Source organism: Lampetra planeri, chromosome 17 (genome assembly GCF_965212315.1).
Source record: "Lampetra planeri chromosome 17, kcLamPlan1.2.h2, whole genome shotgun sequence".
Classification (NCBI taxonomy): Eukaryota; Metazoa; Chordata; class Hyperoartia; order Petromyzontiformes; family Petromyzontidae; genus Lampetra; species Lampetra planeri.
This window is the reverse complement of record NC_136123.1, coordinates 7,911,990-8,056,168: the sequence shown is the minus strand read 5'-3', so window position 1 is coordinate 8,056,168 and position 144,179 is coordinate 7,911,990. Positions and strand designations below refer to the sequence as shown.

Below are 144,179 nucleotides of genomic sequence, written 5' to 3'. Positions count from 1 at the left end.
CTGAGTTCGATTCTGGCAACGGCCAACATTAGTGGAAAATTAATTCGTAACCAGCCCCGGGCCACTACCGTCATAAAGCCACGGACGATCCAGTGTGGTGAATTGTCAAATCGCCTCCATGACCGATATGACATGGGAAAGCCTTCATCCAGGAGTGGATTGTTAAAGGGTGTAAATTAATTTAAATAAGCCACAGTACGCGAGACTGATTACATACAGTTATAAGGAAGATGCTTTAAAATGAATGCTGATCTCACATTACATGATGCCAGGAGTGTCTCTTAAAGATAAATTGTGTTTTTGGGGGGAAATGCTCAACGTACTAAAATAAAAAAAAAATAGCGACACTTTGATCGGAATAAGTCGAGTTAAGTATATTAATGATAACAGTGATCGATAGCTAGCCACCAACAGCCTGCTTGCTATACTGCCTCATACAGACACCTCCTCCAGCAGGATGACATCTCGCAATGCTGAGTAGACATCCTTGCTGAGCACATTATTCTGCAACATACCCTGCCATTTCAGAGGGTGGGACCCATTCCATCTGCTTTTTGACAGATTGTGATTACTGACCCACGGCAATGCCATGAGCAAGCTCAAATTGTTCATTATGCCATGAAAAGCGTGATTAGGGTTGCCAACTGAGATCTAAAAAACGGGACATCATGGCAAGAGGGGAGAGCTACGTGTACGTGCGTAGACTTGAGTGGTGTATTGACAATAACTGGGACTTTTAATCCTAGTTAGAGGCACAGATTCCCCAGGACATCCACCTCAAAAGAAGACAATGCTGGCATTTAGGACAGTTTGGCAATCATGTGTGATATGACTGCCATCTCTACACAGTACAATATGTCCATGCCCTATTCTATTACTCACCCAAAATTACTATAAAATTATATTTCAAAAAAATAAGCATTTACGAGGAAAGGCCGACTGAGCTATATTTAGCTCTTTTTCAGAAGCGACCTGGCCACAAATGAGAACTCAACCAAATGGCTTATCACGTGAAAATATATAGCAGCCAAACACTCTAAACGCATGTTTAGAAATGTGGAGGGAAAAACCAGAGAACCCAGAAAAAAATACACGCAACCACGGGGAGAACATGTAAACTTCACAATATACAGACGTCAATGTTCACAGTCGAACCCACGACCTCCTCCATACCGGGCGAGGGATGTAAACCCTGGTTTCAGGCCATGAATGCAGTGAACCCTGGGTCCAATTGAGCAAAGAGTAGCATGACAATAAGTAAGAGCAGTATGATATTGGACACGAGTGAATGGCTAAAAATATACCATAGTTCAGGCTTAAGGCCCTGTTTGCCCTTTACTCGCTTCTGGCTATAAGTGGCCAGACACTCAAGACTCAGCAGAGTGAAAATGTGAAAACGTGGAGACTAGGATGCCAGGGACTTTTTATCGTGCTGAATTTACAATTGTAGGTCTCACAGGGACAATGTCCAGTGTTCCGTATCAATAATTCAGTGGCATGCCCAGGGATGGGGCAGCAGTAGAAGCTATCAGGAAGAGAAGAGTGTTTTTCCCTGAAACAGTTATCATTGAACTTACAATCTCCACAGTCTCACACGTGAAGACAGCCACAGGGGCAATGCATCCCTCTGCAGGAGGACAAAAACAACCTCAAAGGACTTATCAATATTACTGCCCTTCATGCAATATCAAAAATATTTAATAGGCGACATTTAAGGCAATGAACCTTACTCAGAGCATATCAGGGCTAATGCCCAAAACGTCGCCTATTATGTCTTCTTCCCAAGCAATAGCTCGTCTTATTCTTTATACCTCTGCTATAAAGAAGTAACTATTGCCAGAAACGCCACCGATTATATAGTTTTTATATTCATGGCAGCTTTATTGACGAATAAGTTGAGCTTTTTCTTATTTGTGCTTGTGCACTACTGCCGAAGCAGTCTAACGCAAAAACACTATGTGCAGGAAGGGTCAGTTACCTCTATCTGTACATGCTCCTGCAACCAATAACACATGTCCTCCCGGAATGCCTGGCATCTAAATTACAGGCATTTTCCGTGCACTTTGAAAATAGATCATGGATGATGAGGATTATATTTTTTATTGGATAATGTTAAAAAGCTGGCCTCAAGTCTCTTATTTCTGAACCTTTCCCATATGTTCTGTACGCATCCGAAGATTCTGCAATCGCAGTGAATGAGGGCGTTGTAGGTCATCGAGTGTGGTGGGTGTGAGGATAACTCTGCAGCACTGTAGAGTATATCAATGTGCTAATAGTGCTATATTTTTAAACGAAAATGGAACATCTAACTGTTGGACATGATAATTGTCCTGTGGGCCCACCATCCGCAGGACGAAGGGTGAGGGGCGGGTGCGATGCTAGTATGGCAGGGAGAGGGATGGTCTCAGACGGACTGGACCTTGCCAATGGCCACGAGCTATTGGGACGTGGAATGTCACGTCACTGCGGGGGGGGGGGGGGAGCCAGAGCTGGTAGAAGAGGTGGAAAGGCACCGACGAGATATAGTCAGCCTCACTTCCACACACAAGCATTGGCACTGGAACTAGACGTCTCGATTGGGGGGGGGGGGGGGGGTCTCTCTCCTATTCCGGAGTAACACCTGGTGAGAGGCCCCAAGCGGGTGTGGAGATACTCACAAGCCCCCGGCTGGGTGCTGTTCAGCTGGAGTTTGTCCCAGTAGATGAGAGGGTCGTCTCAATGAGGCTTCGGGTCTCATAAAGGAAAATTCTGACTGTTGTCTGTGCTTATGCACCAAACAGCAGTTTAGAGTATTCGGCCTTCTTGGAGACGGTGGGTGCAGTGCTTAATAGACTAGCACCTACCGGCTCCATAGTCTTACTGGACAACTTCAATGCTCACGTGGGAAATTATGGAAATACCTGGAGAGGCGTGATTGGGAGGAATGCCACCCCTGATGTGAACCCAAACGGTGAGATGTAATTGGAATTCTACGCTCGCCACGGAATGTCAACAACAAACACCATGTTCGAACACAAGGATGGTCATAAGTGTACTTGGTACCAGAGCACCTTAGGCTGAAGGTCAATTATTCACTTTATAGTTGCATCATCAGACCTAAGGCCATATGTTCTGGACACTCGGGTGAAGAAAGGGGCAGAGCTGTCAACTGATCACCACCTGGTGGTAAGTTGGATCCAACGCTTGGGGCACTGACTAGATAGACGTGCAAGGCCGAAACAAATAGTGCGGGTTTTCTGGGAACGTCTGGCCGAAGACCCAGTGCAGAAATATTTCAGCTTCCTCCTCCGGGAAAACTTCTCCTGCACTCCAGGGGAGGTCGTGGACATCGAGTTTGAGTGGACGATGTTCAGGACCTCAATTGTAGATGCAGCTGTGAAAAGTTGTGACCTGAAGGCAGTTGGTGCATGTCATGGTGGCAACCCTAGCACTCGCTGTGGACATCAGTGGTGAGGGAAGCTGTCAAGTTGAAGAAGGAGGCTTTCCGAGCTATACTCAGAAAAAGGTTTCCTGACTCGATTGAGAGGTACTGGCTTGTCAATAGGGCGGCAGCTGTAGCAGGCACTGCAGCAAAAACCCGGGCATGGGAGGAGTTTGGCGAGGCCATAGAGAGGCACTACCGGGCAGCCTCAAAATTGTTCTGACAAACTATCCGACGCCTTAGGAGGGGTCGATGGGACGTGGCCCAGGCTGTTTTCAGTAAGGGTGGCGTAACATTGACCTCAACTAGGGAGATAGTCGAGGAGTGGAAGGAACACTTTGAGGAGTTCCTCAACCCGGTGGACATGCCCTCCTTTCAGGAGGAAACCCTGGAAACAGCTGGGGGGGTCGGATCCATAACGGTTGCTGAAGTCGCTGCGGTGGTCGAAGGCCTTTGTAGAGGCAACGCTGCTGGGGTGCACGAGATTCGCCCCGAGTTGTTGAAAGTGCTGGACAGTGTAAGAGTGTCGTGGTTAACACGCCTCTTCAAAGTTGCATGTAAGGCAGGTACAATACATCTGGACTGGAAAACTCAGATTGTGGTTCCCATTTTTATAAAAGAGGACCAGAGGGTGTGCTTTAACTACAGAGGAATCACACTCCTCAGCGTCCCAGGTAAAGCCTACGCCAGAGTGTTGGAGAGGGGGCTCCGCCTGGTGGTCGGGCCTCATATTCAGGAGGAACAATGTGGATTCCGTCATGGTCCTGGAACAATGGACCAGCTCTTTTCGCTCTCACAGATATTTGAAGGGTCAAGGGAGTACGCTTTTCCAGTGCACCTCTGCGTTGTAGACTTGGAGAAAGAATATGACCATGTTCCCCACCATGTCTTGTGGGAGGTGCTGTGGGAGTATGATGTACCAGTGCCACTTTTGTGTGCGATTCAGTCTCTCTATTCCCAGAGTGAGAGCTGTGTCCAAATTTTTGGCATTAAATCAAAGTCGTTTACTGTGGGTGTTGGACAAAAGTGCGTCTTGTCTCCACTCCTGTTTGTGATTTTCATGGACAGGGTATCAAGGCGCAGCTGAGGTATGGAGAGTATCCAATATGGGGGCATGGAGGTGGCGTCGCTGCCTTTTCAGATGACGTTGTCCTCTTTGCCTCGTCAGTCTGTGATCTCCAGCGTGCACTTGAGCAGTTTGATGCCGAGTGTGAAGAGGCTGGGATGAGGATCAGCACCTCCAAATCTGAGGTCATGGTTCACTCACGGGAGACGGTGGATTTTGCTCTACAGGTGAGGGGGTAACAGCTGCCCTAAGTGGAGGAGTTTAAGTACCTCGGGGTCTCTTTCGCGAGTGATGGCAAGTGGGAGCGGGAGGTCGGTCGACGGATTGGTGCGGCGTTCACAGTGTTGCGGGCTCTGTATTGTCCTGTAATAGTGAAGCGGGAGCTGAGTTCTCAAACAAATCTCTCGGTTTACAGGTCGATCTTAATTCCCACCCTCACCTATGTGTAATGACCAAAAGGATGAGATCGCGGGTACAAGGGGCCGAAATGAGGTTTCTCCGCAGGGTTGCCGGCTCACTCTCCGTGATCGGGTGAGGAGCTCGGTAATCTGGGAAAGCCTCAGAGTTGAGCCGCTGCTCCTCCGGACCGAGAGGAGCCAGTTGAGGTGGTTCGGGCACCTTGTAAGGATGCCCCCCGATAGACTCCCCCTTGAACTCTACCAGGCAGCACGTCCTACTGGGCAAAGACTCCGGGGCCTGCCCAGGACACGCTGGCGGGACTATGTCGCTCAGTTGGCCTGGGAACGCTTGCGAATTCTCCAAGAAGAGCTGGAGTTTGTCGCCAGGGAAAGAGAGGCCTGGACCGCCATACTGAACATGCTGTCGCCGTGACCTTCACCAGGACAAGCAGATTTAGAAACGAACAAACAAAGTTTAGTGGCTATGTTCCAGCTGGTGGAACTTGCAGAGCTGTGTTGATTGCAGGCCTGGAATCCCCTGTTGATTGCAGGCCTGGAAATACAACCGAAAATGGACCTGTTTCGATCAAGATGTAGCCATTATGCTCTCTGTATATTTTAACCTCTGGTCAATTGTCAAAAGGATAGTGTGTGCCATGCATGTGCATACTTGCATGTACTTACAGGAAAAAAAACAAAGATCCCCCAATCCATTCATACAGACGAGTGAGCACCTATTAAGTCCAGCAACGCACACGAGGAGGTGTTTGCAGCCAGTACCACGCACATTGGCCTTTGTCTGGCCAGTGCAGACTGATGATGATGTTTTTTACACGTGGCTCCCAGGCATTCATGCAAGGTGGAGTGAGCCGAACTAATGTTAAGCCTGGCGGGGAATCAAACCCAGTTGATAGCACAGCTCAATATCCGATACATAATCACTTTATAAACAAAGACAAAGATCCCGGGTATGGATTTTAATGGACTGTTGGGGCAAATACTGATAGCGAGTGTCAATGAAGGCCGGCAATGCCTTTGTGTCTCCACTGAGTCGACCTAGGGGAGGCCCAAGACCGGTTCAAATATTCATCACAGTTATTGGTCATGAGGGATTAGAGCTCGGGTCGTAGCGCAGCAACACTATATGCAGCGCCACGACTCCCACAAGTGCATTCATATTAAGACAAATATCCCCCCTATAGCCTTAACAGACTGTTGGGGAAAGTACTTATAAGCGAGCACCTATGAAGGCTGGTACGGCACACGAGGGTGTGGGTGGCCAGAACCACGCCTGACCGCCTTTTTAACCCCAGAGACGATGTTTTTACACACCTCACCGGATACTCAATTGAGGCTGAATCGTCGTAGGGGAGGCCCAGGACCGGTTCACATATTCGTCATTGGTGTTGGCCGTGAGCAGGAATCGAACTCGAGTCGCCGAGTTCGTAGCACAGTGCGCTCACCGCTGCACTACCGCTCCCCCACGTACATTAAAGGCATACACGCACTCACACACACATCGCACAGAAAACAATTCACTGCCCAAGACAGTATAGCCCTACGGACACGAGGAGGAGCAAGTGCTATTTGAAACACATTACAAAGGCTGGCACAGCACACTAGGGTGTGGTAGCGCCACACTTTTCCACCTTTTTCTCCGTAGTGCTGTTGGCTGCATGGCATACCAGGTGCTCAGGTATACCCAGAATCAGAATCATTATTTCTCCCTTGGATGAATCTGATGAGTTATGAAGCTCTTTTTCACAGACGTCCAGTAGGGACGAGGTCGAAAAGTTACAACAACAATACATAATAATTAAAAGATACAAGAGTTAAGATAGAGTCAGTAATAAATAAAGCATGGCAGTACACATTTCAGCCAATTCATGTGCTCCAGATGAATTTCCTATCGGGAGTCTTTACCCGTGTGTGTTTTCTTTTGGGTATAAAAGTTGGACGAAACTCGCCCCCGCCCCCCACCCGAACAGAACTGCACTCGCTGGAGGGTAAACATTGGAGAGGTAACAACATTATCTAATGGCATGTCCCATGGATCTGTGCCTTTTGACAACATTTCAAAATTCCTTTACCACAGTTATTATTTTTCAATCAAAATTCATCAAGAGTTTGATTTGTTTCATTTGTGCAACGCAGTGTAAACAGCGACAATGAATAATTGCAAACGGAATACCAGGTGATGGTGATTCATCTTATTTAAATCAACTATTAAGCAAAGTCTTCGAACGTGTCCAGTTTCCCAACACTTGTTTGGCACGGGTAAGGCAGCACAGCAATGCGTTTGAATGCTGCATCTGTTCATGGTTTGACATTTGCAGTTGGCAAACCACAAAGTAAACAGATTCAAAATAAAGCAAAGAGACACGGACCGATGCTGTCTTACGAAAGTAATTAATTTCGAGTAACGTCAAACATACAAACAACCTAATTGAAAAGGGCACACGTTAGCACTGTGGTCTGTTAACTCTCACAGCATGGCGTGCGATGTCGAGATTCTATCGTGGGTGTTGTTGGCAGTGGGAGAAGGGCAGCACCCATTGCTGTGCCTTGTGTATGTACGTAACTGTGAATAACCCAACCAATGATAATAGTCATAGATATATATTGTAATTTAGATGAATACATTCATCTCCCCCCCCCCCCTGTTCTTTGCACCATGATGGGGTCACAAGGGACAACATCGCAGTCATCCCTCTATTTAAGACCGAAACAGGAGGAGGATGTATTTACAACACTGGACTCTGGCTGTCACCTGATGAGGCTGGTTGGAATTACCGGCGGAACGTCGTACTCGAATTGTAAATGTTGTGGGATTACTCTCCAACACACCAGTGTCCTGAACTAGTGACAAACCTTTACTAATTGGCTGTATCGGGTGGTGTCGGATTTCATGACACATTTATATTTACGCAATATAACAAACAAAACATGATTATGGTATGTACGTATGTGAAACTTATTTCGCACCGTATATAGCCAACCTTGCTAATCGGAGGTGCGATTAAGGCCATTCCTTCTTTCCAATGCACCATCTCTGCTGGCTCCTTTCGAGCGAGTTGTTGAAATGGAAGTATTTTTTTTCTAAACAAATGAGAGATGAGATGGTGTCAGGAAGAGTGTGTTCTACTTTCAGACCATGTCACCCTTTATGCAAAATGTGTACCTGGTGCGGTGTGTAAATATAGCCAGCGAGGAGACAAAGGCGGTCGAGCGTGGTGCTGGCCACCAACCCCCTCTTGTTCTATGCCGGCCTTCATAGGTGCTCGCAAACAGCCCTTTCTCCAACAGTCTGTTAAGACTGTCTTTATATATATGTGTAATGACAATAGAACCTGCATGCAATGTGGGGGGACTAGTGGCCACGGGAGGTAATGACAGGGGTATCAGTTGTGAGTGTGAACGGACTGGTGGTCAGGTGACGGAAGAGGACGGTGGAGTCTGCCGGTGGAGCGAGCGTCCAGAGTCGGTGAGAATGATCGAGAAGGGGGGGCGTGGCCTCGTGTTGGTATATAAAAGGGAGATGCCCGGGAGACTCGGAGCTGTTGCAGTGGGATCTCCGCCTGATGTCAAGTGAATGTGTCTTCCATAAAATGCCATCTCAGGAGAAGTGTGTCAAGTCGTCATTACATATATATGTCTTTGTCTTCATATATATGTAATCTATTTGCTTTGTGCAGTTGTGTTTATATATAAGATCATATGGCCTAGATCGCTATCAAGATATTCTGAACAAAGCCAATCTAATATCCACAATTTCTTAAAACTGATCAGAATCGGTCAGTAGATTCGATCTGACATGGTTAGGATTTATTTCTTACATTATGTATTGGGTCGATTCATTGACGTAAAACAAATATTTTGGATTGTGTATGCATTGAATTTATCGTATGAGAACCAATGACAGCATATATGATCTTGGCAAAATTACGTGTAAAATGTTACATGTAAGATTACATTCTGGCACATCCCCCGAAGCGCCATGTGGGGTGGCTGAAGGACAGTGCAAACATGAGTCTCATGAAAATCATCCTCGCAGAGGTTTTTGGATAGCCATCGAACAAAGACAGCCACTGCATCGCGATACATTCTGCGGCCGTCTGGAATGCTCTTCCTTGCGATATTAGGAAGCCACTGGAGCTATGCACGTTTGAATCTAGGTTGAAAACTAATTTATTTAGTACTGCTTTTTGTGCTCAGTTTGTTGTCCTTACCCCACACTTCCGATTAGCACAGTTGGTTATGTATGGTGCAAAAGATGTTCAACATACATATGTAGTGCCTGAAAGTACGCGCCACACGCGAGATTGGGTATACGCGCGCGTGGAGTACAGTGGGAGCAAACGAGGTCGAGGGGTTGTTGTTGCTAGGTGTAGGGAGGTCAGAGACGAGTAGGGGGCAACTAAGGACACAGGGCGCTGATTGGCTGGGAGTTGTTGTCCAAAGGAGATGACGCGCTGTCTGAGGACGGTATCAGGTGGTAAGGGGAAATTAAGGACGCAGGGCGCTGATTGGCCGAGGAGTTGTTGTTGTCGCTAAGTGGCGCCGCATTGTCTGGGAAAACATGCCAGGTGCCAGCGGGGGCTGGGGGCGAGTGGCGTCGCGGGGGATGCCTCAGATTAATTGAAGATTAATTGGTTGGGGGATAAAGAGAGGGGGTTTTGGAGCAGACGGGAGTTCGCGCCTGGGAGGAGACAGAGGATGTTGAAGTCGAAGCAGCGGAGCTAATAGCAGTGAAGAAGAGTAGGGTAGCAGTGGAGATGCCAGCAGAAGCAGCTGGAGTGAGACGACGAAGCCAGTAGAAAGCGGCTGGAGTGTGAGAAGAGAAGCTGATAGAGATACGGCTGAGTGTGACGGCGGAGCCAATAAAGAGCGGCTGAACTGTGACAGGGAGAGTGGAGAGGAGAGTCGACGGAGAGACGCGGAGAGAGTGAGGCCGGCTGAACGCAGCGAGCGAGCAGAGAGCGCGGAGGAGAAATGTTGATTGGTGTTAGCTGGAGGAATGTTGATCGGTGTTAGCTGGAGGAATGTTGATCGGTATACGCGAAATAAAAGGAGAGAAAAAAGCAAGAAGCTGTTGTGCCAAGTCGAGCACTACACATATATGATATTTGCAAATTATGGGTAAATGTTACATGAAATATTACATTATGCCACATCCCCCGAAGCACCATATGGGATGAAGGACCACGTAACCATTAAGTCTCATGAATAGCACTCAAAAAGGAGACCAAACAAATGCAACCGTAAAAACTGGACGACAATATTACATTTCTGGAATGATGTGTGATCCTGAATCACGAGAGATCGTGGAGGTGAAAGCAAGGTGCATTTTTGCATGCTTGCAGTGGGCTTTGTATTGTTTACTATTCTATATTGACTTGTGCTATTTAATGTGTTTTTTTGTTACAAATTTAGTGTAAAATTATTCGGTGTAGTGTAAATATTTAGACGTGTGTTTTAAATGTTTGTGGGGATTTAAACATAATGTCACGTGTGACTAACAGCTGCTGAATGTGCCCTATGGGGTTTTAACTATTTCCCTGCCTGTACTATCTACCGTTGATGCAAACAAATAAATCAAACATCAAACATAATCGGATGCGTCGATTTAGTTTTCGTCCGCGTTTCATTCCAATTAATTATGAGATTCATGTTCTCCCCGTGGTCTCGTGGATTTGCATCCGAGTCTTCTGCTTTTTCTCTTCACCTTTAGAAAAATGCGTTTAGAGTATTTGGCTGCTATAACTTTCTATGTAATAAGCCACTTCGTTCAGATATCAATTGTGACCAGGTGCTTCTGAAAAATAGTTATATAGCTCATTGGACCTTACCTGATAAAACATAATAATTATTGAATAGTTTATAGTTTCATTGTTTAAAAAGGTCATCCCCCGAAACTGCAGATGGCACGGTGCGATTTCTGGCGATGACTCGATCTGATGGTACACTTCTCCTGTAATATAATCACAGTGCGATTCTAATCTCGCACCTTCGATTATATTTAGCGCGGTTGGCTACGTACAATGCGAAAGACGTATATCTCATCATCATGATCATCAAACAACCATGATCAATCCACTGCTGGTTAAATGCCTCCCAACATCTCCATTCCTCAGTATCGTGATGCCATTATCAGTCACTTCTGCACATTAGCTGATCTCCGTACTCCATCTCCGTGGTGGTGGTCTCTCGTCATGCATGGTTCCTTTTTGGCTGCCATTATGTAAACAGTCCTGTTCATCAGCAATCGTGTTTCTTGTTTTCCTGTGAAGCCATTTTGTCAGTGTTAATGTTGCCAAACCATATGTCATAGCAGGTAATCTAGCAGGATAAGGAGAGACATGAAAAATAAAGGAAATGTCAAGCACTCTATAGAATATAAACAAGTGTATAAAACCATTAGAAATAAAATGATAAATTACTTAGCAAAACAACAAAAAAATACTTAATATATCATGACAGCATAAAGTAGCACACAAGAGATGAATTGTAATTTACAAATAATTCCCCTTACATAAGGGGATAAGTTCCAGATATCGCACTCAATGAAGTTGCTAAAAAGCCAAAAGCTCCCAGAACAGATGGGATAACTACAGCCATCATCAAAGAAGTGGGACCAGCTGCTGAATGACTATTTGCAGATTAATTTACTGAATCTTTACACAGACATGAAATAAATACATTTAGAATGATGATGAAATGTAAAAATTCCGATCTGAATAATAAGAGACCCATTGCTCCATTATTACATGTGTAATAAAAGACTTGACCACGATCTCTGGCTCAGTGTCCTTTATTTGGTCCGTACTGTATTACCCACACGGCTGTCTCCTCTTTGCTCAGTCCCCACAGTACTGACTCCGATGTCTCTCTCTTCTCCACCAGCAGCCCCTCTGTTGGCCTCTGTCGCTCCTGTAGCCCCCACAGCAGCTCCGCTGCTGTTACTCACTCTCAGCCCCCCTGGCTGTAATCGCTGCTGCTCTTCTCCCTCTTGCTTACTCCGCAGCGCTGACAGCCTCGTGCTGTCTCTCTCCCTCTTGCTTACTCCGCAGCGCTGACAGCCTCGTGCTGTCTCTCTCTCTCTCTTCGTCGCTCCTGCGACTCTCTGCAGCCACACCGCTGCCTCTAACACACAGCCTTCCTGGCTGTACTCTCCGCAGCTTCTCACCACCCTTTAGCTCCCTGCTATTCTCCGGGGTTGGCTCCCGCTGGCCAACGGTGCCCCCTCCTCACGTTCGCCCGCGCGGCCCCACTCTTTTCCATTCACACCCCGACTGACTTCTCTTTCCGGTTTACCCACTTAAGGACCCCAACCTTTCACCCACGTCACCTGGCTCCGCCTCCCCGTGACGTCACATCCGGAAGGTCGCTCACGCCCGCATTACACCACCCTCCCCCGTAGAAAAAACCCAGCCGACCTCGGCTGAACAATACCAAAGCGTAATGCGGTGAACCGACCTTCCGCGCTAAAGGACACCAAGCATGCAATATAACAACAGAACAATAACAACAAGAAACATCACGGACGTACAGAAAGCATGCAATAAATACAAGGGTAAGAACAAGAACAACAACACAACATACAATCAACGAAACGTAAGTGATTTAGAGCGTGTGCGGGTCGCCGGCCCGTCCCGGACGGTCGGCGGCCCGCTCGCAGAACGGGAACGCGATGGAACTCGATGAATGACAGGGGGTAATTCTCCTGTTGCGGTTGGAAGTCCACCAACGTCCCGTGTTCCCGAAGAATCAGTCTTGGCCGTGTCCTCTGAATGTGCCTGCGGCGGGGTCGGAAGGGCTGCAGGGCTCGAAGGTCTCGCAGACCTGGCAGGCGCCCTCCGAGCAGGGCCCCTCGTCCCCCTCGGTGTCACAGCCGACCTGTCTGGAACAGGTACGACAGGCGCTCGAGCAAGATCAGTGGACGCAGGCAGGGGAGAGTCGGCAGCAACAGACCCCGGCAAGGCAACATTGGGAGATGACGCATCACGTAGGGGAGCAACATATGGTTTCAACCGCGACGTATGAACAAACCAACGGCGAGAACCAATCTGAACGCGCGCCGACTGTGGATTGGGAACCTCAATGAGGCGCACAGGACCATGCCAAGGTTTGTGCAATTTAGGAGAGGTCCCCGGCCGCACCTGCGGGCAATGGAGCCAGGCCAGGTCACCAACCTTCCAGGGGCACTCCCCCTCGGACCGCCGAGCATACCGCTCGTTCCGGGCCTGGGCTTTGGCCGTAGCCACGCGGGCATTTTCCCGCGCCTCCGTGACCCGGCGAACCGTGTCCTGATGGTATTCAGGGAGTGGTTTACGAGGTCCCTTCACCCCAGTACCCAATTGCACATCCACCGGAGGCACGTTTTCCCGACCATACATAAGGTAAAACGGCGAATACCCTGTAGCCGCATGAGGCGTCATCTTGTATGCCGAAAGCACTCCGGGGATGTGCAGATCCCAATCTGATTGCTGTTCACTCACAGTATGGCAAAGCATGGCAGACAATGTCCTGTTCAGCCGCTCAACCATACCATCCGTCTGCGGATGGTATGGGGATGTCCGTATTTTCTTAGTCCCAAGGCCCGCGCACACTTCCGCCAATAATTTAGAAGATAAATTTCGGCCTTGGTCCGTGAGGAGTCTCTCAGGCGCCCCCTTGTCCATAATATACCCAAACAAAAAGGCGTCGGTGATGGCTGCGGCCGACTGATCGGGCAACGGCCAGGCCATCGGCCAACGGGAGAGATACTCAACCCCTACCAGCAAATATTTATTTCCCCTCGCCGATGGTGGGAAGGGTCCTAATATGTCCAGTGCCACCAATTCATTGACTCGAGACACCTGAATCGACTGGAGAGGCGGCACGTAAGGATGTTTAGGCGGCTTACGTCGGGCGCACTCAGGGCACGCGCGCACGTGCCCTACGACATCTGTCGCCATGCCGTGCCAAAAATAATGACGTTGCAACGTCAACAAAGTCTTCTGCACCCCTAAATGTAAGAGTGTCTCACAATGGAGAGTCCTAATCAACTCGAATCGCAAGGACGTCGGTACCACCACACGCCAGCTTTCCTGGACCCCTTCTCGCCACATAAGCAGACCATCTCGGAGAGCGGTTCGCGGCCCCACAGCCGAACTCGGACTCCCATTGTCCCTCGTAGACCGCTTCCGCATGGACAACAACGACTCATCCATCATCTGTTCCCGAATCCAGACAGACCGCGGCAGATTCAAAACCCCGTCAGTCGGTCCCGGTTCCATCGGAGTATCCGACTTCTCGACGGCCAACGTAAGCGGCTGAGGGGGGTTCAGAATCGGCGAACACCTATGCGTCCCCGACTCACATTTGCAAGGGGCTCGCCGCGGTAATCTGGAAAGTGCGTCAGCGTTCGCATGGCGCACCCCCTTCCGATGTTGAATTTGGAAGGAAAATTCCTGTAGCGTGTCCAACCAACGTGCCCACTGTCCGGATGGCTGGTCCATTTTAAGTGCATATTGCAAGGCCGCATGATCCGTTCGCACAACAAAGGAACGACTGTAAAGGTACGGTCGAAATTGCCGTAGGAAAAAAACAACCGCCAAAAGTTCTCTACGAGTGACACAGTAGCGAGTTTCCGCAGGAGACAAGACTCGGCTACCATACGCCACGACGCGCTCTACACCCCCTTTAGACTGTGATAACACCGCCCCAATACCTGTGTCACTCGCGTCCGTATCAAGAATGAATGGGCGATCAAAATCGGGATAATCCAATGTTGGGGCCGTTGCCAATAGATCACGCAGACTCCGAAAGGCCGCCTCTTCCGGCTGTCCCCAAACAAACTTCCGTCCTTTACCCGTAAGGAGATGCAAGGGCCTCGCAATCGTCGCAAACCCCGGCACAAATCTTCGGTAATACGAGGCAAATCCCAAAAACCGCCGAACATCCCCCACGGTGGCCGGAGTCGGCCAATCCCGGACGCACGCCGTCTTTTCCGGATCCGTGGACACCCCCTCAGCACTCACAATGTGCCCCAGATAACGGACGGACCGTTGCAGTAGGTGGCATTTCTTTGGTTTAAATTTTAAATTCGCAGAGCGCATCCTCGTGAACACTGTCTCCAGCCGTGTTAAATGTTCCTCAAATGTGCGGCTGAAGACAATGATATCGTCCAAATATATAAGACACGTCTCCCACTGCAACCCCGTCAAAACGAGCTCCATCAATCTTTGAAATGTGGCAGGGGCCGCATTCAATCCCATCGGGAGGCAGTTAAATTGAAATAACCCCTGCGGCGTACGGAAAGCGGTTTTCTCCCGTGAGGACTCGTCAAGGGGGAGCTGCCAAAATCCCGAAGAGAGGTCCAGTGTGGAAAAGAACTTAGCCCCCGACAATGCGTCAAGGGAGTCGTCCATACGCGGCAGGGGGTACGCATCTGCCACCGATATCTTATTCAATTTCCGGAAATCAACACAAAATCGCAAGTTGCCATCTTTTTTCTTAACCAAGACCACAGGAGCGCCCCATGGGCTGTTAGATGGCGATATGATGTCCGCAGCCAACATGCCTTCTACTGCCCCCCGAATGTGTTCTCGCTCCGCAGGACTCATCCGATGCGAATTTAATCGAATAGGGGCAGCGTCGCCCGTCTCAATGTGATGGGAAAGCAACGATGTGCGGCCCAGATCCAAATCATCGGAGCTGAACACATCCGAATACGTCAACAACAATTTACGCAGCGCATCACGTTGCTCCACGGACAGGGAAGAATTTTCGTCACATAAGTTAGCAATCCAACGATTATCCGAACCCCTCGGCTCGGAAACACCAGCGACCACTCCCCGGCTATGCGGACAATTGTGCATCGCAAACGCCGTAGTGGCATGTGCCACAACCGTACCGGCCGGAACACGGATGTTTTCCACCCCCGCGTTAAGCACCTGTAAAAACGGTAATTGATCCGGCCGGACAATGGTCTGTGCCCCAACTAACGCCAATCCTGTTGTTATCGTGGCGGATGGCGACAACAAGACCCCTACTGCTCCCAGACGATTAGGCAGGGGCTTCCGATACCGCAAGGGTATAAGCATCTGTGAACCAGGTGGGATGTCCACAGATGCGACGGACAGCGCCTGCACCTGTACGGCCGAAGCAGGTCGCCCCCAGGGCGACGGCAGAAACGATATTTGACGGCCACCCGGCAATTCAATACAATTCTCATTGATTTTGATCAAAATGGGCATTTTAGCCAAAAAATCGGTACCTAATAAGCAAGGAACCGCCAAAGATCTTGATATTAACACAACACCCGAAGCCGACACACCCCCAATAGAAATCTTAGCATCCACCTGGCCCACGATACCCATGCTACCCCCGTTCGCAGCGACGCACGACCCATAAACCGGGCGCACAGCCCCCGGCGGGATGCCCAACAGATGGAAAATGACAGCCGATATAATAGTCGCAGACGCTCCGGAGTCGACCAAAATGCGCACGTCCACCCCTTGTATAGACCCCGGTACAGTGGACGAACCCGTAGCGGCCGCGACAACTCTCCGTGCCAATTTGCGCCACTGCGTCACCGAGCGACAAGGCCCCGTCGATGGCCTATCATGAATAACAACAATAGGGTCGCGCAACGAAGGTGATGGGTGAGGTGCAAAGCCTTGCCGGGTGTCTGGTGTGTGCCGACATGCCTGTTTCGGAGGGTCTTTGGGCGGCTTGTCCGGTACTGAAACCTCCCGCTGCGGCGGACCCGGGAAGCGGACCCAGCAATCCTTGGCGTAATGGCCCCTACGGCCGCAGCGGAAGCAATCGGCATCGTTGCGCCGAAGCGCAGGCCTTGCATCCCGACGGCCCCGTTCCGATGGCGTAGCGCGCGGCCCCGGGCCTCCGCGTCCCGACCATGGAGAGGAGGCGGCCGTCAGCTCCCGAGGACCCCGCTCATCCGGCACATAGACCGCCTTTGTGGGGTCCCACCCCATCGCGCCTCCTTCCTTGACGGGCCCACCCGTCCATGCCGCCACTTGCTTCCAGCGACGGAGATTAAACTGCGCATCCAGACACTTTGCTGCCGCCCGAGAAGTGAGCTTCTCATGCCCACACACAGGCATGGGGATCCCCAGATCCCGAGACAGCTCCAGCATTTTGCCTAATATGAGAGGCTCGAGCAGGTCCTGTGGCGTCTCCGGATAAGCTGCCATGGCCAGCTCCAGCACCGCACCTCTGAACGCCACGGGCGATTCCTCGGGTGCTCGTTGTCGTTGAGCGAATCGCCGATGCGCATCGTCAGGTGGCTCATAAGCGTCGGCCATTTCTTCAAAAACTCCGCATAAAGTCTTCTTCTTATCGGCCGTTATGGAACGGAAAAATCGAACCGATTCGTCGTCCAGTAGAGTCGGCAACACTTCCAAGGCCTCAGCATCGGTCCATCTTGCTGAACGTACCGCCGCCAAGAATCGGCAGGCGAAAGCGCTCCAATCGCCCCCGATGGAGAATTTCTTAACTGTGGTGAGGTGGCGACTCCGACTCCTCTTCACGTTCTCTTCAATTGTTGGTTGTTCTGGAGGCAAATTCAAAAAGGCGTCGGCCCGCGGCGTGTCCAAGATGGCGGTTTGGCGCCGCGGGACGCGCAAGATGGCGGCTTCTTGCCGCGTGGCTAATGGCGGCGGCAGGGCAGGCAACGTGGCGGCCCGTGGAGCACCTTCAGCTTCCTCCGTCGTCCTCGGCGTGACGAGTTGACATAGCTGCGCCAGGACGTCCTTGAGTGCCTCCAGTTGCACCGCCATCTGTTGCCATCTCTGATCAGCGTCCGATGATGTTGACGGCCCCGCCATCGCGCCGACATCTTCCACACCCGTCCCCATGCTCGCTTCAGCAGAGCTCTCCTCCACCACCCCAGCAGGATCCATGGTTGGAGGGAATTCGTCGTCGTCGGACGATAAAGCTGATGCTGGCGACGGAGTAATCTTCTTCCTCACTTGCTTCGACATGCCGTTTCACTTCTGGCACCAGTGTAATAAAAGACTTGACCACGATCTCTGGCTCAGTGTCCTTTATTTGGTCCGTACTGTATTACCCACACGGCTGTCTCCTCTTTGCTCAGTCCCCACAGTACTGACTCCGATGTCTCTCTCTTCTCCACCAGCAGCCCCTCTGTTGGCCTCTGTCGCTCCTGTAGCCCCCACAGCAGCTCCGCTGCTGTTACTCACTCTCAGCCCCCCTGGCTGTAATCGCTGCTGCTCTTCTCCCTCTTGCTTACTCCGCAGCGCTGACAGCCTCGTGCTGTCTCTCTCCCTCTTGCTTACTCCGCAGCGCTGACAGCCTCGTGCTGTCTCTCTCTCTCTCTCTTCGTCGCTCCTGCGACTCTCTGCAGCCACACCGCTGCCTCTAACACACAGCCTTCCTGGCTGTACTCTCCGCAGCTTCTCACCACCCTTTAGCTCCCTGCTATTCTCCGGGGTTGGCTCCCGCTGGCCAACGGTGCCCCCTCCTCACGTTCGCCCGCGCGGCCCCACTCTTTTCCATTCACACCCCGACTGACTTCTCTTTCCGGTTTACCCACTTAAGGACCCCAACCTTTCACCCACGTCACCTGGCTCCGCCTCCCCGTGACGTCACATCCGGAAGGTCGCTCACGCCCGCATTACACATGTGTAGTGAGATTGAATAAGTCATTGTAGCGCGTGGCGCTGGGAGATTGGTAGACAATGGAATTCGGGGTAGCAGCGCGCTCTACCAGTTGGACCTGTGGGCCAAGCCGGAGCCTTCTGGGGGTTCCAGAAGGGGGCGTGGCCGAGGGTGGAGCCTGGCCACCCTAGGGAGAATAAAAGGCGAGCTCCGACTCACAGTCGGGGCTGCCGTTGGGAATGGAACTCGTCATGCTGCTGTCGTCGTGGTCTTCGCATCTTAAAGCTGTGGGTCTGGAAGCATGTTGGCTGTCCTGACCTGGTATGGAGTTATCTCCTATGGCTATGAGAGCCGGAATAAACAAGAGGGATAACGCCTCTTACTAGTGTCTCTGAATTAGTACACTACACATGTATACAATTGATTCACAGAGATCATAGACAAATTAATAACGGACACTGTAAAGGCGAACCAACAGTGTGAGTAAGCTGTACCTCACGGGAGGCACGGTATTAATAATTAATCTTGATGATGATTGGTGATTGGTTAAAGAATATTTACTGTCAATCAGATTGTAGAAAAGCCAAATAACTATCCAATACAATTGATTATACCTGGCTGTTGTAGACAATGAAAAGGAGTTTGATTATGTGAAAACATATGCAGTCATCCAGGCTCACACAAACCAAGGCCTCGATATAAAAAAATACATTCTGTCATCCATTTATAATGATGGAACATCTACACTGAAATTGTCTGCACAAAGTCACAAAGTTCCCATCGGAAGAGTAATCTAGCAAAAAGATATGCCCTCACCAAGGCGGTTTACAGCCACATAAAAAAACATATTTTCAGAACATTGGATTTGGTTTTATTAAATATCCTTCAGCATAATGAGGCGGTTAATTTAATATTTATTACTATACATTTATATACCAGCAAATGCAGGCTAAGTTCATGTATCGTATTTTCTAGCTTACAAGATTCTTCGGTATCAATACGATATTTATTTTTTATCTGGTCTCATGCACCTAAACACACCCCTAAATAATTAAATGACACACGCCCAACCTTTGCTTTTCGAATCATGTGCATCATGTTATTCGTCTATAATTTTAAATTATATTTGAAGCAGCTGAATCTGATTATTATAATCTGCACCGCGAGCCTTTTTTCAGTAGTTCAGAGAAGGATGAATGCATATCGTGATAAAGCCAAAATAAATTGAAGAAAACATTTTCAATCAGAAACGGCTTCCTTAGGTGCTCGTAATTTAAATTGAATGGAGTTTATGAGCTTGTGCAAACAATACGGTGTGTGTGTGTGTGAATAAGCATTGTTATACGGTGTGTAAACCGTCAATGTGGAATTGTGGCATGGTAGTTTGTGCTGTGCTTATGAACCCAGCCATCTAAGTTCTATTCCCAGCCATGGCAAGCCATCAGTGGCAGGCAATACTGTCGTTTCTTCATTTAAAATATAAACATTTGTTCCCTGTATTTCAAAGCAACGGTTTGGGGGATTTGTCATTTAATCCAGTAGGGGGTGTGTAAGACAATATTTGTGAAATAACATTTGCCAACAGGTACAAGTTTGTGGTGCGTCTTAATTTATAATAATACAATTCTGAGGCGCGGAGGCGAGCTCGGTGTCAGATCGCGTCACGCGGTTCCGGTGAGACTCGGTGGTCAAATGTCAAGCTGAAGAGATGAGCCTTCAGATGGTTTTTGAACGAAGAAAATAATCGATCGTTACGGATATGAAAAGGGGGATGGCGTTCCATTGCTTCTCGTCGGAGAAACGACGAGAAGGCTCTGCGTCGCACTGCAAGGGTTTCTACGATTAATTGAAGTATAAGGCGTCAGCAGAGCACTTAGGCACCGGATTTGAGTGGGAGTCTTGCACAGTATTCCCTCTTTATTCACGGACTTGCTAGCTGCGAGTTTGGCTATCCGCGAATCGCATCTGGAACTCTTCACGACTGCATCGAGAGAGCTAGAGAACGAAAGTAATGGCATAAAGTGATGAAAGAGAACGCGATGCGGGAAAGTGATGAGATGAAGTGATGAGAGATAACATTATGAGATAAAGAGATGTGCTATTATGATGATTGCCATGTATTTAACAGCTTATGTATGTTTTTATTTAAGGTATTTAATTCAAGAGATAGGTTTTCATCGGCCAATGTCATTATCCGTGAAATGTACTATTCATGAGCATCGAGGAAAATCTGTAATCGAGATAATTTGATAAATGACCTTGTCCTGCACCCTCCCATCCCACAGCCCATGTCACCACCTTCACCAACCCACCTTGACAAGCATGCTGAAATATGGTCAAACAACCCCCATTACTGACAGCATGAGAGGACCCTCGTTCAGCAGGGCCGTAAATGATTGTTTTCACGGTTAAGCTCTAAAGCATTGACCATCAAACATGGTCAATATTACAGTTGTCATCTTTCGTTACTATTCATTGGAACAATAAACTTCAAGGTATGGTTTTTGTTTCTTTATTAAATCCCTCAGAGCAGTTGTGATGAATAGTGGTAATCGAACTTTGACATCTCACAGTGTTTTTTGTACAACTCCATTGATCATGACTGGCAATAGACATTTTTATTAAGAACAACGTTGTAGATCATTCTGCCACCTCTCAATTGAGCCCAGAGCCCGGGAAAGGTTGCTGGTGGCCATATGTGGCACCGTAATTGAAGAGCCGGGTGCAAGGCAGTAAATTTCGAATGACTTTATTGGCACCGCTTGGCATTGGAAGTTTTTTCAGATCTCTCAACATGCTCCTCGTGTACATTTTCAAAAATGTGTACAAAATGTACGCAGACTCTTTGGCACAATGCAAAAACCATCAGCGGTTCATGACTAGCTGCACTGTGGTCATCTTGCCATAGGTCACCATCAATGTAAATTTTGAGCAAATGATTGAGAACAGCGGTGAGACAGCGACAACTGTGGACTGTTATCATCCATATTCGGACTCATCAGTATAGTGTGTTCAGTGCTGGAAGCAAGATATATGGAGTCCTCACATCCACACTATTGGGGTCCATTAGCTTGGCTAATGCCAACAGTTATCACATTCGTAAATGATGAGATAAAAATTTGCTATTGATGAGAAAGAAAAAGTTTTGAAACTTCTGGGTTTCTGGCCTCCTTTTTTCTGTTGTGATGGGAAAGTTTCTCATCATTTACAGATGTGATTAATGCACTCAATTTGTCTGCAGCTTCGTGATGGCCCCAAGATGTGAAATGTCTCTGCCTGTCTTTTCTAGTGCCTTGAATGTGCGAGGCCAGCAAGAGTTCATTGCTGCTATTTGTGGTGCACCTTGGCAAGCAGCAATATCACACATTCATCACACAGCAGTGCTGGTCAGAGAAGCTTAGACATTTTTTCGGAGGGCTTTTAGATTTCGAAAAATAGGAGTTGCACATTTGTGCAAGGGTAACTTTCCAAGATCCCATTACATTGTATGAATATATGTTTAACTTTTTTGGCACCGTGAATAGCTAACCATGCTCATCGGAGGTGTGAGGGAAGGACAACAAACTAAACACAAAAAGCAGTTTTAAAGAAATGTGTTTTCAATCTCGTTTATTTAAAAGTGCATAGCTCCATTTGCTTCCTAATATCGAAAGGAAGAGCATTCCAGACGACCACAAAAGCGCATTTGAAAGTGCACGATGTGCCCTTATATATGTTCGTAATTGCATATGTATGTCGAATTTCTTTCCCACCGTACGTAGATAATTGCATACTCGTGTAGTGATGTTAAATGGATCACTACGGCGCATAGCACCAAGTGCCGTTGAAACAGGCACGGAGGCTAACACACCGTGCAGGACCATACCGTGGGTCACTCGGGGCATGGTACTGGGTGCTAGCAGAAGGAAGTCTGATGAGTCCTACCGACAGAGTAGGAGATTGCAGCCTTCACCAGCGCCGCAGGGAATCACCACAGAGGGGGCCACTGGAAGAGTGTGGTGGGGGGCGGCTGGTGGTAGGGGCCATATGAGGACGAGTCACCCCGGCACCGGGTTAAGCACGCGATGGGCCAGGGTGAGTAATGTGGGCCAAAGGTGAATGAGGGGGCACGGGGGAGTAGCTGAGAACGTCCAGAGAGTTCCCGAAGGGGGCGTGGTTAAGGGCGGAGCCAGAGAGGGAAGAGGTGCGGTGTAGCCTGGAACCGTCGGGAATATTCTGGACGTAGGGCGCGGCCGAGGGTGGAGCCAGGCCTCGCCGAGAGAGATAAAAGGGAAGCCCTGATCACAGATCCGGGCTGTCTGCAGGTGAAGTGGAACCCAAGTGCAATGTCTACGTCTTCGTCTTTGACATCGTGGGTCAGGCAGCACTTTGGCTGCTCTGACCCGATTATAGTTATCCCGTATGTAAGAGAAATAGGTATTTTGTGGTCCTATGCGTAACAAGAGTGAGAATATGTGTATTTAGTCCCGTGTGTAACGGTGTTGCATGAAGTGTAGAATGAACGTTGTTGCCTCTGAATGACTCACTACTCCCGTTTAAGCAGAATAGAGCGGTAGGAGCAAATGTCATAAGTGTGTACATCTTGACTTAAAGCTTTCGTGACTGCAATAATTCATATTCTTTGGTTCTGTCGGTAAAGTCACGCAGATAGACCATTAGATCTGTTAACAGACTCCGAGACAGGAAGGCTCATCTGATCGAGTCTCTCACTTCTCTGAAGAGATACCGCGACACCGAGGTAATACCGATCGCCTTATTTTTGTTTGCATTCTGACCACAACTATTGTGGTTAATACAGACATAATTAACCGAGGTATTCCTAGCTTCTTGCATTTACTTACAAAATCCATCTCTGGCCCCGCCTACTCCAAGCATATATAACCTTTGGTTGCAATTGCTCTGCATTTGGCTCAGGCAGCTCGCTCGCTATATTTCTCTCAACGGTCCGCCAGCTGTATTTGTTCACCTGAGGACGATCGCTTGTGTTGCGATCGAAACGTCGTGTTTTTTTTTCCTTTTTATTATTTTCTATCTGCGTGACTTTACCGAAAGAACCAAATAATGTGTACATCTTGTCGTGTAATAATGCTGCATAAAAGTAAAGTGCTTCTTCACGCCACTGCTGGTAGAAGGGCCTCCACTATCGAGGGCTCTAAAGAGCCTCGAGAGAGAGAGAATGTTGGCCAACTCTTCCACGATGGCCAGACTTCTTGTAAGTGGTCGGAGTACCCACACTTGACCCCAGCTGCTCACAACCTGCTCTTGTACTGCAGCATTACCCAGTTACGCTGCTGAGACGGGCAAAAGTACGTATCAACTTTGTATTGCTGGGGTTTCAAGCCACAGGATCTTGGCTGTGTCAAAATATAATAATTTTAACGTGTTCCTGTCAGAACAGAATTGTTACAAATTACACGCGGTAATTAAAGTGTCTCTTGTTGCTGCTGCTGCTGCTGCTGCTACAATACAGGCGTTGCGGCACGTTCTGCTCCACTGTGATGGTGTCTTCTGCGATTGAGAGGTCGTGCTTTTGAATCCGCATGGTGCTCATCATAAACACACTTGCCAATGAGCATGCACCTGCGACAATTTGCTGCTCAATAAATGTCAATTGCACTAAAGTTGCGCAATTGTAGCTAGCATACATCAGGGAGTAAAACTATAATCAGTCAAAAAGGTGGGTGTTTAACATTTTGTCTACTATTATTAAGATGGTTTTGTCGTCTTTTAATACGTAAAACATGCACGTGTTTAATTCTTGATTGTTATGCTTTCTCCATTCTGTTAGGAAGATGATAATTTGTCTTTTTTTTTTAGATAACTGAACTTTGATGTCAATTGTACGATGATGAATTCTAATAATGGGCAATTTGTATGATATCATCAGCCATTGTCTAACCATTGCAGGATGAAGGCATATCCATACCGTCGTCCTCCCGCTCAGTACAGTACTGCTACGATCCCTTTAACTTCTGCACGTGCATTGATTTCATCGCTCTATCTCCACAGTTTTTGTCCTTTTGGATGCACGGTGGCAAGATGTTAACTACCTCGCCTGGTATACAGGAGGACGTGGGTTCGATCCCGACCCTGACACCGTTTGTATATTTGAAGCGTCCATGTTCTCCCTGTGGTCGCGTGGATTTTTCTCCAGGTCCTCCGGTTTTCCCCTCCACATTTAGAATCAACAACACGCGTTCAGAGTATTTGGCTGCTATAAATTTCCACATAAGCCACTTCGTTGAGCTATAATTTTTGGCCAATGTCACTTCTGAAAAATATCTATATAGCTCAGTAGGCCTTACCCGGTTAAATTAAAAGAGTTTTAGCTGTTTTCGTTTTTATTCTCTCCTTAGGCTCCCATTTTGTCACCAGTCGGGTCAATCGGCCATCATGTCATCCGTCATATAATAGAGTCAATGTCAACTGCAGGTGTAACTATCTACCCTCCTGGTGATTCGCTGTCGGTATTCTGCTCCAAGATTGAATGGAGCTTGGGGCGAATGTCGCTGTTATTTGCGACTGCAGATGTCGTGCGAAAACATTGCTTTTGCGTACGACTTCAACGAAACACAGCTTGTCGCAACTTGCAATCCGATACGCGTATCGTGAGTTAAACATTTTGTATGATTCAGATAATCATTAGACCTCCATTGTTATTGGTTAGCTCATGATGTAGGATATTTAAATAACGGTTTCTTGGACTAAATATAATTTTTCTGTGGACTGCCGAATTTCACTGGAACAAATTATTTTCACAGCACAGAAGATATTGCGCCCAAATTAAACTATCAAGCATGCATGGTTACTCTGGATAATTTGAGCAGCGTTCGCAATCCATGTGTCTCTCATGAATAGTGCACTGCATCCACAAATCCAGATGAGCAGTGTTTAATTCCAAATCTGGCCTCGCGATGCCTCGAGCAGCCTTTTTAAACCACCATCGATTTTGTTGCATACATTAGTGAAATGTGTCCACTGCTCCAGGTTTAATGGCAAGTAGGCTGTGGGGAGGTATTGTGGTGAGCACTCGATTTGTACGACACGAAACGCGTTGATGTTCGCAGTTTGTGTTGCTGTGTAGCTTAACACGTAGGCTTTCGCGACCAATATTATTCATACTCAACGTTTTTGGGTTTAGATCGCGTTATTTATAAATGTGTCGTAACCCTCCACCACCCGACACGGCCAATCAGTAAAAAAGTGTCACGTTGACAAAAGACAAATAGTTCACTGCTTTAGCCCACCGGTGTGTTGAAGCGTGAAACCACAACATTTACAATTTGAGTACGACGTTTCGCTGGTAATTGTCGCCAGAATTGCCCGATGATGCTGGATGCAATTACCAGCGAAACGTCGTACTCAAATTGTAAATGTTGTGGTTTCACGCTTCAACACACCAGTGGGCTAAAGCAGTGAACTATTTGTCTTTTGTCAACGTGACACTTTTTTACTGATTGGCCGTGTCGGGTGGTGGAGGGTTACGACACATTTATAAATAACGCGATCTAAACCCAAAAACGGTGATTATGCTGTGTAGCTCTCCGGTGGGGTTTTTGGGTTCGGCACGGTGTCTGACGTCTCGTACACAATTCCGTTGTCAACGAAGTTCGGTTACTGTGACAACAAAGCCGAACGATCGTGTTTTTAACCAAAGGTTAACTCGTTATAGTACGACGTCACAATTTTCAATCCGTAGTCAATCCACTTCTGGACTAAGGATTGCCCGTAGCGCGTCAGTCGTGTGGTTTGTTTGTCCATACCCGTGCTGGTCAGTGTTTGTACGGACTAAATTCAGTTCGCGAAGAAGCCCCCCCAGCACACAGGAGTGAAATCGTGCCGGACAACACGTGGTACAACCCGAAGACACGTCAGGAGGGCTAAACCCAAGCATTTTTCAAATAACCTCGCTGTCTGGCCAGTAGAGTTCCGGGGTGCTTTCACCTGCATTGACACAGCTGTACGTGCACGGGGCACATCTTTCCTCGACTAATATTTACTCTTGTGAAGCCGTAAAGGCCACATACGGTATATTATATTGAAAATCACCGTGGAACGCAGGCAGTGACGAGCGGAATGAAAACGAGCTCTGCATACGAGCTATACGACACCATGGAAATATATTGGAGGGCTTTACATCCCGTCCAGAGGCCGTGACATCAAGCAAGTATTTTCTACCATGGGGGCATAACTACTCAAGTAATAATTATCCCAATGTGCCAGGAGAGGTTAGTTTACTATCCCTATGCCATCTAAGCTGTCTATTAGCAGGAATCAAATCGGCGAAATACTTTACAGGCAGTTGAATGGGGTTAGCTGGCTAAATATTCTTAGGTTTTTTCGGTAAAGTCACGTAGGTAAAAAAATAAAATTAATAACGGTTCCACCTGAAGACGGAAGCTTGTGTTGCCTCCGAAACGTCGTGATTTTTTATTTTAATTTTACTTGAATTAATTTTAATTTTTTACCTACGTGACTTTACCGAAAAAACCTAATAATATGAATCCTTGCAGTCACGAAAGCTTCAAATCTAGAATAAGCTGGCTAAAGCCGGAGCTTGTCAAGACATTGAGCTGTGGAGAGATTGATCTGCTCAGGGGTTTCCCATCCCCGATCCCCACACTCCAACCCCCCCCTCCCACTCTAAAGTGTGACCAATAATGTCAATCTAAATACAAGACTTATATATTAGCTCTTTAATTGCCTTCATTTGCCACACCTGGCATAGGGAGTAGTTAAGTCCCAGGGCTGATCACAATTTTATTCTCACTCCCACCACCCCCCGTGCCACCACCCCCCGTGCCGCCACCCCCCCCCCCCATTTGCCCCCCCCCCAACGCACCCTCCCACCCATCATCTCGCGCATCATCGTGCAACACTCCTGGCCGATGAACGCACGTTGCCAATTGCGGCTCTACCTAACGGAACCGGATCTGACTGCCAAGGTTTATATTTATTTAATTATTTCAGGCGAAATTATACTTTTTTTATTTGGCTCCCCCTTTTTTTTGTTGTTGCACAGCTTGCAACGTTCCGGTCTCACGCGTGCGTTGGCAATTAGTTCACAGCGTTAAATCATCCGTGCGGTTATGCTATTGACAAATGATTTCGTGTACTAGCGCGGAAGGGGGAAGGTTTGTTGACAAACGGATGCTTATTGGGATAGTGTTATTGCTGGTCAAATGGAGAATGTTCTCTCGCATTTGTGTAGGGTAAGGCGCATTGATTGGACAGTGGAAAAGGTTTAAAATTGATGCAGCCCAGTGCTCTTCCAAATTTAGAGTTGAATCATCTACTGCGATGTCAAATGCTGAGAATCAAACCCAAAAACATCCATGTTGCTAACCATATCTGTAATTGTTTGTCAGTTCATCTCAAGATGCCTGTCGATTGAAGAGTAAATTTTGTCTAATTTTATTATCACAGTTCAAAAATGCTGCGCTCCAAATTGTGAACATTGGGTCAAATTTAATTAGTGTCCTGTGACTACAAAGCCCAATAACTGATATGAATGGTTGAATTTTTTTCAAATCATAGAAGGATTTTTCAGCATGTAGTCACTCCACTGCTGGATAAAGACTTATCCATGTCATGTTGGTAATGGGATTATTTGCCCATACTTCACCATGCTGGTAAGTGTGGTTGGTGAAGGGGAAGCCTGGGACTCGTTTAAATATCACGTTCTACTGATGTTAGCCATGCCACGTAATCGAGCTCAAGTCACTGGGTTCACAGCGCAGCGTGTTAACCACTGTGACACCATTCAATACCTCTTCATCGTCAACCTCACTGTTGTCAATGGTCTATTCACTGCTGAATGAAGGCCTCGCTGCCACATTCTCCAGCCCATGTGGTCCTGCAACTTGAGTTGACCTCAATAGTCCATCACCACGGTGGCCATCCTCTCGGCGTCACGTTCTCTCGTTTGGCTGCCATTCCATAACCAGTCTGGTCCGTCCACCATCATCCCTCCACATGTACCTTCTGCCCAGGCCTGCTTTTTCTTGAGAGACAATAAGATGCCTCGATTTGTATTCGTTACCTGATCCACGTGGCCCACTTTGCGTCATCCCAAGAGTGCCCCTCTCCATGCATCTTGCCTTGCTTTGTTCAGCTTTTGTATTGTGGAACCACACTATACAGCCATAGTGTCTTCACTCCATCCGGCAAGTGCATGTGGTTATATATATATATTTACTTGTGATGATCAATGGCATAGCCAGGTGCTCACATGTTCATTGCTCACTCTGCTCGTATGCTTTTGACAAATTCTCTCTTTTTCACCCACACAATCTGATTACAATGTTAGAATAGTTAATATGCCACTATTTGCGTACCTGTACACTCTGAAGTCAAGAACTTTTGCACCTGCTGGTGGGTTCTTTGCCACTCGGTTGCCCAATTATGGATACAGCTTAAACATGCATGCGTGCACGGCTACCTTTGGGGACAGAATTAAGATGAGCGCAGTGCCGTGCAGAACAGACAGATGGCAAAGTCCCATCCACTGATAGCCGACTGGCACATTTCCCTTTTTTTGAAGACACTGTCATATTTTTATGGCACATGCTTTTGCAAGCAGCCAGAATACACTCAATGGTAGGGGGGGGGGTAAGATGGTAATTTTGAAAGTATCAGGTTTTTAATGGCATGTTGTCTTCAATTGTGTCTTGCACGACAGCTGTACGAATGTTCAAACATTAACAGCGGTGAACGAATGTAAAATGTGGATTTTTGACAAAAAATATGTAACGAGGTTAAAGTATCAAATGGAAATGTTTCCGCGTACTTTTAAAATAGAATGAAGTGTGTCTTTAACAAAGTGCAGTTATAGATAGAAACGCCTACATCACAAGAAGAATTACAGCACTTTCACATTTTGGGCGTGTGTTTACCGTGTGTGTGTGTGAGCGCGTGCGGCAGTGTAGCGATTCGTGCACTGCGCTACGAACCCGGCAACCCGAGTTCGATTCCCACTCAATGCCAATACCAGGGACAATTATCTGAATCGAGCCTGGGCCTCCCCAAGGACGCTTATCTGAACCGGCCGCAAATTGGTACCCGGTGCAATGTGTAAAAACATCGCCACTAGGGAGACAAAGGCCGCCCGCCGTGGTGCTGGCCACCCACCCCCTCGTGTGCAGTTCCGGCCTTCATCGGTGCTTGCCCCCAATAGTCTGTTGAGGATTTTAGTTCGGGATCTTCGTCTTTGTTGTGAGCGTGTGTTTAATGTAAAACTACTAATTCCGGTGTTGTGTATGCAACAATAGCTGCGCATAATTGGAGTCGGGAGCGATGAAATGTACCCGTTTAAGTGATAATGACCGTTATATTTAGGGATTATTACAAGAAGATTTATTATTATACAAAAATCCATGTATCTGGCACACAACTACAGCAGATCTAACGTTGTTCAAATGAGATCATTCTGAAATGAGGGCAGGTGTTAGATTACGATGTTTTGTTTGTATTTATAACCGTTGATTCGTGCTATTACATTTAAAAGGTAAAGGTGCAGACCTGCTATTACTTGGGCACGCTACAACTGGCAGAAGAGCCTCCACCAATAGAGAGAGGGTACTTGGTCTACTCTTCCACACTGGACCGACGTCTCTTTACCCCACGACGTACAACCTGGGTGGACAGAAGCGGGGGGAGGGGGGGGCTTTAAAAAATTGCGCAATTTAGTTTGAGACTGGACCAGCAATGTCTGCATTACAAGTCCACGTGTGCTGACGATGACACCACGGCAGCACCGCTCCGAAATAAAATGAATGAAAGTGAATTATATGGGGCCATATTCACATTTTGATAACAAAAAGCAACCGACCAAGCCATGTGACCTTGACAATTTGCCTTGATGGCCGGTGAGGTGTAGAGGAGTGCGTGTCTTGCAATTCGAACGACGCGAGTTCAAAAGTTTGTCCCTTCCTGGTCAATGGGTCGACTGAACCCTTTGTCCCTCTTGGGTCGATAAAATGATTACCACTTTGTGGGTACGTCAACAGTGGGGCCAGTGGCTGGCCTATGGAAAACACCTTTCTCTGTTGCTAATGGTTTAACACGTGGTAGGCTTCCGCGACCAATAGCCATAATAGAGGTTTTTTGGGTTGGATCGCGAAAATATATAAAAGTGTCGTTAAATCCCGCCACCACCCGACACAGCCAACTAGTAAGGGTTGTCACGTAAACAGAACGTGCCAATTCGTCACTAGTACAGCACACCGGTGTGTTGGAGAGCCAAACCACAACATTTACAATCTGAGTACGACGTTTGGCCAGTAATTACAACTGGCTTCATCAGGCGACAGCCAGATTTGTGGAGAAGTCCACCTGTTTCGTTCCTTTAATAGAGGCGTAGATGTGGTGATCACGTGGGGTGGGGGGGATTAATGAGGCAACGTACATTATTCATGCGCATTATGCGAGCCCTTTTAACTTGTCCTTCCTGTCTATTGTGTGTATTAAAATAGCCCTACCAATGGTAATACTTATTGAAGTATGCTGCAATTTGTAGGCATGCATTTAAATAATGTATTATTTGATGATTCGCTTCCACGCAGCACTAAGGCGGTAGCGATCCGAACGGTTAAAGTTATTTTTTTTATTTCTTTCAATTAGGATAAATTATCTAATTAGTCCTGGCCAGTAGTATCTAATTTTGCACGTAACTTTTAAATTATCAAAATCAATTGAGTGTCCTTGTTGGCACGCGTGTTCTGCTACTGCTGACAGTTGCATTTAGGAGAATTTAATATAAAATCAGCACGAGACTAAAAGAACATCAGAGAAGTCAGTGGAAGCGAATCATCAAGTAATACATTATTCAAATGCATGCCTATAAAGGACAGCATACTTCAATAGGGATTACCGTTGGTACGGCTATTTTAATATACACAATAGACAGCAAGGACAAGTTCAAAGGGCTCGCATAATGCATAATGTACGTTGCCTCAGTAATCTCAAATGGTGTTCCCATTTGAGACTAGGTTCAAAAGAAAGCTGTCTCTGGTGTGGACCAATCAGTTTCAAAGACAATGCATATATTATCAGTGTTTTTTTGTTGTATTCTGACTACAAGTAGTGTGGTTAATGCAGACATGATTCCTTGTAAAAGGTTTCAGTTTGGTGTTTTACACATCTTAACACCTGTTTTGTTGTCAGATAAGAGGGGGAAACCTATTCTCATATTTTGGTACTGGCAAAGGAGGTCCAATGATGACACTTTTATATATTTACGCGATCTAACCCAAAAAAACTCTATTATGTTGCCAATGGATTTATTTGTACGCGCACTGTTGTGAGATGTTGCTGGTATTAATATCGCAAGATCGTGGGAGATGGTGGCCGAATGGGGGAGGATTTCATTTGGAAGGGGGTTGACCATGGGCAGCGGCCGGCAACCATAATAACAATAATGGAATTTTTTTGTTTGAAATTGGGTAAAAACTTTTTTTATTTTAAAGAGCCGCAATGCGTGTGATGAATAACGAGTCCGGTGGCTCTTAATAAATTACGTCACGAAGAAGTCCTTAAAGAGCCGCCCGCTGCTCTGGGGAGCCGTTGATTGCTGACCCCTGCCCGAAAGGCTGATGACGAAGATGAAATCCCTGCTCTCTCACGCGAAGGCGAGTATTAGTGGGTTCTCTTCGAGCACACGGAACTTCTCCCCGCATGGAAAAATGTCCGCCCCCGGTAATTACGTCAGCCAAACATAGCAAGCAAGATCGTCCTGTGAAAGGGAATCTTGAGACTCAGTTGATGTTTCGCCGGTGACATCGAAATCCGGGTAAAGACAATTGGCATACAGAAACGAAGCGTCTTTGCGTTTCAGATCTCATCATTTACAGCTCAAGAAAGTCCTACTTTAATGGCTTCGTTCAGGTTTGTATTCTATAGTAATAAGTAACTTAACAGCATGACCTGCAATGAAGTGGACTTTGGATGTCTTTGGTATTTATTATCGCGTAATAAAATATTACTCCTGTTATGTGCTTGTCTGTGTGATCTCAAAACATAGTGATTCAATGGTAATAATAATCTGAAATCAAATAAAATGTTTATGTCATGTGCTTGAAAAAACTGTGAACAATCCGTTGCAGGACAATTGAAAATCGGATTTTCTGGGCTAAGTTAGCACTTATGTAGTCACGTTTTAAAATACACGGCTATACCGTACACAGTTACATGTGTTAAAACACATTACCGAGTGTCGAAATAGACTGGTAATCCTGTAACTTGCAGTGAGTTTGGTTGTTTGCACAGATTAGGCAATGTTCATTTGACACCCTCCAGCAGTATAATAAGCTAACCTATGTCAGGCAGTACAGCAAGCAGGTTATCTACTTTTTTTTGCTTGGTTTCTTTTAAGAAAGCTCCTCATGTATGCTTGGGTCTTTTTACGCGGGCAGCCTGGTTATATTCGTCTGCACAGAGTCACAAATGTCCAAGGGATTTGTTAAACATCCAAATACAGCAGCGCCCTCGTGTAAAAAAGAGGATTAAGAGTCAGCGATGGCTTTTTTTTATAAAGATAGCATTATTGAAAATAACCAACTGTCATACATTATAAGTATGGAAACACAAGCAAAGGGCTCTATGTGCAGTGTACGCGTAGAGTCTTCCACTGGTGGATGGGATCCTCCCCACTCCGTTCGGGTCACGGGAGATATTGAACCAAACTTCACGTCGCTGGTCCATGCGTGTTGGTGGAGGCAGGGAGCCACAGACTGGGGACAATGGGTGTTGCTGGAGTCTGCCACATAGCCCCACGGCAGCCTATAACGACCTGCTATGCACTATTCGAGCACAAAGTCTGCTTAGCTTCTGAAATGTAACGGGACCAGGTGCGTTCCAAGTGATTTGGGCTTGGGCTCCATAGGCGGAAATGAATTCTATACTTGGGGAGGGGACATGTGTCCGCTTTGTTCCTCACATTAGGAATTGCGGGTGCACATAAGGGGCCGTCCATAAATGACGTCACGCACCTAGGGGGGTGGGTAAGACATTTGTGACGATGTGTGACGAGGGAGGGGGTTGAGAAATGTGACGTCACATCAAAATGCGCAAATTTAAATAAATATAGACAACACGTTCTACTTAATAAAATAGACTTTTTAATAAATGTTTTCTCCTACAACATCAGAGTGCAGCGCCGCATGAAATAAGCACTAAAAGACAATAGTTTAAAGCGATTTGGGGGGGGGGGGGCAGAGCTTTGTGACGTCATATTTGAGGGGGGGTCTGACTTTTTGTGACGCCGTGTGACGAGGGGGGGGGGGTCAAAAATCGTCCAAAATTGCGTGACGTCATTTATGGACGGCCCCTAATTAAAAAAAAAATATTAATTGCAAATTACTGACAGTAAATTAATACAGGTGTCCAGTTTGGGCGGTGTGTTGCCTCCCCGCAAACTCCCCCCCCTTCGGCACAGTAAACTTAAAAGACGACTTTCACCCTGCCTCTTCGCCGTGAGGATACGGCTTAACATTTATAATATCTGCGGATGCTGCGGTCTTCGAACAAACACGGGCCTCGGAAGCGCTGCGGCTGCTGCAGATATCGGAAGCAAGATCGTGAATATTAAAGCCAAAGTGCGCGTGCATTTGCTGGTGTGTTCCGTTTTCGTCGATAGAGGCAATGCAGGAACATCGATTGAAAGTGGGTTCGCCTTTAACCAACCTCTCCTGACAACGGAGAATAGCGGCAGGGTTAGGGGCAGCGATAGATTGCACATTTCCATGATCAGGAATGTGCCTGGGAAAATTGTTTATCGATTCACGACATTACGCAACGCCACAGTAATAATGGCCACAATGGGCAGAGGGGGGGGTGTTATGCGAGGATTGTGGCGGCGAATGCGTCCACTGGTGTTGGCCGTGAGCGGGAATCGAACTCGTGTCGCCAGGTTCATAGCGCAGCGCGCTAACCGCTACACTATCGCTCCCCACTATGCGCGCACACACAGAGAGACACACACCACAGTTGCAGCTGAGACGACGTTAACGATGCCCCCCACCCACCCCACCCTACTCAAGCAATGCCCCCTCCTGTCAAATGGGTCGTCATTTATGTCCGTTGCTTTGACAAGTGCCGCTCCTTTCATAGCGGCGTGGACCTTGGCTCCGCGTTGGGGTAAACAAACACCCCCCCCTCAACCCTGGAGGGCTTCATTCGATGCACTCACCCACCAGGTGGAGACGAGTAAACCCATACCAGTTGATACGATACATCGGAAACAAAAGAGACGTTTAATTTAGAGCAATTAAACGCAAGTGCCGGGGCCTGTAGCAATTGTTATGAAGGGGTCCTAAATAAAATAAAAACACGTAAATATTAAAACAGACAATTTTTAATTGCATAGTAAAGTTATTGTATTTTGTCACTTGCTATACAGCCAGATAATAGGACAAATCGCTAGCCTTAAACACCCAGTCGTTCATAAAAGTCGAAGGCAGTATAGTACTATAGTAATAGAGCAAGTGCAGAATCACTGAACCGGAATTGATAGCTTGAAAGCATTTAGCGCGGGGCCCTTGAAAGTGCGGGGCCGTAGCATTATGTAGCTACATTTGCTACTAGGATAATCAGGCACTGGTTAAACGTTGATTTGCGTTAATCTCCCCCCTCGCTTAATTGCCTGTAATTGACATGCATGTGGTTGTGAGCTCAAAACTAAACACTAAACTCTAAGCGATTTGCTACTCCAATGAGCATTGAGGTTTTGTGCTCATCTTGTTCACAGGCTTGAGCCAGCGGTGGGAATTCCACATTCTCATGCCAGGGCAGAGTCTGACCATGGGACAACCAATGTTAGCTTCCCAACGAAGCAAAGCTGGGCGCTAGCTCCAGTGAAGTTCCAGCTCAGATCCTCACACACCAGAAAGCCAACAACCAGGCTCGAAAGAAAGCTGTCTCTGGTGTGGACCAATCAGTTTCAAAGACAATGCATATATTATCAGTATGTTTGCATTTATTATCAGTGTTTTTTGTTGGCATTCTATCCACAAGTATTGTGGTTAATGCAGACATGATTCCTTATGAAAAGGTTTCAGTTTGGTGTTTCAACATCTTAACACCTGTTTTGTTGCCAGAAAAAAGGGGGAAACCTATACTAAATAATTTTATTTCAAATATTAATTCACTGGAATTCATTATCCATTATCATTTTAATTTAAAAAATTGTATTAAAAATTTAACTAAAATAGATCCTAATTTTATTTAACATAAGACATTTTCCAATTTCAACGTCTCACGTTATTTCATTTCCCCCTGCTAGTAGTTATTCATGGGTGATTGCAAGGTAAACACATTGTCCTGCGGAGGGAGCTGGTAGTAACGTTGGGTTGCTCGGTCAATGGCCAGGGTCAACGGCGGCATGGTGTATTCCGCAAATATGCCCGACTGTGATGGCGGGCACAAGCTGGCGTGAGTAGGTTAAACGTTCCTTCGGAGTGGGCAGGTAGGAACTTATATTCTTGGTTCTTTCGGTAAAGTCACGTAGAAGAGAAATAATAAAATAATATAAATATAAAATAATTAAAAGGTAGGAACTTGGTTTGACAGCGCGGCGTTCAGGGGGGGGGGGGGCAGTTGGATGAGTGGGCATGTTTACCCTTAGCCAATCGCGGCGTAGCTCGATGTTCGGTGGGGAGGTGCATGGGTGGGCGGAATTCCGGATATGCACGACGGACAGACAAATAATCCCTGGTGGGCAGTGTGGAACCTGTTGTTCCTACCTGTATAACACTCTAGGTAACTAAGACTCACACACACATACACTCACCCTCACACTCTCAGACTCACACACACACTCTCACTCTCAGACTCACACACACACACTCACTCTCACACTCTCAGATACACACACACTCACTCTCACACTCTCAGACTCACACACACACTCACACTCTCAGACACACACACACTCACACTCTCAGACTCACACACACACCCTCACACTCTCAGACTCACACACATACACTCACTCTCAGACTCACACACACACACTCTCAGACTCACACACACATACACTCACTTTCACACTCTCAGGCTCACACACACACTTACACTCTCAAATTCACACACACACTCAGCACGGCATTCAGGGGGGGGCAGTTGGACGAGTGGGCATGTTTACCCTTAGATTTGAAGCTTTCGTGACTGCAAGGATTCATACGCTTAGTTCTTTAGGTAAAGTCACGTAGGTAAAAAATGAAATTAAAATTAATAAAAGTAAAACAATAAAAATCACGACGTTTCGGAGGCAACACAAGCTTCCGTCTTCAGGTGAAACCGTCACAGCAAAATATCTGTACCTTATATAGTACTCAACTCAACCCAACTAGTCTCTTTGGTCAAGGGCATGGTACTATCTCCTGATGATATCCTCGTTAGTTTTGATGTAGTATCTCTGTTTACCAAAGTTCCAGTGCCTGATACCCTAACAATAATTGAGGACTTGGTCCAACATGGATTGAATTCAGATGTACCTGCGCTGGTTAGGCATTGCCTCACCAACACTTATTTTACCTGGAATGGCACCTTCTACAAACAGAATGAGGGTACCCCTATGGGCTCCCCCTTGTCACCAGTGATAGCCAACATGTTCATGGAAAAGTTTGAATCAGACGCCATCCAGACATCCACCCTGCGTCCTTCCCTGTGGAAGAGGTATGTGGATGACACTTTCGTCATTTGGCCACATGGCCTCCCAGCATTGAACCACTTCTTGGACCACATCAATTCCAGACATCCATCCATCAGATTCACCATGGAAGTGGAGAAAGATGGCAAACTACCATTCTTAGATATTCTGTTTGAGAGGAGACCTGACGGATCCTTGGGACATTCTGTTTACAGGAAAGCCACCCACACAGATTCCTACTTGAAACCGGATTCTCACCACCACACATCTCAAAAGAATTCTCTCATCAAAACGCTATACCACAGAGCTCATGGCATTTCTGACCAACACCACCTGGCCAGTGAATTGAAACATGTACATCGGGCCCTCAGGATGAACGGATACTCTGAACGCACCATCCGCCAAGCTGTTTCTCCCACCATACAGTAACAGCCACTTGAAACTCCGATCAAAGCTGTCACGTTACCATACATAGCAGGCGTGACCAAAAAGATCTCCAAAATTCTAAACAAACATAAGATCTGTGATCTAATTCCATCTGTGAAGGATTTCATCCCTGACTTGCAATACCCTGGAGTCTATAAACTGAGTTGCAGCTGTGGTGACTGTTACATTGGGGAAACGAAACGTCATGTCTCTGATCGTGTCCGCGAGCACAAGTCAGATTTGAAACACGGCAAAATTGAGTCGTCCGCCGTTGCCGATCATTGCTACAACTCGGTGGGCTCACATGAGATTGTTTTCTCCGAGACTAAGGTGCTCTGCAAGCCTTCTGGCTACCATCAAAGGTTTGTACACGAAGCCATTCAGATATACAAACACAGACATAATTTCAACCGTGATGATGGGTACAAACTTAGTAATCATTGGAAAGATGTTATCAACCATGCAAAAAATATTTAATTACACATTTTTGGACCATCTTATCTGACAGGCACTATTTACTTCACCGAGTGTTAACATCCCTAATGTTTAACAGTACTCTTTATTGTCAGCCAACACTGGTATAAACATGGGCATTTCTGCTCCTTTTCTATTATGTACATCCACAGTTACTTGTGCAACACGTCCCTGACCACGAGTCCATTCATCCCACAGTGACTTGCGCATAAACAGCATAACAAAGAGCGGCTTAATCGTATCTAACTAATTTACCCACCCAGCAGTATAACAAAAGCAGTAATTGACCACTTCACAACTCCTCCTCCCCCGCTGCCCTTCCTGGCTCCTCCCCCCTTAACCACTATATAAGGTACAGATATTTTGCTGTGACGGTTTCACCTGAAGACGGAAGCTTGTGTTGCCTCCGAAACGTCGTAATTTTTATTGTTTTTCTTTTATTAATTTTAATTTCATTTTTACCTACGTGACTTTACCGAAAGAACTAAGAGTATGTTTACCCTTCCCCCCCACCCTCCCCGACATCGTCAACCAATCGCGGCGTTGCTCGGTGTTCGGTGGAGAGGGGATTGCATGAGTGGGCGTGTTTACACCCCACCTCTACCAATGGCGGCCCCGCTCGGCATATGGGGGGGCGGGGAAGTTGGATGATTGGGCATGTTTACCTTCCCCCCCACCCGCCCTGCTCGGCGGTCGGTGGGGGGGCATGGGTGGGCTGCATTCCGATGCACGACAGACAAATAATCCCTGGTGGGCAGTGTGGAGCCTGTTGTTTCTACCTGTAAAATATTGAGTTTTATAAGGGCACCACGGGGTGACCAGCCCCTTCTCACCCAGCCCCATCCCTCCCACCCCTCATCCAGCCTCACCCTCCCCACCCAGCCTCTCCCCACCCTCCCCACCACTGGCCCCTCCCCACCCTCCCCTCCCAACCAAGCCCCTCCCTCCCCACCCTCCCCTCTCCACCCAGCCCCACCCACCCCTCCCATATTTTGAATTCACGACGGATAGAATAATCCCCCGTGGGCTGGTGTAACCAGGAGGTTACTACCAGTATAAATTACATTCATCGCTATCACCTACATTGTAAACTTGGCTGTTGTTGAAGCCGAACGCATTATCTATGGCCTCCAAAATGTTCAACACTGCATGTGGCTTCCGAAATATTCCTGCCCTATTAATCGCAGTTAATGGTTTCAAACCAACAGGTAGGTCAATGACTCCTCTCGTAAAAGCAGGCTCGTTTGATTTACCCACGTGAAAATATTCTCTACTCTCCTGGCTTTGTTTTAGGGGTTGTACCATAATTGCAGTGAAATAAACATGTTTTTACATATTTAGTTTCTATAGAAGGCAATATCTGTTTTTTTCTTCACAATTTGCTCTTACGAATACATGAAACGTGTTCTTTAATGTGGGCATATAACTGAGGACCAGTGTTCACAACGTAAAAAAACGTCATAATTGCTGCAAGGAATTTAGCAAACCACCCACCTTTTATACTTCAGTGGAATAAGGTATTTTGGATTACTTAATATATTGCAACGAATTCGTTGGTGTGTATGTGTGCATGTACGTGATTTGTGATAAAAGTGATCCTCAGTTTGACTGCATCTTGAAGTGTCTTCGTGTATTCGTACAGTTCCCATTATGAGTTCTGAGCATGCATCTCATCATCATTCAACAATTGTTCGACGTTATATCTATATCATCTTTTGTATTCATGACAACGGCAGTGTTGCCTTTATCCTCTTATAAGGTGGTAATGTATTGAGTGTTCTTCAATTTAGGATGTGCTGTACATTGTTCTTCAGACAAATTTGAAGCAGTTGGGCATTTGTTAATTCCATTTATTGTGTTTGTGTAAAGTAATTATTTGGCATGACCCTCTAATGCGGCAGTGGCTGTACGTACAACGGCTGCAATCTTGTCAACAGGAACCATCTCAGGCATTACATTAAACTTAACCCTTTTGACAGCGAATACATGTGGTCTTTGTTCAAGTTTTTCAAGTTTAAATCGGAACAATTCATCACCCACTTATCCAATGGTTGAATATTACCAATGCCAAGCTTTGCTAACTTTTCCTTACGTCTAGTTAGCACATTCTTGCGTTCCGGATCGTATGAGACGTGGTTGCGAATTTGCTTGTGAAATAAATAAAATTCAGGTTGGTTTAGCAAGTCAAGTTTGCATAGCATGTAATTCCCAAATTATTTTTTCCATTACAGCTTGGCATGGTGGGGGGGGGGGGGGATATTTGTATCTGTGGTTAAATCATGAGCCCGCGTGCTCAGTTTTCATAATTGCGTGAGTTATTTACTTGTTTTTAGCTCTGTGCAGTGCCTTGCGACCTCCGTGTTAAACGCGCTTTATAAATGTAAATTACTATTATTAATTGCTCTGAATTCTGCGTGGACGTACACATCAACGAAAATGAAAACACTTTGATTGTTTGCATGCTATATTAAATGCCAAAAGGCGTTCAGAATTATATTCATATATATTTTGCTTGATTGGAGCATGGGGCCTGCATCATAGCGCTCTTATAAATTATATTTTAAAAAGGCACTAGCATAAGTACCCGGCGTTGCCCGGGTGAAAAATATATTTCTAATAACCTTACATATATACACAGATGGGCTGCTACCCCTGCCCCCCCCCCCCCCAGCCACGATCTCCTCGGCCGCTGTGCAGTAATATGTACGGCCTATAGTGTGGTGGGGTGTCGAGGCCTAGTACCGTGCAGAACCTCCGGCCTCGCCTAAATTGCCCACCCGGCTGAGGCTGGGTACGGGTGCCATTCCCCCCCCCACCCGCGCTACAATAATACTGTCTAATCGCTATAATTTTATTATCTACCGACCCTATAATAGTAATTGCACACATTGGGGTGGGGGGGGGGGGGAGTGAAGAGGATGTGAAACTTTGATGAATTAACCTCAGAGTCGCGTGGTGGGTGTCGAGGCCTAGTACCGTGCAGAGCCTCCGGCCTCGCCTAAATTGCCCACTCGGCTGAGGCTGGGTACTGGGTCCGGTACACCCCCCCCCCCGCGCTACAATAATACTGTCTAATCGCTATAATTGTATTATCTACCGACCCTATAATAGTAATTGCACACATTGTGGTGGGGGGGGAGTGAAGAGGACGTGAAACTTTGATGAATTTACCTCAGAGTCGCGTGTTAATGCGTGCGCATATTTTTAACGGGAATTAAAAATGGCGTCCACCCCGCAGCGAATGCGTCGCTACCCGTTGCCAGGGGCAACCGCCGTCCAATGAAACTGCGTATGGTCCGGCGACACACAGACACACACACAGACAGACAAATTTGCGATTTTATATATATAGATAGACGGAGGTAAAGTCACGCGACCAGGTTGGCAGCGCACTTCACTGGCAACCACGATGACCTGAGTTCCAATCCCAGCCACGGCTTAACACCAGTGGCATTAACAGTATCTAAAACTGGTCATGATCCACCCACCACCCCTGACCACCCACTCGTCAATCCCTCCACCGCCCTTTACCGACACGCACTGACCAGCATGGTGAATCATGGTTAAAGTAGCTCGATGCCTCCTTAGAGGCCTTCATCCAGCAGTCAATAGGTTACTACTCATGATGATGATGATACATTTTTAGGCACAGTGGCCTTCAATCTTGAAAAAACCAAAACATATCTTCTGACTCATGTCTCAGTGTAATACAATTAAGCAATAGTTGCTGACTTTATTTTCCTTCCTTTTCATTATTAATTGATGAGACTTGAATAATAATTCCCTTAATCATTGGTTTGTCCTGCATGTTTTTCGGCAAAAAAACGTGTTCTTGAAGAAACACCCAGGACGTGGAGCAAAACGTCAGACATCGTGTCGAACAATTTACCGTGCAGTCTGAAAACACATCCGAGCACTTTATAGCACAATCACGAAACCCACACAGTCGTATCGAGCAGTTAACTAACCAGAAAGCAGACGAGCAAACAATGGGTGACAACTTAGCTCATAGATGCACTGGCACACTGAATTTCATACAGCCGAACACAACGGAAATCAACACACGTGAGTTTTAATTTTCTTCATTTCATGATTTTATTACATCAATTCAACTCCTGGCACTGGAGCAATGACACGTTGAACAGAAATCATGATATGTGGAGAACAGTATTCGCATAATATTGTAATGTGCATCACGGGAGGGCAAAACATCTCATGACGAGGAAAACTTACGATTCAGGCCTACGGAACGGGATAGCTCAGCATAACTTATTTAATAAGGTCACGTCAAAACAGGCTGCACACAGTTACAGATTTCCAGTATCAATGGCACAATCAGCATTAGCAGTGGCAGCGTGTGAGAAGTGAGGGGCTATTATGTCATGCATGTTATAATTTTCTAAATCCTACGGCTCCAATTGGTTTTTCTGGTTGCTTAGAAGGATATTTTGAGGGGCATTGTGGGTGACGGAGGGGCCATTAATTGGGTTTAGTTCCAGGCCCTGTTTTTTTTTTATCTCAGGCTCAGTTTTGACCACGACTTGGCAGCATGAAATTCGAGAGGAGTGAGTCGAGGGTTTGCTGAGATATCGGAATGATACATTTATGCGTGATATGATAGATCTCCAGTGAAGGTCGTATGGTCCATTTTTCAAAATATTGTTACAACCTGATTATGATTGCTCATAAAAATCATAAAAAACACGTTTCTTCAAGCAGTATAAAATAACCAAAACACACAAATTAAAGCTGTAAATAAATACCTTTTAACGTAGTGCCTGGACAAAGTTTTTAGAGTAATTCACAGCAAGGCAGTTTATATGATATCAGCATTTTCATCATCATTGTGTGACTGACAGCATTTACGTTATAAGCGTTATATATTGTAAAGTTGCAATTATTGTAAGAGTAATGGCAGGCTAACGTATAATAAGTAGTTGGAATATTCTTCTGAATACAACAAAGCAGGTAACAACGCAATCACAATGTGAATTAGAATTGTAATGTTTGAGAAACCGATATCGCTAAAATCATCATATCGTGAAATTTGATATTTTATCACATCGTGAAAAATGATTCCATTGCAACCCAATTCGCAAGTAAAACGGCAAGTGCGCAAGCTAAGTGTGCAATGTGCTTAACGTGAGCTGCTCATAACATTTACAGCTGAAAATATAGTACGCCACTGTGCGGAATAACATATAGCTAGTATATTTAAACGTTGCAAAAAGTTTGGCGGTTTTGCTCATTAATTTAAGAGCGCTTAATGCTCATGTTCTTTCTCCCCATAGAGTCTTAATTTTTAAACACATCTGACTCAAAGTGTGAACTCAACCTTGTAAAACGTAAATACTGCATTCGTGGCCTTTTTAAATGCCCCTTGTTCTCATCTCGAGATCAAACAGCAACATGCAAAAGCCTTTCTGCGTGTAAAAAACATAGATTCAAATGCACGGTGCATTTTACACCTGAGAAAAATAACGAGGTCATTCAAAATTCCGGTTGTACGCTTGCTTAAAAATTCTGTTTCAAAATCCAAAGTTACATTTGTTAGGGTATGTAATTAAAAGTTTTCTTATTTCATTATTATTATTATTGTATTTCTTCCCTTAAGGCAGCATGACAAAGCATGCGAATAACGTGGCCCTTCTTTAAAAAAAATGCAAATTTAGGCCAAACATGTCATTGCTATTATCACCATCAGTCATAATCCACGAATGGGTGACGGCTTCCCTATGCCATTCCTGCACATGCACTGATATCATGGCACCGCCTCCACAGTGGTCGTTCTCTTGTGCACATTCTATCCCTTGGAATACAAATCCATCGCAAGTCTTATCCATAGGCCGCTATCATCCCATCTCGTGAAATGTCCTGCCCAAGGACACCGTGCTTCACTTAACAGTCGCCATGTCATTGTTGCCTGATTCTTGTGTCCCTCTTTCCGCCTCTGTAATTCCCAGAATGCATTTCTCCATGCTTCTTTAAATATGTCAGTGACTTTAATCCACATGTGAAAACGTGAATATGCTTTGATTAAGTTATTTCTCAGTCAAAGAACACGTTTTCTGATATGTTTATTTAAATTATTTAAATGTAAATGTACGCAAGTGCATCACGTTAAACTTATTCACTTCAGTAATATCACACTTTGACATTTGCGAGAAGTCAAGGTGGAGATCTGAAAATACGATTAGCTTCCAATCAGAGATTTCAATCCCAGTCAATGGTCCCCTCAGCCTATTTGTTCCCCGTGGTGGATGAAATAAGTATAATTATTATAATAGTCAAATACATGTTAATAAGTATCATGCAGCGCCACGATGGCGAGATGTTAACGACCTCGCCTCGTGGGTTCGATGCCGACCCTGACTCCTCAATATTAGAAGTTTTCATGTTCTCCACGTGGTCGCGTGGATTTTTCCCCGGGACCTCTGGTTTTTCCCTCCACATTTAGAATCATGCGTTTAGAGTCTTTGGCTGCTGTACATTTCCACATGATTACCCACTTCATTGAGCAATAATTTGTGTCCAGGTTGCTTTGAAAAAGTGCTATATACTGGACGTCAGTGGGCCTTACGTGGTAAAATAAAAATAGTTTAGTTTGATTTTGAAGGAACTCATTTGTGGTTGTTCTTCTAAGTAGACTGGGCCACAGTCCCCACCTGTCAGATATAAATTTGAATTTCCACCATCGTCTTAGAATCAGCAGTGCGAATGAGTGCTGTACAAACAATGCTAATTTGGATATTATGATGCATTATACCAATGGGAATACTTGAGTATATTTGGTATTCACAACATTGTTAAAGTGCACTCAAGCAACATTTTTACAGACGAGCATAGTCTGCCAGTCGGGGAGGGGGTTGGCAGTGGTGCTCTGAGGTTTAAACATATCTGGTGTTTTGAGAATAAATTCTCCAGATTCGGCCTACTTTTTAAAGTAATGTAATGGGACCTTGAACGACCACCGTGAAGCAAAAACGAAGCACATTTTTCGCATATCTGTGGTCAATACACCCGCAGCATTAACCAGGGCGGACACTGGGCTTCGAACCGCAGACCTCTACAATGAGCGGCAGACACGCTAAACCGCTTGGCCACGTCGGGTCGTTGACGTGACTCTAACCGCACGCTAATAGCGGCAGCACCCGCCTGGCCCTCCACCTTAGGTGCAGACAGGTGAAGGCGCGGCGAGCCGTCGCTGCGGACCACGAAACTTGCACGCGTGCATCCGCGTGCCTCTTCGCTATCGCACATCGTCGACGCACGTGGCCGGCGCGACAGTTGGCGACACCTCGAGGAGGAGCTGCAGCCAGCAGGTGAGCGTGGGCAGGCACGGCACGCGCAGCTTGAAGTGCACGAAGGGCACGTAGAAGACAAATCCGGCGAGCACGAAGAGCAGCGCGAACAGGTACTCGTAGCGCGGAGACGACACGATGGGGGCGAGCACCAGGTACCCACACACGAGCACCACCACCACGGGTACAGGCCACAGCACCTGTGGGAAAGGAGGAGGGTGGATAAGAGGTGAATGAGAGCGGGTGGGTGGTGGTGGGGAGATGAGTGGTGAAATGGTTTTTCGTTTGCACCCAATGGTTTGTGTCACGTGGCTCGGATTCTTCTTGTGAAAACGAGCTGAGTGTAATAATTTGTGATACGTTGAATTGACATTTAATAATCAATTTACTCGGTTCAGGTTGGTGATTTTAACCAGCCTGCCCAGAGATAACGTATGCATATATTTGCTGTACTGCCTTCCTCCAGGCACTGGATGTTTGTTAAATACCACCTTATCTCTGCTGCAATTTGGAAAGGGGCCTCACTGAAGTTGGTGTGATTAAGCAAAAGCTCTTTTTTTTGTCTCAGTCCCTCTCTCTCTTTCTAACATTCAAACTCTCTGTTGAGTCGGGTAATCCATTCTTGATGTAGAGCGTTGTGTTATAGTGTTAGTACCTCCCGTGTAAGCGTAGAGGCCAGTTACGCATTGAACAGATTGCACTTCACAACGTTCACAATGGGTAGGGTTGACTCCTTCATGTTCCATTCGTGAAGGAAGTAGTCGCGCTTAGCTTACGTTGTCCACACGCGATTTGAGTGCAGCACGTTGCCTTCTATGCAGGCTGAAGCCAGTTGATAATTCGTGCATCGGATCCATTAAAATTGTTGCCAGAATAAGTGCGTCTATTGTGATGAAAGTATTGTAAAAAAAAACACTGCCCATCGCTGAGAGAAAATTAGAGGAATGTTGTCTTGTCAGACCAGCACGACATTATTCTCTGGGCTGATGGAAATAACCCCCTAGATTAAAAACATGGTATGTTGTCAATATAAATAGACAAAGAAGCTACATCTTCTTGGGTCTTTCGGTAAAGTCACGTAGAAGACAGCGTCTGAATGTCTCCCCGACAGACCTGGTCTTCACCTGAGGACGGCTGCTTGCGTTGTGGCCGAAACGTCGTGATAATTATTTTATTATGTTTTATTTTTATTATTTTATTATTTCCCTTCTACGTGACTTTACCGAAAGAACCAAGAAGATGAATCCCTGCAGTCACGAAAGCTTTAAATCGAAAAGAAGGTACATTTGAGGATTCTCAAGGTTTAATTTGATACTCAAATGCTGTGATTGCTTGCATTATCGGCCCAGAGGAAAGGGCGCCACTCAGAAATCGAAGACATGGAATGAAATTCCACGGGGGGTGGCAGCGAACAACCAAAGGGCTGCCATTCAAATCCCAGTCAGGCATCAACTCAGCCACTCATTAGCATTCTTTGGTTTTAAAAATAAATACCGATTTTCGGGGAAAGCGTGGTTGTGGTTGTGCTGTGAAGAGGCTGGCTGCCCCCATAAGAATGTGGAATTCTCATCACTGACTCATGCCCCCCCCCCCCCCCCCCCAAATAGGTGTGCCTCAATATGAATTCGAGTGTGGAGATACCGTGACATGACTGGACTGTTTAGCATACATTGTATAATAAATTATAATACAAATTTGGATACGCGAAGCATCTATCTGTGACCAAATTTCATCAAGACGCTGTACAAGCGTGGAGAACGTGCCAGGGAGGAAAGAGATTACACTTCAGGATGTTTTTCGTAGGTGGCAGGGGACTAACTAGACAGAGGCAAATCGTGAACACGCAGATGAATACAATTCATAAAGATAGCTCTTCTTTGGTAGTCGGAGAGAGGCAAAGATTTGAGCCTGGTTATGAACCGAGGTGTCTCAGAAATGTGGAATAGGAGGAGGTGTCTCCTGCCATCTGGTGCAGCAGAAGAAAATAAGCAACCTCCCATTGAGAGGAGGTTGACTCGAGGCAAAAACAGATGGGGACTGATTGATGTACAATTTTGGTGTGATGCTATTGTGGAATTCTAATAGTTAGCGCGCATTCTACAAAAAGCGATTCCGCCAGAATTAATTCGTATGTTTTTGGCTCCATTCTACAAAAAAAGCCTCGCTGCCAAATCAGTAGCCAGAGGAAGGCATAAAAGGAAATGGAGCAGGAGGTGCTGGTGTCAGCACGCTCGTCATTCCGATGGACAACAGTCGAGATCAGCGGTCAAAGTGTTTGCTGAGCACAGACTCAATGGCCCAAAATGCCAAGCAGTCAGCAAACAAACATCGCCGGAGGTGCGGGGTAGGACAGCAAAGTAAACACAAAAAGCAGACAATTAGTTTTCAATCGAGATTTAAAAGTGCATAGCTCCAGTGGCTTCCTCATATCAGAAAGAAGAGCGTTCCGGATTGCCGCATAAGCGCATCTGAAAGCGCGCGATGTGGTGACCCCCTTTGTTTGATGGCTGAGCCAAAAGCCGCTGCGAGGATGACCGGAGTTTGCGTGATGGTTTATGCTCCTTGACGAGATCATCACGGTTTTGTGTTGATTGAGTGCGACCTTATCATCTATTTCAGGGGTGGGGAACGTCCCGCCCGCGGGCCGTATAAGGCCCCCCGCAAAATCATTTGGTCTGGCCCTGCCAAGACATCCGCAGGCGGAACTCGAAATTCAATAAATCAAGGAGCAAACCTTGGAAAAGCAGTTGCGAGTAGCAACATCATCGACACCAGCTAACATCACACGCCTCACCAAAGAGAAGCAGTTCCAGCCATCACATTCGGGGTGAGTTAATGAAATGCTTGACCAAATATAACGGGCACATTTTTGAAGTTGATAATTTCGCATGGCCCACGAATGCTGTTACAAATATCTAAACGGCCCTTAGCAGAAGGAAGGTTCCCCGCCCCTGATCGATTTGTTCGGCAAACGGAAGCCAATGCGGCTCGGCGAGCACTGAACGGGCACGGGCGAATCTGGAACTCCTTCCGGCGCCGTCGCGATCGGAGGTGCCAGGGCATCATGACGGTGGCGCTCACCCTGTACGGCCTGCGGAGGTCGGGCTCGCGATAGCGCAGCACCAGCAGCCCCGCGCAGTTGAGCCCCACGAGCAGCCAGGTGACGAAGCCGAAGTAGTTGGTGAGCATGATGAGGTCGGTGGGCAGGACGAAGGCGACGGACAGCAGCGTGGAGAAGGCGACGGCCGGCGTGGGCGTTTGGTGGCGCACGCTCAGCATGGCGAGCAAGGGCAGCGAGTGACCCTCGCGCGCCGCCGCGTAGTTGAGGCGGCCCATGACGAAGGCGCTGCAGTTGAGCGAGCCGAACGTCGACACGGCCACCGAGAGTGGCACGATCCACGAGAAGGAGCCGAGCACGCGGTCGCCCCACGTCACCGCCACGGCGGCTGTAGGGGTGGGGGGGGGGTCGGCGAGGGATGCAGCAGAACAAGGCGAGGGATGCAGCAGGACCGTTGGAATCTCACACGCGTGCTGTTTAGCGATCCGATGTGATTTCGGATTGCACTGCACGTTGTTTGGAATAATGGAGGCCACCACAGTGGCGAGATGTTAACTCCCTCGCCTGGTATGCAGATAGTCGTGGGTTCGATCCCGACCCTGACACCTGTATATTTGGAGTTTGCATGTTTCTCTCCCCGTGCACGTGTCGATTTTTCTCTAGGTTCTTCAGTTTTTCTCTCCACATTTATGAACATGCAAATAGAGTATTTAGATGCAAAAAAATTTCCATATCATAAACCACTTCGTTGAGCTATAATTTGTGGCCAGGTCGCTTCTGAAAAAGAGTCATATAGCTGAGTGGGCCTTACCTGGTGAAATACAAAACATATTATTTTAATTTAGTCTGATATTTTGCTCCACGTCCTGAGAACTTCTTAATTATGAAACTTCAAATTTCTGCTGAACAATTCAGTGAATTAATCATCATCAATATCAGCCATCGTCAATCCACTACTGGATGAAGACCTCCCCAAGACACCGCCATCTTTCACGACTGCGATGCAGCAATCCACCTAAGCGCCTGCTAACAAGCCAATTTAATCGCTCCATCTCCCTCCTGTACGTTCCTCTCAGACGCATTCCACTACTCGGTTGCTTATCCTTTATTATTGTTGAGCATGATTAACTGAATTCAGTTCCTGAGGAAGCTGCTAGCGTGTGCGAAGAAGTGCCAGACTTTGTGCCGAATGATGCGCGGCACAACATGAAACACATCAGAGCACTCCGTCATACATCAGCTTAACTTAATTCCATTTCACAAATCGCATGCGATGTCATTACTCAGAGTCATTTTCACATTTTTCAAGGGAGATATTTGTTTACAGAAATGATGAGCTCCAAATCGTGAATGTTTGAGGCCGCCTTGAATACAGTCCCATGTGTACTGTGGCTACTGTTATACAGGCTTCTCTCGCTTTATGCCGTGAATGCGTTTCAAAGTGAAATCGCATAGCACGAACCCCACAGTCACCAAACCCACAATGCACCACACGAAACAACTGCCTGCCGAGTGGCCCATACAGTCCACACCAACAATGTTATCCCACATCCGACCGCATAGTCGCATATGAGCGAATTCAAACCGCATATAGCGAATTTTAGTAGAAATTTGTTGACCGCATGTATGGAAAAACGCATAAACCGAAACCACACGAAGCAATGTAAACCTGGATTGTCATAATCGTGACTGTAACACAGCTGTTTGACCTTGCAAGGCCCCTTGCTGACACTATGGGTAATTGTTCTTAGAGTTTTATAATCCATTGTGGGTATTATGTGATTTGACTGGTATACATTTTACCTGGGTAACAACAGTTGTGATTAATGTTGCCGGAATCTCTGAGAATTGGCCACAATTTAAAGTCGCTTGTCGCTCATGGAAAGTGTGAGAACAAGGAGTAATTGTAATTTTAAAGAAAAATACATTTATGTTTAAATAAAAAAATTCGGTGACGGGTAGTGGAGCATTAGCATTTCTCGTAAAAATCAAGTGAAAAAAGAAAATTTTAAATGAAAACAATTCTACAGAGATACAAACCTCATAACGCTAAAATATAGTAAACCTTTTAGCTTCGACCCGATTTTAGTTTCCTGCTGAGAGTTATTTTAAATGTGAAATGGTTTTAAAGCCACGTGGAACCATAGTAAATCATATATTATGCTATTTGCTAAATTGAAATGGAATGAATTCCATAAACAAAAAACCCAGCTCAAAGGCTTGCTAATTAAATCACCACGCTGATGTCCTCTTTGATGCGAGCATTGTGCATTTCTATGAATTTTTTTGAGCATGTAAATGATATATTCCTCCTTGCATCTTGGAACGTGAAAAAATAAATGCTTTTATTGCACCCCTTTGAAATGCAATAATTTATAAGGATCCCATGAGATGTTTAAACAACAGCAATTTCACAGGAATACTTTAGAATTAAAATATCCATTGTAATGAGAATTTGATGGTTTTAATGGTAATTTAAATGCACGGATGGGGAACTACCTTAATTCGTGTTATCACTACAAAGGGCTGTAAAGTTTCGCTCGTTAAAATTCGTGCTACAACAGATTTATTTTAGCCACATTTATCTTGGTTGCCACTGCAGTTGACGTTCAGAGACGATCCATGGAAATTATGAAACGTAGATGATTGATTTAACTATGTCTAAGCGCAACGGATAACTTGATTTGTATGTCAACTGAGCAAGAATCTTAGAAAATGTTTAAAACAAATGAACCATTAGATAATCAAACTCTGACACCCCCCCCCCCATCGTAGGGATGGGCTAACCGGCCAGGAAAAAATCCATGCTAACACATCTACCAATACAATATTATGAATTCACTAAAGTGGATGATAACGTTTGTACTCAACATTTTTAAAGAACTGCGATAGAAAAATAATGTTGACTTGGCCCATGAGACTAAGCAATGCCCCATTACACAGCATAGACTATGTTGCTTGATTGCTATTTACATACTCTGTACAGCTGCTAATATGGCGTCATTGCATATGGGAGGTGAGCACGAGTGTATCCATTCATAAGTTTATGGGAACCTTGTTAACATCTTCCATTCTGTGTGGCCCACTTAAGTCCAGCCATTAACATCAGCTAATTAACATAACACGTATATTATTGCAGTTCCAACAGTAATTATCACAGTAGCCTTGTTAATACAAGGAATTGGTATCTTGTGTGAAGGTAAGTAATGGCTTTCGGCTATCGTGAGTGCTGTATATTAACCGTTGTGTGGCCGCAAGGACGGGAGTTGGGTGCTAATGTGCTCTCCCACAATCCCTTGCTTTTGAACCACAATACATTGCTGATCTTGTCAAGGAGCATAAACCATCACGCAAACTCGTATAAAGAGAAAATAATACATTAAATACTAGCATGCGACGTTTCGATTGCAACACAAGCAATCATCATCAGGTATAAAATAGAAACACAAATCTAGTATACTGAGAAATGTAATGTAATACAACAGAGAGTCGGATAACATAGCAGTCAACACCCTACCTGGTTGATTACGTTCTTCCTGAGAATGCTAAATTTGATAGAGAGGAAGAACGTAATCAACCAGGTAGGGTGTTGACAGTTATGTTATCCGACTCTCTGTTATAATACATTACATTTCTAAGCAAACTAGATTTGTGTTTCTATTTTATACTTGATGATGATTGCTTGTGTTGCAATCGAAACGTCATAAGCTAATATTAAATTTATTATTTTCTCTTTATACGTGACTTTACCGAAAGAACCAAAGAGTAATTCCTGCAGTCACGAAAGCTCCAAATTAAGTACGCAAACGCGTGTTATCCTCACGGCGGCTTTTGGCTACCCACCGAATAAAGACGGTCACTGCAATGCACACTTTCAGGTCCTCTTCTGCGGCCGTCTGGAACGCTCTTCCTTCCGATATTAGGAAGCCACTGGAGCTATGCAGTTTTGAATCATCTAGATTGAAAACTGATTTATTAAAAACTGATTTTTGTGTTTAGTTTGTCGTCCTTCCCACACACTTCGGATTAGCATGGTTGGCTATGTACGGTACGAACAAAGTTCAACAAACCTACTTAGTATGATGTGCATGGCCATTAAGAAATAGCAATCAAACTGTGGAACTGCCAAGCACGGTGTATATGATCAATGTGCTACTGACGTGAAGATGTTTCTATTGTCACTCTGGCCATAACAAATATAATGTGATATCGAATTGCATCGGTATTTTTTTTCAAGATGGAAGCAGTAATCAAAAATGTTCCAACATGTATCGGTTTAGGACTCAAAATGAACAAAAGAAAATAGTTTGCATGTCCTTAAACTGCTTCTCAAACTGCACACCATGCTCAAACTGTTTTGTAAGTAAATGTTTTCGTTTAGCTTTTTAAAGTTTGGAATGCAATGTGCGTTTATGTTTGGCATGTGAGAGGTGTCCAATGAAACGATTATAATGGGAAATTGCTCCTTCAATCAAAATCCGTGTAAAACAATGATACCATTATAACTGGGTGCATTCTTAGGAGTCATTAAATAGTTTTGGCGATTAACCATAGAGACCCCAGATATTAAACCACTTCAGTGTCCTTCCTGCTCTTACATGTAGTTCATAAACATGCTCGTTAAGATTACACTGAAAATTCCCCAAATAAGCATGTGGAGACGTACGCTTGGAATTACGTTGAGAAAGAGAAACACATGGATTCGAGAATATACGCAGGCTAATGGCATAATTCAAATTGTTGAGGGAAGTAACCGGGCTTGGCCATGACACGTTGCTAGAAGGAATGATGACTCATGCTCAACAATAATAAAGGATAAGCAACCGAGCAGTCGAACGCGTCTGAGAGGTACGTCCAGGAGGATGATGGAGCGACGAAATTGGCTCGTTAGCAGGCACTTAGGTGGATTGCTGCATCGCAGAGTCGTGAAAGATGGCGGTGGCTTGGGGAGGTCTTCATCCAGTCGTGGATTGACGATGGCCGATATTGATGATGATTAATTCACTGAATTATGCAGCAAACATTTTATTAGGAAGCACAATATATATGTTTAAAGTATAAGCTAAGCTTGGTTAATTTGGAGACATAAGATTGCACGGAAAAAAATATTGAACAAAAATAGTTGCACAAAAAAAATAATTATTTTATGTTTAGCATCATATTACTTTAACCGAAATATCTGACAGTGAAACATTATCATAAATATAACATGTTCATGGGAATGTAATCGTAAGTAAATTGCTACAAAGACAATGTTCTTGCAATGACGACTGAGCTGCATAGCATCAGGTAATTGGGACATGTATAAAGTTTTATTAAGGGAGCAATATGCAGTGAAAATATTTAAATTAAAAAAACAAACTCGTTCTCTATATGCCTTCGGTGTTTTCTTGCTAATTTTAAAGAGGTTATGGGAACAAACTGATGTGACAGGGCAAGCTATGTCATCTATATAAGTGCAGAGCATCCTTAAATTATTGCTACTGAGTAAACCTACCACGTAATAATAATGCTGTCTAGACAGCATCGTAACACAACCCTTGAGCTGTCATGTGACGTCTTTGTGCAGTAATAAGCTTTCTTTTGAAAGTGTCCAATGAACAAAAAAGCCAATAACAATGCAGCAGAGACCTGTTTTTGCAGGATTTTTCTGCTGCGTGTAGTCACTTTACGATGTTTCTCGTTCATGTTTTTGTTTCGTTGCGGTTGCACCCGAGTCACGAGCCACATGGCTCACAGGGTTATACCTAATGAATGAAACTGAAAACCTCAAATGAAAAAACGAGCATAGCGCACGTCCATTGTTCTTCCTCGCGTGCGTCACTAACTACAATGGTGTCGCCGTGCTCACGTGACGTGGCGCGTCCCGAAAACACTGGCTTGAGTTTTGCAGACTGAAAAGCCCAGCAAGTCACGGTTGGCTACGTACGGTGCGAAAGACGTTCGATGAACATAACATAACAATCTGCCAACCGCTGCTAGTGACCCGTGGCAGCCTCGCGCCGGCGGCTGGCGAGCACATACGTGTGGGTAATAATTGGAAGGCAGTAAAGGCAGTCAAAACGCACGTTGCTCAATCTGTCTGGCTGTGTCGGTGGCCTTGAATGCTGCACCTGTTTGTACAGGTGTCTTAGGACTGAAGGACTGAAGGTCGTGTTCTTGACCTGGGTGGGAGACCTAATTCCCCGTGGGGCCTTATTCAGCTGTTTCTGTTCAACGTGAATTGCTACGCTCTGTTTATGATGGTCATCAGCAACCATACAATGACATGCTTTTCCGTTATTTAATTACAAAAAAAAATCACTACTCTATCGCCGTACACGTTATTATGCTTTTAGTTTTACAATTCAAGAACGTCTCAGATATACAAGTATAGCCTATTACCAAATCACCCAGAATATACCAGATCCCATCAGAGCTCAGAGGCTTAACAGGGGGTTGACGCTGGAGAGCGCGTGGAATGGGGGCCCGCATGCACCAACCCCACTGACCGGCGTGGTGAATTCTGATCAAATAACCCCCATGACCTGCTGGGCGTGGGGAGGCCCTCATGCAGCAGTGGATTGGCAAAAGGACTGCACATGCACACGTTAACTACACTCTCTCCGTGGAAGGTCACATTAACAATGTTCCAACGCGCTGTGCTGAAGGATCCTGTAAGGTTTTCAAATATCTGCGTATTCCATTAGGAAATTCCTCAACAAAAGTGGATATTTTGGAAGTGAATGTGAAATCAATATCCAGATTTTTTTAAAGTGCGTTTTACGTACAATAAGGTGCCTGTGCCCCATATACATTATTCTACCTTTGTGTTATTTGTAGGTGAGGAATACGAATGTCAATGAGCACGCCTGCACGGATGAGTGAATAAATAATAATAATTTACAGCCGTTTGTCAATCAAATGTTGCGCGATGGCCTCCCCACGCAAGGTCATTCGTGGTTGTTGTTGTTGTTGACCGTACACTGGTCAGCGTGGGATGGTGAAGATGGTTACCCGGAGTGGTTCAGATATCGCTTGACACTGACGATGTTGGCTTTGTCCACAAATCATACGCAGGTCCCCGGGTTCAAAGTGCAGTGCACTCAGCCCAAGTAAATAAACATGTAAGCAAGATCAAATATATATACTGCATTTAGAATCCACGGTGCTTACCTGGTCTAGAAATGTACAAATTTGTTTAACAATGCACTGGCCTCACAAAAACACACACACACACAACATGCTATAATCTGTACATTAATCAGAGGCGACGGTGAAGAAAATAACATAATGTGCTATAGGTGAGAGGAGTGTGGTGGTGCACGGCATGCTGCTGAAATTCTAATTCAACACAGGAAGCGGGGCTTGCACTCACCTGAAGATATGATCTCCCTCGGAGTCAAGACGGTCAGGTACGAGATGTTCACCAGCACGTAGAATGCAGTTACCAGGGGCACTGACACCAAGATGCAGCGTATGATGTTCTTGTGCACATCCTTGAGCTCCTCTGAAAATGTGACGTCACCGCTTATTAGGATAAGTTTTTATATTCTTGGTTCTTTCGGTAAAGTCACATGTGTGAAATCCAAACACCTGATGATGATTCTTGTGTTGCAGTCGAAACGTCGTGATAATTTTATTGTTACATATTTGTATTATTTTATTATTTCCCTTCTATGTGACTTTACCGAAAGAACCAAGAATGTGAATCCATGCAGTCACGAAAGCTTTAAATCAAAATTTAGGATGTGTTTTATTTACTTTCCTCCTCGTGCGTAACAAACGTTATAACAAAGTGCAAAATGTGTTGCTGCGTTTTTCCAAAAATATGATTCTGGAGATGCATTATATATATAAAGAGGGAAACTGCGTCTATTTTGCGTTGCAAGGTTTTTGCCCTCGTGCATTTTTACGCACGGACAGCTTCAGCGTAGCTCACGGGCCACAGGCACGTCCCCTGTCGACCTCAATCGCTTGTCACTTAAGGCCGAAGCGCCGAGCGAGCCGTGCGGAGGAGGGTAGCGTGCGGCCGCTTGCGCACACGCGAGTAATCATGGCAACAAGGGTCGAGATCAATGAAACAGCCTGTAATGGTAAACTCGTAATCGATTCCTTATGGGATGAGCTTGATTGCTCTGGAAGATCCGAGTTAAACAGAACTACGTACAAGTGATTGGCCACGCAGCCTCCTCCTATAGACTCCTGCGGTTTAATGTTCAACGGGAGTAAATTGTAGCTTAAACACAATCTACATGAATGGGTCATCGGGGGGGGGGGGGGGAGTGGGAGTTTGTCGATTAGCCACCTCGGTGGCAGATTGCAAGGTTTGGGGATGGTTCAGGCTCACATTTTGCCAGTAATGTCTTGGTACAACATTAGAGCAGCAGCAGGGTCTTCTCTTAATTCAATTTTCAAGATTTCTTGACATTCAACAAGGTCGGCGTGCGCCAGCAAAACGTCCCAAAACTTGACAATTTTTATTTTAAATTGCCCAAGATTACAAAATTACAAATAGGAGCACAACAATGAAAAATGTGAGTGTCCCGTCATTGTGCGCTTGCTTGTTGGGGAAGATGAGCACGCGTTTCTGAGCTCGGGGTGACACACGCTCGGGCTCATTCACCACGATAATTGGCGAGCAGATGATGGAACGATTTGATCTACCGTCCTCCATTCCCACCTGTCGAATTTTAAATAGGGAAGCCCGAAGCTTGCAGTGCTTCCAGTGGCCAAGGCCGACGAAAGGGCTTTCTTCGCTGTGTATCTCATGGCTTAGAAACACGTCGAGCAGTGACAAAATACGAGCTGCGAGATACTTCCGCCGTCACAAGCAGGTACACTTACACGCGCGAGGTGTCCAAAATGTCAAAAAATATATATATTTTTTTTTATCTCTAGCAGATAACCAATTGCTTTGCAATGGGAAATAAGAGACGGCTGTCAATCTCACACTCTTCTAACAATGCAGTACTCGTTCTACTAAGATAAATCAGCTTTTTTAAAGTAATAAAAAGGCAAGAAAATAGGTATTGTGAGTTTTTTTATATTCTCTAGGATTTAAAGAATATTCTGGCAAAAGAATGCCATGAATAGGAGCACAAATTGAAAAGTTAGAGCAATTTTAAATGAACCGGTTAGGTTTTTTGTATACGGTTCACCCATTTCTGTGATGTTTCTACCTATTATACGTCTTCAGAATTTATTCCGCCGTTGAAATTCAATTCAATGGTCATTTGTTACACGGGAACTCCAGTTTAGCCTCTTACCCAGCTAGTTTTGGTGGAAGTAGCCCGAAACCACTTACAACAACAGAGTTATTGTTGGGGTGGAGAGGCACCCAGCCAGTAGCCAGCCAAGAAACTCGAGGCAGAGATTATTGTAACAGCAGTATGATGTAGTTTTATTATACTAGTGCCAATTTTTCAAACCCTGCCATAATACATCTGTAATGAGCCACTTCTGCGACATGTCGTCTAGAGGGTACTTCTTCTTTTATTTTCTCACACTGAGCACAACAAAGGCCAACACTTATTCTTCCTCACACTGAGTACAACACGAGATATAAACGTCTCTACTGGCTACACACAGCCGATCACTCGGTGTGGTCCCATCGCCCTCACTCGGCTACGCCGCTGGCTGGCGCCATGACGATGGCGATGGAAACCAGGCAGGGGATCTTCCACGTGGCCGGATGACGGAAAGAGATGTCGGTGAACAGCGATGCAGCCAGGACCCAGGACCCCACACACGAGCCCCGCTCATCCTTATATCTCCCCAGGCGTGGCTAGGCCCCGCCTCCGGCCACGCCCTCTCGTGGAACCTTCTAGCAGGTGGCCGGAGTATCTCGGTTAGCCCCACCTGTTACCTTTGCCCCAGATACACCTCCCTCTATGATTAGTTGTTACTCTAACCATGCCCGTACCCGTGATTCCCCTTCCAGGCCAGCAGGTGTCCCCCTGTCATTACACATCCATCACAATGGACAAATACAGCTATTATATACAATACAAGGATATACTGTACAGATTATCTTGATTTGAAGTTTTCGTGACTGCAGGAATCCATACTCTTTGGTACTTTCGGCAAAGTCAAGTAGGTAGAAAAAATAATAGATCACAACGTTTCGATTGCAACAACAAGTACGTACAGAGAGTTGCGTGTGTGCGCTTATAATTATCATCACGATGATAAGCTTGTCACCACATATTTTTTGTAATATTTGCTAGTATGTGTAAGGGATTGATACAGAGGTGGTGACTCATTTTTCTTACAGGCACTGTGCTGTGTGTATATATGTGTGTGCTGCATGTAATCTGTAGTCTGTGTGCAGCTGGGCATAATAAGCGATATGTGTGGAGGCACATTGCCACAGCAATTAGTTCAACTAAGCCAGTAACCTGGCTTTGATTTTGAGCTTCGCTCACATCAGTGGGGAATAGTATCTGAACTTATCCTGAGTTTGTTATAGGCTAACTTAGTCTTAAATGAGTAACAGGTTTTCATAAAGAAATGGCACCGCTGGCCAAACCAGCCGTTTCTGAGTAATGCCGGCTTTAATAGATGCTCGCTAAAGTACTTGTCCTTGTTCCAAACGTTTAAAAGGATGCACAGCAGATATTTGTCCTTATCTCAGCATGTGGGTGTGTGTGTAGGAAAGGTGCACTTGAAACCGAGAACAAGTATTGTGGAGACGTGATCGCACGTGATGCTCATAACGGCCGTAATGCACTTTATTATTCGAGCAATCGTATTGGAGTTAGTGTATTGCTCTATAATACCAGTAACCCATTTTAAAGAGTTAGCCCTCTCATCTCTCTCCACCCGGCAGTATAATTCGGTACACCGCAGTCCATTGGCACGTTACATCTGGTGGTAGTTAAGTGTGAGTATGCCCACCTCTTGCAGCACGTATGGTCAGCAAGGATGAGTAGACCAATTATCCTCCAGAGATCCCTCTTGTGGAGGCCCCTCGACCAGGAGTGCCTTGAACAAGACATTGCAGGGCCACCCCACCTTCACGCTTTAACTGAGAAACCAAGAACGAATTTAGCACGTGATGACTTAGGCCTGCCACTGTTGCTTGTAGATAACTGCCACTGACCAATCAGCATCACACGCGCCGTGCCTGCGGTTCATATGTCCGCACGCACGTGCCAACCGGTGCATTCACTCCTGAAATTCCATTGGAATTGAATTCTGAAATCAATCACCGTTTTACCTCTAATTGTTTAACCACCATAATCATTACCTATAGTGTTTAAATGTGTGTTTTTTCACATCGACTGTGTCTTTACACCCGACCCCCTCCCCCCCATGAGTGTCTTCTGCCCCAAAACAATGTTGTCTGCGGACCTGTGACATAGTTGAGAGCGTTCCATCCGCCGTACGCCCACAGTCCCTGGTAAAAGGACTCTCCGATCTGCGCGGGGCTCGGTAGCGGGCCGTCGAACGAGCCCAGCGGGTTGTGCGTGTGCTCGCTAGCCAGCAGCACCAGGCCGCCCACGCTGACGATGGCCAGCGCCAGCATCTTGAGCAGCGTCAGCACGTCCAGGGCACGCATTGCCCACTTCACGCTACACAGGGGTGGGGAATGGGAGCGGGGAGGGGGCAAGCGTCGGCGGTCAAGAGTCGCGTCGACTGAGTGAGAATACACGTAGGCTTTCGCGACCAATATTATTCATAATAAAGGTTTTTGGGTTTGATTGCGTTTTTTTATAAATGTGTCGTAACCCTCCACCACCCGACACAGCCAAACAGTAAAAAATGTGTCACGTTGACAAAAGACAAATAGTTCACTACTTTAGCCCACCGGTGTGTTGAAGAGTGAATCAACATCATTTGCAATTTTTTTGAGTACGACGTTTCGCTAGTAATTGCATCCAGCACCATCGGGCAATTTGCCAGAATAGTGAAGCCCTCCACTTGCTCCCGGTCTTAAATAGAGCAGCAGGGTGACGTCATCAAATCACTGCACCAGATTGGGTGAAATGATGACGTCATCCTGCTGCTGCTCTATTTAAGACCGGGAGCAAGTGGAGGGCTTCACTATTCTGGAAAATTGCCCGATGGTGCTGGATGCAATTACTAGCGAAACGTCGTACTCAAAAATTGCAAATGATATTGATTCACTCTTCAACACACCGGTGGGCTAAAGTAGTGAACTATTTGTCTTTAGTAAACGTGATACTTTTTTACTGTTTGGCCGTGTCGGGTGGTGGAGGGTTACGACACATTTATAAATAACGCGATCTAACCCAACAACCTTTATTATGAGAGAGAATAGTTACCAACGCACGTTTAATTGGCATGTAACGACTGAAACGGATTACTAACACCCACCCGATACCCCCTGCTCCCCGCTTACTTCACACCAGTGATGAATTGGCATGATTTGAAATGTGATATAACTCCAGATCAGATTTTTTTTCTCATTGGTTTCTATGCCATCTCATACAGTTTTTTAATATGAAAAAAAAGTCAAGGTCTCACACAGTTTTGTTTGCTTCATTATATTCATTGTAACATTAGGAACTAATATGCATGAATAGTCAAGAATCGATTGTCAGATGCGTTATCCGACGCATGTATCTTGGCCATAAGAATCGATTTTTAATAAACGAAGAGATGTCATGTCAGTCGTTTTATTGCCACGATTCATGAACATGTAGAGCAGCATGCGAGCACAGTGAGAGTAAACATGTCAAATATGCGCGTCACCAATCCAGCTGGCTAATGTTTCCCAGTGTTAACGCTTTTTTTATTGCGCCAAATTATGAAAAATTTCAGTTAAACACAAATTGGATTAAATCGCACAAGGAAACGCAATTACAAGCGACGCGTTATTCATTAGATAAAAGGAAGTTGTGCGAGGACTTTTTTTCCCGCTGTAATTGCTTGATGTTTACGAGACATTCTTTGCGAGCATTGAATCGCATTGTCAAGTCCTTGAGCAGATTGGCAGGCACCTCGCAGGGTTTACGCGCGTCGTCGTGTGCTCGCGGTGAATGATGGGGTGTGGTGCGGTGGTCATGAGCAGAGCACCGCTTGGCATTTCCAGCAACCTCGAGCTTGACTTCTGACCGCATTCAACACTCGGGACGATTCAGTTTTCGAAATCTGGACTTTGTCGCCTTCCAAGTTGCAATGGGGGCGGGGTGGGGGGGGGTAATCGGCAAGCCTGATATTGAACTGGTCGTCTCAACCACCGTGTGTGAAAAAAATCTTTACAGCTCATCGGATTCCTCCGGTATGAATAAATATTCTGATGTAAGTAAATATTTGATGAAATTTACCTGTGCTCGCCCCATCAGTCGACAGGGCACATGGTAATGTCTGGGCACGGTGGTCCGCTCTACTGCACTCCAGACACGGTGACCGAAGCTGGAGAACCGCTCCACGGCCAGCATCGCCGACGAATACCTGAACCGGCCCTGAGACTCCTCTAAGTCGACTCGGACTAAAAATTAGTACCTAGTTGCAACGTGTAAACATCGGCAGAGGGGAGACAAAAACGGCTGGCAGGGGGTGTTGCTAGCAACACCCATCTCCTCTCGTGCGGTGAACAGGTGCTCGCTAACCGCACTTGGCCAAACAGTCTACACGGCTAACATGATGCTTTGTATAAAGGTGTCAGTTTTGTACCAGTTTAAAGGGTAAAACCCTACTGCTGTCGGGGAGTAGTTATCTTTGTGTGCGTGTGAACATACTGCACGCGACTCAGTGCCTTAATTTAGCATTCAAACATGTTGAGACACCCTTGGCATTAATGTCAACCAAGGGAATATTTGAGATTGCCTGGTCAATGTGCTCATGTATACACACGTGCCTCATCAGTAGAGCCAAGGCCGTCATTATAATATATATTGGGGGGACACACATCCCCCCCCAATATTCAAATATGCTACAAATGTCTCCCCCCCCCACAATACATTGCAATAAAATAGATTTCTGTTCATATGATGGTGGTTATGGTTGTACTTTATTAATTTAATCTCTGACATTGCATATAATGAAACAATAAAAGGTAAAAAATAAAAAAACAGAGCAATGTAATACAATACACTATTAGATATTATTGTTAAAAATAAATAAAAAGTCCATCCTATGTGTTAGTGAATATTTAAATATTTTAGGCAGGAAATTCGTTTTCAAATTTAGATTTTTTTTTCATAATAGGCGAGCTCACGGTCGTAATTTTGTATTCTATCACTCACTGCGGCATCAAGGACGCACAACTGAGAAACTAAACACGAGCAAAGGTTTAACATAGCAGAGACGACTGCACTAAATGTATAAAAAAATAACTAATGTTTCTGTCCATAACGGCCTGGCATGCCGACTTTGGGTGTAAGTGCTGCATGAATGGAACAGCTGGGGTATAAAATTAAATAAAATCACCACCTTTGTCGTTGTCACCGCCTTAGATAACAGAACACTTTTACAGGAGGGCAATGCTTTAGGCAATCGGCCCATGTTTAGAGCAGAGCGAAGGCAAAACAATTGAATGGATTAAAGTAAGAGATCGGTGACGAAATTGCAATGGGAAAGATGACGACAGTAGAGATATGAGCGGGTTTTGGACTTGCGGCACGGAATGGGAAGCAAGGCTGAGTGATGTTGACCGCATGACAGCCTTGACCCGTTCGGGATTAGGGTAGGATGGTGGTAGTAGGGGCTGATATTTCTAAACCCAAAGAGCCATTAGAATATTTATGTATTTATTTTGCCAGTGGGAAGATAATCCCCTGCTTTGCGTAATGCACCAGTTGGGCACGATGTATCGTCAAGTTGGAGCATTGCTCTCCCCTGCCCATCATCTGGATATAGGGCCATTCCCAAAATGCTACGTTCCCCTTTATCAGTTACCAGTGCTTCACTCCCATGGCTCCGTTGCAATTTAAATGCAATATTACATCGCAGAGTATCTATCCGAGGGGCACATCTGGCGCAGAAATGGAACGATGATATTGGTTTGTTTGCAGATGCTCGGTGGATCGTTACATTGCAGAACTGTACTCTGTGGTTCTTTAGGTAAAGTCACGTAGGAAAAAAATGAAATAAATTAAATCACGACGTTTCGGGCGCAACACAAGCGTCCGTCATCAGGTGGGACAACCGCAGCAAGAAACAATTGTTTCTTCTCCTTCAGGGTCTTCTAACAATTGTTTCTTGCTGTGGTTGTCCCACCTGATGATGGAAGCTTGTGTTGCGCCCGAAACGTCGTGATTTAATGTATTTTATTTTCTACCTACGTGACTTTACCGAAAGAACCAAAGAGTATGGATCCCTGCAGTCACGAAAACTTCAAATCTAGATTGCAGGACTGCTAGAGGTAGCAATGACTTGAGGAGGCCTTCATCCAGCAGTGGATTTATTGTGGCTGCTGCTGGTGATTGCATTGAACAACATGTTGCCTATATTTAAATGAATACACAATTTGCATTTGATAATGGGTGGATTTATACGCCGAGGAAATTATTATGCAAATGTATGATTAACAATGTGGCTTTGTGGTCAAGTCACTGCCCTATAAACCCCGTGACCTAAGTTTGATTCCCTGCCATGGCCAACATCAGCGGTGAGAAAACCAGTCCTGAATCCGGCTTCATCAATGTGCACTGACCAGAGTTATGAAGTATGGTCAAACAGCCTCCACAATGGAGATGGGGAGTGTGGTAATCTACATCCGGCGATGGATTTGCAGGGGCTAAATAAATATTATTATTACTACGTTAAGATAGCAATGTTACAATTACAGTACTTGAGCCTTGTACACACAATTAATTAAAATACAATTTTCTGTATAAGGGGACTTGAGCCTTTCATTAAATACATCAGGTTAGAGGATATCTTAAAGCAATACGATTTTGGCAGTCTTATTAAAGTATTTCTCTAGTTTGGAAAAATAAACATGAAATATTCATATCCGTGTTTACCCGTGCCTTAATTCCAATAACAGGAGAGCTTTGACTTGAGCTTTCGTGTATGCTCATGGGATCCATTTTATTATTCAACAGGTGCTTTGCAACGTGTCAATATCTCATTTACATTTGAATTGGCAATACCCGGTGAAAATGGAAAAGTGAAAATAAACGTGGAGACTCGTGACAACAGGGGGTTTGTGAAATGCCATACACTCCAAAGAAGACTTCAATTAAATGTTGATTGACAAGTATCTTGAAAACAAGGGCTGATCCATTAAAACAGCTCATGGGGTTTAAAAGTTTAAGTTGGCAATTCCAAGTAAGATTTTTGTTCATTTTGATTTAGGAGGAACAAGTGTTTATTGGCTTGTCGTGACGGTGGATTTTGGAACAATTTATGAGAAAAACAAGTAATGACATTGCGTCGGCCTTGATCCAGTTCGCTATACCTTGATGGATTTTTTTCTTAAATGTTTAATTTAACATCGTTTTTTGCTTGTTTATTACAGCATTCACAATCGCGTTGGTGGGTCATACGTTTAGTATTTGGAGACAAAGCATTTATTTAACCATTATTAATTTATCATAGTTTTTTTTCTCTCCCTATTTTCGAAAAGGCTGCCAATGTCACTAGCAAACCCAGCCGACCAGCGCGCGTGTGTGGATGCGCGCATGTGTATGTGTGTGTGCGTGTGGTTATGTGTGTGTGCGCGTGTGTGCGTGTGTGTGCGTGTGTGTATGTGTGTGCCTCTGAGCAATAGGCAGTGCTCTAATGCGTGCGGCGTTCCCAGCTGTGCACCATCGCAAACGCAATTGAGCAACATTTTTTGCACGTGGCGGACGGGTTTCCGCGTGTACGACAACCTCATTCAGGGCCTTCTAACAAACGCAGCCCCACCACGCTCTGCCTTGCCAACTTTTTCTTGCGAGCTTATTCATATTGACGATACAACGTGTAAAGAGACGGAGAAAAAAGTACCAATAACCTGGAGAAATACATTTCCAGTGGGCACTGGCTTAGATTTATCCTCGCAAAGGAGCGCTTCCCGATTCCGAAAGCGTCAAGGCGACACGCGCACAATCGCATAAATAAGATCTCTCTCTTGAAAAACTTCGTAAGCCAACCCGCCCCACCCACACACGTGGCATTCTGAAGCTGGGTTGAGAAGAACTTTTGATATCAATAAACAAAGACAGACAGAGAGAGATGTTCCTCCTGGAGGCAGTTATGGAACGCAGACACATTTGCGGCATCGCTTCTGTACCCACTTTGAACTTCTGTCGCACCTGCACGTAGCCAACCGTGCTCATCGGAGGTGAAACAATAACCGGTGGTCAAGCTGGTGCATTTAAATGTATTGCATGAATTACGGTGGCTGAGTCCAGGCCCAATGGACCGAAATGGCAAGCAGCCAGCAACAAACAGCACGATTAAGCGCGTGGTAGGTAAGGGTTAATGGGTTTATTGAATTAAACAAGGTTAGCAAATGAAAACGATTGGGGGGAATCCCAACGTCGAGCAATGCGAGGAAAGAAAGAGAATACGTGTTGTGACGTGCAGTGTGGTGAGTTGGTGGGTGGGTGAGTGGGTGAGTGAGTGAGTCGTGACCTGCAGTGTGGTGAGTGAGGGTGTTGTTGTTACGTGCAGTGTGGTGAGTTGGTGGGTGGGTGAGTGGGTGAGTGAGTTGTTGTGACCTGCAGTGTGGTTAGTGAGTGGGTGGGTGAGTGAGTTGTTGTGACCTGCAGTGTGGTGGCTGAACTCAGTATGGACGAGACAAAACGGTCAGTCTAGTAGATCAAGTCTTCAAATTGGGAGGAAGAATTAATGATTGAACGTCATGGTATCTGTGACCATGGTATTTGCGGTCGAAGAGTGATGAGGAGGCGACTGATTGGCAGTGAGTGATGCAAATAAACTGAGTGATTATATTATAGGACATTGGTTGATTGTGGTAATAATCATCTGTTGTGTGTGTGTGTGACACTGAACTTGCAGGGCAATGTGGTGGCCGGTAGAAGGCAGCCCAACACGTTGGGTTCCTTACCGTATCTGTGCAACATTTCTGAGCCCTTTGCTATCGCACGCGCGGGTTCTAACTACTCTGGTTGCCTCCGACAAACACAGAAAATATTGGGAAGGGATTTGGTGAGACAAACCAAGGGTAGGACCCACCTCCCACGAACGTGAGTCCTGAGAATCGTCGATGTCTTCCTGGGTTTAAGGGTAATTTAAATGCACGGATGGGGAGCAACTTTAATTCGTGTTATCACTGCAAAGGGCTATAAAGTTGCGTTCGTTAAAATTAGTGCTACTACAGATTTCGTTTAGCCACATTTATCTTGCCTGCCACTGCAGTTGACGTTCAGAGACGACCCATGCAAAATTATGGAAATTCGATTATTGATGAAACGCTGAATGCGTCGCATATCCGACCGGCACAGGGGCAACCGAGATAGAGGCAGATATCGGGAACGGTTTACAGCCGCGCGCAACTACCGCGCCGGTTGTTGTTGTTGCTGTTTACGAGCGGCCGACCTGACGCAGTTGAGGATGCCCACGACCAGCAGCGAAGCGATGGCCAGGCACTTGACGACGGCGGGCGGCGCGGGGCAGCCGTGGAAGAGCGGTCGCAGGGCGTACTCGGCGAACGTGAGCGCCACGGCCGAGTTCATGGCCGGCCGCAGCAGCACCACGGATGTCCACGCGAAGAGGAACGCGAGCGGAGCGCCGAACGCGCGCCGGACGTACGCGTACTCGCCACCCGCCGTAGGCACCGCGGCACCCAGCTCGGCGTAGCAGAGGGCACCCAGCAGGGAGAGCAGCCCGCAGCCGGCCCACACGAGGAGGGCCCAGCTGGGGTCACCGCCGACGAAACGGAGGACGCCGCCGGGCGACACGAAGATGCCCGAGCCCACCATGCTGCCCACCAGCACGTTGACGCCCGTCGCGAAGCCGATGGTGCGCGCGAGTCGGATGCCACCGCTGCTGCCATCGTGGCCATCATCATCGCCGCCGCCACCGCCTTTCTCCTTGGGGCTCGAGTCGGCCGACTTGGGCACCGTCGAGATATTCTTCCTCTTCATGTTCAACGCGGGGGGGGGGGGGGGGTTGGAGGGGAGTGGTGCAAGCGCTCACGATCTTCTTTCTTGTATGACGATTTGTCAAACTTTGTATTTTATTTTGTCTTCTATTTGTTTCGCTCGGTTTTTTTTACTCCCCCTATTTGTCGTCTCGTTTAATGTTTCCTGTTGTGCCAACAACATAAATTGAGCATGCTTTTGATATATATTTCTACATGTTCAATTATATGGATGTGAAATTTGCACCAAGGGCTCAGCACAGAGGAGCACGGCCGAAATCCTCACTTGGGCATGGAGGCTATTTCCCCCCGAAATGAACGCTTAATACATTCCCAACGAAAGGTGATGTTTTGGCCGAAAGGTGCCGGCCGCGGCAAACACTCGCATCTCTACTGTAACCAACAAACATTAAGCATAACGCTTGGCGCTTAAATAGCACTGTGGCATTGCGCCGCAGGGGCTGGCAACCTGCTTGTGCAATGAGCAACGTGGGTTAAACTATAAGCGTTTTGCAGGGGCAGTGCTGTTATCATGTTGTACTTCGTCCCATCCCCCTCCCCCCACGGCTGACAGGTAGAGACCGCCACTCCTCGGCCAGTGACCTCCTTCTTCTCCCTCCCCAATGCCGACACTGACCCGACAGCAAGCAGTGTCGATGCCGATTTTTATTAACTTATTTTTGCCATGGCCAGCCCTTTGCTAGCCAAGGCCCTGTTCGGCCTGTGTCGACCCACGCAAACTAAGATGATTCTTTAAGGGATGCCTGCAATAAATGCTCAGCAATTAAAGTGTGGCTGCTGCTACGGTGCACAGTGAACTTTCATTCCAATTAGCCAAATGAGGCACAGCAAATGTCTTTTTTACGCTCTGCCATTAACGAGTCTACTGAAATGCTGTGCTTACGAAGAGTACTGATAATTATTCGACCGTAGGAACCAAAGCCGCTCTTGGCAATTATTTGGAAAGATGAGGTTCCCTAATTTTTGTCAGCATTTAGCTTTGCACTTGCTCCTTACTATAGGGTTTTGCGTTCTCTCTCTACTGCATGACAACGCAATTGACATTACAGTCAATCCGACGTAAATTGTGACCAGCCATGTCGGAATCTCTTTAGCTATGCAGGGTTGAGCTTGTTTATCATTTGGATGAGAGACCATGGGCGATTTCTACGTGTTGTTTTCATCGGCATTAACAAAGTAGGCAAGGATATGGAAGTGCTAAGTGTCACCCCCCTCGTATGCCTGGGCTTTCTCTGGGCACTCTGGTTTCTTACCACATGCCAAACATTCATGGGTCAAATGGGCTAAGCATTCCCTGGCAGGATCCTGCTGAAAAAGTAATTTATGTAATTTTAACACGTAGGCTTTCGCGACCAATATCATCCATAATACAGGTTTTTTTGGGGTTAGATCCCGTAAATATATAAATGTGTCGTTAAGCCCGATACCACCCCACACAGGCAATTTAGTAAAGTTTGTCACGTAAGCAGAATATGCCAATTACTGGCGAAACGTCGTACTCAGATTGTAAATGTTTTAGCTTTATTTATGTGACAAACCTTACTAAATTGGCTGTGTTGGGTGGTGGCGGGTTTAACGACACATTTATATATTTACGGGATCTAACCCAAAAAACTTGTATTATAGAATCTATATGATTGTTATATAAGCCTTAGTCATATGGTGATATTACATTGGCAGTTGGTGTGCTAGCACAAATGACACAAACCCATTAGTCAATAACACTCCCTTAAAAATAAAAAGACGTATGTAATGTGTCGTTTTGGGCAGTGGCTCTTCTTTATAGCACACCAACATGCCTCAGACAGGCAGTGAGACTTTCCTGATTGTTTGCATTATAGAGACGAACAAATAATCCAGTGAATTAAGTAAAGCGCTCACACAACACATTTTATTAATATACTTTAATTACAATATGAACAAGCATTTTTTTTTCCAAAAACAAAATCTGTACTTTAGCTAATCAGACAATGTGGCTCCATTCCTCCTGTCGGATGACCCAGTGCAGGCTTTACAATGCAGCAGACGTGTTAATGATTTACGATCTAGCGAGGCAACCTCCCATCCTCCCGAGAATTCGTTGAATCATCGCAATTCGCGATCGCAATTATTCTCGAGAAATGTAATTTTAATTGTGGTGATATTCAGTGGCCCCGAGTGGACACAGAGGTCACTTGAACCCATTACATGCAATATATAAATTAATTAGAATATTTTTTTGCATGAGTCCTTTGTAATCCAATTGTGGATAAAGGCCTCCCCGTGCCTTGTCGTGGGCACTATTTGACCATACTTCACCATGTGGGTCGGTGAAGTGGGTTCAGGTATCTGTGGCCAGCAAATCAAATCGGGGTCTCTGGGTTCGCTGCACAAGCATGCTGAGCATACACATTTGATACACATTGCACGAGTCGATGTATGTATTGTGAGCGAAAAAAAAATGTTAATTAATTAATCGAAACAAGGGAATTTGGGTTGTTTTATCCAATTTCATTATCGTAATTGCACTCAGATGCCTCCCAATTGACTCTCACATTGTTGAGTGTGTTCTTAAAGTCTAAGTATGTACATAATCAGTCAGGATTAAGCCACATAACCTATTTCAGTGAGCGACAGCTCGGTTTGAAGGAATTGTATCTGCGTTCTATGTGCATACTGCATGTGTTCCCTTGAGTTGACTTCCGCATGTGACCTGCGATTGTGCCACACAATCCCATAAATGCTCGATAATCTGTTAATTTTCAAACCACTGCCAAAAAACTAAACACTTTTGAGTTTATATAAAGTAAACATAAAACAAATAATGGCGAGGTAAAGTACCGTGAATTGATTTTTCTCTCGCTTAGACAGTTTGCATAATTGCAATAGATCTGTCCTTTGAATGGGTGGCCTTGTAAAAGACATAAAACATGGACTGGGTGTAATTAACAGATAGAACAGAGCCACGTTGGCAAGTAATGGTTTAGAACAGGGATAGGTAACTAAGTATGTACGGCCAAACACAGTCAATCTTCGCCATTCACTGGAAGATTGGATCTCAAGCATTTGTTTTATCCCCCGTAGAGCCGAACAGACTCATCTTCTTGGTTCTTTCGGTAAAGTCACGTAGAAGGGAAATAATAATAATATTACCTTCTACGTGACTTTACCGAAATAACCAAGAAGATGAATCCCTGCAGTCACGAAAGCTTTAAATCGAAAAATTCATGAACAGACACTTGGGGCAAGTGCTGTTAGCGAGCACCTTTGAAGGCCGGCACGGTACACGAGGGGGTTGGTGGCCAACACCACGCCCGGCCGCCTTTGTCTCCCTAGTGGCGATGTTTACACACCGCACCAGATACTCATTTGAGGCTGAGTCGACCTAGGGGAGACCCAGGGCCGGTTCAGATAATCGTCACTGGTGTTGGCCGTGAGCGGGAATCGAACTCGGGTCGCCTGTTTCGTAGCGCAACGCGCTAACCGCTACAAAACCGCTCCCCATATCTCAAGAATGATACACTCACACACGCCTTGAGACTGGTTGACATGGGAAAGACCGACTGTGTCTGCGCTACGTCTGAGGAAGTTGACTGGTTTCCCATCTTGAATTATGAAGGCATTTGCAGCACACTGAAGCTTCGTTGCGAATCGAGGCACACGATACACTGTACAGTTTAACACAGACACGCGCACATACTTAGAATACAGAATTAGACAAAAAGCTGAATTTGCTAATTAAGTGTTGTTTGTGTTTACCTTGTTCTAAGCAAAACCTCACAAAGCCACACAACACCAAAAAAAAACCGAAATGGTGACAAGCGGGGCCATTAGAGATCAAAGCATTTTGAGAAAACATCTTGTAATGCACGTCACGATTCAATTGTACTTCATCTCTTACTCTGCACGACGTGGCAATTGCTGCGTATAACAATCCACGAATATACACGGCGGTCTGGGGACACGATAAATCTCACTCAACAAAGGAAAGCGCAGTATCAAAACTGGCAGAGGAAACAAATTCGAGGTGTTCTACTCGTATTGTGCCTTTGGGCAAGGTATTAGGAATCTAGGGGATATATATATATAAAAAGTGCGCTCTGCGAAGTCCGCTGCGAAGGGTTCCACGTGTTTGCTTTGTGCGGACAACAGCGGAGCGGCGGGCGAGAGCTGGCGTGGGTTCGTGCGGCACCGCAAGCCCCCCCATTCTTTTATGAGCCAAAAAGAAGAACGAAAAAAAAGCCGAAGCTTGGATGGACGCATGAGCGCACGATCCGATGAGAACAGGCAAGAAACGCGTTGGACAGATGCATGGACATTACATCGAAAATGCAGCAAAGTATAAGTAATACGCTCGTTTTTGTACAGCGCTTAATGGAGATGACTCGGGAGTTATGTACAATATTCATATTCCATAAATTATATAGGTAGTCTTTTTTAAATAACTTTATTCACGGTATTATAGGCTTTTTTTTCTCTTTTATAACAGCTGCATCTTTGAGAAACCCTGATTTTGACACCAGTTTCACGAGAGAAATGCAACATTCTCTGCATTCTCGCCGTTTTTCCCCGGTGTTTTCTTTCGGTAACAATCGAGATAAATACATGTCCCACAGCCCGGATAAAGAGACCAAATCTGCGCAGTTGTTTGGCTTCAATGCAGACAATTTAACTGTAAATGGTGGCCTTGAATCACTCAAAACTGACAATCTGCAAACACACCGCAACGGTAAACACCACGCCTAATTATACACTCAAGTGTAAATAGCATCTTTGAATTCTGCAGGGACATCGCCTTCATTTTGTCACTACCATCAAAAGACAACGCCAGGGTGGGATGGAGCAGCGATGGGGATTCGGTGTCTACGCGACGCGGCCACGTATCTTACAGCAGTGTTCTTCACGGCGCCGTGCTGGGTGCAAAGCATTATGACTCCTTCGCTCGTCCATGCGATCAAATAAATATCATCAAACAAACAACTGTAAAACATATTGACAATAAATAAGGGGGACCTTGACGACAAATCGGTAAAACAGGTAGAATGTTAAATCATCAGTGTGAATCAGCATTAGATTGACAACTATTGTTCTATCCATTTACGTAGCCCAAACCCTTACAAAACCACAAACTAGGCTCTTTGTAGAAATGCCAAACACAAACAGGTGGAGAGCTGCATAATAACATCTGAACCGTAAATATATATCCCAGCACAGCTCTTTCTCAGAATCCTAATTAAAACAAATTCTCAGTAGTCATAATTACACAGTCACCTTATCGCTGAGCGGTGTAATAATGAGGATTTGTAAAATGTTGGCACTGTGTATGTGGATGATTGGAGCTAGTGAACAAAATCAATTTGCGTCTGCAATTATGGAGAAGATCCTTCCTCTTGATTTCGCAACTTCTGCCGGTGTCTCCGATGCACATCTGTTATGATTAATTTTCACCTAAGGAAATAATTTCACAATCATTAAATTGTGCAAACAAGTGCGAATGCCCACCCCCCTTTTTCTCGACTCAACAACTGTTAGGTGTGTGTGATCGAAAAATAAAAAAAAACATGATTGTCAGTGCGAAGTCCATGGCAAGCATTGTGTGGCAACAACTTTATAATTTACATACATGTGCCCACCCAAATAGACTTTAACATTACACGGATGCATACTAATACGCGTATTCACAACGGTCATATCGATTTTACATCTCCGTTTCTTTTATTGAAAAAGTATTGCGCATGACAGCAGCTGCACGCAACGTGGTGTAAAATGGCATCCTTTACAGCTGGTAAATTTGCGTGCCATCTTTACAGGTTGACAGCTAGAAATGCCAAATAACATAGCAGTGATCATAGTGACCTGCATATGTGTCAATATTTGGACTCGTAATGCCACTGATACTCTATTAAAGGTCTGTGGTTGGGTTCCCTCTTCCCTGGCCACATTTTAAAATCGTTTCTGGTTGAGGTTTAGGTTTGGGTCAGAGATGAGAACCCATTCCACCCAAAAATAATTCGAAAGAACATCCACACACTACTCTCCAGCACAATACAACTTGCTGTGACGTTTTGCCGAATACACCTCCAGCATCAGCACCACCACCTAAGGCAATAGGCAAGTAGACATTGCATCTACACTGGAAGAACCTGATGTTCGGCAAAAGCAAAAAACATTACAATCATTACGATAATTTGTCTTGTTTAATGACACCGTTTCACCACAATACCGGTGTCAGTTGCAATTAAATATACGATACGAATGATATAGAACACGTGAGATACGAACCTGATTCATATTGTCCAAGGTCACTGTGTTTCCTCAGAATCTGATATGTGGTTATTCTGAATTAAACAAGAAACAAGAAAATAGTTAGCACTGTTTCCACATAGACAATCTGCATATTAAAAAAGCATACATACCCGTGGTCATGTGTGTGTGTGGGCTACATTGTCTAAATATAGTCTGATAGACACTCATCATATATCTTAAAGAAAACCACATTTTTTAAATTATGAAATTGTAAAAAAGAATATATATTTCTAGCGCACATGCTCAGGCATTTTTGTCATTCAGAATTCATGTTTAAAAGATTTGTTATTAATGTTGTTGTATTTTTCTCAATTGTTATTTTCTGCTTTCTTTACACTTCATTGCATTGTATTGCTCGCTATTTCACAAATTCAAATGGCAGATCTTTGAAACACGTTCCTTCGGAGTGGGTAGGTAGGAACTTGGTTGGACAGCGCATTCGTGCACGACAGAAAGCTCGCGGTCACGTGATGCACTTCAACCAATCCCGGAACGTACATGTTTGGGAGGGGCGATGCACGACAGACAAATAATCCCTGGTGGGCAGTGTGAAACTGTTGTTCCTACTTGAATAATTCCACTCGTTGAGTTATCCTTCAGCGATGAGGACTCCAGACTTATTTTCTTCTCACCCACTCCGTTCGACCACAACTCGGCAGGTCACAACACTTTTCTCTCGGCTTCCTCCACGCACTGCTCAAATTGGAAGTCCATACTACGGTTTCAAGTCTAATTATCTTGTTAATTCCATAAATATTTTGATTTCACACTTGATGATGATTGCTTGCGCAGCAGTCGAAACGGTCGTGAGAATTTTATTGTTTTATCTTTTTATTATTATATTATTTCCCTTCGACGTGACTTTACCGAAAGAACCAAGAATATGAATGCCATAAACATGTTACTCTTTTGTTAAGGCGCTCTTCTTCCACCTCCAACCCAGCTTATATATAATCTCCTAGCTTGGCAGTGTCTCATTCTTCACCTGAAGACGGCTGCCTTCGTTGTAGCCGAAACGTCGTGAGAATTATTTTATTATGTTTTATTTTTATTATTTTATTACTTCCCTTCTACGTGACTTTACCGAAAAAACCAAGAAGATGTTAACTCTTATCGACTACAACTTTGATTGTAGTGCTGTTCATTGCTGACCGTATGACATGTTGGTCTTCTGGATCTATGCTCAACAACCATAACGAATTAAAACAAGCACACGTTTTGTGCAGGCCACGCAAATTCCTTCGAGTAAAATTGTCCACTGGCAAAAATATCACCTCGTGGAGATGCCGGGGATTGAACCCAGGGCCTCACACATGCGAAGCGTGCGCTCTACCACTGAGCTACATCCCCATTCTGGTTCTACCAGGGCGCAGTTCCACCTCGATACGGGGTGAAACGTCGTCATCAGCTTCTTCCTCTCCCTCGTCACCCCACTCACTCTCCTGTTGGCCCTGGGCACTGTACACGTCGAGTCTGCACAGAGTCCAAGCAAAATGTATTTCTTTGAAACAAAAATAAATAACAAGAATACATGTGGATGGATACTAGAACAAGAATACATGTGGATGGATACTATAATCCATCCACATGTATTCTTGTTATTTCTTTTTGTTTCAAAGAAATACATTTTGCTTGGACTCTGTGCAGACTCGATGTTCTAGATTTGAAGCTTTCGTGACTGCAAGGATTAATATTCTTAGGTTTTTTCGGTAAAGTCACGTAGGTAAAACATTAAAATTAATAAAAGTAAAATAAAATAAAAATCACGACGTTTCGGAGGCAACACAAGCTTCCGTCTTCAGGTGGAACCGTCACAGACACGACAGCTCATTTACTTGATACAGCTGTCGTGGCTGTGACGGTTCCACCGGAAGACGGAAGCTTGTGTTGCCTCCGAAACGTCGTGATTTTTATTTTATTTTACTTTTATTAATTTTAATGTTTTACCTACGTGACTTTACCGAAAAAACCTAAGAATACAGACTCGATGTGTCCAGGGCCCAGGGCCAACAGGAGAGTGAGTGGGGTGACAAGGGAGAGGAAGAAGCTGATGACGAAGTTTCACCCCATACTTAGGTGGAACTGCGCCCCAGTAGAACCAGAATGGGGATGTAGCTCAGTGGTAGAGCGCACGCTTCGCATGTGTGAGTCGCTGGGTTCAATCCCCGGCATCTCCACGAGGTGATCTTTTGCCAGTGGACAATTTTACTCGAAGGAATATGCGTGGCCTGCACAAAACGTCTGCTTGTTTTCATTCGTTATGGTTGCTGAGCATAGATCCAGAAGACCAACATGCCATACGGTCAGCAATGAACAGCACTACAATCAAAGTTGTAGTCGATAAGACTTAACATGTTTATGGCATTCATATTCTTGGTTTTTTCGGTAAAATCACGTCGAAGGGAAATAATAAAATATAAAACAATACAATTCTCACGACGTTTCGACTGCAACACAAGCAATCATCATCAAGTGAGAAATCAAAATATTTATGGAATTAACAAGATAATTAGACTTGAAACCGTAGGATGGACTTCCAAATTTGAGCAGTGCGTGGAGGAAGCCGAGAGAAAAGTGTTGTGACCTGCCGAGTGGTGGTCGAACGGAGTGGGTGAGATGAAAATCAGTCTGGAGTCCTCATCGCTGAAGGATGACTCAACGAGTGGAATTATACAGGTAGGAACAACAGTTCCACACTGCCCACCAGGGATTATTTGTCTGTCGTGCATAGCCCCTCCCAAACATGTACGTTCCGGGATTGGTTGAAGTGCATCACGTGACCGCGAGCTTTCTGTCGTGCACGAATGCGCTGTCCAACCAAGTTCCTACCTGCCCACTGTTTAAGTAAACCATTTGATCACTGTGTGCATCGCTAGTTATACAAATAGCAAGTTCCTCAAATCAACACAAATTCATCCGAAGGTATCGTTCATATGGGGTAATATTTACGAGAGTTCATGTGCACCCCTATTACAGGGACATTGACACAGCCAATTGATTTTGGAATTCAACCTTTGTTGGAAAAATGAATTAAATAAAAGCTTTCGACATGGAGATGCCTGGGATTGAACCCAGGGCCTCACACATGCAAAGCGTGCGCTCTCCCACTGAGCTACATCCCCACCAAGCTGGCAGCCTTAACTATCGGCCCCTCCCCTTACCCCCCTCCCTTAGGCCCCTCCCCTGACCCCCCCTCCCTTAGGCCCCTCCTCTGACCCCCCCCCCTCAGGCCCCTCTCCTGACTCCCACCTTCCTTAGGCCCCTCCCCTGACCCTCCTCCCTTAGCCACCTCCCCTCTCCGTACCCGGCAGTAGGGCTCCACCAATCAAAGAGCTGTTTATATTATATATTTATTTATGCACGACAGACAGACAAAAATCCCTGGTGGGCAGTGTGGAACATATTGTTCCTACCTGTAAAAGTAATGGTCTCAATGGGCTTTTAATAAAAATGTTTTACAAAAGTAATGACTTGCAGCGCTCTTTGTTAATTATCCGCTTGATTAAGGCCATTCCATGCAGTGTCGGCTATGGGATTTGTTTGTATGTATGTTGAACTTTGTTCACACCGTACGTAGACAACTGTGCTAATCGGAGGTGCTGGGGAAGGACAACAGCGTTTCAAATTCATAACTCAATAGGGAGAGTGAGGCAGAGGGTATCACCACCTCAGGTGTCACTTGCCACTGACTTTAGCGGTGACTGAGAAAACTCAAGTCGCCGAGTTCATGCGGAAGCAAACTAACCACAGCAGTGCCACTGTTCAACTCCATTGGATTGAATGGAAGGATTGGAAATCAGAGGTCATCTTTTTTGAATCGGTATAACAGAGCCCCATTTTCCCAATGAACATTTTATTTCGTTACATGGTGATCAAAACGGCACACCTGTCTCAACATACTCTGTACAATTAGCACGGTTGGCTATGTACGGTGCAAGTTCGACATGTATACATTCTTGGTTCTTTCGGTAAAGTCACGTAGAAGGGAAATAATAAAATAATAAAAATAAAACATAATAAAATTATTCTCACGACGTTTCGGCCACAACGCAAGCAGCCGTCCTCAGGTGAAGACCAGGTCTGTCGGAAAGACAGCGGCTGCTTGTGTTGTGGCCGAAACGTTGTGAGAATTGTATTTTATTATGTTTTATTTTATTATTTTATTATTTCCCTTCTACGTGACTTTACCGAAAGAACCAAGAAGATGAATCCCTGCAGTCACGAAAGCTTTAAATCGAAATGTATACATTCGTAATACAATTTTAGAATAACATTGTATTATGTAACCCAACGAAAATGTATTAAATTAGAACTTTAACAATCGGGTTGTTTTTTGTCGAAACTGCATCGACATATAACCTTCAGAGCAACCCACACGGACTAAACACCAGCGTCGGGGCACCACTCATTGTGAATCGTTGGAATTTAATGGGAATGGCTCGTACTCTTGAGCGCCAAACAAAAGAAGGGAGTTTCTCCAACTTCATGACAGTAATGTGCAACCCAAGTGATTTATTTACTTATTTTCCACCGTCCATCAAGAGTAAGAATGACATCCCGTCAATCACCGGCAGGTCCGAGTGATACTCGCTTTCACAGAGTTGCCAAGCGGAGCAGTAAGATACGGATATTCATGTGCCCGCGATATTTGACGTCTGTATCTGCCTGAAACAGCTCTCTCGTGTGCACATCGACACAAGCGCAGGAGTGTAAAGATAATGGTTATTTGCACGATTTGCGGTGCAGATATGGCCCTTTCAGGCAGTGATGTGGTTCATTATTTATTTAGCAAATAATTTATTATGTTACGGCATCTGCACACTGCAGTGTGTGTAATGACTTGTGGATTGATGGTCTGCTGGAAAAATCTACCAATCTATGAATATGTAAACGACATGCTTGATAAATTTGAAGATGGGGAAACTGACTTTTTCACAGAATGTACATATTTACATAAAAAAAACTTTGCTGCATCAGAGAAATAAATTGAGAACGAAATGCTAAAGCATAGTTATTTATGCTTCTACAGGGTAGAGGGCAATTATCAATCATTTGTGTGATCTCGTGCAGTGCATACAACCTCCATTTAATGTACAACTGCAATCTAAAAAGCAATTCACCACATGGACAGTCTCTTCTTCAAAGTCATCGTCCTCTCTGTCCCTGTCTCCCACCTCCTCGCTCCCTCCCTCCAGGGCATCATCTGTGTTTGGCTCCTCTGGGGTCCCAGGGACCAATTCCTCCATCCCATTTCCTTCCACGTGGTCACAGACAGCTGTGGACACAGCACACAATTTGCTTTATCGGCATATCTTGACCTACCACATTCCTTTAGTTCATTCTTCGACCGCTTGTCCGGCTTGTAAAATCGAACGCTTAATATAAGGCGGCAGAGATTCCAATAGGAAACGCATTCGTTTTATGCAGTAATGTTTTTGCACATTTTAAAAAGTGTTGAAGTATATTTCAAGAAACATTTACATCAGAAAGTGATATCGTGAAAATGAAAGGTAGCAGATCACATCAGCAATACGAGCATCAATTTGAAATAAACAGAAACGTGGGCAAAGGTAAACTTTCGAAATAATAATAATACTATACATTTTACGTATAATCATAAAAGGTGATTTTTTTTAAAGCTGTTAGATGGCCTAACATGATCCGAAGGAATGGCACGCATCTGAGAGAAAGTCCACCGGGAAAATGGATCGCTCAGCCCCTGTGCAGGTGACAGGTGGATTGTCACATCGCAGAATCACAAGGGATGGCGGCGATTTGGGGAGGCATTCATCCAGCAGTGGATTGATCATGTCTGATGATGATGATGATGACATGATCCGAAAAGGAATAAATAAAAAAATTTAACTGCATACAGGAGTTAAAACCGCCTAGCACTAGGATTCAACTCGAATGCCGAGCGTTTTCAATAACCTTTGGGACCTCTTTATTTGCGAAGGACATAGGCAGGGCGAATAAAGCAATGCCAGGTGGTGCTGAATAGGTCGCTACACTGGAAGTAATGGGTCGAGATGAAGCCGAATCCAAACTCACCAGGATGGCTTTAACAATGCCAATGGGAGGACAAAGCGTGTTACTCCAGCGATCGGTCTCTTTTGGCAGCTTAAATTGCCCTGCATCTCACAGCAGCACATTGCCTTCCAGCACATGTCCGAGGCTGTCCATCACTTGACAGGTGGGTAAATTAAACTTTCTTGGCCATTCGCACCCCCCCACCACCCCCGGTCTTAAAACAAACGCTTGGGCAATATTATATTCAATTAAAAGCACGCACCTTTCGTGCAACTTCGAACGTGACCAATTCATAACAATTGTCAGCCCTTTGTCAATTCACTGCTGGATGGAAGCCACCTCTTGTCACGTCGGTCATGGCGGTTGTCTGACCATACTGCACTATGCTGGTCTCCACGGGGTAGGTGAGAAGTGGGTGAGCAGGGAGCGGTTCAGACATCACTCGTCACTAATGTGAGCCGTGGCCAGGAATTTAACAGGGGTTACCAGGTTCACAGCACACTACGCAAACCACTAAGCCACCAAAGGTAGTGATAACTTCATTGGGGAGTTAAAAAAACCCACCAGCAGCGGCAACATTGACAAACCCATAAATATTGCAATACACAAATATTGTAATACACAAATATTGTAATGCACAAATGTGTGTTGTTGTGAATGAATAAATGAATACTACATACAGTTTTGATTTCTCTGATCTTTTTCTATCTTCTCCAGGCTCTCCAGAAGCGAATCAATTTTAGTTTTTATCTGTGTGAGCTCTTGCTTTATTGTGTACAGGTCGTGACTCCGCACTGCAACAAAACAATAGAAATGTCACAGTAAGGAACACAAAAAAATTGTAAAGCCGGTCGAAATGTTCAAATCCTATTACAGACCTTGTAATGGAATTTTTTTGGGGGGGCTCAAAAAAATTAATATAGTTAGAAGCGAGGGCATTTATAAGTACATCAGTGTGCAAACACCACGTGCGTAACATCTATCCTTCATTGCGTATTGAAATGTGGTTTTCATAAAATCAATAAATAGGCACTATATTATGAGAATTTCAGTGACATTAGCGAAATTTCCATACAAGGTGAGAAAAATGCAACCGTAAACAACATTAAGAGAACAAAAAACTACACCAGCAAAACTTTTTAAAATCGGTTTGCTGACCCTCATGGCCCCCATAAACTCAGGACGGAATTGGTGTTGGTGTCAATTCTTTTCTTTTGTTGGGGGGAAAGAGAAACACAAGAAATTGTTTCACAGATGTCCAATGCAATCCAGAATGAATTTGAATTAAGCTCTGGGTTTCACAATACTCTGAGCAGACTCACGTAATGCCGTTTTTGTTTTTATTCCTTCGTAGGGTCCCGGAGGATTATACCATAACAAGAGGTGCTTTCGAATTTTCCTCGTCCGCCACGACCAGATGATAAACAGGTTTTGAAGTCTCAAATGTAATAAATGGCAATGCCGCTCCGTGTGACATCAGTGAAATGAATTAGCTCAACATAGATTTCGTAAATGTGACGCACAATACACAACAGCAGCCTTGCATTTTGACAGTTTGTCCATCAATTGCTGTTTTCATTATATCACAACCAATAAGGCTTCTGAGACAAGCTGCAATACGTCTCCACATCTATTAAGTCTCCTGGACATATTTTAGACACATCGCATCTATGCTGAAATATTAAATCCGATGGTGCAGTTCTAAATCACTGTTGATCACAACAAATCAAATGCGACTTTTGTTTTCGGCTAATGTATATTTTTTATGAAAGGCGGCTGTCGTATCTGTCCAAACACATATACAGATTTTATGAAACGTTACCAAATTGCTTCAAAGAAAGTGTACTAAACCATTATTATTTGCTCCAGTTCATAACATGTTCTTGTGACTTGTACTTAAATGTGGAACTTCAAAACGTATTTAAAATTAGGTAGGTATTATTTATCCACGGGACTGCACATCAGTCCCTTTACTCTAGTGAATGAATGAAAAACAATCTTATTAAATTTGTAATGAAAATTAAAATCTAGTCAATCAAAATAAATACTGCAGTCGCTATGATGTGAGTTCATGCGGAAGGAACACAGGACAGGATATTAACAATTTAATGAGAACACAGTTGCCAGAGATTAAAGGGGCAGTTGGATTATTCAAGAAACGGCTGAACTGTGACATTTCACAGAGGTTCCAACTCTCATGTTTATATTCACAGGTGTCTAAGTTCAGCAAGCGAATCACATTATTTTTTGTGTTTGATTGCACGGTCGTACGGAACGGCTCTCCGATGTCACACCGCGCGTTGTTCGGCACGATCTCCGACATTTCGCTGCACGCGCTAGGAAGCTTCTGCTGGGACTGAACCGAGCAGCTCACGACTAGAAGTCTATTATATTATCAAGGGTACATAACACGAAATTATCACAACGAGGGCCCTTGTCTTTAGACATTTTGGATTTCACCAGCATTGATTGGTTCAAGCGAGCCTGGCTTTGCTGATGAGACGTTGAAAGCTGAAACCGATCGAGCGTTTGTTGCTATTGAAGCGATGTTGTTTAAGTTATGAACTCCCAGAAGACGATGTGGCTGATGGCTTATGAAGAATAAAAAAAGCTTCATTTTTGTTACGCGGAGAAATAGATGTTTGCAGGAGGCGTATTGTCTGCCGATGTTATCAAGTGAGAAATATAGCTGCTCAGTCCCGTTCACAGAACACGGACATAGCTCGTTTATATCCCATAATAACAATAATGGAAAAAAAACTTGTTTTCTACATGTCAGCGGAGATAATCTACATTAAGCCAGCACAAGGGAACACGGAGAAAGGAACTTCACCATTGGAGTTATTAGCCACGGACTGAGAGCCCTGGACGGTGGATGGGCTGATTGTGGGCTCGGGCCGGATGGAGGCCGGAGTGCTCGGGCTGACGGTGGCGACGTCGTTAGTGGGCCGCTTGGGGCCCGAGGGGGCCGTGCCCGTCACGGTGGAGCGGGGCCCCCCCTTGAGGGGGAACCCCCCCTTGCCGCGCCGTGGCACAGGCACGGAGATGCGCGGGCGCTTGATGGGCAGCAGCGTGCGTGGCGGGGGCAGGGGCCCCCTCACCGGGTACTCATAGACTCTGCGTCAGCGGACGGCAAAGGACAGGGCGGTTGGTCAAGTGTGAAACCACGTGTGCGTTTGCTGCCGGACTCGGGTGGCAGAGGGGGGGCTTCTTCAGGTACCGAGTCCCCGACGTAAATGCTGAGCGGTACGCGGCACAACCAGCAAACCCGGGCGTACCGGAGAGCGACAGCAGGTCAAAGCTCCTGCCTGAGCGGTGGTGCTTATCCCCATTACTACTGGCCCCGAGCAGGCAGTGTCAGTCGCTCCGATGAGCAACCGTTCACCTCGCACAGAGCGGTGCTTGTTTTTATTGATCCTGTATACGGATGAAGGGTGGAGTTATAGCGCACCGACCAACGCTCGTAACCTGCAGCCTTGCTTTTGCGAGATGTGCACTCTCTGCAACAGCGTTCACCATGCAGTGGTCACAGTCCCACCAGGGCTGAAACCCTCTCTCGTCTGTCTCGTCTTGTTTCTCTCTCGTGTTACGGCTTTTCTATCACCTCCACGGCAGTGACCCCCGTGGTTACAGCTACAGGTATCCATTAGTATGGGAATGCGGTTTCAACGAACTCCACCATTATCAAAAAAAAAAACTATACAAAAAACCAACAAAAACTAAACTTACAAGGTAAGGTCCACTGAGCTATACAGCTCTTTTACAGAAGCGACTTGGCCACAAATGATACCTCAACGAAGTGGCTTATCATGTGGACATTAATATCAGCCAAATACTCTAAAAGAATGTTTTTTAAATGTGGAGGGGAAAACCGGAAGACCCAGAGAAAAATCCACTCGGCCACGGTGAGAACATGCAAACTCCAATTATACAGGCCTCAGGGTCGGGACCGAGCCTACGACCCCCTGTATACCAGGCGAGGTAGTTAACATCTCGTAGCAGTGACGTCCACCTTTTTACCCTACAGCCGAAATCTAGGACTCTGTGGCTGTGAGTTGCTATTTTCTGTACACATAAAATATACCGACAGGATCTGAGTTTTACTTGGAGTTGAAGATAAGTGTGAATAATTCAATTCAAGCCCCGAAAGGGTGTTTTTTTTCCTTTTTGTGCAAAGACACTTTATTTAATTCAAAATGGTATAGGCGTAATGCGCGGTGCGGTGGTGGACGTGCAGGAGAAATGACATTGAGATGCAGCTTAGAGAAATCTGCCTCTCGACTAATGCAAAGCACAACTCTCATGTATGAATTCTCCCTGATACAAAGGACACATTTTAGATGCGATCATGGACATACGTGGAACAAATAAGAGCATAGTTTCTACGAAACATGTTAATTTGAAATAAGCTGCCAATTGCAAGCTTTGTAGTCTCATCCATAATAGAGGTTTATTGGGTGAGATAGAGGAAATATATAAATGCGTCGTTAAACCCGCCACCACCCGACACAGCCAATTCGTAAGGTTTGTCACGTAAACAAAACATGCCAATACCTAAATTTCGATTTAAAGCTTTCGTTACTGCAGGGATTCATCTTCTTGGTTCTTTCGGTAAAGTCACGTAGAAGGGAGAAAAAAAAATAAAACATAATAAAATACAATTCTCACTAGAGAATTGTATTTTATTATGTTTTATTATTATTTTATTATTTCCCTTCTACGTGACTTTAACGAAAGAACCAAGAAGATGCGAATACCTTACGAGTACAGCACACCGGTCTCGTTGGAGAGTAAATCCACAACATTTATAATTGGTCACAAAAGCATCGTCTTACGCTGGGGGGGTGGGGGGGGGAAACAAACCGCAATAACACAAACGGTCACAATGACCTTAACTCAAACAGCTGTCTCTGAAATGTCTCTTTAATCAGGAGACCACAACAAGAGCCCGATTCACTCGGGCTTTGAATGTTCTCATGAAAATAAACATTTCAATGCCGCTGTTGTCAGTCGACGACTGGATGAAGGCTTTCCATACACCGCGTTTGTGAGGGTTTTTGACCATACTTCACCAAGCTAGTTCATGCTGGTTATTGGTGGGAGGGAGTGGGTATTAAAGGTATCAGAATATTTATTTATTCTGGAGGAATCCGATAAGCTATAAAGCTCTTTTTCACAGATGTCCAGTCAGCCATGGCCAGGAACAAAACTCCGGTCACTGGGCTCATAGCGCAGTGCGCTAACAACCGCGCCAACCCTCGCCCCTTTAATATAAAATAACATTAATAATTACAATACATTTTAATATCGTATTCAACTACCATCGCTGATGAATAGACAGAGTACCTTTCTTATGTTAATGCAATTTTATAAATGGCCATCAATAGATGACATCAAGTACTTGATTGCATGTAGATTAATAGACAGTTTCAAGCTTGCTCCCTAATGACATTAAAATGAACAATGTTGAAATTACTTTTTCATTGTGCTACTCCAAAGATCTCTTTAACAGAATTAAACGATATTTTTGTTACGTAAATGTCAATGTATGACATTAATTTAGTTAATAAGCTGCAATTTAATTTTGCACAATGTTGAATGTTTAACATCGTGTTCTTGATGCTTTTATACGTATGAAAATACAATTTATTTCTCCTGCCAAGTTCTACTAAACCATCGACGTACGGTACTGTTAAACTAACAGACAGTGCCTAGGGAATAACAGAAGAAGACTTACCTGTCATAGAAATCATCTCTGTAGTAGTCATAGTCAAAGTCAGGTCCCCTTGGGGAAAGAAAAACAGATGTACAGGATTATTACAAACAAGTTGCATGCAGCCTCTGTTCACAGTCCATCAAATGGGTTTTTGCATGTGTACTTAAAGGAGCCACTATGATCTTGCATTCATGCCGGGGTGGAGGGTGGTTGAACAGGTGAACATACAACATTTGCCGTAATACTCCGAGGAAATTAATTTTTCACTCGTGTTTCACGTTGCAAGAACGCCAACTAAGGTCAACCGCTGGCATGTAATGCACGGTTGCTGCTAGGTCACGCGATGGAATGATTCATCAAAAGAAAAGCCATTCTTATGCTCACGATGCTCACAATTGAAATCTGCACGGGAGAATTGAGTGCTGATAATGTGTGAAGTTTATAAACTGGAACTAACCCATTGTCTAGATGGGCTCTCTACATGTCCCTCTACAGGAGCCCCCACTGCCAGCAGTGACATGAGAAAGAAATTGCAGGGCTGCGCGTTTACCTTATACTATCCCATCCTAAAGATTGGAAGAATGATATCTTAACGACATTCCTTTATGAAACTGTATTGCAATGGTGACCGAAAAGAGTTTGTGTTGCATTTCTCCACTACCCTAGTCGTGTTTTACTTCATCTACTTTACTCAATGAAGAACAACTATATTGCACATGAGTGCCCTTAACCCTCAAGGACAAAATGGAAGGTATGGATCACATGAATTGAATTGTCTACAATTTCACTAAATCATTCCACACTCTCAAATGAAAAAAAGAAATAGAGTATTGGGAAGAGCGTTTAGACATTTATTTTACTTCACAAGATTCGCACGGTCATAACATTTGGCCACCTTTTTCACATAATTCAAAGGTCATCATCATCATACCATCGGTCACTGGTTCATTCTGGCTAGTTTGAGGGCTTACTCAGCTCTATCTAACAAATATTGCTCGAGTTGCTGTGACCGATGGACTGACTCACAGTGTCGGTTCACATAGATGCGACCAAGTGGTATGAATATGTGACATTGATGCAAATTGAGGGAGCAAAACTAGACAAACAAAAAGAGACAAAGCAAACAAATCTTGACCCCGAGTCGTGACGATTTATCGAAATTCCTCATTTGTTATAATGCACAAACCAAGCAAAGATTTCTACGAAGCCTTATATGCTGTAGGCGGAACAGTTCTGATTCTTAGCCTGGGATTGCAGTTCCATTCATGGACTCTGCAAGAGCCACCCAGCTCTGCCATCAGGCACCACTGTAGTAAAACGAGCACGAAGGGGTGGTGTCACTACCACCACCACCACCCGCAGTGTTGATGATCAACACCATACCAAGTACGTACCCATTTAAGGATGAGTTAATATACTAACTGAACTAACGTTTTTATTTTAACACTAAAGGCCCACTGAAATATTAGCTCTTTTTCAGAAGTGACCTGGCCACAAATGATTGCACAACGAAGTGGCATATCATGTGGAAATGTATTGCAGCCCAATGCTCTAAACGCGTGTTTCTAAATGTGGAGGGAAAAACTGGGGGACCTGGAGAAAAATCCTCGCAACGATGCAAACTTCAAAATAAACAGGCGTCAGTGTCGGGATCGAACCCACAACTTCCTGCATACCAAGCGAGGCAGTGAACATCTCGCCACCGTGTTGCCCCATATATATTGGAAACCAGGAACGTGCGGTCAGGGGAGGCAGGGGAGGCAGGGGAGGCACAGCCTCACCCGTCATACTCCAATGAAAATAGCTGTTACGAAAATAAAAAATAATAAAATACAGATTAAGATTTTTTGCACTGATCTGCGTTATGTCATTTCTGTATGATTCCAATCATTTTGATAGTCAAAATATCGCCAAATTTGCGGAGCTCCACTGTAAATACAGGAAGAGACGAGAGGTGAGGCAGCGACGAGCTCAGCCTCACCTCTGATTGCGCAACCCCTCAGACACTGTTACTATCTCTCTGCAATGATTGGAATCATACAGAAATACAGAAATTACATTTATAACACAGATCAGTGGAAAACTTGCCATAGGTTTCCATAGGTTTACATAGGTGGAAAGCTATGGCAGGTTCAGCTGCTGATGTGGCATTGGTCTGTCAGGAAAATACTCTGAACCTGCTCACGATGTTTGCAACGTTGTGAGATAATAACTGCGCCACTGCTCCCTACACAGACGCACAGAGACACGCACACACGCAATGTAGTCGAAAGTGTTGACAAAAAATTACAGCTTGAACTGTAAGTGTAGATTAAGCTAAATCTGGGCTTAAACAGAAAATAACAAAACACAGGCCTTGTTGGTTGGTATTTACTTTATTGAAAAATATCCGAGAAAATCTATCAGGAGGACCTTAAGAATAATTTGACCAACTGTTTTAATTCCACGTTCAGGGCAATGCTTTTATTTATCGAATGACACGTAAAACAGATTTTTTTTCATGAATGTTGCCGAGCAGAATATACAAACGTGACACTTAAGGGAGCTTTACGTTGACACTCAGCCAGCTTAGCAAAGGAAACAAATGTGTTTTTGATTTAATCCATTGAACCATTCAATCCGTGCTATTGCCGCAGCAGAAAAGTGCACGTTGATTTGTCCATTAACATAACCAGAGCTCACTGCTGAAAATGAAAATCAACGCATAATAAGAGTGGAAACTACATGGAATGTGGATGAAAAATTACATTTCAATGTATCCACAGCTTACAAAAGGGATAAGAGTCCCTGGGAAGGAATGTTTTGTATATGTAATTCTATTGCACACGTTAGATATTTAAATTATTTGAGATCTTATCGAATAAAAGAGAATGTTATTGAAATCATGTAAAAGCTGTCGTAGAGAGGCACATTCTTGACTTCTTCAAGGCCGAAAGTCCATAATTTTTTATTTATATACAAGGGTTTTTTTGTTATTATTTTGCAATGCATGTGTAAGAAATGTCACATTAATTTTAGAACCGCAGGCAATGGAGAAGTCCCAAAACAGCAGCAGCAGCAACAGCAGCATAAGTACCACTGCATTATTAGACATGTTTCTTATGTAGTGATCTCATCGTCCATCGGGTTATCTTTTGGACAGAGTTGAAAATGCCTCCAGCTCAGTGGCATTTCATTCGATGCGGTTTTAAATTATAACTTTTTACAAAGGAAGTATTTGTTTTCTATATATTTATTTTATCATAATTTCTGTTTCTTATTCACAAAGGAAGGATTTTGAAACATGAAAAGGCTTGGTGTGAAGTATCGGTGCAGTACCTGGCGTACTACGCTATGAACTCAAAATATGTGCTTAGTGATATCTTAAAAGATTCTCAGATACTCCTTCACTAACCCGCACTGACAAGCGTGGTGAAGTATGGTCAAACAACCCCCGTGACCTACGATGTATTGACAAAGGGTTGCACATTATCATGACATTAATTAATTAGATCTTGGCTTTAACACATTTCTCTTGTGGGTATGGCTTAACAAATGGTCGTAAATGAGGTCTGTGAATAAAGATCTCAAGAGCTCATTGGATTCCTCCAGTCCAAACATTTTTTATTCTGTTATACTCATTCTATTTCGGTTTGCACCTACAAAAGCATTGCAGTGTCTGTTTAGACCTCTTTTTTTGGTCTACGACGTATATTTGGGTATAAGTGATGGGGTTGTACCGATTACACCACCTACATTCTGGATACCTGCTGGCTATGAACAGCCCCCGACGGTGACACCACAGGACATATCGCTGCGTGCCAATCAATTACCGTGGTTTAAAGCTGCACAACATGGGCACAGGACATTCGTGGCAGCATGAGTGTTTTCCTATAACAAGCGGATGCGTGTGGAGGTCATACATCTTTTTTTATATTTTACGTATCACAGCAACTGATTTGGTACAACTTGTAACTCAGTGGACTTGAAACCCCTTCCATGGTCACCAAGGTGAAATAAGCCCCTGCATTGCTCTGTGGTTGGTAAAATTGAGTGCTACCTGCTATACAATCAACTGGCTAAGATGACAACAGTGGTTGTCTTATCGGCAAACTGACCTTTACAAAAGACTATGTGGAATTGCCACCCCTGGACTAGGGATAGCAAAGGTGACCAGTAGTGTGCAATTCTTGCACTCTCTACGATGCACTTTGCGTAATCCTTCCAACACATGTCTCGTGATTAACATTAACTCTGCTTTAACCTCACCGATTGCACTCGTTTTCTCTTTTCGCGATCCGTTTAAAAGAGGCGAGACTCATCGTGTGCAGAGCCAAGATGGCTGCTTGACGAGCACGGTTGGCTACGCGCGGTGCAGCGAATATACATTGGCTACAGGGTGCTGAAAAAAATGTTAACAATTTTGAGGGGACTATCGTTTTTCATGGAAAAAAATAACGGGTAATACACTGCAACATGATAACAAATGTCCGTTAATACTACACATGTCCGCCATCATTGTCAAATGCATGCCTGGAATCTTCTCCAGGTGGTCTCCAGAGCCCGGAGGCACATTTCTTGTGATATTGGTGAAAAGTCTCGGAAGTGTTAAAAAAAATTTGAAGCACCTTTTAAATGTAACATAACAATCCCATTGCTGCATTTGTCCTGTAAATGCCAATTAGATGATAGTCTTTGGTTCTTTCGGTAAAGTCACGTAGATAGAAAATAAAAAAAACAAATACAAATAAACAGCCAACTAGTAAGGGTTGTCACGTAAACAGAACATACCAATTCGTCACTAGTACAGCACACCAGAGTGTTGGAGAGCCATGCCACAGCATTTACAATCTGAGTACCAGATTTCACCAGTAATTACAACTAGCTTCATCAGGCAACACCCAGATTTGTGGAAAACTCCTCCTGTTTCGTTCCTGAAATAGAGGTGTAGATGTGATGAAATCACTTGTGTGCTCTTCTTGTGCGAAGTTGGGGGGGGGGGGTTAATGAATGCATATAAATGACTATGGGTATCCATTTCCGTTTGGGTTATCCATATGCTAATCATGGTTAATTATGCATGTGCATTACGGAAGCCCATTGTTATTGTACTTCCTGTGAATTGTGTGTACTAAAATAACTGTACCAACGGTAATCCCAATTGAAGTATGGTGACCTGTATAGGCATGCATTTTAACAATGTATTATTCGATTATTCGCTTACAAGCAGCACTAAGTCTGTAGCTATCCGAACGTTTAAAATGTTTAAATTATTTTGCTTTCTCTCAATTTTGATATATTCTCTGATTAGTTTTGGCCAGTAGTAACTAGTTTTAAACAGAACGTAAGCATTATCAAAATCCTTGTTGGCACGCGTATTCTGCTACTGCTGACAGTTGTATTTGGGATAATTTTTTATTTCTTTGGTGTTCTTTTAGTCTCGTGCTGATCATTCATCCTGTTTGCCCAACATAGCATTTGTTACAAGTGCAATTAATCCGGTACACACCTTCTGTTGATAGCTTCGGTAATACATATTTTGTACCAGATATTTTTTTTATGTACCGTGCCAAATCTGACTCGGATGTTTTGTTTTACAAACATCTGGCTAGTTTATCAGTTACTCCCGCAATGTACGGTATTTTAATAGTTTTAATTACTTGATCAATTTCAATGCTCGTGTTATTTGATTTGGTTCTGGCATGCAATGCCCTGTTGATTTGTGCATCATTGTAACCATTTTATTGCAGCACTTCTTTAACATGTTTAATTTCACTTCTCAGACTATCACCAGCTGACACTTTCTTAGCCCGATGTATGAGCATCTTGATGAGAGCAGATTTCTGTGCGGAGTGATGGTGTGACTGCATTCAGATAGGCGTCAGTGTTGGTAAATGCTGTGTGTTATTTTAACATTTCGACCGCGTCCAAGCGGAATATCCAGAAATGGTAGCGTTCTGTCAGCTTCTACTTCCATGTTGAACTGGATGGATGGGTTTTGCGAGTTGAGGTGATTTAGAAATTCGTTAAGTGTATCTTAGCCTTGTGGCCAGACCACTAATGTGTCATCCACATATCTAACACAAGCAGAGAGTTTTAGTGTGCTTGAAGCTATTGCTTTTGTTTCAAAATCTTCCATGTACAAATTCGCTATCACAGGAGAGAAAGGAGAGCCCATTGCTGCTCCTTCTTTTTGTTTATAGAAGTCACCCTTCCACAAGAAATATATGTTTTTTAGACAATGTTCAGCTAGTTGTGGGATATATTTGGCCAACCCTGTGTGCGTTACTAGAGTCTGGAGTAATTTAAGCAAAAAATAAAATAATACATCGTTTATATGTATGTTTATACAGGTCACCATACTTCAATTGAGATTACCATTGGTACGCCTACTTTAATACACACAATCGACATGAAGTAAAATAACATCGGGCTTGCATAATGCGCGTGTATAATGTGCGCAAATTACCATGTTAATAACCCAAACGACAATGGATACCCATAGTAATTTATATGCATTAATTAATCCCCTCCCCCACTTCGCGCAAGAAAGGCACACAAGTGCTGTCATCACATCTACCCCTCTATTTCAGGAACGAAACAGGAGGACTACACAAATCTGGCTGTCGCCTGATGAAGCTAATTGTAATTACTGGCAAAACGTCGTACTCAGATTGTAAATGCTGTGGCTTGGCTCTCAAACACACCGGTGTGCTGTATTAGTAACGAATTGGCATATTTTGTTTACGTGACAAACCTTACTAATTGGCTGTGTTTATTTTATTTTATTTTTACTCCACACATGCAGTTTAACGATGCATTTATATTCTTACGTGCTCTAACCCCCAAAACCTGTATTATGGATGATATTGGTTGCGAAAGCCTACATGTTAAACTGCATATGTGGAATTTGCATGTTCTCCATATGGTCACGTGGAGTTTTGTCTGGGTCCTTGGGTTTTTCGTTCTACATTTAGAAACATGAGTATTTGGCTGATATAAATGTCCACCTCATTTGTGGTCAGGCCGCTTCTGCAAAAAGAATTATACAGCTCTGTGAGCCTCTCTTGCAGGTCTCAATTCTCTGCGGCCGCAGCGTCCATCTTGAAAATGCTACAGTTCTAAGTCCCAGGCATCTATGAGGCAGGTCTGCTTTTCCCGTGCAAAAATCGCAGCACTTTGCCACAAAATGCATAACAGCACTAAGACATTGCACAGTGCCCACACCTGCAATGCCTGCATAACTTTCACACATCGCTTCTACAATAAAAATACTAGAGAGAAAGTAAGCCAATATAAAAAACAGTATGTGCATCTTTCAAGAAACGTTTTATCGTGCAAAGTGAAATTCCAGTAAATGTAAAAAAATTTTTTATTTAAAGTGGAGTTGTGTCGCAATGCTTATCTGGGTTGCGCTGCATGTCAAGGCATTTTTTCTCTCAATCTTTTACCACGTGTTACTGCGGGTATCTTCAAAACTTGGATTGAGCTGAAATAATTAAATCCCTGAAGATGCCGCAGTAGTGCATGTCAAAAGCTTGAGGGTATAAATTCTCAATATGCACACAGCTCAACTGAAAAAAAACACACTTGTACTTTGTTGGAATTCAATACCATAACAAATTTAAAGGTGCATTTGCAAGAGTTTATCATTATTTCTGTAGCAGTGAAGCAATTGTAATTTGTGATGTCAGAGAAATATCGGCTTCTTGCATCGCACAGAAAGTGGAAACGTACATTTCTATGCGTACGTCTCACCGTATCGTTGCGAGTGTGCATAGGTGTCTCTGTGCATCAGAGCGTGTGAATGTGTCAGTGTTTATCTCTGTGTTTTTCGGAATCTCGATGCTGACACTCACATTTATATTCATGCCTGCGACGTCTGCAGGTGAATTCTATGGTTATCCAAGTGCATCTTTGAGTGAGAATATATTACACGCACAATCATTGTGCTTTGAAGAATGAATACATGCATACATATAAAGACAAAATGTTGTGACAATTGTGTTGGTCTAATGACCAATTAATTTGCTTCATCATACGTCAATTCCAGCCAAGCAGTGCTCTTTAGTTCTTTGGCTTCAGCAAAAAAAAAACGAAGATAATTTGACCACTGATTAAAACACGAACGAATAATAATAACACAGGAGCTTACTAACATATTTATATGAACAACATAGAAGACACACATAACAAGCAGCGGTCCATAAAAAGACAATCTAAAAAGTACACGACAGAGGGCAGGAAATAAACATGAAATTCATGATTTAGTTAACTAATAAAGGAATACATATTTTGATCATAAAAGCTGTGCGACCGGCTTGTATTGCACAATCGTAAAATGAATACAATCGCACCAGTATTGTTTTGTAAATATGTTACCAGTTTTTGTAGGATTTTTGCAAGTCCAATACCCTTTTTTTCTGATGTCTTGTAGAATATTTTGCAAGGTCCTTTGTCACGTATTGAAGGTAGGTCGACAGAATAATGTGCACGGTAGCATGCATTAAAATTCCATTTCATTCTTGGAGGCTGAAACACTTTTCATCAATCTCTGAAATAATATTCATGCCACTGCCTTTTGCCCGAATTGCATCTATGAACAGTGTGCAAGTGGGGCCAGTAAATTAGGCATTTTCTTGTCGTGAATAAACATAACTGGACCTTTTATTTGGATGCCAAAGATAAAATGAGCATCTTGGGGTCACTTTCTGTAAAATTTAAACATTGCAGAGATGAATGCATTTTTTGTTATAAACCATCTGTTTTATTATCCAGTGGCAATTTTCATAAACATCGTGTTTTTTCTTGCTACAGGTTAAATTGCTGTGAAAATGCTTGCGTTAAACTCGTTATGCTGGGAGGGATTCAACTAATCTAAATTAGGGCCACCTGACCTGTGCGCTCGGCACACGCAATGCAAATTGGTGTTTATATTTGAAAATTTAAACACATAGATACATTTTATGCCAAGTGTCACTTTAACTTATCTATACAAAATATAAAACGGTGGGACGAAATAGCGTAGTGGTTAGCTCGCTGTGCTACGGACCCGGCAACCTGAGTTCGATCCCACTTACGACCAACACCGGTGACGATTATGTGAACCGGTCCTGGGCCTCCCCTACCTCGACTCAGCCTCAAATGAGTACCTGGTGCAGTGTGTAAACAATGCCACTAGGAAGCCAAGGGCGCCCAGATGTGGTGATGGCCACCCACCCCCTCGTGTGAGGTGCAAGCCTTCATAGGTGCTCACTCACAACAGTCTGTTAAGGCTATACAGGGGCTTGGAGCATATATTTAACCCAGCTTAAATATACGCTCCAAGCGTGGTGGTGTTTCATTCAGACGCTGTCTCCCCGACAGACCTGGTCTTCACCTGAGGACGGCTGCTTGCGTTGTGGCCGAAACGTCGTGAGAATTATTTTATTATGTTTTATTTTTATTATTTTATTACTTCCCTTCTACGTGACTTTACCGAAAGAACCAAGAAGATATACAGGGGTGCTTTGTCTTTATATATGCATCTCTCGGCAGACATCGATGATGCACATCAATGGCTTGCTATGACGTAGATGGGCTCTGACGACGAATTATGAAAAGAAACATGGAGGAGTGTACGCTGGGAATGACACTGAGAGGCAGAAAGAGGACAATGGATTAGAGAACAAAGCTAAATTAGAGACATACTCTTAGTTCTTTCGGTAAAGTCACGTAGGTAATCTGGCTGTGACGGTCCCACCTGATGACGGAGACTTGCGTTGCCTCCGAAACGTCGTGATTTTCATTGTTTTATTTTATTATTTTTTATTTCATTTTTTAGTTCATTTTTTACCTACGTGACTTTACCGAAAGAACTAAGAGTATGAATCCTTGCAGTCACGAAAGCTTCAAATCAGGAATAAATTAGAGACGTTACATTGTCTGTTACGATAAGTGGACTCAGGCAGGACAGTTGGCTAAAAGTGTTGATGGACGATTGTTGAGACTGACGATGACGTCGACAGCCGAGGGAGAAAACGTCGCCCAAGAGGATGATAACCGCCATGGAAATGAAGCAATCCGATGAGCTCATGTGCAGTGTCTAGTCGGCCTGTTATAAAAATGATGAGAATACAAAATATATCAATAACGTGGGGGAGGCCTTCATCCAGAAGTAGAAAGATAATGGCTGATGGCAATCATGTTGTCGAGCGATATCGAATTGGAATTTGATCGGTGTATACCATGGAGGAAAAACAAATCTCAGAGTCCAGCGTGAAGGATACATGAATTGCCTGCAGTGTGTAACTTGTTAATGTCTCGTGTTGACCTTCCCGTCGGAAGATAATGACAAAAGAAGTGAAAGTGGCATGCTCTGGCTGCCTGCCATACGTTTGTCACAGCCTTGATTATTTCAACTTTCAAAACAAGGAAATGCAGTGCTATATTGAAATGGTTTTTCACAAGTGCATTAATGAATCTTATTTAAAGTGCCTTTTTAATGTTATTTTCCCTCCCCAAAAACACCAGGTACAGGTGTTTGGCAAATTAAATTAAACTCCGTTTATATCTTTTGTATTTGCTCAATTGAATTGGAGTGCTGCTTCTTTCAATGAAAAAAGTTATTTGCATCCTGCTAGAGGAAACCAGCAATTATAATAAGCCACAGTCTCACTAAAGCCATTTTATATTTTGGTGATATATTTGCCTTCGATTGTGTTACATATTTACGGAATGTGTATTATATATATTTTCAAATAAGAAAACCTATTTAAAAACGAAAATAAGGAGTTAAAACAATTGTTCCGATTACTGCATTAAGAGATGCTGTCATTGTGCAATCCAGAGGTCGCTGGTTCAATTTTACATTCTCGTAGGGCAGTTGAAATGATTGTCAAGTTTAGTCAATTCTCCCAAACACACCTCTGCCCACCCAGTAGTATAAATGTAGTCACGACATTTTAGTCAATCGGCAATTCGTGCGCGGTGGGTTAATGGGCAGGTAATCCCACCTTCTCAAAGACGAGCATGGAAGAGTAGGCCAAAATCCCCCTGAAAAGGGGCTGTCTAGAGCTCCCCCCAAGGTGAGGCTCTTCCAGCAGCAGTGGTATGACCAAGCAATTGCAGGGCTGCACCTTTACCTATCATTATACAATTTTTTTTTAATGGTACAAATACTTGTATGCGAACGTCTCACCATGTGAATCTAGGAATTTATAAATAAATGTCTAAACTATTCAATAATAGTCCTGCTTTGGTATTTTTTTTCCAATTATTATTTTTAAAGTGGGAAAAAACCAGAGGCCCTGATGAAATCACTCCTATGACTCAAACCTATGTCTTCACATCTCAGAAGCTAAGCAGGTTTGAGACAGTTTTTCTTACTTATATAGGTGACAGCCACAAATTACAATGTGTTTTAGGCTTGGGCTATATGAGGTGCCTAAGAGAAATGGCCTTACAAGTAATAGATACTTGAATATATCTGTGCGGAGCTTCAAGTGTTACCCTTCAAGCGCTTGGGTTTTGTCTGGGTACTCCGGTTTCCTACCACACACCAAACATTCGCGAATGTGATTGATCCAATGTCCCAATGCAGGAGCTTCCTTACAAGGGACTTGAGACTCAGTGGGGCTTCTCTTGGGCAAAACAAAGGCACAGCAAGAAACCTAATTGCAATACGGCCTACTAAGAAAATACTTGATTGTTCTGCAAGTGGGTGTCCCATGTGCACGATGCTTATGTCACAGCATGGCCCCCACAAAATGCCATCAACCACACCCCTATTCTTAGGTTTTTTCGGTAAAGTCACGTAGGTAAAAAATTTAAATTAATAAAAGTATCGTGCTGTGACGGTTACACCTGAAGACGGAAGCTTGTGTTGCCTCCGAAGCGTCGTGATTTTTATTTAATTTTTATTTTACTTTTATTAATTTTAATTTTTTACCTACGTGACTTTACCGAAAAAACCTAAGAATATGAATCATTGCAGTCACGAAAGCTTCAAATCTAGAACACATCCCTATTCTTGGTTCTTTCGGTAAAGTCACGTAGAAGGGAAATAATAAAATAATATAAATATTATTGTTTTTATTTCATTATTTCCCTTCTACGTGACTTTACCGAAAGAACCAAGAATATGAATCCCTGCAGTCACGAAAGCTTTGAATCAAAATTTAACCACATCCCTGTGACGCAGGTGTGCACAGGGAATGGGCTCCAGTTGTTTAGAGTACATCGCTGCATTTCTGACCACATTCAGGGACACCTACCCCATTAACGTCTCGAGTGTTGACAATGCAAGCGCAAACACAAACAGTTCGCTGAGCTGTGACAAAATTACCGCATTGCAATCAGGCAATGCCTATTGTGCGCGCGGTAACAATCAATGAACACTTTCTCAGTCGCCTCGGAGAGGCTCATGAATGGATTTTGGCATGAAAATATAGGCTTCAGCACATTGAAGGAAGTTAGTGCATTTCTGCCGTTTGAATGAGAAGTGCACTGGCAATCCCTTGGACACAAGCATGGCCCCAATTTGTGTTGTAGTGTCAGCAAAAATAACCGCAAATTGCTGGGAATATGGGACCCCAAAATACGCAGTTTAAATGCAAGGTTGGTGTTGTGTTATCATGCATTTCACTTTTAGTTCATTCTCACTTATATATTTCCTGATTCGCTTATAGATTTACTAAATCGATTTACACAGCACCTTATTACCTTCAGACCGAGTTTCCATCGCTGTCATTATCATCATTGATGGGCGACAAAAAAAACCCAACCCTAATTTAACTGAATTGCATGCAACACAGTGTTATTTCTTCGCGTTCAGATTTCAATGCCACAGTGTCCTTTGGCTTGCCTGTTTGTTGGATGTTATCGCTTTTAGCGTTCACTCTGCACACTGATTATTTGACGATTCACACGGCTAGGAGTCTGGCAACCTGTGGTTTCGGACCAAACGTGCGGTTCTTTAAGGACTACCTCGTGACCTTATTTATGAGGACCACCGTTTCGTATTCACCGCGTGCATTGGGGCTCTTGATCCGTTTTTTTACCGAATTCGACAACAAACCCGGCTCTCCTTGTTATTTGAGTTGCCAACCCCTGCACACGGCCAATGAAGGGCAACGCTTCGAGACTGAGTAAGGGGCCGTCCATAAATGACGTCACGCACCTAGGGGGGGGCGGTCAGACATTTGTGACGATGTGTGACGAGGGGGAGGGGCGGTTTGAGAAATGTGACGTCACATCAAAATGCGCAACTGTAAATAAATATAGACAACACGTTCTACTTAATTAAATAAACTTTTTAATAAACGTTTTCTCCAACAACATTAGAGTGTAGCGCCACATTAAATACGCACTACAATGACAATAGTTTAAAGCGATTTGAAGCATGTTTTTTTTTGGGGGGGGGGCATAGCTTTGTGACGTCATATTTGAGGGGGGGGGGTCTGACTTTTTGTGACGCCGTGTGACGAAGGGGGGGGTCAAGAATCGTCCAAAATCGCGTGACGTCATTTATGGACGGCCCCTAACTGTGCCACTCGTTTTGTCCGGCAGCATGTTGGTACATTACACAGTCCCTCCAGAAAAACGCGGAGTTTTTTGGTGATTGTTGCGGGCAAAAATCGTTGATTATGCGGCACGTTTTCTTAAAAAATGCGATGGAATATGCGGGATATTTATGCAATTTTATGCGATTAAATTGCGGGAACTTGCAAAAATTGCGGGAACTTGCAAAAATTGCGGGAACTTGCAAAAACTGCGGTTTGATGAAAAAGAGAAAAAAAAGTGATTCCCCCAACACCCTATTCACTAGGCTACTACTTTAATGTAAAGAGTCATTTCTTATTACTTCTTATGATAAGCAAGCATACTACATCACAGAAAGTGCTGGGAATATTTAAGTTCTCATCTTGTTTTATTTCAGACCTTAACAAACAGATGGCTCAAACTTACAAAACATTGAGTCGAACAAGTTCTGTAGCTTTACAAAATGAATATGCTACAACTTCTGTAAAAATGAATAAATAAAATATTAAAAAATAAAATGTGTGCTTCCTGTTTTACAGAGGTAGCTATGCAAAATAATTTGCCCCCACTGTCATGTAACACACTGGGGAACTGCTTTGCGCGGTCTTTTGCGCTTATGTTTGTTGGCAAATGAGAAAGATTTGCGGGCTTCATCATGGTTTCATTGGCATCGCGGGGTTTGCAGCTTTTTAATGATGTCGCGTAATGAGTGACTTCACTTCATAACGTTTCCATGGCAACAGGGGAAATGGCTGCGCTTGTGTGAAGTAAACGCAACATTTTTCAACTTTCTGCTAAGATATATGTGACTTTTTGCAACGAAAATGCGGGGATTATGAAATCATGCAAGCCCGCATATTTTGCGCGCGGAAATCTGCAATTTATGCGGCGAAAGTGCGGCGTATTTGAAAAAACGCGCCCCCCGCATAAATATGCGGACTTTGGCTGATTTTGCGTGAAATCTTGCGATCGCATAATCGCGTTTTTCTGGAGGGACTGATTACAGTCGGTCGATCGGCAGTTATGTCACGTGCGTGTCGGGGGTATAGTGCGAGTACTACCAGCACTTTCAAGGTGTCCGGCCAGCCTGGAAGAGTAGGCCAAAAATACCTTCCAGACAGGCTCTATAGAGCTCCCGTTAGTAGAGGCCCTTCCATCGCGAACAAGCAATTGCAGGGCTGCACCCACACCTTATAAGTTAATAATAACGACATTGCATACAATGTAATACAGTGATGGTGTAACACTTAGACAAGACATTTTTGTCATTTTAATGACACGTTTATAAGAAAAGGGCATGGTTATATTTGACACTGACTTTAACGAATATAAAATCTGTTTTAAGGAGTCAATGTGTCTGCTCAAATATCAGCTATTGCCAGCGGTGTGCATTGGTATGATGATGAATAATTGAATGTGGACGCAAACACTTCGCATCAGAAGCCTTCCGAGGAATTGCAAAAGACTGGTTTTGCTGGGCACATCAATGAACCCATCCCATGCCAGGCTGCAGAGCGAGCATCATGATGATCTCTCTGTATGAAAGCCCGAGAGCAAGCGAACGTAACTATAAACCATGTCTATTGGATAAGCAATAATTTTTATGGTAGCAGTGCAATTTAAACAAACTAATTCAGAAATATATTCTTGGTTCTTTCGGTAAAGTCACGTAGAAGGGAAATGATAAAATAATACAAATATAAAACTATAAAAATTCTCACGACGTGACTTTACCGAAAGATCCAAGAATATGAATCCCTGCAGTCACGAAAGCTTTAAATCAAAATTTAATTCAGAAATGTTAAGCAGTCAGCTGCTGCGTAAGGGCGACGGCAAAGTGGGAATCGCGTCACACCACAAACTCGACGACCTGCGCTAGAGTCTAACGCCACCGCTAATATGAGTGGTAATTGATATCTGAACCAATTCTGGGCCCTCCTCTCTTCACCAATCCACGCTGACCAACGTGTTGAAGTAATGTCAATCCCCGATGGCATGCGGAGTTCTTCATCCAGCAGGAGATTTAAGAAGGAGTGTAAATCATTATTATTGAACGAATGTAAATACCTAAATAGCACCCCTATCCATTGGTGCCGATATATGATTTCTGGCCTCAACTTAATGTAAAACATTCATCCTGAGCCAGCGATGTAAATTCCACATGGTGAACTTTCAATACTCTCTTGGGGTGTGGGTTGTGTGGCGCTCCAGGAGATTCCATGGTGCAGATCCTGAGCAGTTCAAGTGTGCAACCCAGTGGAGACGCAGCTGGTCTGTAACTTTTTTTGTTAAATATAACTTTATTTCAAACGGGGAAAAAAAAATCTGCAGAAGCCACAGCAAGCCCGGCGCACTCGTCCAAGTCACGAGCACTCCCCGGGGTGTACTCTCAGTGCGAGCGAGCTGGCTGTGTGGTCACCCCACGTGACCGCGAGTGGTGCTGCGCTTCGTGACTCTCGGCCATATGGAGGTTTTGGTGTGCAGATCGGGTCATGGAGTTTGGCCACCCGTGCTGTATGGGATGACCACTGTTGATTTCACACCAAGTGGCACTCACTTTGTTGAATGTCGAGGGATGACGAGGACAGGATTGGGTTGTGAACTATGAACAATTTGTATTTGACCAGGTAAGGCCCACTGAGCTATATAACTATTTTTCAGAAGTGACCTGGCCACAAGTGATAGCTCAGCGAAGTGGCTTATCATGTGGAATTTTATAGCAGCCAAATATTCTAAACGCATGTTTCTAAATGTGGAGGGAGAACACTGGAGGACCCGTAAAAATATTCACGCGACCACGGGGAGAACATGCAAACTCCAAATATACAGGAGTCAGGCTCCGGCTCGAACCCACGACCTCTTCCATACCAGGCGAGGGAGTTAACACCTCGCCACCCTTCCGATTGACAGTCAAGCACTCTCACGACAGTGACATCCAGCCCGATGGCCACCGATGAGTTCATAGAAATGTAAACCAGCTGAAGTCTTGACAAAAAACTCGAAGCATAACAATGATCAAGCTCATCGATTCACGATCTGTGATGCGTTGATGTGAGACACGGCCAGTCGGAGTGTTGTTTTGTTCTGACATTGTCCATTTACAATGGAAGAATGCATTATCCATTGACTGACAGGCATTGGTGAATGGTTGACCTCTCATTGTTTGAACACATCAATACATAGGAATGTAAAATAAAATAGCATCCAACTGTTTAGCTCAAAGCTCTGCAGCTCCACAGTGCAGTGGATATCAAGTGCAATATTGATTGCAGTGAGATTGCACCATGACCCCAGAGCTTTATAGTTTAAATGCTGCAATGATTTGGTACGAAATTCACTCCTGTCTCCTGCAAAACCAAAACAGTCAAGTTCCATAGGAATAAAAAAATCACTCTTGGATGCTATTAATTTACCGACGTATGCAATTGTGTATGAAGAAATTGAACAAGCTTGCGCTGTACAATTATTGTACGACGTTATTTTGCATGATGTTTGGCGCGCAGGTCTCGCAATCCAGAGGTGGCTGGCTGAATCTCCGGGCGAGGCAGTTGAAACATCGGTGCAAGTTTTTTTTCAACCCTCCTCAACCCCCCCCCCACTTATGTCCACCCATCGGTGTAAATGGGTTCACCACAGTAAGATAGGCAGGTGCGTGCGTGGTGAGAAAAAATGTAGGTACTACCACCACTGCCAAGACAGTCTGGCCAGCATGGATGAGTAAGGTCCAAAAACAAAATAGGGCCTTCTCTTGGACCTCCCTCTAGTGGAGGCCCTTCTGCCAGCAGTGGTATGAGCAAAAAAAAAACTGCAGGGCTGCACCTTTACCTTTATGTTTCTTGAGTTTCAACCCACAAAAAAAAACACATTTGGTAGTGTACAATGGTGCCGATGTAAAATATATATGTGGGCAGTTAATTTTTTTTAATTTTAGTCGGCTACTACAACCACCAACTTGAGTTGCCCTTTAATGGTTGTCAGTGTTTAACCTACAAGCACATGACTGCAGAGCTTACCCATAGAGAGCAGCAACTGGCCTCTTTCCACTGGTCTTGGGCCGGTTTGGTTTGGGCTCGCCCGCCATGTTAATATCTGTCAAAACGGAAATATGCGACACGGTTACAGTACTCCCACAGAAGGGCGCAGCGCTTCTGTTCAGCGAGTCAAAATGTTGGGTTGAAAAAAAAAGACCAACAAGAAAAATCTTCTCGGCAGCAAAAAAAGCACTTGTAAAAAAAAATATTACAAGTTTAAAAACATCATAATTTATTAGCAGTTGCTAATATATATTTGAAGATGATACAGTGTGTTGTTTAAAAATATTGCTTAACGCTCCTTTATTGTAAACATGAACATGTTTTGCTTATTCTGTATGTGTTAAAAGTGATGTGTGCAATTGCCTGATAAAATGTTGGAATTTTTCTATTAATATAAAAAAAAGATATACATTTAGTCCTTAAAGCCTCAGTAGGTCTCAAGGCTTTTCAATTAGGGTTCTGCTTGGAATGTCTGGGCAATTCCTTGAAAATATTTTTTGTAAGAACATATTTCCCTCGCTTTATGCGGGTTCGGCTTGGGCGATTCGATGTAAATATGCAAATAATTTATTTATACCAAAAAAATCGCTATATATGTGGTTTAAATTCGCTCATATGCGGCTACGCGGTCGGACGTGGGACAACATTGTGTGTGGTGCATGCACTACTCGGCAGGCAGCTGTCCCGTGCGGTTTCGTTTTGTGCGTAATTTTTTTTAATGCATCTTCTGCACAAAGCGAGGGAAACCTGTAAAAGCAAACTGGAGTTGGTAAAGAACTCCCCCGCTCCACCCACACACTCAGGAAACAACACACACTCAAGTTCCACACCGACAAGTCATTTACTTTATGTACTGCTTGCCAGCTCACTAACCCCAGCGAGTGGTAGTCCAGTAATACATGATCTCATCGGCGTGCACCACAACACCCAAGCCCAGCAGCAGTCATCTTCCTGGTGGATTTTGTCGAGCATCAAACTCTTTGAAGCAGTTTGCAAGCGCAAGTAGGCGAACAAAACAATGTGAGCCTCTCAGTTGTATTCATTTGCCGTTTTTTCACACGTATTTTCTTTCGCGTGCATAATGTTCATGTTCAGCTCGAAGGCTCACTTGACTCTGAATGAAGAGTGATGGAATAATCCGTGTTGACTTCGTGTTTCAAACTGGCATAGAATTTACCAATACAGCCATGGTTGTGACAATTTATTATGAGTAATTCACATTACTGCGGATAAATAATGTTAATTACCAACACAGGTAGAAATGCAACATCGTTAAACTGGTTCGTGCATAGAGGTCGGATATAGATGTATGCACTTCTGATGATTGCATAGATAAAAAAAAAGCTACACAAGCTAGACGCCTCATGATATGCAACAATCAAAATCACCGTGAGGCCTCATCATTTGCATTGCGGCCAAAGCAAAAGCAGCAAGCAAATTTGGAAATAGCAAAAGTGAAAATTACCATAATAAATAAATAAATATCCAATAGTCACCCAGCACTCTGATTGGCAATTCACGTTGAATCATAATACAACTCTCCATTGGACGTGTGTTACATTATTATTGAAGAGGATGAAAGAACGCCCGGAAAATGTAGTCACAACAAACGTTCTGCCTTTGAAATGAACGTGATATTGAACGTCTGACGGTAGTAACAAAAATATTGTTCTGACCGCAATAATGTTAATGATCGCTTGTGTTGATTGCTTGTGTTGCAATCGAAATGTCGTATGCTAGTATTTAATTTATTATTTTATCTTTATACGTGACTTTACCGAAAGAACGCAATAATGTTATTATGTAACCATCTAAACGGACAGTGAAACAAATTGCATTAAATGCATAAATTATTGAAAGCAAACTTTTTTTTAAACTCCTACAGGAATTTATTTTGTCACCTTGAGGCCATCGACTTTTGAGAAAGTTATTCAAATGCTATTAAAATTAACTGCAAGTTGATTTAAAAATTGAAGGTACTGAACGAGTAATTTTACCAAGGCGTGCAATTATGATCCAGTTTTCTTAGTTTGATAAAAAAAAAACTATTTATCAAGCAAAAGCTCACCATTTACACTTTAAAGATTACCAATGTGCAGCCAGTAATGAGTGTGCAAGATTGAATCATGTGTATATCAATGCATTGGCCAAATTTTTTCATATCACAATATTCCACAATAAGTGCTGGTGTCAAAGGTCAATTTGTCCAAAACGTTTGTTCAAGGAATGCGTTCAAAGCATTTTGCGTTCAGCATAATATGTAGATAATTGTTTTATGTACAATAGTTGGAAAAAAAGTATCATCATAGTGTTAGCAACAAGCATCAGTTAGTTAGTCGATCGACAGGTCGTATAGAGTGGGGTAAAGTGTGAATACTCACACCTTTTCCGAGACGTCTGGCCAGCATGGAAGAGTAGGCCAAACACCCTCTAGAGGAACTCTCTAGAGCTCCGACTGATTATAGGTCCTGTTGCCAGCAGCAGTATGAAGCTAGTGCAGAGCCACACCTTTACATCTTCATTTGTACAATTCAAGACTTACAAACCAAGGCTCAAATATAACGGACTTTTGTTTTCTCCTCGTATCAAATTCCATCAGATGATCTACGTATATATGTAAATCTACTGTATCGTAGCGGGGACCTGTACTTTAATATTCTATTTGTTCTAAAGCATTTTGCTTTAGAAAAAACAGAACATTCATTACTTTGGCACAGCTGGTTGCACGTAATGAGAGGTAAACACACATTTACGTAACCACTATAAATAAAGAGAATGGCCACTAATGTATAGTCACGTATTAGTCCTAAATGGCGTTTTTTTAAGTACTTGATCATATTCTTCCAATGTGTCTTGAGTGTAGCAGATGGTGTTACAGAACAACAACTGGTTGTCTGTGACATCTGCACAACACCTTTTGTCGTAAAGTATCTTCTAATAAGGGACATTTCGGTCTCAGTGGACCCTTGCTAAAGAAAAAAAGGTACTGACGAACAGATATAACTCCTATTTTCGAGTGAAAATAGTTACGGGATTTTATTTCACTCCTAAAAGAACGTCCTAAGGCTTTCGCTGCTGTGGTGACACGCTTCCCTTAAATAGGGTCAAAAATGTTATTTTGGGGGAAGAACGATGAGTACATGGATACCGAGTACCTCTCGATCGGTCCATGTGCCTATGTTAGTGTCACACGCGGAAAAATGCTGAAAAATAACGGGAAAATAGCGAGCCATTGTTTTTTTCCAATTAATTGCCGACATTCAAAATTGGCAAAAAAACGACTGTTCAAAGACCCACGCTAATTGACACAGAATAGCAAAAGTTATGGATGCATACATTATGCATTAAAATTGCCATATCAACATTTCACGTTAGTTAATATTTAATGAAAAATTCACCATTAAAGATAAAGGTGTGGCGTAAATCAGCCATGAAATGTACTTGGCCTATCAGCAAAATGCTAATTTCCTTGCATTCGATTTGCTCAGTGTTGCCTAAATTCCTACATCTATTATGAATTAATTTGTATATATGTATTTGAGTTCCACCATCCCCCATTCAGTCATAAATGAGCTAACTATTTATGGCAGTAAGCCTGTCTCAGTGGAACTCATTTGTGTCAGTGATTCAGCTGCCTAGATTACTGCAGAATGTGGGGTGCATGAGACCAGGAGGATTTTAAAGGGCGTGCATCTTGTGGGGCTTTTGCAAACCCATGCCACTGAGCAACGGTATTACTGCAGCATTGAATGGTTGCACTTTGGCAAGCCATTTAATTTCAGAAATCCAGTGGAAATTGAACATTAACACTCAAGGGCATTATGGCTGTCAATGCAAAACACACAACAGAGCCTCAAGTGTGGATACCAAACTAGCATGGGTTGGATAAAAAAACGAAAGAATGCCTTCTCTGAGTGGCATTGTGATATTGACAAAGATGCCATTGGAGAGAATGGGATTTTTAGCCAACAGAGACCAAGTTGCAGTGCAGTCTCCGTTAGTCATCATCACGTCCGTGTTTATTATGCATGCCTCAACAATGTATGCCATCAATCCACGGAGGGGTTTCGTGCGGACACTCTGTAATTACTATGAGCTCACGAACGACCTTTATCTGTGATAGGGCACCACATAAAACACGGCTAGAGTAAATGCAGGTCGTTCACAATCTGTAAACCTGGACTATGAGATTGTTTTACTCCCACATTCCAAACACTGATTGAATTCTAATAATGGTACTCAACATCATCCTCAACAGCCATGATCAATCTGCTGCTGGATGAAGGCCTCTGCATTTCATCGCCAACCCCCGCTCCGCCCTCCCCCCTTTTGTGCTGTGATGCCACAATCCACCTTGCTCCTCCATCACGAGCCAATTTAATCGCTCCATCTCTGTGGTGGGCATCCTCTCAGCCATTCCATCACCAGCCTCGTCCACCGGAAACATTGCTAGAATTAGCATTGTGTTCTCTTCTTAACGGTCAGTTTGCTAACTGGTAAATATTTTTTTTATATTTTGGAGAGATTATTTTAGTAAGAATATAGAATGGTTTATTTTACTGTTTATGACATGACAAGGGGTTACGACTGTGCGCTATTGTACAAAATATTCTGTAATCATACAATATTATAATTGGACACTGTTTTATAATAAAAATGGGCATTTACCTTTTATATTTAATGACAGGTGTTTTGTATAAGAAAATCAGTTTGGTCCGACAAACTCATTATTCGATGTTGTAAGCCCTACGTACAGCGGATAGGAGAACAACGTGTGCATGTGCACTGATAGACAAAATTATGGAAGACGAACCCTCCACTGGCACCATTTATGTAGGATATTTACTTTTTTGTAATTATCCTACATCCAAGCTATAGTGCGCACACGCACACATACATTAAAAACAAATAGTGCATTCGCAGCAGTGGCCTAAATTGGTGAATACAGAGCATGGCGTCATAATACACAGGCTAAATGGTATACAGTGACGTTCAGAAATGTCTCTGTTTGCTTGGAGGACAATCTATCAGCATGGGCATAAAAATCTTCATATATATACCCGAAGATGAATATCATTATATTTTCCAAGATTAAGTGTCACAGCAATTGTAAATGGATGCCAGAATTTGAGTGAAAATACCAGATGATATGTTAAGACATCAAGCCTCATTAGTCTCAAGTAATGCCTTATTACAAGATTCTGCCGTCGTATATATTTAGCAAATAATTAGCAATCTGCATTTTACTGTAGGCTTACAGGACTCGGTAAAATGGTTACGACAGATCCAAAGTAAGAAAAATGAAACTTGATTAAAAATAATCTAATTTAATGATTGAATGTGAAATACAAAAACATGTATGGAATGGAAACAAATACTTGCCTCCTGAAGCATTTGCCAAATGATAACGTGGAACTCTTATTGTTGAAATAAAACTGCTCTTTGCATTGTTTAGATAAAAAATTATTGATCTAATCAAAGGCATGCGTGAAAATAATTAGTTGCATTACGTAAAATATTACACCAGATTATCACACATTCTAGATTGAGTGTTTTGTGCAAAAATAATTGATCACAATATGTGCATTTATAACAAGTATAGACATGACATTTGTACCCGAACACACAAGACAATGTTGTTGGGTGACTTTTAGATATTATTTTCACCAAATAATTTGCACCAAATTGTACCAAATTATTTTATATCAATTTATAAACCTCCCAATTACTGTAAAAAGTTAAATATTATGCACTGTATGCTGACGCCATGGCCCAGATCTGTCAAATAAAAAATATGCCCTATAATTGCTAAATAAATAAGAATTCCATTTCATGAGTGCTCTGAAGGTAAGAAGCGCTAGCTCTGATTTCGTATGCTTTCTGTTCAGTTCACATTGCCACTAATACAAAATAACAGGTCCAATTATAACAAATCCTGTATATATTTGCATGAACACTGTGTAACCGATGTGAAACAAAATGCTCTCTCGAGATATCTGTAACAAGTTTTATATCTAAGCTGAGAAAAGTGTAAAAGCTAAAAACAAATCAAAATATATTTTCACATACCTGGTTTCAAGCTTTACCCATAGACGTGTTAATTTCCAAAACACCAAAATAAAACACTACATTTCTATCATATGCCACGATTTTAATACTGAATCGTGAAGCTCTGCTTATGAAAGGTGGAACACTTCCACACTGAGTGAATGTAATCACTTCCCATTCCCACAATGAAAGGGCCTGCCTTGGTGCATTGGGGACGCGCAGCTGATGGAGGCTGCAACGTGTCATGCTTGGACCTAGCCACATGCCATCCCCAAATTACACACATGGCAGCCCTGCCACCCGTGACATCTCAGCAGGCTTGCAGCCTCACGCGACTGTCACTCCAACTGTCAAATCGTTTCTGCCTTTCCCACTTTCCCCGTGTATGCCGTTGCCACTGACGTGACCGTTTAACCGTGCGGACGTGAAAAATGGGGGGGGGACGTCTCACATAGGGCGCGGAGATTTGCCGCACAAAACTTTCACCGTTTGCATTTCCCACTTTTCCTGTGTGCACTGTTGTTACTGGCGCAGGCGTTTCACCATGCGCACAACGGAGACTGGCGAATGTTCCAAATAGCGCACGATGATTGCCATACAAAACTTCCCTTGGAGAAAAGAGGAGGCGTTCCAATTTAACGAACGTTATTTTATCCCGATAGTGTAAATGCAAGGTCAATGAATGATGGAAGCATCGTCCTGTGAGGTTAAATTCTTCGCTTGGAACCTCTAGCTGTCACGATGTCATTAAATTGATAAAATAGCAAGCTTACGTCAATGGAGGCCAGGCAATTGCAATAGATTATTCAGTTAAATTACTTGTACCAGAGAGAAGAAAAGTCTATTATCTTTTTTAAAATGCAGTTATTTTTGCCAAGTCATCGATAAACATATAGATAAACATATAGTCGAAGACAAAACACCACGTATTGCACAAGTACTTATTATGGATATGGGAATTCCTCGAAAATAAAATATCTCATTCTTTTTGTAACGATGGATTCTGTGTCAGAACTTTTCTATTTTAAAAAGGAGCATAACTTTGAATATTAATGCACAACAGCAAATATATTTTTATAAGTGCGCACCAAGTTCAATATTTTTCATACACAGACTAGCAATATCGCCGGCAAGACAGACAGTATATTATGTTGCTGAAACTACACTATGTACAGCATCACTATGCAATTGGCATAAAAGCTAGTTAAACATTTGACACTTAATTGCATTTCGAAGGAAATGGATAATACTTACATCGGTAGTTGTAGCGATTTCCCTTGTACATTGTTCTTGCTGTTGTGAGTGCTACACACTGCTTACTAGTGAGATGCCTCGGTGGAGGACACTTAAACACAGTCAGTATCTTCCTTGTATCTGCAGACAAAATTCTGCATGCTTCCAGATGGTGGCGGTAACATGATGCCGTTTGGATGTACCAAGTGACCACGGTTTTGGGGGGGATTAACCCATGAAGAAAGAAAATAGCTCAGCTAATTTAACGCGGAAATGTGGTTACAGCATCTTAACAAATGAGAAAGTCATGAGCTGCATCATTTCACAACATCTCATGAATCAGTACATGACGTGTTGAGCGTAAGATTTCATACAATTAATATTTAAAGATGTGCGATATGATTATGTGTATTTTCGATGTGAACTATAATAATAAAAAAACAACTCTAAAAAATGATCAATAAGAGTGTGGCTTTATAATAGGTGACGTTTCAGGCAATGACCCTTTGCCTTAGAACGTTAAGAATGGCCACCATGTGTTATGAAGTAGGGGAAATTCCCTGAATCCTTTTCCCTTTTAAGGCAGTGGGACTGATAAATTATTTTTTTCTCAACGCATTATCACCAAATAATTAGTATCATCAACAAAACCCTTCGTGCATTGTACATGAGCCAACTATTTCAGCGTCGTGCAATTCACGTGACAAAATATTTTTGTTACGGCAAAATATGTGAAAATCAGCATATAGCTGTGTTTTTTGCATTAGCGAGAGAATGAGATTAAAAATGAAGGGGGTGGGGGGGGGTAGATGAGTGACAGACAGCTGACGAGGTAGCGGTGGGAGAAGGGTGAACAGAGTGTTTGAGAGAGAGAATGTTGCCTCTTTCCATATACTTGTAAATTATCTCAATGATTGGGTTCCAATGCACCACTGCTGGAGCATGTCTCTGCTTGACAGTCTAATTCTATTGATGTCACGACATCACTACTGCTTGGCTGCTTATCGCCTGGGCATGCGACTGAATGTCATGAAAAATGCATTCATTGATGGGACAGTTGGCATCACAGTCAAACGGCTTCTTCACCAACAACCAATATTGTGACACTTTTCACTTTATCGGAGGAACTTAGATTAAAAGCTGTCTTCCCTGATTCAACAACTGCGCCCACTACAAGTGACAGGTCGCTTGAGTTATACCAACAGTGCAGGAACATTGTCCAAGCCGATTCTCTACATGGCCTATGAGGTCACCTATATACATTTTTGACATATTTCTGGATTGTTTTACATTCTATCATCGCTTCAGCTTCCTCCTATGCCAATCGTATTTTGAATAAGAAATCAGAGCGATGTAATCAGCTTGTGCATCACAGCATTGTGAGAGATAGTGATGGTTTGGGGAGGCCTTCATTCAGCAGTGAATTGATTATGGCTGATGATGATGATAATGATGGACAGGAAGGATAAATTAGTCAGACATTCTTGAAAAAAAAATTTCCAATGATACTGCCAAAAAAAGAAACGTATATAAAATGGTATTTAAGTAAATATTAGTATATTATAATAAAGGAATAATATGAGTACATAATAGTAAGAAGAAGAGTATACAGAATATAATAAAGTAAATAATGTGACTTTTCTGGCAATGTCCCATCTCCATAGCACATACATAGCAAATGCATGGCCTCCATTTTACATGTTATGAAGGACCATTGACCGAAAATTAATATTTTAAGGCCACCGTGTTATTGTGCGCAACTCTCAATGCAGCATCACCAAATAAACAAAATTTGTCACTTAGTTGAGGTTTTCAAGGTAAATGAAAGGGCTGTTTACTGACATGAATCGATGAAAACCGTTCATTTATTTTGCTCCACAATTTGAGATAATCCCAGTGTGCACCACCTATGACAGCAATATTAATGCAATGGTGTGAAAAGCAACGAAAGCGTGAAACAAAAATCTCACGTGTAATAAAATGTCATTCAGGGAAGACGCGAACGAGTAAAAATAGATCTTTAAATAAATAATGAAACGGCTGCCAAAAACAAAATCAATATTTTAATATCAACAAATAATAACCTTCATTTTTTTGCTGCAGATTACTATTCGAGATATATTAGTATCAGTTTTCATCTCTGTTTTGGAGAAATAAAAAAATATAAGAATGGGTAGCGAGCGATGCATTTACATAATATATTATCATTGATTCCGTTCACATTGGCAATGGCAGCATAAGTTTTAAACACACAAGGAAATGATCAATTTAATAGTTATTTTTTTCACGTATAATTTTCGAGCCATTCATCTGTCACTAAAACGCATTGATGCCCTCTGCTGGCAAAAGCTGGGCCTCTAAACTCTGTAAGCCAAAGATGGACACAGTGCGCGAATACACATATATAAGCAGTGATATAATTTACCACTTTCCATTGCGTTCTACGATGAGACACACTTGGATTTTCTTACATTGAACTGGGCATAATATGAATTCTTGCTTAAGAGAGTGGTGGTGGCACAGTGGTTAGCGCACCACTGTGAAAACCTGGCGACCCGAGTTAAAATCCTGCTCACGACCAATAACAGTGACGAAAATTTGAACCAGTGCTGGGCCTCCTCTAGGTCGACTCAGCCCAAATTAGTACTTGGTGCATTGTGTTAACGTCAGAACTCGGAAGATAAATGCGGTTCGGTGTGGCGTTGGCTACCAATCCTCTCGCGTGTCATGCCAGTCTTCAAAGGTGCTTGCAGACAGCATCTGCCCCAACAGTCTGGCTATATGGGGGATCTTTGTCTTTGCATGCCTACAATCCAGCACTTTAGAGGTGAGGGTTGGTGGATGAAATTCTGTTCAGCTGTGCGGTGGCCGTAAAATTCCGGTACAGCGGTGGTTTGAATCCACTCTTTGTAGTGCTTTAAGTGTTTTCTCCTTGTACCTGTCGAGTTATGTAGGTGCCCTCAATGTCTCACATGAAGATAATTATTGAAGACACGTGCATTGGCACCAACATCCCAACACAAGGCCCTCCTCAAATAGAGGAATGAGACTCAGGGAGGCTATCCAGGGATGGAGCAGTGGAGCAGGGGTTGTAAAAATGTACTTGTAAAGCTGCCAACCAAGGGTTCAATTCCCGGCCATGGCTAACGTTAGTGGCAAAGTGGTTTCTAAACTTGTCTTGGGGCCTCCTTCATCAACTCACACTGGCCAATGTGATGCAGTATGGTCAAACAACCCCTGCGATTGACACGGCACATCCATGGTTTTATCTCTAATAGGCCATTTGATGAAATGCTGGAGTGTTATCAAGATTACAGAGGAATTGTGCATTTTTTTAAATGCCTCGCATTGAAGAAAACCACGTATTTATATTATCTACCCTGGCTATGTGCCTGTCTTCACATTATGCAATCTAATATACCCCTGATTTCTGATTGGAGCAAAACAACTCACATGTATGAAAAGTAAAACACATACAATACATTTTTCAGAAAGTTGCTAGTTAACAATTACTGTTTAGTATGAGCTACACATGAATACTTTGTGCTATAACTTATATTTCATTCAATATTGTTGTTACATTTCATCTTAACACAACAATTTGTCTTTTACTGTATAAAATAAAGAGTATAATGTTAAGAGTTAGGAGACCCTGCTTTGTAAACACCATAGTATTAATGCTATCCTGAATTCAATTTTATTTTAAGGTTGTAGTAACAACATATAATATAAACATTGATTAGAACCACGTGTCGTTGTCAAGCTAGTACACCTGTACGCATCAAAGCTGAATAAATCACTGCACAAACATGTGCAACCAAGGCCGGTGACCAGATTCACCTGAATGTGAGCGATTTCAGCTTTGCGATGTGTTATGCATCAGGACGTGGTGCAGGAAAATATTTGAAAGATAAAATAAAAAAAAACAATTTCCTCCTCTTGCCGAAATTTAGAGTAAGCCCATCAATTTGCCAATCGTGGCAAAAAATAAACAATCTACTGACCTAAGGTAAGGGGCCATCCATTTAGTACGTACGCATGGAGGGGGGAGGGGGGGTTAACCCAAACGCGTACGCTTGCGTATGGGGGGTCTACTGACAATGTGCGTACGCATAGGAAACGTGGGGGGGGGGGGGGGTGAAGCCTCGATAAAAATTCGTCTACATTGGCCTTCAAATGAGTTAGATAGTCCGGCGGTGGACTATCTGTTTGCTTAAACGCGTTAATAGTATTAATCCTTGGTCGTTTCTGGGTGGATTAAATTTCGGCCGTTCTATAGGATTCGTGGGGGGGGGGGGGGGTGCGTCAAGCGTACGTACGAAGGTGAGTGGAGGGGGGTGTAATAAGTACGTGTGCGTACAGGGAGGTGGGGAGGGGACACGTTTTGACAGATTTTTGCGTACCTACTAAATGGATGGCCCCTAAGTGGCCATACTTGTCAACTTCCTGGAAAATTTAAAAAACAACAACCCACCCACCCAGAATAACTCAATGGGGGGAGGGGGGTCAGGGGGGTCAGGGGGGTGTGCCCCCCCCGCCCCACACTAATTCACAAGAAACCCCAGGACGTCGAAGAGGAGGAAAGGAGTAAATCCTCACCTCTTGCCCCGTGGAGAGCTAACCCCATGTACTTTAAAGTGGTCACTTAAAGGGACACAGGCCTACTCAGGGCCCTGAGAGAACAGCGCTGCAACAGCCAGCCATAACCCTCTCGGCTGCCAGTGTAACAGGAGAGAAGGTGAAATTCGCCCAATGCATTCTCATCACTTTTCTTATGAATAATAATAATAACCTGCATTTATATCCTGCTGTAATCTGAAGATTTGAGCCACTGAATTGCCAATAAACAATGTTATCGCACTGTGAATTTTCCCACAGCGAAAGGAAATGCACATAAACTTTTTGGATTCGCCATGATTTATTTTAAAATATGTATATGGCGTTAAAGCCTTTGGAATACGTAAACACATTTCGTTTGCAAGGTCACTATGCTGCAGATGGCTGAGGCATTCAAGTACAGAAGCTCTTAACTGTTGTATACATATACACACGTATATGTATATACACATCCCATATGTACTGGCATTTTTTACCTGACACATTGCACATGCCGAGAACACACATGCATTATGCATTCACGCATTCACGCACACACAGCAGATGTTGCAGAATAACAGCAGCACCTCATGAACGTGCAAAAATAACAAAACAAAGGCAAAGAATCACCATTGTCGTCGCATATTACTCCTGGGTAAATTGCTTTCAGCGAGCACATTGATGCCGGTGTGGTGCCATACGGGGGGGGCGGTGAGGCCAACACTGCACAGACGACTTTGTTGCCCCAACGACGATGCGAATGCACTGCACCAGGCACATACGTGAGGCCGAAATGACTCAAAGGATGCCAATGCCAGGCTTAGACACTTCAGGCCCTCATGTGAGGGGACCATAATGAAGTGAGCTAATTATGAGTGGGTTTTGTTTGTGTTTGTTGAATGTTTAATCCGGCTGGCTAGGATTTGGTCAAGGATATAGCCAACGTGTTACCCGGGCAACAGGAGAGCAAAGACTTACGTATATTGCCTTATTACATATTTAATAATACACATTCGATGGATTAAAATAACCCATCTGGTGATTTGATTGATTATCATGATTCAGGATCAGGATTTAATTCAATATTTGTTTTTACTGTGATGCCTCTAGTGGCTGCAGGAGTGATGCGAACTCGTCACATGCACTTCGTGAAAAAAAACTAGATTCCTACCCACGCAATGCAATGCATGTATCGTGAGCTTCGTACTGTAACTAATACTAATTATGGATAAATTCATTGTTCCAGTCATACTGCTTTGTCACCCATCCATATGCATGTATAACACACTAAGACATGGTTACAAAACACAAATAACACGAGCACAACTATGAGATTACATTGTAAAGTCAGTCAGGAATTGTGAAATAGTGTTCATCTCCACATCCTCACTTCCGATCATTACTCTGTAATAATAGCGACGAAGCTGGAATTGAAAATCAATTTCCCAACCAAAAAAAAAATCATTCCATTTAACCTTCTAATGCAGCGTGATGATGGGTCTGCAAAATTCACGAGACCAGCGTGAAGCTGCGACGGTACCCATACTTGAAAGCCAAGGGAAGGTAAGTGGTGCGCCGTGGCAGCGTGTGAAAGGCGCACGCTCAGCGGCATGCACCAGTGCACGCGACATCAATCCCAACGCGCCAGCGTCTCCAAACCAGCACACCCGCGGCGACACGGACACCGGGCAGGCACTTAGCGTACACACGGTGTGTACCGCCGCTACCACCCAGCAGAATCGACGGGCTTGTCGCTCGCAGTCTCTTCCGTTCGGAGCTCGGATAAGTTATAACAGCGCCTGCGGATCCGTGGCTGAGAACATAAAGATGTACGGCGTTCTGTGCTTCGATTAAAACAAAAAATCATTGCGCCGCCCTCCCACCACCTTTTCTATGGATCATTACTTTGTAAACGTTAACCCACGCCACAGCCCAGCTGGATAGCCTAGGGGTTAATGTGCTTGCCGCTGGGCCGGTGTGTAATGGGGTCAAAGCTTCGAGCCCTGCCAATACAACACCTCGATAACGTCCGCTGGGTGATAACAAAGCGTGCGGATGCTGCAGAGTCAAAGTCAATGCTATCGTGGCAACCATTAGCAAGAGCGTGCCATTATTTGCTGCTTTCATGCTCAATGTTCCCCGTGAATGTGGCCCTGTTGGATGTAATGGCTTTGTGTGCATTGATGCTGCCAGGCCCCTGCAAACCCGGGCTTGCCTTGTGAACGCATTGGGTGAACGCCGAGTGTGAAAGGCACCGGCATACACGTGACTGATGTTGGTAATGATGACAAACCGTGGCCGACGAGATAGTAAACCGCGCAACTGTTTACACGCCCGACACCATTATCGCCTGGAATTAAATTTCTCCTTGTGCGCATTTGTACGTGCCATCGGTGTCCGCGCCGCAATAAATCCATAGAAGGTGGCGGTCCCTGCAAAAGGCAAACCGCGCAGTCACCGGCAGCCGCACAGACCCCTCGGCCTTCCGTGCCCACAACGGCGAAGCGATGAGATTGAGACGCATCGATAATTATCGCCGAAACCATATCGCCGGACTAATTTGCGGCTATTTATAATGTCGGATGACGAACATCCGGCCTAGAGTTGCCACCCGTTTTGAGGAATTTAAAAACAGATCCAGGATATATGATGGGATGCATACTAGACGGTATTTCACAGTACCGGAAGAGAGGAGGCCTTGATGTCAATGGCATTGCGTTGTCTTGAGTGTTGCATTACTGTGCAGCTGACAATAATCTGAGGATTTTAACTCTCTGGTATGATGACATCACAGTGATGACATCGCCCTGTATTTAAGACTGGAATCAGGAAGACTCCTTAACAATTGTGGAAAATCGCCTGATGAAGCTGGCTGTCGTCATCACCAGCGAAACGCCGTACTCAAATTGTAAATGTGGTGGGTTTAGTCTCCAACACACCGGTGTGCTGAAGTAGTCATGAATTGGCACGTTGTGTTTACGTGACAAACCTTACTAATTGGCTGTGTCGAGTGGTGGTGGGTTAACGACATAGTTATATTTATGTGATCAAACCCAAAAACTACCCTTTATTATGAATAATAAAGGGTTGTTTCTAAGACAACTGCTTCAAAAATAGGACGATCCTGGGAGAACCTGAAGGGGAGGAAATCCCTGTAGAATGAAGTCTCCAAAACGTAGGACATTGTCTGCAGTGCACACCCAGCGTGGCACGGCAAAAGCGCGCAAATTCATTGCAATTTCTATGCAATATTTAATTAGATTTTTCAAATAAATAATTCCATGATTGTTCCAACAGTCTGTAGTTGCAGCTTTCTTCAACATCATGACGTTTTTGGAAAATTATATAAAAAAAAAAGTGGCGGTTTTTTCAAAATTGCTTGTGGATTTCACACCTGATGATGATTGCATGTGTTGCAGTCGAAACGTCGTGAGAATTTTATTGTTTTATACATTTTGATTATTTTATTATTTCCCTTCTACGTGACTTTACCGAAAGAACCAAGAATATGAATCCCTGCAGTCACGAAAGCTTGAAATCAAAATGTATTCGCAATATAGTTTTGAATAAGTGCCTGCTCACTCCCATGAGCACTGGGGCAGTGCTGTCGCTGATCTAGGCTGGTGGTCCTGTTCCAAGTGATAGCCATTCCACGTTATTTGGCAGAGACATATTTTCACTCAGGACAATTATGTTTTACTTGTATATATACGCCGTGTATACGGGGGAAGCTGTGGGGTTATTATTAGTGTATTGCCATATTAATCTGTTCACATGCGTTTGATTCCCTGCCATGAGTGTAAAATCTGAACCAGTTGCGAGCCTCCCTCCGTCCACTAACCCCCAGTGACCAGCTTGGTGAAGTATGGTCAAAACAACGACCACGACTGAGGGGTGGACTGACAACTGCATGAAATGTATTATTACTATAAATACTTTTGCTAGAAATGTCTTATTATAAAAGGTGCACCTAATGATAGCGTTTTACCCTGCCAAATTATATTTAGATGCCATCCAAATTTGACGATTGAAAAACACCAATCATGAATATTATTTTCATAAAACTGAATATATGTATAGTATATACGGGACTAGATTAATGTTTTTGTTTGTTTATGAAATAGCAATAAATCAATGATTAACCACAACACTTATATTTTAACAGAAATGGCATCATATACAAGTTTAAATAAAGGTTTGAGAAACCCTGCCAAGTCTTAAATACGCGTTCATGAATTAAAATGTATGGGAAGCACACACTTCTATGTAAAACATTACAATATTCCCTCCCTAGGCTTCCAATACATATTGCCCATATGCAGTATCGCCCACTCGTTGTCGACGTTCCAATTAACACGTGAGGGTTATGTCCCACAGATGCCAGTAGAGGGCATCATCGGACAAGCGTGGTAAAGGATCCAGATCAGACTCCACGACCACCACCAGCAAAGGCATGAGCAGCCGCAGGAGTCATAGGCGGAGTGATTCATTATAATTCACAAGCCCTCTCGAGTGTGATGCTCACACTCAACTGGCTTTTGCTTAGCTTTGCTGCACGAAGCATCGCAGTATGTAAATTCCCAACACGGTAATGCACTCTCCTTACCACCACACTGGGTTTCTCCTCTCAGTTCAATGGCTTTCTTATTACGCTTCACGACTCCGAGAAGCAAAGCAAGGCTCATGTTAAAATCCTATAGAGACTTATTTTGTAAGATGGCTTACAGCATTAACACAACTGTGTCATCTGTGACCTCCCAAATGTTAAATGACATCGCACTATTTGGCGCTCCATTCCATCATCGCTTTCAACTTACAAAAAAAAAACACGACTTAAAAGCCCTGAACTGGTCTTCTAGTCATGCAGAAGCCCCTTTGGGTCATTTTAAAAATGCATAAATGGTGCTATAATAAGCAAGTGTCCACACAATGCATCAAGGCAACATCACAACATGTGCACGTGAATAATTGAAGCTGCGGTTTGTATTTCAGCAATATTTGTTTCACACTCGTTGGCCAGTGCAGCCGCTGTCAACTGCAAAGATGCTACTGACCAGGGAGTACGAGTGAAGTGTTTATATTATTTATATACTCACCTTCTTACGTACTGCCCTTGTTCAGAAATGTATCTGCATTATACATTTCAGTTGCGGTAGGTCGACGCGAAAAAAAAAAACGCGGCCTAAGAGACGTCTTCATCTTTTGATGCACGCAAGCACATCGGGGTACCCAACGGTGCAAATTCCATACATAGATATGGTGACCCCGTAAACACGGAACGTTGGACTAACGTTTATACAACGGTTCAGACCACGTGCCGACATTGTCGCCACGTTGCGAATTTAACTGGGGAAGTTGCTCGAGGAGCGGCTCGACGTCGCGTTCCGCTCAATAATTTCCGGATTCATTCCGTGCATTTCTCTCCGCGACAACGAAGACGACGCCCCGTGCATTCGCGTCGTCGCACGGAGTTGCTGCTCTATGGACAGCTCCCTCCTCTTTTTTTTTAGGACACGTGGGGGCATCTGCGGCATCTGCGGCGGCAGCAGCAAGCAGCATCTCTGGCCCTGACTCGCGGCATGCATTCATCACGCAGTACACTCGCGGGACCTTGTACGTTGGAAAAACAATCACACAGGACAGCCCGGCTTAACGTCCCCTCCAAGGACGTGGTGCACTTAATGGTACTGTGCTGCCAGCACGTGCCCAGGGTAACTCTCTGCCTAAGAGTTCGAATTGCTGAAGTAAACTTACAACAACAACAACAACAGGCCACTTCCGGTGGCTCTCGTTGAACCTCGCTTAGTAAATAAGAGATGAAATTGTACCTTAAGAAGGCGAATGGCTTTGCCTTAATACGAAAGTAACAAATTAACAAGGCTTTTTTGCATTTTTATCGGCGCTGCCATAAACGTGCTATAATCGCATTACTTGGGGCATTAAACTTGTCGGAGAATAATAAAATTACAGCAGGCTGTTCCAGCCATGCAAATAGTTATTCCGCTAGGGAAGGAAAATGGCTTTCCGAAGCTTCTGCCGCGCCTCTGCATTGCGGCTTGATTGGCCATAACAGAGCCTTGTTTACAGCAAAAGGCGTAACAGCAAACAACGTAAAGAGTTGATGGTGTTTTATGCAAGATCGAGATGCAATTGTTTCCTGGAAACAAAGCCCATGATTTTAATCAACAAAGCCAGCGAGCGTATAAAATTGACATAATGGGTGATCAATAGATGTGGAATGTGCAATCAGTTTAAGTGGAAATAAATGCTAAACGTACGCGGTATGAAGAGCAGAACATGTCATAATAGCTTTACATACGCATTCAAGATATATAATTTAAGCTGTGGCAAAACTGATTTTCAATTGATTTGTGAATTAAATAATATAATTCTTGCTTACCATCCACAGACCTCCAGACAATTAATGTAGTAGTGAAACTAATGTTAAACAAAACACCGTGAACTCTTAATGGATGCAAACATTGTTGAGACAGCTTGGTATTTTTGTTTCTCATAGAATAAATTAAGACAAAAATACTTTCTGCGTGATGGTAGCTTACAGGAGGCTATGGACGTGCACATTAACCAGACTGCATGACACGTCTTTCACTGATTTTGGCCTCCACTCTCCAAATGGAAAATTGTAATCAGGAATTGTGTAAGTGAAAAAGCTATAAATGAGATCTACTCTTCCATTGTTGGTCACTGATTAGCAGCGAGGGAACAAATTAGGTGAACATAGCTTTTGTATCGTCACATTTCCTGAATGTACTTGTCCTAGAAGCGAAAAAACATTTTACTCCCTGCTTTGAAACATGAAAACAGTTATTCGTGACTCTTTTATCTTATTGTTCCTGTTGTATTCTTGGTTCTTTCGGTAAAGTAACGTAGAAGGGAAATAATAAAATAATAAAAATAAAACATAATAAAATAAAATTCTCACGACGTTTCAGCCACAACGCAAGCAGCCGTCTTCAGGTGAAGAACAGGGCTGTCGGAAAGACAGCGTTTTAATGAACACTGCTAAGCTTGGCAGCGTATTTTTAAGCTGGGTCGGAGGAGAGAGCCTTGACATAGGAGTTTACATATCAACAGAGGACGGCTGCTTGCGTTGTGGCCGAAACGTCGTGAGAATTTTATCTTTTAATGTTTTATTTTTTTTATTTTATTATTTCCCTTCTACGTGACTTTACTGAAATAACCAAGAATATGAATCCCTGCAGTCACGAAAGTTTTACATCGAAATGTTCCTGGTGTTTTAAAACAAATTCTTGATACCCATTATATTTTCTGTTCTTCTTTTGCCTCGTGGTAACTACAGCCAGTAAACGTTCAACTAAATATATAGTTTAACAGTAAGAGCACCGATTCAAAGCACAGTGGCAGCCAATGAATGGAACCCGTCTGAGAAAACGCCCATCAAGGGGACGTAGCGATTAAATGACCTCGTGTGCAGCTGTGATGTGGATTGTTAAGTCACAAAATCGTGAGAGATGGTGACGGCTTTGACAGGCTCAAGCAGTGGATCGATCAAGTCTGATGATGATGACGATGCTTAAAATCATTTATAATACGCGCGTAGAAGTGTGACAACCTTTTGCTGCGAATTGTACGTAGCAAAAAAAAAACAGCGACAATCAAAGAAAAAAATCACTGAAACGCAAAAAAAATAATCGCACCGACGACGACAACGACGTCATCATCGTCGTCGTCGTTTTTTTTTGTTTACACCTCACCGAGCTGCTGGCCAGCCATGACGCGTCCGTTCTCCCCGGCCACGGCGAGCCGGGCGCTGCGCTCGCTGGCGTACTGCACGAAGCCGTAGCCTTTGTGCACGGAGCAGCCGACGATCTTGCCGTATTTAGAGAAGAGGGTCTCCACGTCCGGCTTCTTGACGATGGCCGTGTTGAGGTTGCCGATGAAGACGCGAGAGTTGATTGACCTCGGGTCGTTTTTGTTGGTCACGTTGCTCGTCTGTGCCTTGCCGGTCATGTTTGTGTCCTTTTTTTTTGCCGGCGAATCCTTTCAAACAGTTAGCTGGGCTTGTGGGGTTTTCTTTCTTTCTTTCTATTGTTTATCTTCTTTTCTTTGGGCGGTATTAAAATTAAGTGTCCTGTGGGTAACAACAACAAAAAAGGGTGGGGAAATTAGGCACATGTTGGATATATGCGTGCAGGTCAAAATTAACTGCATGTTCACGCGTCTAGAAAAATAATTTTCCTGGGCAAGCGTTTGCATTGTGGTAATGTTCAGTGCAGTGCAATACTTTTACAAGGCTGTTAATTGGTCAACCAGATCTACTGACCGCACTAGAGATAGGCACTCTCTGGGGATAATGCAGCAATTATAAAAGTCGGGTACCGCTTTACAAAAGACAATATTCACACGATGATGGGTCGATAGCGTCACCATTTGTTATTACAACCACATCTTGTTGGGGGTAAACTGGACAAACTCTGTACATATTATTGGTTCTTTCGGAAAAGTGACGTAGAAGGGAAATAATAAAATAAAAAATATATAAAACAATACAATTCTCACGACGTTCCGACTGCAACACAAGCAATCATCATCAGGTGTGAAATCTACAGCAATATTTATTTTCTAATTTTCTTGCTGTGGATTTCACACCTGATGACGATTGCTTGTGTTGCAGTCGAAATGTGATAATTTTATTGTTTAAAATTTTATTATTTCCCTTCTACGTGACTACCGAAAGAACCAAGAATATTAATCCCTACAGTCACGAAAGCTTTAAATCAAAATTTAAACTCTGTACAGTATATCTAATTTTGTGTAATTTCTAAAACATTTAACTTGGCTCTAATACAACCCACAACTGAGACACGTGCGAATGATTTGTAGTTATAACCTGTAGCTGTAATTTTATATACGCCTGTCAAAATAAGCAAATAATATGCAGTGGAAATTAACATCAGTTTCAGAAGACTATAATTAGAAGGCTCTAAATGGCATTTTAATCGCAGTATACCTAAACTCAGTGGTGTATCCAAGCAAATCATTAGGGCGCCCTTAAATGGCATTTCAGGTAATGAGTGGCAATAGCTGAATTAGAAGCTTAGCTGCAATCAAGACTAATATTTAATTAAGGACCCTCCTTATTTTATAAAGGAAATGAAAGTATATCCCAGTGAAAATAAGATTCCGAATTCAAATCGCATACCAGGCCAATTTCACTTTTGCACGTGCAATCAACTTGAGGTAATCAGTGGGCAATTAGCAAATGGAGGTACTATGTTCATAAAAAAGATGAATATTCTAACCGTGCACGTCCTATGAATTTCTGCAAAGAGGTTACACCACAGTGACTCGATCCACAGACTTACTGCCTTTATTCACACACTCGGAATTGCTTCGGCAGGATGAAAACACAGAAGTGAGCGTGTGATGCGTGCAATTGTGCAGCAGCCGGTGTTCAGGTTGAGAATAAAGAAACGAAAAAGAGGGTGACGGCGCAGCAGGCCCATCTTTGTGATTTGCCCTCCACACTCAGAAGAGCATTCAAGATTCACATATCAAGTTCCCCCCCTTTATTAAGTGTATGTGCCGCCCCCCCCCCGCACCTCAAAGGAACACTTCTATTCCTGCAGAGTAACTATTTCATGCAATGCCCTTTGGGTGGGGAACAAACAAAAATATAATGCGACCTGTACATTTAATTAATGCATTTATTTTAAAAGACTTGATACGTATTTAATTGAAACAAATGAACAGCTGAAAACGGAACCTCATCAAGTCTCTATGGAAAAAAACTAAAAAAACCACTGGAGTGAGAAAGATACATTTTTGAATAACGACTTAAAAAAGCAAATGGCTGGCCCATCACGTTAAATTGCTGAAAATCAGGCGCAAAATGAGCGAGATAAAAAAAATACACTTGGACCTTAAAATTCCGTGACACACAAAAATAATGGTCAGAGCGGTTTGGGACAAACTCTTAGTTTTGAGCGATGCATTTAATAGGCCATTTCTGTGATGCACTCAGACGTTATAATTGCATAACGAAGTGCTGATACTTAGACCAATGTAAATATAGCACGATTGCATAAGGCATATACAAGTTATTATACTGGGTTATACACACAATATAGAAATAAGTGCGCAAACAATATACCTGCAGGTTTTACAACTACACTACTTTAATTGTGTTCAATCAAGGTAATTTAACCAAAAAAGTAAAAGGAAAAAATGATGCTCTAATTAAAATGGCCAAATTAGTTTTAGTCAGTTAGTAGATTATGCAATAGTGAGAGAAATTAGTATGCAGTTTTCGGTATATATGCATCACTTTCAGTGCTGTAATTCTTCATGTATGAAATAAATGTACTGTACTTGTTTTCTATACATTTGAAGGCCATTTCAGAAAACCGTAACCCGTTACACCTGCTTTGAATTGGTCACTCTTGCTTACAATGACAAGCTATTTGACATCCACCAAACAATCCATCAACGTTGATAAATGGCATTCTCTGGGTATGCCATTCGGCTCTAATGGACAGCTGTAGGAATCAAACCATTGAACACCCATGAATGCCAGGTTACAGCGGCAAGCATTGTCCAACCACGAAGCCCCCCAGTTGTCAGTCGACATTGTCAGCCAACGGCGATGCACCGTGGAACTGCAAAATCACGAGATGAGCAAAGCGTACAAAATTAAATCTTGAATAAATGCTTTAGTTATAATTAAAGTACGTATCTCTCTCTCTGAAAGTCTTCCGGGCATTTATACTCCAGATTGAAACACAGGCACAGAGGATGCACAATAACAAAGATGCCCTGCACTGCTATACCTGATAGACTTTTGGGTCTCGGCAAGCACCCGTTAACAGTGAGTCAACCTTGGTGGAGGTCGTGGACCGGTTCAAACATGTTATTGGTCATGAGGAGGAATCGAAGTCGAGTCACCGGGTTCGTAGGAAAGTGCGCTGAACTCTGCTTCCCTCACACAAAGACAATGATCCTTCATGTAGCCTTTAACAGACTCTTGGGGCAATCTTGAGTTGAAGCTTTCGTGACTGCAGGAATCCATAACTCTTTGGTTCTTTCGGTAAAGTCACGTAGGTAGAAACAATAATAGATCACAACGTTTCGATCGCCACACAAACAATCTTCCTCAGGTGGGAGTGCTGTTATTGAGCATCGATGAAAGCCGGCACGGCACACGAGGGGGTGGGTGGCCAGCACCAGGCCCGGCCGCTTTTGTCTCCCTCGTGGTGAGGTTGGCGTTTGTGGCAAAGACGGTCAAACTCACTCCTATTGCGAACCCGTTTTTTTGTACGTCCATCTTCTTCGTCACGGCTCGGCTCAGGCTTGGCTCTGGCTCAAGCGAACCGGCTCAACGAAAGCCACACTTACCTTGCTCGGGATTGTTTAGAGCCGAGCCGCAGCTGAGCCATTACTGAGCCGCTCACGAATCTTCATAAGCGACTGAACGGTTCAAGCCCGAGCTGCGACTAACAAGTCTTTAGAACTACTGGTTCGGTACACACGGTGGCCATACATTACATGCTCGAAATATGCTTGATGATTTCCGTCTTTTGGCAACATGTTGTTTCCGTGGGCATAGCCCAGTGATGGATTTTAAGGGGGGGGGGTGATGCCCCCTCCCTCCCTGGAAACTTCTATATCTGTCTCTGGCATAGTCACACGCAATTCAGTTGTTGCGAGCCAAATGTTTTTTTGGTGTGTCAGTTTAAAATCCTCTGTGTCACACTCACGGGCTGACAGCCCAAGGAGAACAAAGTGGCCAATCGAGAGCAATCTTGACAGTTTGTTTCCGTGCATACGCGATGGCGCCCTAACCTGTACTAAGCACGTGCTTCAGCCCATTTGCTTCACCGAACTCTGTGCAGGCGCCTCGAGTTGTGTATTCGCACGCGCACGCGGTGGGCATCCGTCACTCGCAGCGCAGTGCAGATCCTCACTCGATTCCCGTCAATGGGAATCCTTACTTTTTATAGCCACCGTAGCCATTCTCTCTCCTCGTCACACACAGCTGGTCTCACGCCACCGCTAGCCAATATCGAGCTCCCCACTGGCCTAACACCATTACCCATCTTCCATCTTGAGAGGTTTGTACACTTTAGTGAGTTGGAAGGAGGATTTCTTTTCGCCGTGGTCTTACTCGAGTTGTTTTCTCAATTTAAGATGTTTTTGTTCTTTCAAGGAATAATATTGAGGCTCATTGAAGCCTTTGTGGATGAATGTGTCATTGATGCCCTATATTTACACGTAAAAGTATCAAGACTTGTTTTGTTTTCAGAATGATCCTGCATTGAGATGTTCGGATAATTCTATTCACGTGGTTGTCACGTGTGCATAAAACTGAACCTCTCCACACTGGGTGGATTCTAACACATTCCTGCGGAGGGAGCTGGTAGGAACGTTGGGTTGCTCGGTCAATGGCCAGGGTCAACGGCGGCGTGGTGTATTCCGCAAATATGCCCGACTGTGAGGGCGGGCACAAGCCGGCATGAGTAGGTTAAACGTTGAGTTTTATAAGGGCACCACGGGGTGACCAGCCCCTCCCCACCCAGCCCCACCCTCCCACCCTCCCCACCCAGCCCCTCCCAACCCTCCCCACCTAGTCCCTCCCCACCCTCCCCACCCAGCCCCTCCCCACCCTCCACACCCAGCCCCTCCCCACCCAGCCCCACCCTCCCCTCCTCACCCAGCCCCTCCCTCCCCACCCAGCCCCTCCCTGCACGACGGACGGACGGACACAATAATCCCCTGTGGGCTGGTGTAACCAGAGGTTCCTACCAGTTTAATCCACCAATGTACTGTCATTCACTATCCACCTCACTTCAACCCTAAAATAGCCAATCTAGATTTGAAGCGTTCGTGACTGCAGGAATCCATACTCTTTGGTTCTTTCGGTAAAGTCACGTAGGTAGAAAATACATCACGACGTTTCGATTGCAAAACAAGCAATCATCATCAGGTAGGAACACCACAGCAAGAATTCGTTTTTTGCTGAAGTGGGAGAGAGAGCTGCCGTGGTAAGAGGTTATATAGGTAAGAAAGGGGGAGGGGCAAGGGGGGAGAGAGAGGGGGGGGGGGCAGGGGGAGGGGGGCGCTGCGTGGACGCTAGGAGAGGGACGTGAGGCTGGACGTGGGGAATTTGGCGGGGCTGGAAGTGGGAAGCCGAGAGAGCTGGGAATGCGGGGGGGGAGTAAACTCGGAAAAATAGACCAGTACCCGGCATATATGATAGGGTTTTACCTGGTTAATAACATCCTTCCAATGATTGCTCAATTTGTATCCTAAAATAGCCGTTTTTTCCCCCCTGGTAGTCTCCCATCCAATGAATAACTAAGCTTAACCCCCGCGCTTAACTTCCAAAGATCTGATGAGAACGGACGAACTCAGAGCGACTTGGCCAGTCCATTGCTTCCAAGAATGTTCTCAGTTGTTGACACCTCGAGTGTGTGAGAATCAGTACTAGCCTGCATCAAGCGTAATTGCCAGATTAAAATATATATAACTAATAATAAACACAGCATGGAAATGAAGCTTAGCTCAACTGTGGAGAAGCTGATAGGCTGCTCTGTCCTTATCTCTGTCTCTTGCACAGCCCCCACTTCACCTCAATCCTGTCAGGTGGGGTGGTAGGAGCAAGTTTCGTAATTCACTTCACAAGGCCAGGTTCAAAATCCCTCGGGGTTCGCTCAATAAACTTGGCACGCGAGGATCACAGCGACGTAATTGTATAAATATTGCACGTGAACAACAACTTACATTACCCAACTTAGTAAAAATAATAATTATGAAAACATTATTTATCTATGCCGCGGCCCCGTATCCCCAAAACTCAACTTTGTTTGATGAAAAAAAAATAACAAAGATAAATATTAAATTGGAGCAAAAATCAAACCAGTCTATTTTCTATTTACAGCAGCAGAGTAATTGTTCTTTTTTGTATAATGAGAAAATAACTCATTAATAATAATCATGAGAATGAAAGCAATTATCTTGTACTGCATTACTCATTTCATGGTGAATTCTTTATGCTTGCCACTTACATGAGCACATGAATTAATAATTAAAATATCTCAACAACATTATAAATAAATCTGCGAATCACGCCTGCTTAGGGCATTATCTGAGTAAAATAACCTCATGGTCAGCATTTAGGACATAAGGAATGTCAGACTGCAAACATTGCATCTACATAATCCAATACGCTGCCTCCGGCCTGGGCTACACTGCAGAAAACGGAATGAAACCCTTTAATTGATTATTTTGTTCATCGGTGTAAATTGTTTTCCAGAGAGGTTATGAATAATCCCATCGTGCATTTTAAATTGCTTTATAAATCACCCTAAACTTAAAGTCTAATTTTCTTGGGATTCTGCATGAATGTTTCGTGTTTCTTATGGTTACCTGTAAAGACCGTTACAGAGAGACACGGCCACGTATGAAAAGTGTTAGTTTAATTACGAAGCATGTGATTTTATATGATTTTATACACGTATATACTTGTGAAGTAGTTACGAGGGAAAATTTGTTAGAAAATCTAATTATTAATAATAAATCATTCATTATTATTTTTCTTCTCCTCATATAATTAGTAATTTGCAAAATGCATGCAGTAACTTGAAATTAACACTTGGTGATGCACACACATATATGATTGCATTATCCTCGATGTAAATAATAATATTCCAGCAGAAGAAACAAAACGCCAAATCAATGTCCATAAACATTTCAATAAAGTTCTCATTAAATCATTAAACAAGGATTACCTCCATTGGAACACGTTATTCCTCCAGTGCGGAGGGATGTCAATTAAAGTGTTGTACTTGTGTTTAATTTAAATGTGGGCAGGGCAGCTTCCGATCCCTAACTGTATTAAGCTCTACTCAATCACTCGTTAATCCAGCGCATATCAGAAGGTCATCCAGATCCCCCCCCCCCTTTGTACGAATCATGGCCCGACTATCACAGATGGCTGCAAAGGCCCTTGCTGCCCCGGCTCAAAACCCCTGTGCAGTATCTAATCAACGTTTCATCAGCAAGTAATTTACACGTCCACTGAGAGCACGGTTACTATTAGCGAGGTTAAAAAAAAACATGCATTGGAAGTGGCATACAGTAGAGCATTACTATCCACGCGCTGTGTCCATATATCCGCGCGCATATATGAGATTTGAGTCGTTAATATAGATTACAATGCGTTTCTGCCCCCGATAGAATTCATCGTAGATGTATGAGAAGCGCTGTAGCGCGTACATGTCAAGGGGTGTAAACACAAAACGATTAATATTGATTCACAAGCTCACGATGCGTTAAGAATCGATGCTTTTCAATTTGAATGTTGTATTATGTTCACCTAAATATGGAATTTTCTTTATTGAATTCGATTGTGACACTGAATTACACTTAATACATTGAATCGCAAGGGGAGCAGAATCCTACTAAGTAGGCATTCTTTGTGCACAGTCTATGTTAATGGTGTTATTCTTAAAGGGGTCTTTTCAAGGCTCGCCAATGGGACAACTTTCCAAGTGTAAATTTCGATATAAAGCTTTCGTGACTGCAGGGATTCATCTTCTTGGTTCTTTCGGTAAGGTCACGTAGAAGGGAAATAATAAAATAATACAAATAATAAATATTATTTTATGTTTTATTTTTATTATTTTATTATTATTTCCCTTCTACGTGACTTTACCGAAAGAACCAAGAAGATGATTTCCAAGTGTATGCACAATACCATTCGCAGTGCATATCAATTTCATACAAATAGCACAATTTAACGTGTAGGTTATTGCAGCCGATAATATTATAACAACTCAACTTTCGCAAGATCATTCGGCGCCCTTACTCAACAATATGTTATTCATATTAACGATTTTACTTGTTTTACATGAACGCACAATTACGTGTTACAGAGAGAAAATAAAAACTTTCCGAAACGATTCGAAGCATCGTGCATCGTTTGGGTCAAGAATCAAGCTTCGTCGATGCATCATCCCAGCCCTACTGCAATCCGCAGCCACAGATTCTCCAAAGCCTCCCTGTTATCTTTAAAGTATAATGATGCACAACCACAAGGCTGATGCTGCTTGGTTCTGTATTGCTTTGGGACTTTCTTTTCATATAATACTCCGGGATGTCAATACAGAAGAGGAAGGTGGTTAGGACGTGTACAATGAATGGGTAACAACCGAAAAGCCGAACAAGTTAGGGACTGCATCCCAGGAGACAAAAATAAAATCGGGCGAACCACAGAAGAATTGGAGGAGACTTGGCGAAAATCTTAAAAGTATGGGCACGAACGGTGGAGGAAACACACTCCCACTTGGCAGAATATGTTCACTTGAAAACGAGATTTGCATGTTTTAGACAGGGATTTCAAGTAAAAATGCAAACAAAACATGAATCAGAGAGCCATATGTTGTATATATATGGGATTTGGGTCTTAGGAGTACTTGTAACCCAGTAGTCCACAAGTTCATCGTGGATGAATTTATTGTATCAACGCATGGATTTTTAGATTTCTGCTGCAGTATACTAAGTATACTAGCGGTCAGCCTGTCCTATAGTCTGGGTGACGTGACACTCACGTGACCCTGGTGAAACATCCACCACTCACCTGACCCTCACCGCTCACCAGGTTATACTCCACAGGGGGAAGTCCGCTGAGACTCAGCGGCTACTCCATCCGCCCGCTTCACCCTCCCCCACAGTCCCTGCATCACCCTCCATCCCATAACTTGCATATGTGGTACGATCGTAAAGAGAGACGGTGGGACCCACCCCATGAAACATGGAACGTTGGATCAATATCGAAGAAACGTTAGTCCAAGGGTTTCAACCACGTGACAGCTTTGGCATGTCTGCTGAGACATCGCATGCTAAGTTTTATTTTTTCCAATGTCGGAGCAGATAAGCAGCGTGAGAATCGATGAAACAAATGAATGGGTCAAAGGTAAAAACATAGTTATATTAGCCCTCATTTGAATAAACAACATATCATTAGCCTTTAAATAACTCCCCATTCATTATGACTGGTGGAGTGGTCGAGGAGAAGTTCTACCAATGAAAATTCATGCATATATACAATGATACTTAGAGACAGAATAGCCATTGATCACTTAGAGGATTCTGTCAATTTCAAAACAGTCTTGTATATATTAAGCTTAGCCCAGTGAAGCGACATTGCATACATTCATGCAAACAAATTTCGTACTTTAAAGACAACTATTTATAAGTCAAGGCTTAGAAAACTGCAAATAAGATAACATGTACGTTTGTCACACCGATGCATCACCGCACTTGTAAGCTCCATCTGAGCTTTGAAACATTTTATCTGCAGCACTTATGTAGTGCTGCGCAATATTTTCAGTTATTGGGCATGTAATGTCTCCCTTTTTTCATCTCAAGGTTGTCAGCAAGGGCAAAACAAAATTCAACAAAATGTTTTGTCGAAACTAACGGACGAGATAGAATGCTTTCAAATAATTTTCCTGCTAAAACACCGCACTGATCTTCTCCGGCTGCCGCGAAAACGTCTGCGGCGAACGTCAAGCGAAATGAACAGTGGGCGCACTCACTGTGAGCCCGGCACCATGCGAAGCGACTGGAGATTAGAAGTGATGGCAAAGCCAACCGCCAAACAGTCAAGACGAGCAACGCCTGTGCCGCTTATCCCTCAGCGGGCGTCTGAGCCCAGGGGAGGCATGGCGGGACCGGCTCTTCGGCGCCAGAACGCATTTAATGTCCTGCCGCCAGCGTGCCGCTAACCCATTTGAGCGCGCGCTGCGCCGGCTCACATTTGTCACGTGTCGCAGCGGTGCCCGCGGGTCGTCCCTTTCCAAAGCCTGCTGCTGCTCGCCGCTGTGACTCTCCGTGCCACGTCGGAAAGTCAAGTGCCGTCGGAGGTCCATTTGAAAGCCCTCGCGTCTGAACGAGCTCGCTCGTGAAGTCTGCGCGAAAGACGCGCTTGGATGCGGGGAATGAACGGACCGAGTGCGTGTAAATGCGACGCTAACCTCGCCACCGCTGACTTGTCTACGCGCGGGCACTGTGTTTTCCACTGCTTGAGCGTCTGAAAGAGATCAGCCGGAGGGCAACTGTCAAGATAGTTCCCACCAATTTCCAAAAGCTCACTGACTGGGAACGCTTTCAATACCGCTGCTCTCGTGTCGTGGTGAATGCAATGTGCCTGCGAGCATCCATTGATCAAGAGGGAAAATACATTCAAGGCAGCGGACGCTCAGAGTGGCATTTAGCGAAATTATAGGAAATTAAAATGTCTTGGCAAAAAATAAATGTGAAAATTTGTCAATGTTTTGATCGACATTTCCATATCCGTGGATTAACTTTATGGGTTGATGTGTTTTAATTCATATTTTACTTATTCATGCCTTTAGTGTGTTGTAATTAATAAGCACTCGTAAAATATATATTTATAGCACTAAATAATGCACGATCGTGTCATATTCATTTTAATAAATAATCAAATTGTAAATCACTGTCTATTAGCTGCTATGACATATGGATCAGAATTACTGCATGGACCTTGAATAAAGATATAGAAAAAAATGCTGAAATGTGCATAAAGAGGCATGGGAAGTTGCATCTTTGGAATCGCACTGAGAGGAATAGAGTGGTGGGGACACATGAATCAGGGAACATGTGCAAGTGAGAGAAATGATGTTACTACAACTTCAGAGAAACGTGGGTTTTGGAAGGACACATCGTTGGAAGGGATGGTGACCGGCGGGCCGAAAACATACAACAGAAGACAGAACGTGCCGGAGAGTAAGAGCCGTCCACTGTGGTGATGGAGTGATGAGAACAACTCACGAGGAGGAGCTAAATGGATTATTGTATCACGAGGCCATTAAAGATGGTGACGGCTCGGGAAGACGTTCATCCAGCAGTGACAAGATCAAGGCTGATGATGATAACGATGTGCTCTACAGCTTTGTAAAATGAAATAAGCCAATATTGCTTAGAACACAAAGACACTGTTGCTGTAACACAACGTGTGAGTTTGTATTTGAATAATCGCTGTGGATTAACATCTCAACTACATCTTCTTGGTTCTTTCGGTAAAGTCACGTAGAATGGAAATAATAAAAAAATAAAACATAATAAAATCATTCTCACGACGTTTCCCGATAAATATGCTAAATTCCTCTTGATGTGCAAATTATTTTGTCAAGGCGCTCTTTGCTCCTCCATCCCTGCTTAAATAGTCGCTCCAAGCCTGGGGCGTTATCATTCAGACTCTGTCTTCTCGACAGACCTGTTCTCCACCTGAGGACGGGTGCTTGCGTTGTGGTCGAAACGTCGTGAGAATTATTTTATTATGTTTTATTTTCATTATTTTATTATTTCCATTTTACGTGACTTTACCGAAAGAACCAAGAATATGAATCCCTGCAGTCACGAAAGCTTTAAATCGAAAAAATCTCAACTACATTACATGTCCACATTCAACATTTAAAAAAAAAATGTGATAGATCAATACCCGTTCATTGAGAACACATAACTAATACAATATACAATTGATGATGTTCAAGAATTTGTAGGGCTCCTAAAGGAGATTTTGATTTGCAAACCATTACAGGTGATTACATTTAATTGGTCTGTGCTAAATCTCACCACATTGCCACACAATGGCCTCATGCTGATGAAAGTTTGCATTTGCATGTGAATTAGGGATACAATTTGCAGGTGAATTAGAGAACAAATGCAAATTAGAAACATCACATTCACCGGTAAGCAACGTAAGCATTCTTCTAAAAGACACGTCGCTGAAAGGTGGTCGAGACTGACGAAATTGCGACCAAAGGCATTACGCCCGAGAGAGAGGACGTCTACTCCGGAGACGGAGCAATGAAAATAGCAAGTAGCGAGTGAGCAGAGGCGTATAGATTGTGTCCAGTGCATAGATTATGGCTGGTGGTGATTATTATTATTTAAGTGCACTCAAAATAGCCATATTCTAAGCCATCACAAACCGTGCTGGACTCCAATAAGTTACATTTTCCAGACAAGCAAGTCTGACATTTGGGCCACCATATATCCATATACATGCTTTTCTAGAATCCACCGCTGGATGAACGCGTTCCCATGCCATGGAGCTTGTTACTTGAGGCTGCTCAGTAGCGGTTGGGGAAGAGAAGCCCCTGCCATAGTTTCGCATTCCTTGACTGGGAGTTGAACTCAGATCACCAATTTCATACTCCACAGTAATACCTCGATCAGCGAATATTCGTCATATTAAGTTTCAGTAAAACGAACTTTGGACGTCTTACCATTATTATTTTCGTGGCAATACAAATAAAGTAAAATTACAAATCAATACTGTAATCACTAAATAAATTAAACATTTGTCGATCTCCAGTACGATATAAATAAGAAAACAATCGTGTTTCATCACTATGTTTATTTTATTCATGTCGTTTATTAATTTAATAAGGTACAGAATAAAAACGATTATTTTAAATATAAATTGTGTTTGTTTACAATATGAATGGGGAGTTATTAAGTGTTTATAGCATGAAATAGGAAGCTACGAATTCTGGGAACGTATTATCAAAGTACTAATGTTATTACTTATTCAATATACGAAGTTTCAATATACGAACGAAGCTCCATGAACACAATCTACTTCGTATATTGAGGTATTAATGTAGTATGAAAACCAGCACACCACCGCTCCTCCATAAACCCTGTCAGCAACGTATGCTCACTTTATTCAGAATGAAAACGGTGCTCTCGTGTTTTGCACGTTCTCTGTTGTGATTGCTGCAATGGGTCCAATAAAAACAAGAATGAAAACGGTAATATAAACGGTGCACTTAATTGCTGGTTAAACGTCAACTAGCAAATTACCAGTGCGTTAACTGAAAACGAAAACAGCCTCGGAATATTAAACAATCCAGGCACAGGCTTTAAGAAGCTATTTTTGGGACGCAGTAGACACGATAATGTATTTTCGGCCACGGATATTGAAATGCTTACGAACCCACTTAATATCATGCTTGCCGGGATCTCAATCAGTTGTGACAATAACCAGAGTAGATGCCGCACGAAAAGAAGCCAACGTGACACAGCCTAGGTGGTCAAGTCAGCTCTGCAACACGGGACACGGTGAGAATGATGTAGAGTAGCCCACGAGTGCCATTTCGCTGTGTTCCACCGTCTATGGTAATTTAATGACGTCACATTTTTTATATTCAAAAGGGATGTTGGCTCTGGGATTCAGAGATGGTTAGGTGCGATTCGCAATGTTTGCATGGCTCGGATCCATTTCTTTCCCCGTAAACTTTAATCGGACACCAGCTGTGCGCTCTGACAGATCTGCATTCCAGAACGGGGGGGTAGGGGTTAGTGGGGAGAGAGGTGGATCTGCTCCGGAGAAGACTGTTACCCACCAAACGTGTGTGTGTGTGCTCTCCAGTCGGTCGTGGTGTTGGCCACTCACCCCCTCGTGTACCGTGCCGGCGTTCACAGATGCTACTCGCTAAGAGCACTTGTCCCAACAGTCTGTTTAGGTTATACGGGGGATCTTTATCTTTGTGCTATCCAGCGTGTGTGTGTATGGGGAGCGTTAGTGCAACGGTTAGCGCGCTGTGCTACGAACCCGACACAATTTCGATTCCCGCTCATGGTCAACACCAGTGACGATTTTCTGAATCGCTGCTTGGCCTCCCCTAGGTCAAATCAGCCTCAAATTGAGTATCTGGTGCAGTGTGTGTAAAAACCATCGCCACTGGGGAGACAAAGGCGGTCGGGCGTGGTGCTTGCCACCCACCCCCTCGCGTGCCGTGCCGGCCTTCATTGGTGCTCGCTAACAACACTTTCCCCAACAGTCTGTTAGAGGCTATACGGAGGATTTTTTTCGATTTAAAGCTTTCGTGACTGCAGGGAATCATTTTCTTGGTTCTTTCGGTAAAGTCACGTAGAAGGGAAATTTAAAAAAACATATTTTATCATGTTTTATTTTGTTATTATTATTTCCCTTCTACGTGACTTTACCGAAAGAACCAAGAATATATACGGAGGATCTTTGTCTTTGTGTACGTGTAGGTGAGCATACTGGACGTGCTCGCATGGTCTGAAAAATGTTCCACGGTCACGCGCGACCAATCGTGACAATCTAATTAGAAAAGCATGCGTCCTGTCTGCACCCAGCCCGTGCAGCCCGGGATATGCACACGTGGTGCGCTCAGATAAGTAAAGCCCCGAAGAATGACCGGCGTGCCCTGCCCGCCAGGCGTGCCTTGCGTGCCACGTGCTCCTGCGACCACTCATCTCACGGAGCGAGCCAAACTCGTGCTCGCGTGTGCACGACGGCGGCGGACGGATAGCGTTGACCAATGGGACGTTCACGTACATTGCCCAAGTGCAAAGACAATCGATCGCACGCTCCCCGTGTCAAGTCTTGAGCAAGACTGGTGAGGGCCATGTCCCGTGAGCGGGCATCGCCTATGGACCGGCACACGAATGGGGTGGGTGGCCAGCACCACGCCTGTTCGCCTCTGTCTCCCACAGTGCTGATGTTTACATACCGTGCCGGGTATATTTTAAGGCGGAGTCGACCTAGGGGAGTCCCATGGCCGGCTAAAAGATATTGAACTTGGGCGGCCAGAGTTTGTTGCGCAGTGCACTAACCACGACACTACCGCTCCTTATTTGCAAACGCACACGCTACCACCCTTGAACAACGTACTTCATCACGTACTCGCCTCTCACGTCAGAGTACCAAGACTACGACATGATGAGATTACGGTGATATTTAGCCCTTTATTAACCCACTACTGGAGGAACACCTCCCAACGTTCTATCAGCTATGGGAGTCATTAGATCAAAGTTCACCATGCAATTCAGTGTGGGTTGCTCAGGGTGAATATTCAAGCCACAGGACTGCAGTTGAATTGGTGCGTGGAGTGGTGCGCAGTGGTTCATGCCCAGCACGACATTAACTTGGCGACTTGAATTAAAAATCCCGGCCACGGGCAACATCGGCGGTGATATCCAAACCGGACCTGGACCAGCTCTTTACCAACCAGCGTGGTGAAATGTGGTTAAATAAATCATCAGTGTAGTCAGGCTTTCACCCAGCAGTGCATAGACATACATGGACTATAACATAATACTGTTAGGAACCTCCTGGTTACACCAGCCCACAGGGGATTATTGTGTCCGTCGTGCAGGGAGGGACTGGGTGGAGAGGGAGGGGCTGGGTGGGGAGGGGAGGGTGGGGAGGGGAGGGTGGGGAGGGGCTGGGTGTGGAGGGGCTGGGTGGGGAGAGTGGGGCTGAGTGGGGGGTGGGAGGGGTAGGGAGGGGCTGGTCACCCCGTGGTGCCCTTATAAAACTCAGCGTTTAACCTACTCACGCCGGCTTGTGCCCGCCATCACAGTCGGGCATATTTGCGGAATACACCACGCCGCCGTTGACCCTGGCCATTGACCGAGCAACCCAACGTTCCTACCAGCTCCCTCCGCAGGAATGTGTTGTATTTGGTGCGTTATGATGGCATAATGATCGAACACGAGGCAGGAACTGCTGTTATTTTGTAGCACGTAGTTCTGAAAAGTTTTGAACTTCCATTTTATGAGGCTCAACAAGTGACCACTGTCGACTGTAATTGGAACCGATGGCACAGGTATTAGTCATCACGTGCGATTAGCGTTACAAGAAAGAGTGGGTGGGGGGGAAAGGGGGCGAAGAAGATCGGTTGTTGTGTTATCTGTGCCGAGCTTGGGAATTCTCCCTCTATACAGGAAGGCTTCTGGTTTTTAAATCGGTGTGTTCCCAATTGTATGTTTGTCCCCCAATTTAGAAAACTGGCCAAACATTTCCGATACTTCGTGAGGTTTTACTGGGTAAACAAACCATCAGATGTCTTGATTATAAAATGCTCGTTTTCGTTATCCAGCACACAAAGCACATAGTTTGTAGCAACAAAAACTCAAAAAAATGTATGGACATGCCAGATGAACGCCGCTGCTTATTACATGGCATGCTCCGTGGGTTTGCACAAACCCGAGGGCTGTCACACTTTATGTGGCACAGGCTTATTGAGCAATTAATAGAGGGGGCTACCCACCTGGCATTGTAGTGGGGACGCTGGGGGCGGGCGGGGGGGGGGGGGGATATGCGCGCACCTAAGGTACACGCATATCCTTAAAGGATTGCATTTGATTACATGACAGTATGGTTATCAGAATAATTGTTTGAAGCGTGTGAAGTCTATTGATGGAGCATATGCCATCTAAAACGAAATGGGTTTTTCTCATGGCGATTGTCAAGAAAATTGTTATTCAAAATACAAAGGAATTCAATTAGTGTGGGAAATGATTTTTTTAGTGACAAAAAATCAAACTATCCCACCAATTTTGAAGGAGACATGCCAGTACTGCGCATTCATGAATGAATGTCCAGAAGCAATACCAGTGCAGCGCAGCAGAGTGTTACGTGCCTTTAATGAGAAATGTAAGCCAAGATTAAGCCTTAAGTCCACGATCACATTCGTCACATCATTTTGCTTTACATCTGCATATGGCATATTTTATTAGAAATTTACTTGGAACTACAAAGTGATGTGGTCAAAGACCTGTTACGACAGCATTGGTTAGGCCCCATGCTCAAACAATAATTGCATGGTGCGCATCTCTGTTTGTTGTTCTAAGCCAGTGGTGGGAATTCCACAGTAATATGGTGGGGACCAGTCTATCCACTGTTGACTCGTGACAAAGTGCGGTGCAATCAGAAGAAGTTTCAGTTTAATTTATTAGGATTTACCCTGTGAGCAATTCGGCTCTTGAGTTGGGTTCAATCGCAATAAACAATAAAATTACAAGATGCACCTGAAATTCATTGTACACAAATCTGAACATCACATACGTAAACAATATAATCCTACAGAAAAAGCACAACCCGTCCATGCTGCGTACAGAAAGTGCAAAAAAATTAATTTCGATGTTTGACCCCAATAACAATCATAATACAATACAGAATTTTAGCTTAAGTATAAATCTATACTAAATCAAAAAATCTATACCGAGGGTGGGAGTAGGACCAGAATATTGTTGAAGACACATACTTAACTTTATATTTACCATACAGCACAGTGCAGCTCAAGCCAGCAAAGTCAACTATAAGCTGTGAGACTCATTGAAGGTTAGGCACAATCACTGCATCGAGTACATGCGTCCAGGTTCTATAGCGTGAACTTTGCTGACAATTGCTCACTCACGGAGTGTGCATATTTTTTATTACGACGTTATGGTGGAAAGTTGTTTGGCCACGATATTGGTGTTCCGTGACGCCCACTCATGACGGGTATAATGGGATTTGTAAATTGCACAAGTGGATGGGACAGCAGGCGTAATATCCCCCATGGAGGAGCCTGTTCTCTGTGAGACACTGCCCACCACACGGCACCAAGGCTGAGATTAGATTTCAAACTGGCAAAGGCCCCTGATTATGGGACATATAAGTGACTTCTGAGTCTCCCTGACCATCCCAAGGATAAATGACGAGCTTCCCCATTTTTGAGCCGTAATTTTCTGCGTGCATGATTCAACAACATGTTACGGTATTTTTTGCCAACGTTGGAGCGGGGCCAATATTGACGAAGCAAAAGTTATTTTTGTTTCATAATTTCCTGATCCAGAGCACGATGCAGAATCTCAAGAACCACTTTGACGCCGTGCGAGATGCATGGAATGTAAAATGAAATCCGAACGCTGTGTTTACCACAAGGGCTGCAGCACTGGTCGTGCGGGTGCATATATTTAATCGCTTGCAGACTCAACCTTTATACATATTAGGGACACCGATTTTGAATTGATGGCGACTGCAAAAAGGAGGTGTGGGCTAGCAATCCCCCCACAATACACATTTTCTGGCAAAGTCGCCGGCCGCAATCCTGATTTAGTTAGCCCCTCTCCATCATTACCCTTGGCTTGGTGAGCGAGCTGAGAAATTAAGCAGCAATCCTGGCAGGCGCCGGGTTCATTAACATAATTGACCACACGAACCGTGCCCAGCAACGCACGCATGGCTACTCTTGAGGTGGGCCCTTGAATAACGCAAACGGGCCCTTGGTGCGCACACACCAAGAGAGCACCAATCTGCTGATGTCGGTGTGAAACCTTGCCACCTGCTAGCAGTTCCACGCTATGCTGGGCCAGCAAGCCAGCTGACATGGCTGGGCTTAAGGGTGTCCAGTTTTGCATGACAGCCGTAAAGGAGAAACGAAAATAAATGTCCCGTTTTATGCATTGTTTACAGATTCCCGCTGAGGCTGTGCGTGTGTGCGAGATTTCACGCGTGCGGTATGTGTGTGCGCGCATGCACGTGTACACGCGTGCATGTGTTATGCCTTTCACCATGTGTCCCTGACTTTAACATGACAGCCAGGTTGTATTGTCATCATTGTTTAAAACACACCTTCGTACGACAGCTGTGAAAGTTTACAGACAAAGTTGAAATTTTCAGCAGCCATTATTACAATGAAATGACTCCAAACCAAATGGTGCAATTTTAAGTAAAAGCTATGTTTTTCTGGTGGTGCAGCCACAAGCAATGCACATAATGCTTTAAGTTGACATGCTGTAATATTCATTGTTTTCAATCATCTTTAATAGAATTGCATTATACAACGGGGATATGTATGGTAAGTGAATTTGCTTTCGGATGCTAAAGTGCTTTGTAGTCCTGCTGATTCATCACTGGGCAAAGATTCCTTCTTTTTTATGCCGTATTATGGTCTATTAGCTATCATTCATTTCTAATTGATTTGGACTATGTTTACAGAAATCATATTACCATAACTCTGATGTTATATCAACAAATACATTTTGAGATGTGAAATTCAGTGGCGGAAAGCCACTTTCTTATTACCGTGTCACGAGCCACTTGCCAAACCCACTTACATTATTATCGTGTGTGTTTAGAATGCATCAACATGTTTGAAACCTACGCGTTCTGTATAATACTTTAATGGAGAATGCAATACACATTGGAAGGGTTAACGTAAAATCTAAGTTTATTCTATTGGAGATGCATTTAATCGCAGGACTTTTAAAAATATATATTTTTTATATTTCATGCTTGCGGCACCACCTTTTTTATTTTTTCCCGTGACATGATGCAAGCGTGACAGCCGGCAGTGTGCATTCATCAGTGAGCACCTGCCACCATCACTCATCAGCTCGGTAGAAGGGCTAAAATTAGCGGGAAGCTTTGCTCAGGGAGAAACGAGTCCACCCCGTGGCGAAAGGGGCAACGTTGCAAAAAAAGGATATTTTCTGGAAAATGCTAAACTTGCAAAGCCACGCATATAGAAGGGCATCGCCGCATTATATCTGCTATTCATATCCAGAAACACAGGTACCGCCAGAGAGTGCTCAATGCTGAAAATGTATACCCCAAGCAATTAACTTAAGTTTGAATCAACTGATGCTTATTTTACTCCTACATGCAGATATTCTCTTTCGCTATGTAAGTGCATGAATATCACATGGCACAGATGCTACCATAGTGTAATGGTGAGCGCACTGGACTTGCAATCCAGAGGTTGCCAGTTGTTTTCGATTTCGCGGAGCGGCAGTTGAAATCATGGGCAAGGTTCTGAAATCCCCTCGCCTCTGTTCACCCGTCAATATTAATGAGTACACCGCAATTCATCGATCGAAAGGTCGCGTGCGGTTGGGTAAAGCCAAACTTCCCTCTAGAGGGGCTCTCTAGAGCTTGTTGTAGTGGTGGCCCTTCTGCCAGCGGTGACGTGAGCAAGCAAGCACAGGGCTGAACCTTTACCCTTTCGTGTTTTGACTCTGCCAAAGCCACAGCAATATATATGCCACTATTTAAAAAAAAAATGTAATACCCATCACGGACATGTACCGCATGCATCAACCGATACTGTACAGCACCGTGGCTAGCAAGCAAGGCTTCAGAGGTATGGTGCCAGCACGGCTGAATTTATCACTCGACACTTTGAGCAACGGTGCTATAGTTTGGAATATCGGTGTAAGGCACTAACATTAGAGTACAAGGCATGCCTAACCATAATAATCTTCTTATTATAGGAAATATTTGAACTGTTTTTTTTTGTTCGTAAAAAACATGCGTCGACTTACTGCTGTTGTTGTTGTTGTTTTGTTCGCGACAATATTCCCCAGAGCACACTTTCCAGGCTGTCCCAGCAGAGATAAAGCAGTGGGTATGAGGTACGATCAGTCATAAGGCAGAAGCATCGAGCACGTCTTTATTTATTTATCCAGTAACCTGCCAAGCAGCGAGTAGTAGCAATGCATCGCTAGTACTTGGACGAGTGTTAAAATGCGAGGGGAAGAAACGTGCAAGTCATGTGTTAGTACTGCTATCTCCTGTGTTCTGTTTGGCTAATCTGGACAAGGCTTAACATACTCTTTGGTTCTTTCGGTAAAGTCACGTAGGTATATACTGAAAGAACCAAAGAGTATGGATCCCTGCAGTCACAAAAACTTCAAATCAGGGCTTAACATCCTTAAGAAAATTGCTAAACTAACTAAACTTTTTCTTTTAGCAGGTAAGGCCCACTGAGTTATATAGCTCTTTTTCAGAAGCGACCTCGTGACAAATGAAGGCTCAGCAAAAGTGGCTTATCACATGGACCATTCTTATAGCGGCCAAAAACTATTGACGCCTGTTTCTAAATGTGGAGGGAAACGCCGGAGGATCCGTAGAATAATTAACGTGACCACTGGGAGTAAATGCAAACTCCAAATATAGAGCCATTGGGGTTGGGATCTAACCCATGATCCTCCTGCACAGGAGGCGATGTAGGTAACATCTTGCCACCACAAGATGTCTTGTGCTTCAAATGCTGCAAGCACCATGTGCTCAGCATAACAACTACAATAAAGGACCAATACCTCTATTTTACCTGCAGATACACGACTGGGGGAAACGTTTTTTTTTAATCCAAGCCACAATGGGACCAGCATGCCAGGCAAGGGCCTCTGTCTCGCCATGGCTAACATTCACATACAATTGCGCGTAATGGACCACATTCTTGCAGAGAGGGTCCTTGTCCATAAATATTGGGTAGTTCACCAACATTTCTGCCAGGAAGTTCGACTCTGCTGATGAGGCACTGAATATTGAAATCAGGCCAGAGTTCCCTTGCTGCTGATGCGATGCACTCTCAGAAGGGTATGCGGGCAATGGGTTACGTATAAAATATATTTTGTTACGTGGAGAGAAAAATATGTAATTAGCGGTTTATGTGTTCATATTTAGGCTAAATTGTCCTAGGCAAGTTTCAAACCAGGTTTAG

General features: G+C 44.0%; 2 protein-coding genes and 3 non-coding genes across 5 annotated transcripts; 1 reads left to right on the top strand and 4 right to left on the bottom strand.

The window, feature by feature from the left end:
- Window positions 1-42,123: 42,123 nt before the first annotated feature.
- Window positions 42,124-68,020, bottom strand: LOC144723335 (b(0,+)-type amino acid transporter 1-like). The gene is made up of 5 exons (XM_078602040.1): window positions 66,858-68,020; window positions 59,751-59,971; window positions 55,774-55,905; window positions 48,440-48,804; window positions 42,124-45,558 (listed from the first exon to the last, which is right to left on the bottom strand). The coding sequence occupies exons 1-5, from the start codon at window positions 67,403-67,405 to the stop codon at window positions 45,307-45,309; spliced, it is 1,518 nt and encodes a 505-aa protein (XP_078458166.1). The 5' UTR covers window positions 67,406-68,020; the 3' UTR covers window positions 42,124-45,306.
- A 4,774-nt stretch (window positions 68,021-72,794) lies between these two features.
- LOC144723334 (RNA-binding Raly-like protein) lies at window positions 72,795-122,967 on the bottom strand. The gene is made up of 8 exons (XM_078602039.1): window positions 122,601-122,967; window positions 102,967-103,042; window positions 85,475-85,522; window positions 82,571-82,854; window positions 80,418-80,531; window positions 78,828-78,982; window positions 73,684-73,739; window positions 72,795-72,849 (listed from the first exon to the last, which is right to left on the bottom strand). The coding sequence occupies exons 1-7, from the start codon at window positions 122,854-122,856 to the stop codon at window positions 73,704-73,706; spliced, it is 969 nt and encodes a 322-aa protein (XP_078458165.1). The 5' UTR covers window positions 122,857-122,967; the 3' UTR covers window positions 72,795-72,849; window positions 73,684-73,703.
- Window positions 74,986-75,057, bottom strand: TRNAA-CGC (transfer RNA alanine (anticodon CGC)). Its single transcript has one exon. It is a non-coding gene; the product is annotated as a tRNA-Ala (tRNA).
- On the top strand, window positions 75,813-75,884 carry TRNAA-CGC (transfer RNA alanine (anticodon CGC)). Its single transcript has one exon. It is a non-coding gene; the product is annotated as a tRNA-Ala (tRNA).
- On the bottom strand, window positions 76,758-76,829 carry TRNAA-UGC (transfer RNA alanine (anticodon UGC)). The gene has a single exon. It is a non-coding gene; the product is annotated as a tRNA-Ala (tRNA).
- Window positions 122,968-144,179: the final 21,212 nt, after the last annotated feature.

Excerpts from the sequence above, each read along its gene's own strand:
- LOC144723335 (XM_078602040.1), bottom strand. The coding sequence starts at position 67,405 with ATGAAGAGGAAGAATATCTCGACGGTGCCCAAGTCGGCCGACTCGAGC. Across the intron at positions 48,805-55,773 it reads GAGGGAGATCATATCTTCAG|CCGCCGTGGCGGTGACGTGG; the intron begins GTGAGTGCAAGC and ends CCACCCCTACAG. Across the intron at positions 45,559-48,439 it reads ACCTCCGCAGGCCGTACAGG|GTGCTGTGGCCTGTACCCGT; the intron begins GTGAGCGCCACC and ends CCTTTCCCACAG.
- LOC144723334 (XM_078602039.1), bottom strand. The coding sequence starts at position 122,856 with ATGACCGGCAAGGCACAGACGAGCAACGTGACCAACAAAAACGACCCG. Across the intron at positions 82,855-85,474 it reads AGAGATGATTTCTATGACAG|AGTCTATGAGTACCCGGTGA; the intron begins GTAAGTCTTCTT and ends CCGCTGACGCAG. Across the intron at positions 78,983-80,417 it reads AGATCAGAGAAATCAAAACT|CTGTCTGTGACCACGTGGAA; the intron begins GTATGTAGTATT and ends CTGTGTCCACAG.